The 144,179-nt window shown below is 37.8% G+C and overlaps 2 protein-coding genes and 1 pseudogene across 2 annotated transcripts in view; 1 reads left to right on the plus strand and 2 right to left on the minus strand.

The window, feature by feature from the left end:
- LOC101529272 (olfactory receptor 13C8) overlaps positions 1–1,573 on the minus strand; it is a 6,864-nt gene extending 5,291 nt beyond the window's left edge. The window contains 1 exon segment of the mRNA XM_012925702.2: positions 1,501–1,573. Within this exon segment, the coding sequence (XP_012781156.2) occupies positions 1,501–1,573 (73 nt within the window).
- A 13,531-nt stretch (positions 1,574–15,104) lies between these two features.
- LOC101529522 (olfactory receptor 13F1) lies at positions 15,105–16,500 on the minus strand. Its single transcript, XM_012925703.2, is given in 7 exon segments — positions 15,105–15,220; positions 15,223–15,334; positions 15,337–15,432; positions 15,434–15,914; positions 15,916–15,978; positions 15,980–16,062; positions 16,450–16,500. Coding segments are annotated over 7 exon segments (1,002 nt in total).
- A 1,864-nt stretch (positions 16,501–18,364) lies between these two features.
- On the plus strand, positions 18,365–93,395 carry LOC101529765 (E3 ubiquitin-protein ligase Mdm2-like; annotated as a pseudogene).
- Positions 93,396–144,179: the final 50,784 nt, after the last annotated feature.

Raw genomic sequence — 144,179 nt, forward strand, 5'->3', positions numbered from 1 at the left:
TTCTGTGTGAGTACAGGTGCACTGGATTTGACTGAAGGGTGTGTTTCAACAATGCTGTAAAATGTCACTTGCATTCAGCATTATATCAATATTTTTTAATGTCTCTATTTCCAAATCTGTAGGTGTATAGCTAAAACTCAATAGTGATGACTTAAAAGCTTTACTTAGCTTGGGTAAAATGAGGTGCTATCAATTCTTAAGGCAAGATCGCTCCTCTGCTAAAAATCATTCTATTATTGATCATACTTCACCCCCTTCCACATAGTTTAGAAAGATATCAGGACAAAGAGTCAAAGGAGTGTTTTCCCTCAAGACTAATGCACAAGGAGTGGTGGAAAGCGTTTTACCTAGAATCCCTTGAAATGGAGGCTATGCTTTTGCTCCAGTATAAGCCAGCAAAAACGTGCTACAAAGAGACCCTTGAGACTTCGGTATCTCTGAACAAGGCATTTGACCCAATGAATGAAGGATTGCTGAGCTGTTAAGAGTACACAGGAGCAATGAGATAGTTGGTGAGAAGGAGCAAATAAAAGCCACATTTTGGATCTGTTTGAGATGTTCTCACAGGTAAGCAAAGAAAGCTAAAAAGTGGTGAGTTGGAAAAGGAAACCAGTTCTTATATTGTCTAATGAGTTGAAACTCCTCAGTCAATGTATTATAGTTCTTTTTTATGTATTCAAATTCATTTGGACTTAAGGAGTCTTCAATGTAGTATAAAACCTTATTGCAATATGAATTCTAGAGCTCAATTTACCCCAAACTTTGTGTCAGATCAGTCAAGTTAAATCCTGTTTCCTTTGGGCATAGTTCTTTCAAATTTCTTTACTTTCTCTGACTAGTGTGTTTGCAGTTTGTCTCATACTGTCATATTCCAAACCTTAGAATGGATCTCTTTTCTCCAAGAAGACTTGTTTTCTTTTTCTTTAAGAATATATTTATACACTTAGACTTGTGCAGTAGGGATGTCCTTTGCTATTAGAGGGCCATTCATTCAGGTGCTCTCAGCAACCATTGCCATAATGTATGTGTGTGTATAAACATACATGTATACTTGTTTCAACACCTACATAATGTCTATTTTCATATGTTTTCACTACAAGTTTATACTGATACACTTAGTTTTCACTCAACACAAAATGTCATTGTATCTTCCTTTTATAGTCTTATTCCTTATGAAGACAAGGAATAAAGAAGCTGGTTCCAAATAGTGGAAACTTGTTTTTTGCTTAATCCCAGAAAATGCAGAAAGTTTTAATTGCTAATGTTTATGCGTGTTCTTGAGAAACCTATAAGGTTTTTCCTCCCTTATTTCCATAACCCCAAATCTCCTATTATACTCTTTTTTGTTTATTTTGGTTTGAGCCAAGGCTGTTGTGTTCCCATACTCTAATTTCCAAAGTGTATGACACAAATGTGGCTGTGCCAGGGCTGAAGCCAGGAGCCAGAAACTTAATAGAGGTTTTCCAGATGGGGTGCCAGGAATCCAATTACTTGAATTACCTCGGCCATCTTCTCCATTGTATCTTCTCCATTCTGCATGGAAGCTGGCAAGAGTTGGAACTGTGAATTCCATCCAGGCACTCGGATATGGTTTGCAGGTATCTTTTTTTTTTAAGATTTTATTTTTTATTGGAGAGTCAGATACATAGCGAGGAGGAGAGGCAGGGAGGAAGATCTTCCATCTGCTGCAATGACAGGAGCTGAGCTGATCTGAAGCCAGGAGCTTTTTTCAGGTCTCCCACAGGAGTGCAGGGTCCCAAGGCCTTGGGCCATCCTCGAATGCTTTCCCAGGCCACAAGCAGGGAGCTGGAGGGAAGCGGTCGCTGGGATTAGAAATTGTGACTTCATGGATTCTCAGAATGTGCAAGATGAAGACTTCAGCCGTTAGTCTGCGGTGCCAGGCACGGAATGCATGTATCTTAACCAATCGGCAAATTGCTTACTCCTGATATAGTCTTTCTTTAAATAGGAAATTGCTGAACGCAGCATTAGCATGTGACAGGAGATGCCTGTGAAACCAGTATACTTTATGGGCACTGGTTCATGTCCTTGCTACTCTACTTCTGTTATGACTCCTTGCAAATGGCCTGGAAAAAGCTGTAGCAGAAAGCCCAAATGTTTGGCTGGGTCCTTGCCACGCACATGGAGACGGGATTAATCGCCTGGCTTTGGCTGTGCCCAGCTTTGGTCGCTGTGGCTATCTGGGAAGTGAGGCAGTGAATAGCGAAGCCATCTCTCTCTCCATTCCTGACTTTCAAAACAAACCTTGGAAAAGAAAAATATTCAAGCCTTGCAAATTTGACATAAATGAAATCCACGCATACTGGCTTTGTGGCTTGAATATCTTCTTTATTAACTCTTAAAATTGTATATAAAAACATGTCAGAGCTGCTTATTACCCTTATATTTCCATTCTGCAATTCACTTTCAAGTTTTGATTTGGCTCTTTTATTGGCCATGATCATGTGACATGTGTGGGACAAATTATCCCTAAAAGATTGAAGATTATTCAATATAGAAAACTGCCTTTTTACATTAAGGAAAAAATGCATGAATTTAGACCCATTTGTGAGGTGTCACATGCCGATTCAATAAATGCATATATAGCAAATCTTGTTTTGCTCTTTTGTATCCTAGCACTATCTGAATATGGGCTTTGGGAACAGCGAACATTCAGCACACACACCTGTGGGCAGGAGAGCAGTTAAGCCACAAGCAATTCTTGAAATGTGGGTCCACACATTTGTATTTTTTTTTAAACTAAAGATTTATATTTTTATCGGAGAGGCAGATTTATAGAGAAGGAAAGAAAAAGTTCTTCCATCTGCTATTTTCACTGTCCAAAGGGCCACAACAGCCAGGGCTGAGCCATTTTGAAGCCAGAAATCAGAAGCTTCTTCCGGGTCTCCAATGAGGGTTCAGGGTCCCAAGATTTTAGGCTGTCTTCTGTTACTTTCTCAGGCCATAATCAGGGAGCTGGACTGGAGTGGAACAGTTGGGCTATGAACTAGTGCCTATATAGAATGTCAGTCCTTGCAAGCAGAAGATTAACCTGTTGAGCCATTGTGCTGGCCCCTTGGTCCAAATTTTGTTATGTTATGGAACTATGTGCTGCTTTAACATTATTGCTTATTGACTGTATTCATATTTTTGCTGAAGGATCCTAGAAGTACTTAGATATTTCCTTGCTCAGTCTCTTTCCTATTCCTTAAAATCATAAAAAGCATAGAACATACTTTTTTTTTGCACACCAGTCCAAATTAGTTTTCATGTATAAGTCTGCCTGAAAAGCCTAACAATTTTTGACAATCCAAGGTAAAACTTTTTGGGTGAAAACATTTAATTCTGATCAATGAGAAATTTAGATTATATCACACATATGAACGTCTTTGTTTTCCACATACGTTTAATTCAAACATGTATTTGACATATGTTTTGTACAAGACCCTGTGACTGATCTGTAAACAACCAAACCTTAGTAACCTATATTGATTCCTTCAAATGAGTTCTTGAAGTGATGCATATATAAGGTATCCTTGGAAAATTGCAATAAATATGATTCAGTCTTATAGGCAAGGGTTAATCAAATTTAAAATTTAATTGCTTTTTAAAATTACATTTGATTTTATAACACAGTTTCATAGGCTCTGGGATTCCCCCAACCGACCCTGTACCCTCCCCCATGGTGGATTTCTCCACCTAGTTGCAGTATTACAGTTCAAATCCAATCATAATTCTTTCATTGCAAGCATGTACTTTGCATAGCATCCAGCATCATATTGTCCAGATAAATTCAACAGTTTCTTGGGGAGACCATCTCTGGTCTGAAGGCAGAGCTGGCAGAATATCATTCCGATCAATTAAAAGCCACAACATAACATCAACAACGGTTTACAGCCTTATGGAGTTAATTGACATGGTATTGAGTGACCAATATGATTAGAAAATACAAGTTCTTAACCACATTCTATGATTACTTCATTGACATTTCAGTTTTAGTTTATACACAACTGGCTGCAATACACCTTAAAATGGCTATAGGGTACTATTCAGCTGTCTCGTGTCTATTTTCATTTTTGTATTTAGTAGTTTATAGTGTTGAAGCATAATTTTTACTGAACTTGGTGGATTTTGGGATAGACCATGTTGGCTTATACCTCTAACAAGGCATTTGTCAACAATTGAGGTGCAGAACAGTTTTAGGAGGGGTGTGCAGAGAAATCTTCAATACCTTAGCGAGGAGTAACTTATGTTTGTGTTCTACCTAGTAAGGTATATGTGAGTCCAGGCTAACCGTTTCCTGTTGGGTACTAAGCTTTCCTTGTATCTAATTTCTGTTTCCGGGGTGGGAGGCTTCGGAGCGACCGTGATGGTCATTGCAAGACAGAGTGGAGATCCAAAGTTGGAACTAAGTAAGGAGCAGAGAAAGCTCCCCTCCCTAGTCCCGAAGGAAGTGTACTGTTCTGTTTCTGTGGACCGCTCAGGGCTCCTGGCTGTTGTTCCAATGACACTGGCACCTGAGGGGAAGGATTTGGGCTTCTTCCATCCCATGTGGGAGATCCAAACGGGAGTGGATGACCTCAGAGTTCTCGGCCTCCGAAGGCACTCAGTTCAAGGGTTAATCATTGAAATGATGAAAAATCATGACAAGTAGCAAGACACAATGAAAAGTATTTGGGATGAATGTGCAGTTATGCTCACCTGTAGTCAGAAGATAAGGCTTGATTTGGATTCAGGGCACTTATTAATAGTTCAAAGCCAAGGGCCACCATTTGTAATTTAGTTTATGATTGCAAAAATGTTGGAGTGCAGAAGCTATGGTTTAAAAAAAAAAGGCCCCTGTAAGTGAACAACAGGGCAAAATCTTTAGGACTGTTAGCAATGGGAAATGACACATGAGAAACAGCTCCCTTGGATTTTTGCCATGAGATAAAAAGGACTATTATCCCTAATATTGTAGGTTTTTAAAGCAGCCCAGAAGTTTTGAGCAAAATGTTGCAATAATTGCATAACTCGATAATTTACAGAACTTTGTTGATTCATGAAAATATAGTAACATTGGGTTTTAACAAAGGTTAGGGAATCAGTCTGTCAAGAGAAAGAAAATTCAATCAGTGGGAGTCCCACAAGCTAGTCAATGTGCTTCATCAATTAAATAACACACATCTGTTCACACCAGCCTCTCATATAAAAATCGTAATCAAGTATAGTGTGCCTATCCCTTAAAAATATTATTGTGAAAAATCTTTTTTTCTGCAATATGCATGAGGCATTGGCTGTGTGTTTTCCGTTTATGATTTCCTGTAAAAGTGTGACACGAAGTCCCTCAAGTATATTTCTTGGGTTCTCTTTCTAGGCCGATGTCCATCAATTCTCATCCTAAGTGAATTCATTGTTTAAGCAGTTAGAACTTATTACTGATATCAGTTGGTAAAAGTCAGAGTTGCAATTATTCCAAAGCTTACAAATTCCCTTCACAGTCAATAGAACCCACTAGTGCAGATGTCCCTACCTTTATCTTTCCTAATTTGAGAATGATGTTCTGTCTATTTGCTACAGTGCTTATCAAATGTGTAACATTTTCTGAGATGAAGAGAAAATGCCACATGAAAAGGCTAAGTATATAATGAGATTGAATCTTAAAAAGTCCTAATGTCCCCAAGTGTGAAAATAAATAGCAGTAATAATAATTTCATTATTATGTGCACTATACACATCAGATGACACAACTCTATTTTACTTGTGGTTTTCAATATAATGTCTTTGGAACCTAAATCACATTGTTTCGTTTGTAGCAGAGACTTTTCACTGAAAGTAATGTACATGTTGTAAAAGCGATCAGTCTTATTTGAGTTATTCTATTGACTATAAGATATATGATGACTAAATGGGAATGAGGTTTTTCAAAGGGAACAGGATGCTTGTTTTAGGAAACAAATATGTAAGTTTTAAATTCTTTTGTTCAAAAATATTTTTGGAGTCCTATTATGGATGCCATTACAGATATATTGATATCAAACAAGATTTGCATTTATATGCAAATCCTCAGTCTGGCTGAGATTAATTCCTGGGTCTTTAATAGAAGAAAAAAATATGTAGTTTTAGATTTCTTTAAAGATGAAATAAGGCAACATGTAAAGATATCATGTTTATGATCCATGTCATCTTACGTAAGACTGTATCAGGCCGGGCCCGGCAGCGTGGCCTAGCCGCTAAAGTCCTCGCCTTGAATGCCCCGGAATCCCATATGGGTGCCGGTTCTAATCCCAGCAGCTCCACTTCCCATCCAGCTCCCTGCTTGTGGCCTGGGAAGGCAGGAGAAGACGGCCCAATGCATTGGGACACTGCACCCGCGTGGGAGACCTGGAAGAGGTTCCTGGTTCCCAGCTTCGGATCGGCGCGCATCGGCCCATTGCAGCTCACTTGGGGTGTGAATCATTGGACGAAGATCTTCCTCTCTGTCTCTCTTCCTCTGTATATCTGACTTTGTAATATAAACAAATAAATCTTAAAAAAAAAAGACTGTATCAGGCCTTCTCAGAAAACACAGCCAAATGATGAATTCTAAATGACTTACTATTAACGATGGTACAACTTTAGATGGAGAAATAATAAAAGCAACAACTTACATCTTTTACTAGTCGAGCACTGTCATTTTTGAAATTGTATCTTAAAGGTAGTTATCTTTTGCCATTCATTTTTGTTTTGTTTTGTTTTTAAAGATTTATTCATTTTTTATTTAATTCTCTAAACTCTGTTCTTGGATTAGGATGTTATTAAAGGGAAAAATTGTCCTTGCTACCTTACCTCAAGTCAATGTAAAAATGTTTTTTTTTTTTTAAGATTTATTTTAGTTTTCTTGGAAAGTCAGGTATACAGAAAGGAAGATCTTTTATCCAATGGTTCACTCGAAGAAGCCACAACAGCTGGAACTGAGCCAATCTGAAGCCAAGAGCCAGGAACTTCTTCCAGGTCTCCCACCTGTGTACAGGGTCCCAAGGCTTTGGACTGTCCTTAACTGCTTTCCCAGACCACAGGCAGGGAGCTGGATGGGAAGCGGGGCTGCCCTGGCTAGAACTGGTGCCCATGTGGGATTCCGGTGCATTCAAGGCCAGGGCTTTAGCTGCTACGCCATCGCACCAGGCCCTAGCCGTTCCTGATATATAAGGAAATTGTATATGAAATTTATAAGTTAAGGCACTATATGAAATCCTAGGTGGATTTTAACATTCACTCATACTATCATACATAAACGCATTTGAAAATATTGTTGAATCAAGAGTCCAGGAGGAGTGAAGACAAAACTCATGTAGAAGGGCAATATGGCTTAGGACATCAGAGCCTGAGCATTTTGAGAGTGTTCCCACGAAGGATGATTCTGGAAGCATGACTGAGTCCAAGAAGAGGTCAAAGGCAGCTTTGACCTGTGGAGTCAGCCTTCCATGAGCTAGCTGAATCTGTCCAATGTGAGAGGCATCTAAGTGGCAGACAAGCCTGGTGTGTGGCATGTGCTCATCGGTAGAGTAAGAGATGATAGATAAGTGTAGATTTGAGCACAAGTAAACAGGGGAAAGTGTCCAAATAGAGGAGCAAGCCAGAATACGTAATGAAAACCTGAGTAGGGAGAGAGGGTGCAGATGACAGTGGAGATGGAAGACTGGCTACACATAGGAAGATTATTAGGAAGTGTGGAATATGAAATAATGGAAACTTGTTTGAGGTAAGAGAAAGCAAGGTTTTTACTATCAGAGAAGACACTTAAATATAGAAATGGAGGAATGTAGAATGAAACCTGTGCTAAAATATTAAAACTGTATTTGAACAGAAGGTTTTTGATGTTATTAATAGATATAAGTAGATTTGTGTGTATGTTGTATTTATATATCCTGTTTCTACTGGGATAAACCTTGTCTGATTATAAGGATTTTTCATATCTGCTGGGTAGGAAAAGCACACTCATTGCACCCCCAAATCCTCTAAAAGTAGACCTCGCAAATTGTTCCACCAGGAAGTTCAAGATTTTTTGATGAGCTCTCTCCCATCTTCTGCTGCCCATTCCCACCTCATATTTCTTTAAAATTGTGTTAGTTCAGAACCCTTTCCTGAGAAACGAATGTGCTTTTATGGTTTCTTGAGATGATCATTTGCCTTACTTAAGCAACTCTTCTTGCCACGTGAGTAGTTGTCAGCATCTTTAGTGGCTGTGATTTTCTCTTCTGTCTCAAGAGTTTGCTGGGCGTGAGGTCTCAGTAGAGAACCCAGTGTTTTGATTGACTGCTGTACAATGCACATACCTGTATTCTCATCACCCCTGCCGACATCTTTAAGGTTCCCATTCTCTGTAAATTGAATGCACCAGATGTTAATCTACGTGACTTATTCTCTACTAAACCCAAATCTGATAGCTGCTTTCTGTCCACTATCCCATGATGGTATAATTTTTGTTTTTCTTTCAAATCCAACGCAAGTTAAATCATGATCACAAAATCTTCCAGGTTCATTTCTTTCACACATGCTTTCTCCTGTAAAGTTCCCTGATTTGAGAATGTAGGATTCCAATCAAGGCATTTATGTATTTTTCTTCTCCTAATTTATTGGATTTCTTCATTAGTTAAAGGACAGTTGAACTTTGATAGGACTACTCTTTCACTTGGAACATCTATTAGGGAGAAAGTACTTTTGAGTCACATAGATATTTGACTTAGCTTCCAGATACTTGTTACAAGTATATGAATTGGCTGTTGGTCTCATTTGACATTTGCTTGATCCTTTATTAATATGAATAATCACTATTAATTAACAAGCACAACACCTGGCAAAACAAAATTAAAATGTTGCACAAGTAGGTTTTTCTCCCTTTTTTATATTCATGATTGCCTTGTACCTTTGTTCTTCTCCAGTTAGTTCATAATCTAGAAGTCATAACTCAACTAAAAAATGTAGTCTGGTTATTTAACTTGGGAGATTTTCTTTTAAGAACAAATTGAAGGGACCAGGCCCAGGGGCCACATGTTTCTGCTTTTTATTTTTGTCCTTTTTAAAGCAATAAACATAAACTAAAGGGAATATGGGTTTTGTAACCAGAAAAAAGGGAATTAAATTCCAGCTCTATGATTTTCTGGCTGTATAGCCTTAAGCGAATTTAATTCCATCATGCATAAAATTGCCGTAAGTATACCTAGCCTTTACGGTAGTTGTAAAGATTCATATAAATTTTAAGCAATTTTTCTCCAGTGCTTGCCTTTCTTTCCCCACTTCTTTGTATCATGAACCAAATACAGATGTTGGCCTATTCTATGGTAATTGTTGTTTGGTACACAGGAATCCATTGCACACAAATACTCCTTAATGATCAAGACACATGCCAGCTGTTAACTTTAGTGTCTATTGGTTTAAAACTAGGGTCCTGTTTGGGGATTATCCTCAGCTAGAGAGAGATGCCTTCCTCAGGATTTATCCTTTACTTTAGACTGGGTCTACTGAGTTTTCCTGCATAATTACAAAGTCCCCAAACTTTCAGTAAGGTTATGTCAAAAGAATTTTCTTAGCTTCAAAGAGCCCTGAACCCAATAATTGGAACTTAGACTATTTCATACTTGCATTTTTAATAGATGAGTAGTAGCCTGTCTTATTAAATAAATTAACTGGGTTGTAAACTATAAAACTGAGTCCTAGTGTCCCAGGAAACAGACAGAAAGATCCACTCTTGGAAATGTTTCAGAGACTGACCTTACTAACACGTGTCAGGGTAAAAGAAGGGACTACACAGAGGGAGAAGTAAATTCTATCCCAGTACCATCAGGAGTCTCTGCTAGGTATACTTACGGAAATTTTATGCCAATATAAATATACATGGCATAATAAGATAAAACATCTGCTTAAGGTAAGACAAAATTAAATTAGTGATTATTAAAGTTTGCAAATGAACATATTATGACAGTTCCTTTTATTCCAGAAAGTATTTCACAATCTTTACTTGAGCATCATACATGTAAGTGAAGAGAGAGAAGCAAGATCAGTGGGTGGAAGATTCTATCTCTCCACCTTTCAAATAAGTCATTTTTTTAATAAATAGAAGGGAAAATATGTTTGAGCATTAGTGACAAAAAGTTCTCAATAGAAATAGTCTTGAATAGAGAAATGAGCAAAATATCTATTTTAAATTCATACGATTAAATAAGTAGCTGCCAAAATGATGACAAGACAGAAAATGGCAACTGTGTGAGAAGTCTGAATTTTGGCCATAGAGAATGTGACAATCTCACTATTACATCACCTCTGCATGGTGACAAATCAATCTGCAATATTTAGGAGAGGATTGAAGTTCTTTGTTTTCCACATTCATTCCTTGGAGATCTTATCTAGTGTCCTTATTTTAAATAGTCTTTATATACTGATGATTCTCTTATATGTCTAATCCAGACTCTCTAAATAGAATACTGTGGCTGGATTTGTTCCCAGTTTTTATGTTCAAACACAATTTGAACTTAACACACGATATCCTTAGAAAAAACATATTGTGTGGCAGATCTATATCATTCACAACTTTTCCTATCTTTCAGGCCAAAGATCTAAAACCATATTTGAGGTCTCTTTACTCATAGTGAGTTCTCCAGGGAACCCTGTTGGCTTTGGCTTCTGTAAAAATCCAAAATTAGACTACTACTTAACATCTCCTCAAATATCACTCCTGATCAATCTAATGTGTTAGAATTTGTAAACTATGTTTCCAAAGTATTCTCAATTCTAAAGATATCTTATAAACTGATCTTAATGTACAATGCATATGTTTATTTAATTTTTTAAAATTTCTTTATTTTTCTTGGAAAGTCGGATTTACAGAGAGGTGAAACAAAGAGAAAGATCTTATGTCCCCTGGTTCACATCCCAAGTGGCTGCAATGACCAGAGCTGAGTGATCTGAAGTCAGGAGCCAAGAACTTCTGGGTATCTCACGTGGGTGCAGAGTCCCAAGGCTTTGGGTCATCCTTGACTGCTTTCCCAGGCCACAAGAAGGGTGCTGGTTGGAAGTGAGGCAGCTGGGACATGAATCAGCACTCATATGAGATCCTGGTATGTAAAAGGCAAGGATTTTAGCTACTAGGCTACTGCACCAGGCTTGCATTTTTAAAAATTTTAAAACATGAAGCAGAGCATGATATATCAGCATTATTCACATTTAAAGGCGAGAGCACTGAATGCCAGATTAATCTTTCAAACTCAGCTTTTTGAAAATAGGATTGTTCTGCTGTGTATGTATGTATCTTAATGATAGAGGCTAATTTTGCAAAAGTGATAATGTTTTTACACAACCGAGTATATTTCAGTAGCCTGCAAAATCTTCCTTCTTTCCAGGTATGTATAGAATTAATTTTTTAAAAGATACTGAGTTTGGTTTTTACTTTTTTTTCCATGCAAAAGAGAATTACTTTGAATAAATTGGAGTGCAGTCTTGCATTAGAATGGTTCTTCGAACAGAGTACCACTGAGAGAAATCTCCTTTTCCTGGATACTTTATAACAAACTACTGGAGGACAACATATTTTATGATCTGGAATATTTTCATCTCCTTGGCATTTTTTCTCCTGCATGATTTTTGATTTAGTTCTCTTGTCAAAGTTTTATATAATTTGCATATTAGAAAAATATATATATATTCAACTATAGCTCTTCCATAGACATTTTGATTTGATAGATCTATATGGATATTGGGCATATCTTCTTTTTTTTTTTAATTTTACTTTAAATTCACTAATTACATTGTATTATGTGACACAGTTTCATAGGTACTGGGATTCTCCCCACCCCTCCCCAAACCCTCCCACCATGGTGGATTCCTCCACCTTGTTGCATAACCACAGTTCAAGTTCAGTTGAGATTCCCCCATTGCAAGCATATACCAAACATAGAGTCCAGCATCTTATTGTCCAGTCAAGTTCAACGGCTTCTTAGGTATACACTCTCTGGTCTGAAGACAGAGCCAGCAGATTATCATCCCGATCAATTAAAAGCTCCAACATACCATCAGCAAAAATTTACATCACCATGGAATTAATTGACATAGTAATGAGTAACCAATATGGTAAAAGTAAATGCGATTTCTTATCCACCTTCTGTGACCACCTCATTGACATTTCAATTTTGGTTTATACACAACATATAACATTCATAACATAACATGTTATACATAACATCCTGTCATCTTAAATTAAGGCAAACATGTGGTATTTAACCTTTTGGGATTGGCTCATTTCCCTTAGCATTATGGTTTCCAGTTTGGCCCATTTGGCCACAAAGAACTGCATTTTGCTTTTTTTAATAGCTGAGTAGTATTCCATGGAGTAGATGAACCATAGCTTTCTTATCCAATCCTCTGTTGATGGGCATTTTGGCTACTTCCATGTTTTTGCAATTACTGATTGTGCTGCTATGAACATAGGAGTGCATGTTGGTTTCTCATAAAACAAGTGTTCTGGATATATTCCTAGGAGTGCTATTGCCGGGTCATACGGTATGTTGAATTTGAGTTGTTTGAATGTTCTCCATACTGATTTCCATAGAGGCTGTACCAGCCTGCAGCCCCACCAGCAGTGGAGTAGGGTTCCCTTTTCCCCGCAACCTCGCCAACAAGTGTTGTTGGTGCTTTTATTCATGTGGGCCAATCTTACTGGCGTTAGGTGGTACCTCATTGATGTTTTAATTTGGATTTCCCTTATTGCCAGGGAACTTGAGCATTTTTTCATATGTTTATTTGCCATTTGGGTTTGTTCCTTTGTGAAGTGTTTGCCCATTTCCCGTGCCCATTTCTTGAGTGGCTTGTTTGTTTTGACATTTTGGTTGTTTTGTAGCTCTTTGTATATTCTGGAGATCAGCCCTCTATCACCTATGTCGTGTGCGAAGATCTTCTCCCATTCTGTGGGTTGCCTTTTTGCTTTGTTGATTGTTTCTCTAGCTGTACAGAAGCTTCTTAGTTTGATGAGGTCCCAATTGTTTATTTTGGTCTTGATTTCTACTGCATTTGGAGTCTTTTTTAGGAAGTCAGGGCCTACCCCTAAGTGTTCCAGTGTGTTTCCAACATTTTCTTCCAAAAGTTTGAAGGTTTCTGGATGTAGGTTTAAATCTTTTATCCATTTGGATTTGATCTTAGTATATGGTGAGAGATGTGGGTCTATCTTTTTGTTTCTGCAGGCTATCAACCAGTTGTCCCAACAGCATTTATTGAACAGACCTTCCCATTTGCCTGGGTTGTCGTTTGTCTTTTTGTCAAAGATTGTTTGGCTGTATTTCTGTGGGTTCCCATCTGGTGTTTCTATTCTGCTCCATTGATCTTCTTCTCTATTTTTTTGCCAGTACCAGGCTGTTTTGATAACCACTGCCCTATAGTATGTCCAGAGGTCCGGAACTGTGATTCCCCCTGCTAACTTCCTGTTCTTGAGAATGGTTCCAGCTATTCGTGGTTTTTTGTGTTTCCAGATGAACCTTTGAATCATTGTTTCCAGATCTGTGAAGAATGTTTTGGGCAATTTGATTGGGATTGCGTTGAATGTATATATTGCTTTCGGCAGTATAGACATTTTAATGATACTGATTTTACCTATCCAGGAGCATGGGATGTTACTCCATCTTTCTAGATCTTGTTCAATTTTGGGCATATCTTCTTAAGCATTAAAAAAAAAGACTTGTTTATTTAAAAGGCATGCTGCAATACTCATTTCTCAGTATGCCAGTTTTTATTACACAGTTCCTCTAGGTGAATAAACGTGTATACATTTTTCGCAGAGCCTGTGGAAATGTATCATGAAAAATAAAAGCTAAAAAATAATTTGAAAAGGAATTAAAAGTTGTGTTGCCCTTCCCATTATGCATATTTATAGTCCATTAGAAAGTGCCCATTAATAAAATTAGGAATCTAATATTGGGGAAATAAAAAAATTACTCAGGCATCTGAAGGGTACTTAAATTATTATCACCAGTAGAGTACCTATTCCTTGAATTCTTGCCTTCTATATCATTTTTTCCTAAATCCATTCAACTACAACAGAGTTTCTCCTTGCAAATTCTTGCTTTATTGAAGATGGGAGCCCACGTTACAATTATCTGTAGTTCTCTAAAGCCAGAGGATGAAGAAATTATATCCATACATGCCAGCAGCACTTTCTTTGTAGGAGTAAGCCAACATACACACAAATCAAAAGAATCTTTTTTGATAAAGAATGATAATGTATCTATATTTGCCTCGTTCCCCAACTTCAGAGAGTGTATGACAAAAAAGTGTGCCAATACATATCTTGATTAAATTATAGTTTAATTATTTATGTGATGTTACTGACATATGCTAAAGACATCCATGAATCTTTCTGTACAGTGTGTGACAACTTCAATACGTCATCTCTTCTACGATGTAGTCGCTACAGGATAAGGGTTCTTATTCAATACAGTTGGTCAATTAAAATAACATAAGTGAGCTCATGAATTCATTGAAATACTTTACAGCATGAAAACATTCTGACCTCATACACATAGATCCCCAAGATTTCCCTTGTTGGGCCTCTAACATAGCATTACAGTTGTGAATATCTTTACTATGGTATTTTTGTGCACAGATATTTATTCACTAACTCTTTGACAGAACACAAAGAAAATTATTTATATATTTTATCAAATCTAAAATGTTTTTCACATTCTAACAACTTGAAAACGAGAAAGAATTTAAAAATTAATGTATTAGATCTATCAAATTTGCTAAATATACAGCTTGAATTATGTGCACGCTGTTAAAATATTGATTTCTTCTTAAATTCTGGAACAATTGCAAGTCATTGAGAATGAATTTTAAATGTCCTGGTTTCAGAATTTCAGTACTCTTTTATGTTACTGTCATGTTATGCTGCAGCTGGACCCTGAGATAACACCACAAATCAAATGTAAATTAATAGGCAATTGTCTGGTTTTAATGTTACATTAATATTCAATAAGCTAATTGCCTTCCTAGGCTAGAAGCATAACTAATTCTGTGTAAATATTCATTAATATATGAAGTTTTGTTTATAAGGCAAACCACAATAGCAACACATAAAGTGCATTCATTTTGAAAATGAGTACTTTCTATGTTGGATTTGTATTTGATATTGAGTATTCCAATCTCAAATTCAGGATGGAAATAAAGTCAGTACTAAAAGGATTTCTAATCAATATTTTTTTCACAGCTGTTTTTATCTCTTACATAAGTTATTGATGATCAGATTCAACATGGGCATCAATTCTGCATTGACCAGAGACATGCATTTATCAGTTTCCTGTGAATATGTGGCTGAGGGCTTCAGGTACAAGGAGAGTGAGCTGTCCCACAAAACAGAGCCACCACAGTCAAATGGGCAGCACATATTGAAATGGCTTTGCTTTGCCCATCCACTGAGCTGAGGCTCTGGGTGTTATGAGGATACATGCATTAGAGATACAGAGGATAGCATTGGCTGGGAGGGGGCAGTCAGTACACTGGTCATGAGCATAATTAACTGCACCACAGAGGTATCTACACAAGCCAGTTTCAAGACAGCCAGAATCTCAAAAGCAAAGTGATTGATAATGCTGTTTCCACAGGGAGACAACTGCAACACAGAGGCTGTTTCCGCCAGGGCAGTGAGGTGTCATGTCTCCCAGAATCCAGCTGGAGTCTGTACACAAACCCTCCTGTTCCTGATGATGGGGTATTTCAAGGGATTGCAGATGGTCACATACCAATCATATGCCATTGTGGAGAGGAGTACACATTCAGTGAAGTCCATGACAAGAGACAAGTACTTCTGAGAGGCACATCCTGAGAATGAGATTGTGTTTTTCCCTGAAACAAATTTCTCCAGCATTGAAGAGAGAGCAGAAGAGGGGTACCAGCTGTCCAGAAATGAGAGGTTACTGAGGATTGTGCAAATGGAAATCTGGGACAGTGATGCAGATCAGAACAATATCACCCAGCAAGATTTAGGCACATCAGCAAACAGAGCCTAAATGCAATGATCTCAACTTTGGGGTACTGGGAAAATGCTAGGAAACACAGTAAGTTGTTCTAGATTTCCAATTTGCTTTGAACACTTCATTGTGGTATTCTATGTATGTGCATATATGGATCAACGTTACACACTAAACATAAAACCATGGGCTACTCCTCTTCACGTTTTCCTCTTACATTAGTTTGCACTTTGTGCTTCAAGCTTTTCCTGATTCAGTTATACTAACAGTAGCATGTATTTGAAGTAATTGGTCATTAATAATGTTTGAGCATGACATTAACAGATGCATAAATGTTATTTTGCTGCAAGAGTCTCTTTTTACAATGTTAGGATGGGAGAGGGGTTTATTCAAGAACTATCAGTGAGAGAATGAGACGAAAAGCATGTTTTTCTTTTTCTCAAATCACATTTGTAATTGACCAATGGCTACATCATCTATTTACCTCTAATCCATTGAAATGACTTTCTTCCCCTAGCTTGGTAATTGTCTTCATGCTTCTGAAATATTCTTCCCAAGATTTCAGTTTCTTCTGCCACTTCTAAAAAAGGATCCCAAATGATTCAGGAGATTCGGTGAATGAAAAGATTTAGACATCTTTAACTACTAACCAAATAACTGAATAAAGACCTTGAACATTTAGGCATAAGTCCATAGTCTCATTTTCAAACCAAGGAAAACAGGAGATATTTTAACTGTTAGAGACACATGATAGATACATCTATCATATTGCTAGAGTTGCCGTGTTGTCTGAGGTGCAGAAATATCCAATAAAGTGGACTCTATCTGTGTAAGATGACTTACATGTTGTTTTTTGAAAACTCTCCAACCAATGTAGCAAAGTTATAGATCTATTTTAAAAGTACTGCAAGTTCTGAAACTCCAGGGATAGTGTCCCATAGACCCAGTTTATAGTCAGTAGCCTATTGAGTCTAATTTTAGCATTGTTCTTTTTTAAAGATTGATTTATTGGAAAGTCATATATACAGAGAGAAGGAGAGACAGAGGGGAAGATCTTCTGTCCACTGATTCACTCCCCAAGAGCTGCAATGGCCAGAGCTGAGCCAATTTGAAGCCTGGAACCAGGAGCTTCTTCTGTGTCTCCTATGCGGGTATAAGGTCCTAAGGCTTTTGGCTATCCTGGGCTGCTTGCCCAGGTCACAAGCAGGGAGTTGAATTGGAAGTTGGGCTGCCAGGATTAGAACCAGTGCCCATATGGGATCCTGGTGCAAATAAGGCAAGTACTTTAGCCACTAGACTACCACATTTTGTTCTTAACAGATATGTTTTGAGGAAGGAAAAAATTTTCCCCTTGAATTTGCTGAAATCAGATTTGTTTGACTCCTCCACCCAAGAGATATGGTGGCTAGATGTATAAATATACATATGTACATACATACATACAAATACACAATGCATTTTTAAACTTTATTCTGCTGACTTTATTCTGAGGTCAGTCAAGATGATTAATTTAAATAAAGTTAAGGATACTGGATAATGTCAATTTTTCCTTCAAGCTAAAGGACAATTTCATATGTATGAGATTTAATTTACCCCCCATAAATGGGAAATGAGAGCTTAAGAAAGTTCTGATATTCACCATGACTGGCAGATCAGACTTCAGAGGGCAGATGCTCATGGGAGATACAGGCCCAGCAGCTTTAAGGAACATTCAAAAGTTTGTTTCACTATGTAAAGTTTTCTGTGTTTTTCTTTTATTAAAAATATGTAATGCTTTGTGGAGGTCAGTGTAATACTGTAATACATATCTATGTACACACATATAAAGCATTTTCAAAAATTCATGGAAATGTATATTATGAAATATTTCTTTATCTGTTTGTATTATCCTGTATCACTTTGAGTTTCCTCACAAAACTTATTTTGAGTTCTGTTTCTGACATTTCGTACTTTTCCTTTTTAGCAGAATAGCACTCTAGAAAACTATTGTGTTCTTTTGGATGTGTCTATACTACCTTGCTTTTTCATGTTTTCTGTGTTCCTATGAGAATGTGAATCTGCTAAAACAGTCCTTTCCTGTTTCTGGGTAGGCTTTACTGGAAGAGAGTTTAGGTTTAAATGGAATGTAGTTTATCACTTGGGTTATTGTTTTGGCCTTGGTTCTGAGTGAGCCCAGAAGTATAACTTTTCTGGGAGATTTTCTTTAATCAGTGTCAGCTATGTATATAAGTGACACAGTGCCTAGTCTACTACAGTTTGTAGGGATGTAAGTATGAATATCAGCTTCCTAGGCTATATTCCCCAGAGAATTCAAAGTCAGTAACACTAGGAACTGCAGTAGCCAAGGCCTTGTTCTTATTGCTGAAGCATAGAATACGAAGAGGACAAACCCCCAAGAGATGCCGGTGTCGATGGTACCAATTGCTCTGGCTCTAAGATTTTGTTACGTGGATAAGGCTCTTCGTTCCTACTGGGAAAATATAACTGCTAGTGGGGCTTATAACACGAACAGTCCTAGTCCCAGGGCTGGGGAAGATAAACTCAGCACTTATCAGATGCTACAGGGTAACTAAAAGATAGACAAGAGATTTTGTATGGCTGGCATGTGTATTGGAATGTAGGCAGATTCTTCTCTAAGTCCCATCAGTTACATTCCAATGATTTTGAGGAAATTAGTACTGACATTGCAGTCCTGATATTTCAGGGTGCGGTGGAGTTGTTACTCAGGCTTCCCAGATTGGGAGTCAGTTGTCAGGGATAACAGTCACTATCGATTTGAAGCTGAGCAATGCAAACACAGCACTCCTAGGATTGCAAGTGAGTGCAGATGACTCTAAATATTTCACCATCATCCTTAACTGTCCTGGCTGTGTAAGGTACAATGCAACAGGTGCTGCTGGGCTTTGTGCCTGATGCTCTGCAATACCATGAGCTAGAAAGTGCTTGGGGAACTTTCTCAGTTTGGGTTCCAATTTTTTTATGGCTGCTGCTGCTACTTGCTCCACATATGGAAGGGGATGCCCTGGAACACATAGAATAAGTAAGTGCAGCTCCATGGCTTCTGTTCTCAAATTCCTACAGTTGCAGGATATAGGGGGTCTCTTTTCCACCGTGTAAATTGCCCTGCCCCTTGTTATGTGATTCTACATAGATAACAGTCCAATTTTCTGCAGCAGTATGGGAAGGGAGTAAAGCAATGTGACTTCTCTTCTGGGACTTGGGGGTTACCTGACCAACAGGCTCCCCAAACCACCAAGCGGGTGAGTCAATGGTGTTTTTCAGCAGCAAGAACCAGCGAAGACACTCTGAGTATACTTGTTTATTGTAAAAACAAGCACAAACTTACGTAGACTAAGACAGGGGAAGGCAGAAGGGCATTTCCCGACAGTCTTTCCACCCAACAATGGCCATGTAATTGTCTAGAAGGCATGTCTAGTCACAGGTCACATACAACATGCACAGCTGGCAGGTATGCCTCAGGTCGTGTTCAACACATAGACTGGCAGGTAGGCCATGGGTCACACTTAGCTTCTGTTTTTTTGTTTGTTTTTATCAAGGAAGTCCTAGCATAGCTTGTCCAAGGACAGAAAAGACAAACTAGAGGGCAGCCCACCACTCTCACCTGTAAGGCCAGTGATCAGGCCAGGCTCAGGTCTCAATGAGCCAAGACCATTGTCAGGGTCTTCACTCAGGGACATGGTGTGCCATGTCCTCATGACATCCCACATAGTCCAAGCAGGCAGGGATCTCTCATACCTGGGAACCAAGCAGTTACTCACACCAAACAGCTCAGACTGAAGTTAACTCAGTGGGTTGGCTAGAGTGATGGCTTAACTGGCTAATCCTCTGCTTACAAGCACTGGTATCCCATATGGCTGTTGACCCTGCTGCTTCACTTCCCATCCAGATCCCTGCTTGTGGCCTGGGAAAACAGCAAGGATGGTCCAAAGCTTTGGCACCCTGCATCCACGTGGGAGACCTGGAGGAGGCTCCTGGATCCTAGCTTCGAATCAGCTCAGCTCCAGCCATTGCATGTACTTGACAGTGAATTAGCAGAAGGAAGATATTTTTCTCTGTCTCTCCTCCTCTCTGTAAACTCTGTTTTTCAATAGAAAGAAATAAATAATTATTTTTTAAAAAGAAGAAGAAATAGTCAGTGGGTGACTGAAGTTTTCCTTCAGCGAAAGCTGCTGGTGGTGGGGCATTCAACACCTACTTCCTTTCTCAATTTGGGAAGATGGTGACTTCCAGCTGGTAGCTGGCTATGTCACATGGCCAGCTGCATCTGCGTGTCTGTGCCCTGTCCTTGCTGTTTCAAGGAGTCTTTTCTGTTCTGTCACTCACTTCTCTACTGAAAATTTCTGTTATTGAGTCCTCTGCAAAAATGATGCTTACTGTGTTTTTATTGTGTTCTGCAGCTGAAGTCAGTGAGTTTTCTCCTTATTCAACCACCTTGTATCTCTTTTTACCAGTAGCCTGATTCTTCAGAATTTTATTGAAGATTATCGAACATCAGAGCCCCTATTTCAGGGTTTCTATTTATCTGATTAAGCAGCTCGTGATGAATACTTGTGATTGAATAACTTGCTCTTTAGTAACAGGTTATAATCATGGATGTTGCTGAGTTTATATATTGGTCATCAAATATGTTCTCATTCTTAGAGAATGGTAAAAGTCTAAACCATTGTCAAGATTTTTAAAAGTACAGCCAAATGTTATGAATGCAGCTAGCTAGTATTAATGATCACAGTGAATCTTCTGGGTCTTTTATTCACTCACTTCAAGAGATATAATCTCCGAAGGCCTTGGGTCACTCATGATTCATTCATTAACTATAGAGCATCTCAGTGTACAGGAAAGCCTGTGGCTTTCGAGCAACAAATATTTTCCATTTAACACTTCATTTTTGCCAGCGAGGGAAATTGATGACCCTCATTGAGAATCAGCTTATTTGTAAGTGTGACAGATTGCTTTATCAGAGTTGTTGTGAGGAATAGAGACATTTTGGGCAAAGCACTTAACATAATGCCCTAAAGATAGGAAGTATTTAGGTTTGGTGTTAGGTTTTTCTTTGTACTGTGGGATTTTAAAATTTTCTTCTTAACTCTCATTTTACCATTTCCTCTTTATTTGACTATTTGACTTACTGACCCTGACATTTTCTTTCTCCATTTAAACAAGATCCATTGCAATCATAATGCAAACAGTTGAAGCAAAAGAGATTGACTGTTATTTGGAACTATGGTCCCCTTATCCCTGAATTTATTTATCTAACACCACTCCTAACTCACCTGTTCAGTTCCAATGGATCAAGGCTTATAAAGTATATGATGTGCAGTGACCTGATCGTGGCTAGGGAGAAAGGGCAGAAAACATTTTAGTGCCATCGGTTTGGATTCTGACAGAAGCAGACGGAGATTGTAAATGGTTACTAACTTGACTACCTATTATATATAAAAAACCAGACCAAAATTTTGATTTGATTTGTTAGTCTCCCTCTTCTCCCAGATCTAGACCTAATAAGCTATTCCTGAAAGGTATCTCAAACTTTCAATTTCTAGTGTTGGTGCAGTGTTCGGTGGCAGAATACTTTGAATCAGACAAGCTCTTATGAGTTATCAATGACAAAGTTTGAACAATTATGAAAAAATCCCAACTATTTGAAGGCACTGTAGAGTGGTCAGAAGCATGCAGAAATGGATAAGGAACCAATCTCTGAAAGAGGTGAACTACACTAGGTGGTGTACATATCTGGCTTTCTTTTAAGGTTACTATGTGATATGTGAAGTCAATGGCATTCCATTAGAAACTTGCAATTTGTTGCACTGAGACACCAGAGGCTAGAATGTGGGACTACCAAAGCAACTGTAAATTTAGGAGGAGCTTTTTCAAGGAGAGGAAAAAAGGGAAAACCTAAACTATTTCTATAATTTGCCACTGGATCCTTGACTATCTATTGATAAGACACGGATTGAACTGTCTTAGAACCCAAAGATAAATGAAAATCAGAAGGCAAAAGAGCTGAGCAGCTCTTTCAGAAGTTGGCATCCAATTCCACCAAAGACAGCCCTTGGTAAATGCTTGTGTATTTCTGCTGAGACTGAATCTCATTACTCTTGTGTCAGGTAGGGATTCTGGATCAGAATAGTGGTCATGATCGTAAATGAAATATTTATCTCACACAAGAGTAAAAAAATTTAAATGAACAAGCCTGATGTTTTATTATTTTGGTACATTCTGTAGCTTAAGTAACATTATTACATATCCATCCATTACAGTTTCTGGGTTTATTGTAAATATTTCTTCTTGCAGGGATACTCTGTAAAAGGTGTTTAATAATTAAGGTGACTTTATGTTGCTGTTAGTCTCTAGACAATGATCTAGTTGATGAGGGGTCTATCATGGACCACATGACTTTTCTGCTCTTTCCAGGGAGATTCCTCCTGAGAAGGGAATACACAGATTTTTGGCCAGTTGTTTCAATTCTGCATCTGTTGACAAATGGACATTTGCTGCCATTGTGTTTTTTTGCAATTTACATGATGCGATTTAATATTAGTTTAAGGTGGAATGAAACTGAGGAGCCATAGTATAATCAAATTACTATAAATATTTGCAATAAGTTTAGCTGAAGAGATAATAGAAACAATGAAGTAAACGAAATTTGATTACTCAGAAAAGAATACTGATACCACAAATAATAAAAATAGGAGGGACAGTTAGAAAAATTTAATAAGATGATAAACTTAATTGAAAACATATTAGTCATTCCATTACACAAAAGATGGACTAACATCCATGTATTGATCTTTTTTACAGAACACTGAAACTTTTTTCCAAATTTTCTATAAATAACAGTAGTGAGCTTGAAAGTAAAAAGGCCAAAATATGATAGACTAAATGGAACAAAACTGTACTGATTATATAATAGCTAAATTAACTTAAAAAGGCTGATTATTTCTGAATTAATGGAAAAAGGTGAAAACAACAGATTAAAATAAAAGGTGAGTGTATTAAGAGCAATAGAATATCGCTTCTCGGCCTTTTGGCTAAGATCAAGTGAAGAGCAATAGAATAGCTTTATAACCAATGGGAAAATAAGTTTAAAGTCAGATCTAGATGTTTTAATTCTGTTGCATTAATTGGAGAAAAATTGATTTTTAGAAATAAAAAAGATCAAACTGATAAAATACCATTAGCATTCACAAAACGTGCATTTCTTTTAGGAGAGTATGGAATTGTCACTGGGATACAGCACATTCTGGTTGCAAAACAAATCTCAGTGTGTTTTAGAATGATGAAAATACGTTGAATGTATCCTCTGAATAAAACTGAATTAAAGTAGAAGCCAATAATTATAATAATCAGAAAATTACAAAATGTGTAACTTAAGTGATACCCTCCTAGATAACTGATGTGTCTAAAGAGAAATCACACATGAAACTAAGATATACTTCAAATTGAATGACTCTGGAAACACTGAAGATCAAAATGTTGGGGCTGCCACCCAAGCACTCTTTAGAAAGAAAAAGGATAGATACAAATTATTTCATAAAGAAAGATCGGTTATGTCAGATTTCAAAAGCAAAACATTGGGAGGGGGAGAGGAAGAGTAAAGTAACTCAAGATATGTAGAAGAAATTAGTAAGTAGCAGAAGCAAATAAAAAGAAAAACAAAAATAAACCAGAGAAATGAAGCAAAAAGTTGGAATATTTTAAAAGACGAACAGAATTGATAATTAACTATGAAAAAAAGTAAAAATACAAATTAAACATTTTAGGAATGAAATGGTAGTATTCCTACACTTCATAGAGATTTTAAAAAGTAAAGGATATCAAGAATTTATTAGAAAAAAATCAAAAGTTAAGAGTATATATTTGTTGAAAATTGCTGTTTACCAAGACTGATACATTAAAGATCTATTTGTCTTTTTTATTTCTATTTTATTTCTTAACACCTTTTTTAAAGGTGTTGATGTGGTAACTAAAAACTTCTCTACAGAGAAAACTTCATATTTTAATACCTTTATTAGTGAATTATTTAATATGTGATCAGCAATATCACTTTTTATGAATTGTATTCATTAATCTCTGTATAAGAGCCGTTTCTATAACTTCTATTTGCACAGAAGTGTCATTAAAATCCAATAGGCATCATAAAATGTACACTGTTGAAATATTTATTTCCTATTTTGTTAATTCTTATTTTAAAAATAATATTACTTGTCGCTACAAAATGTTTCATTTACCTCACTGTGAGGAAGTATATTTGTAGCTTTGTATTTTATTTTTAATTGTTCTTATTAATAAAATCAGGGCAGATTTCATGCATTCCATAGACATAGTTGCAAGAAGACTGCTACACTTCCCTCCCTCCCAGGCCCCGCCCCCTTCTATTCCTCCCTCCCAGGCCCCGCCCCCTTCTATTCCCTCCCTCCCAGGCCCCGCCCCTTCTATTCCCTCCCTCCCAGGCCCCGCCCCCTTCTATTCCTCCCTCCCAGGCCCCGTCCTGTCTATTCCCTCCCTCCCAGGCCCCGCCCCCTTCTATTCCCTCCCTCCCAGGCCCCGCCCCCTTCTATTCCTCCCTCCCAGGCCCCGTCCCGTCTATTCCCTCCCTCCCAGGCCCCGCCCCCTTCTATTCCCTCCCTCCCAGGCCCCGCCACATCTATTCCCTCCCTCCCAGGCCTCACCCCCTTCTATTCCCTGCTTCCCTTTCTCTTCCGTTCTGTTTCCATACGGGATCCCAGTAAGAACAAGGTTAGGATTTAGCCACTGGGCTATCCTCAGGGTCCTGATCATCATTTAAATGAACATTTATCATGATAAAAGAGAAAAAGTTGCTTGACACATCAATAAATGCTTAAATACAAAAACAAGGAGGGATTTACAGAAATTAAAGCAATATTTATGATAAAATCCTCCCGGCAAAATAGCAATAATAGGAAACTCCTACAATATGATAAATGATGGCTATGTATAACCTGAGCTAGGTGTATGGGCCTAGAGGTTTAGATACCAGTTAGGACCCTCATATCCCAAATAAGAGTGTGTTGATCTGATGGCCCCCTCTGCTGCTGATTCTAGCATCCTGATGATGCAGACCTGGTGTGGGGAGACCTGGGGATGGCTCATGTGATTGAGCTCTTACGACCCATGTGGGAATTTGTATTCTCAACTGCCAGGTTGCATTGTAGGTATTTAGGAAGTCCAACAGGATGGGAGCTCTCCTTGTGTCTGCCTGGGTGGAGGGGCAGGGTGAGGATACAAGCAAAAACCTGAGCTAATATCAGATAGAGTAGGAGAAAAGATAGAATGTTTTAACTTTGTAAGAGAATAAGTTATTAATTTTTTAATTGTGATATTTTGAAACCTGATTAGATAATTTCCCACATTCCCAAGGTTGAAAAGATATTCTTAGTGCTGTATAAGTTTTATAAATTGATACTTGCTTTTATCTTGTTTTTAACTGGAGGAAATTTATCTAACGACTTTTTAAAAAATTAATTACCAGAGTGACAGGGAGAAAGAAGTGGAGATGACCAGAGATTTTCCATCTAATGGACTGCTCCCCAAATGCCCCAGGTAAACCAAAGCCAGGATCTAGGAATTCCATGTGATTTCACCTGTGCGGGGCAGGTACTCAATATCTGGGCTGTCATCTGTCTCCTAGGTGTATTAGCTGGATCGGAATGAGTAGCCAGAAGTAGCCTAGCACTCAGTATCTGGGCTGTCATCTGTCTCCTAGGTGTATTAGCTGGATCGGAATGAGTAGCCAGAAGTAGCCTAGCACTCAGTATCTGGGCTGTCATCTGTCTCCTAGGTGTATTAGCTGGATCGGAATGAGTAGCCAGAAGTAGCCTAGCACTCAATATCTGGGCTGTCATCTGTCTCCTAGGTGTATTAGCTGGATCGGAATGAGTAGCCAGAAGTAGCCTAGCACTCAATATCTGGGCTGTCATCTGTCTCCTAGGTGTATTAGCTGGATCGGAATGAGTAGCCAGAAGTAGCCTAGCACTCAATATCTGGGCTGTCATCTGTCTCCTAGGTGTATTAGCTGGATCGGAATGAGTAGCCAGAAGTAGCCTAGCACGCCTCTGTGGAATGTGAACATCCCAAGCTGCTGGTAACTCTTGGTACCATGGTAATGGACACTAGTTGTATGGCATTTAACCAGATTATCTTCTGTTTTAGATTGATTCTGGTTGTTTTTTTGTTTTTAATTTCTAGAGACAGAGGGAGAGACAAAGATAAATCTGTTTGACTCACTCTCCAGGTGGCCACAGTGACCAGAGCTGGCCAGTCAGAAGCAAGGAGCCAGGTTCTTCTTGGTCTTCAATGTAGGTACAGGGGCACAAGCATTTGGGCTTTTTCTGTTTTCCCAGGCTCGATAATAGGAAAATGGTTTAGAAGTGGAGCAGGTGGAGCAGTGGGGACTCAAACTGGTATCCATATTGGTTGTTGCTCCTGCTGCTATAGGCAGTGTTTTGACCAGTTACATCATAGGGTCAGACCCCTAGATCATCTTTAATGATCCCTTTCAATTCTAACATCTCTGAACTCTGATTCTTGATACTTTGACACCAAACTATAACAGTTCTTTCTTAGAGGGCTATAGTGAGTGCATTGGAATTGCTAATTTGTGTATTTATGTTCTTGTATAAAATTTAAAGCATATATAATATCAAATATGTTTAGTGTATACATATATGTATAAAATATTATAATCTTTTTTCATTTGATTGTTAACCACAAGTGTGAGCATGTTAATAAGAGGGTACTTAAAAAAGCTCACCAAAAATGCAATAAAAGATATGTTAATTTGGTACAAAAATTTTTGAAGTGACTTCTGACTGTAGTGTAGGCACTGAGGGTAAAACTCAAAGAGTAGGTAGGTAGGTGATTACATGGCGATCTAATAGGGACCCCAACCAACTTGAGGAACTGCAGGTGACCAAGACTGGAAGCCATGAGGATTCTACACTGAGTTTGAAGAGCAGAGGAAGAGCAGAAATGAATATGTTTCCTTTATGGGATGATATTCAAAATACCCAGAAGACTAAAGCCATTTGGTGAAATAAGTAGCAATTCAGACATGAACCTGAGAGGTGGACCTGATTCTCTACCCATATGTGTTTTCTACTTCTGGCGTTGTTAGCTCATGGGAAACCTCACATAACTAACAAAGCGATATGAGTATGGTGTGGTGATGCAGAGAGAAATTGGGAGGAAACCTATCAGTTTTCTGTAAAATGAGTTGAGATCATCTAGCAATGCCACTTTGTATGTGCCCCATCTCTGATTGTGGCACAAGTCAAAAACTTAGTGGATACAGTTGATCAATCAAATGACTCCTTGAGAACAGTGGTATTAAGGAATAGTTGAAACAGAACTGGAAATATGTATTCTGGAATGTGGGAAACTCCAAAATGGGGCCAGAGGATCCATCTGCTTAAAAACCAGCCTTTCTAACACTCCTGCCCCAGACCCTTCCTCTAAAAACAGTAATAACAATAGCAACAGCAATAACAGAAAAGTAAGCAAGTGAAGACCATTTCTAGGTGCTCTTTTGCTGCTCTTGAATGGCCCCAATTTAACATTGCTCTTAGTTGCTGTAGATAAGATACTCAGATGCTCTAAGCAGGGCAGTCTAGAATAATGACAAAACTATTTCTAAGGCACTTATGTAAAATAATAGTCTTCACTGTGACCTAGGAATGAGTTACACAGGGCATCACAGAAAATCCTTATCAGTATTGAATTTCGGAAGTTATGAAATTCACTTCAGTGAGGGGCCAGCATAGTGATGTGGCATGTTAATCCTCAGCCTAGGTGTTGGCATCCCATATGGATGCTTGTCCTAGGCCTGGCTGCTCCATTTCCAATCCAGTTCCCTGCTTATGACCTGAGAAACCAGAAGAGTATAGCTGAAGTTCTTGGGTCCCTGCACTCATGAGGAAGGCATAGAAGAGGCTCCTGATTCCTGACTTTGGATCAGCTGAGTGTTGGCTGCTGTGGCCTTTTGGGGAGGAGACCAGTGAATAAGAGGGGGAGCTCCCCTTCTGTTTCTCCTTCTCTCTGTAAATACATCCTTTAAATAAAAGTAAATAAATCTACAAAGCAATGGGGGCAAAAAGCACAGCGCAATGAATGCATAAAAGGAAAATTTTCCAACATTGAGTTGTAAAATATTGCATTAAAGAAATATAGGTAGATTAAAATGATCAGTTTACTAAATATGAAACAAAGAGTAGGAAGTGGTAGAACTGGAATGGTATCATGGGTAGTCTGTCATTTCAGGAGCTCATATTTTGCATTTTAGATAAGGGAGAGGGAAGGTTTTTTTGTTTGCTTGCTTTTGCCAGACAAAACAACAGGATCAATGTGATCTGAATTTTTATTAAATCACTTTTGCAGGATTGTGAGAAGGGTTGGTAATACGTTAAGACTGAAGTTCAAATTCTTTATATTAAAGTGGATTGGGAAGAGTTTGAGTGCTGACATCCTAAAATTCACCTGTGTTATTTGCGTTATAGGTTATAATGGTCATATATTTAGTATATAGTTAATTCCACTCAGGGCCTTAAAATGGCATAGTGAAATACAATTTGGGAAGATTTGGGGGGAAAAATGAAATGAACTCTGAGCTAAGATCCTAAAAGGCCCGGGCAGGTGTTTACTTAAATGATTATTATTGAACACATTTAGCAATTCCTTAGAAAAATACAAAAATTTATTGACAATGAGCACTGGGTGCCTGGCTGCCCAGTCCAGTGACCCCAGGAGGATTATGTTCAAGGCAAGCCCTGAGAGCAATGTCTCCTGAATAGGGAGTTGGCTAGATTCCTTTGACACTTTGCTGATATGTACTAAAGAAGGTTGTTGGGATAGGCGTTTTGCCAAGCAGTCAACAGACTGCTTGGAATTTCTGCACCCCATCCAGAACTTGGTCTGGTCCAGCCCCTGCTTTTGGGAGCATTTGAAAAGTGTACCGGATTGTCAGTCTTTCTTTTTCTACCTTTCAAATAAATACAAAGCTAAGTGTGAATCAGGAATAAAACTCCAGACAATCTAAGAAGTCTGAAAGTTATGGGAAGTAAGAACCAAGTGATCCTGTATCCTGGGGTCATGGATTGGGACTATGCTAGTAAAATGGTCATCATTCTAAAAGCACAGCAAGAAAAGGATAACCTCATTTAAACAGACGCTCGTTTGTGTTACCTGGTTGCCTGTTTTAGCCAGCTTTTGGTTACTACAATTGCTGGAATATGATAATGACTAAGTATAGATTTGTTAAATGAATAAATACTTCATCACAAAGGTCATGGTCCTGCAGACAAGCACAAGATGACAGTCCAGGGAAGCCTATACTGACTTACCCTGACACAGCTCATGTATCAGCTCTATATTACTTCATTTCTCTCAATATAGTTGTAAATATTCCTTTGGAAGGATTAGATACAACTATTTTTATAATTCATATTCTTGTATTTATTTACATTTAAAATTTAATTTACAGGCAGAAAGTCATACAGAAGAAATGGAGAGGGAAATCTCCCCTTCACTGGGTTACTCCCCAAACAACCAAAGCTGCAGGGACTGGGCTGTGCCAAAACTGGAGCTAGGAACTCAACCAGGTCTTCCATGTGAGTGGAAGGGATTACCTGAATCCTTGCCACTGGCCCAAGAACTCCTTCAGCAGGAAGCTGGAGTCCGGTTGCTTGATAGGCAACTTTGGTGGCTTCTTAAGTGTTTTAACTGCTAGGTTACCACCAGCCCTTCCCCTCTAACACATAATACTGCTGTGGGGAATTTTGATATGAAAAACAAAAGGCAACCTAGTTTCTTGTCTTACACCAAAGAATTTTCATCCAGTAAATTTCAATAAGCAAAACGCAATTTGTTAGATAGAAACCTCCTGCCCCAGTGTCAGGAGGGAGGTTTTCGAGAGAATGGTCCAGAAAATTGTGAAAGTGATGTCTTTTAAGCACAATTTGAGGAAAGAAAAAAAATGGATCAATTAGAGGGCAGGGAGGAAACTCAGCAAAAGGCTGTACTCTTAACTGCTCCATGTTCAAAATAAACAAGAAAGCTATCAGACCAGTGTGATTGGCATCCTCCTCCTCCCATTGTCGTGATAAGCTGAAATCCCAGCCACTGTCTTGTTTGTCTCTCATGATAAGGTCAAAGACAGCTTTTGGGGAGGCCCTTTACATTACTCTGAAACACATTCCTGATTTCATTGCTATTTTGTGATACAACTGAAATTAAGGGAAATAGAATTCACATTCCAACAGGGACTCTACCTAGCTGCCTAGCTGCTATTCCGATAAAGCCAGGGGCCAAAAGGAACTTGCTTTTCCAAAGAGCGAAATAGAGGAGAAGCATGATTTTATATTTTCAAAAGAAAATTTCACTGGGGACTATAATCCTAACTGCCTATTAGACCATCTGACTCCTTGAAATATTTGCACATTTTATGGAGTTTTTTTTCCACAGTTAGCACATAGACAGCCTAAGTTGACCAAGCCAGGCAAGATACAATTTTTATGTTTCACCTGCACCTCAATATAGTGAAAGGTGGTTTATATTAAGCTCTATTAGGTTAATTTCTCCTATTGCCACTAGATGGCAAAAAAGACTTGCATATCTTTTAGGGTACTTACTGAAAAGCTTTCTCTGAAGACAAATGCACTGGTTTGGTTTTCTTCGTAATGATAACCCATACTTACAAACAAAAAAGTATTATTTTTACTGAAATTATTTTGAAACTAAACTGTAGATGAGAGTTGCTGTTATCTTATGTCAAAGATGAAATAGTAAGCATTGAGGTACCAACTATGAAGAACAGAAATACGAAGAAGGCCACACTATTATCCCTGGACTTATCCGTACCTCATATATTAACTTACCAGTCAATATATGTCTTACCTGGCCATTGCTGATGATAAATAAGGAAAGGTCTCTAAGGAGTACCTGTTTAATGTCAATTCTGCTTCTGTTTTGTGTTAACATGAGAGAGCAAGACTGGATGTAGTGTTGGCTTCCCTGATTAGTGATTTTAAAGATTCATCTATAAAAGAACTCTGGCTTGTATCCTATCATGGTTTTAGTGGGGCTGTGGTGGGGGAGAACTTACTTTATCAAGATAGAAAATATTCTATCAGTGACTAAGACAAGGTATACGTTTTGGCCCAGGCTGTTGATTCATAAACCAAGTGCCTTGAACAACAGAATTTTCCTGTCTTATATTTTGACAAGGTGGAAGTCCGGATCAAGGGTTGGCTCTTTCTGAAGGATGCCAAGGAACCTTTCCTGTGCTTCCACCCTAACTTCCAGTGCCTTTTTGATAGTTTCTGGCTTGTCTTGTTTGCACTACCATCTTCCCGGCCTTTATCTTTGCCTGTAACCATTTCTGTTTACAAATTCTCCATTTTAAGGCTACCAGTCATATTGGATTATTGGCCAACACTATTCCAGTAGGATTCCATCCTGATTAATTATAATTGCTATGACTGTTTCCAAATCCAGGCCTATCTTAGGTTCAGGGGATTAGAGCTTCACTATACAGACATAATTCAATCCACAAAAGAAGGCTTCAAGGCAATATTACCCAAAAGAAGGTATGAATATTGCTTGGCTTATTTCACTTTCTTAAGAGGTAGAGGCATTTTTTGAAAATTTCATCAGGTAGTATCATTAAATCTTTGTTACAACACAAGGCAAATTGTTTCTTTTCTCTCCTCCATGCCTGCTCTCCGTTTCTTCTTTTATTTCTTTCATATGGTAATGCCACATTTACATCTGGTACATATCTGGAAAATACTGAAACAGACAATAGAAGGGGTATAAATGTAGGATAAGGCAGGGGAGAAAGTTCATATTTTATCAAGCTATTAGCATCCATACTTTATATTTTTAAAAAGTGGAATTGTTTACAGCAGTTAAGGTGTCATTTAGGTAATAGCTCTGCTAGCTGGGTTGTGGGAACCAAGATTAAATTTCTGTTTCCCAGCTCTTGGAAATATTTGGGGAGTGAACCTGTGGCTGGAAGAGATCTGTGTTTGCTATCTGTTTAAGTAAAATTGAAAATAATCATAATACAGAGCATTGTGAAGTTACGAATGGCCAAGTTTCCTACAACAGATATTTTAAGGCTTGTTGGTGAATTGACATCCCCTCCTTTTTACCTCTTAGAGGCGTTAGCTGCCTATCTTACAGGCAAGGCAATGCAATGCACCCCTTATAATATCATTCTGTGTTCTATTTGCTATCAGAGATGAAGTCCATTAGGGAATTACATGACCCTCTGGGTCACCAACTGACCACTAGAAAGCATATGCACAAAGAGGATGTTAGTGATTCTACTTTAGAAAAAACAAAAGTCAATCTCAGATGTGTTACAGCTGGCTTTTAGTCTTGTGTTAAATCTGCATTCATATATGTGATTCACATCTTACACATTTAGAAAAATGTTTTGTTCATGAGAGCGTGACACGAATTGTTGAATACTTTCTACGTGAGGACCTGGTTTTCTGCATGGAGACTGCTGAGCTGAGGTACACTCTAGATCTGTAGGAAGAGCATCACTCCATGGAGTTCATTGGTAAAACATGGACAACTTCCATGTCCACCGAGACAAGTGCTGAGCCCAGGGCAAGTGCCGCTTACTCTACCAGTCGCTGGTGGATACGATGTCAGTTTGTAGGCAATTGCAGTATTCTTCTTGCCTTTGACTCTTAGCTTAAATATCATTGACCATTCTGTTAGTCACATTTACAGGTCTGTTAAAGGAAAGGTGGACAAAATACTTGAATTCATCTTTGAGCAGATTTGCTGACTATCATAGTATGATTAGTGTCCTCTTCCCTAATGGAGGCCACTGCTGAATGTCCCTGTTAACCTTAATGTGTTCATTGATTCATCAAATCTTTAGCATTCTCAAAAAAGCATTAGCTCTATTTTCACTGCCTTACGTTTATTTTCAAAACTCAGTTTTCTGTCATTCAACAGCTTTTAATATATGGAACAATGTATTCCTGGTTAGAAATGTATAATTCTCTAATGTGAAAGTGTCATGTTTCTGAAGAAAAATTCATTGTAATTTATATGCCAGATTAGAATTAACTCTGCCAATGCAGTAAATATGACAAATACTCATGTAAGAACACAATTAAAGAGTTGGATGAAAAGTTGCCAGACTAAGCAAAAACAGGATTATTTAAAATAGCAATGTGAGCCCTTGCAGTAGGACACATAGCCAGAAATGAGACTAATATACTAAGTGTGGGCTGTCAAGGTGTTCACAGGCTGAGGGTGGCATCTGATTCATTTTCACTCACACCATGTTTGTAGCATTCAACACAGATGCATGTTCACTGACTTCAAGGCTTAATAGTTTGGGAATTAGAGGTACTATTCAGAACTGTTTAAAGAACCAAGAATTTTTGTGACAAATCATTGGCCAGCTATCACAAGAGAATGTTGGTGGAGATGTTTTTGTTAGTAATCTTTAAGGATAAAAAACTGAGAAACTGAGTAATGTAATTGAATTATGGCCTTAAAAATTGTATGAAATAAAATCAAATTTATAAATTTGTAAATCTTTATGCCAAAATTTTTGGGTATCATGGAATAAGTTTAAATTCACTATACCCCTAATTTTCTAGTAATCCAACATAGTGCCTAGCAGAGTAAGCCTAATTAGCATATATTATTTTGTTACACGTAACCAGTGCTAAGTAATCAGTTATTAATCTGAAATTGAAGGATAACTTTCCAAAAAGTAATGTCAAATAAAACCCAGTGAAAGTACTTTTAAAAACCAAAGCCATAATAACAAGAGCACAGCTCTCATTCAGCATTAGTTGAGTTCTTGCATGTAGCAATATCCCCAGGCTTAATGATTGATTTCCTTTTTTGAACTTTACTCATTATTCAGAATAACAGATTTGCTAACCGCATTGGTGCAAATTATATTGTTTATTCTTCCCTATTAATAGAAATAAGGATTTACTTTTATTGAGCCCTTATTAAGACATTATTCCCACTGTGAACACTATCAAATTATTTTTAGTCTTTAAAATTCTTTAATTCCACAAAGATTAATTCCATGAATACTTTAGACAGGGATATATGCAGTAGTTAACTTTTTTGGGTTTGGCTAAAAAGTCATTTAAAAGAGACTGAATTCATGGAAGGCATCAATTATGGCAAGAGGTCTTTTGATATTGACATCATGTTTGTGCTAAGGTCATAGACTCTCATTATAACGTAAATGTTTTGACATGCGCTGACATGCTTAACTTGCTGAAACACATTTAAATATTTCCATAAATCATCTACTAGATGTGAAGGCAGGGCTACCCATAACAACAAGTATCCTTGAGAAATGACTGCAGCATTTACCATGAAGTCACATTATAGTCTAAGTTGCTAGTCTCTTTGCCATGTAAAATGAGAATTCGGTGCCCTGATGCAACTAGTGAATATCAATGCCAGTTCTATGGGAGCCATGATTAAGTCTCTTCAATGTTTGTAGGTAAATCAAATCATCAGGTGTGAGGTTATTCCATAGGATTCAGGGCATGATAACTGGTAAGTTAATCTTCTGTGGACATGAACATATAGTTGCTAAACTAATATAAAGAGAAATGATTGAGTTGTGTACAAGGTCCTAGCTCTACTGGAGTAGGTTACACCAAGGGAAAGTTGTCACTGGGTTATCTGCAGGGTGTATATTCCTGTTAATAAGTGAGTAATTTATTCTGCTTGAGTCTAGAAAAGAAGCATTTGTGCCATGAGCACACTTTATCTAAAAGACACCAAATCTGACCACTAGACAGTTAACAGAATTGAGGACTAAGAAGGTAACATTAGGTTTTGGACATGTCAGAAGCATCCTATTCCTTTGCCAAGATTTTTTTTTCTCATGAACATCCTTTTAACAACACTTCTACTTAAAAAATATCAAAATATTTGGTATCCAGTGTCAGGGAAAGAGTGATATGGATTTGTTGGAAGTGTTTATTCTTCCCTGGTTAATTAATCTCTTATGTCCTTTTTGTTATGTATCTCTGGAGAATTTGGTTGTTACAAATTAGCTCAGAAACTTGAACTGTGGTTATGCAACAAGGTGGAGGAATCCACCATTGTGGGAGGGTTTGGGGAGGGGTGGGGAGAACCCAAGTACCTATGAAACTGTGTCACACAATACAATGCAATTAATGAATTAAAAATAATAAATAATAATAAAAAAAACAAATTAGCTCAGAAAAGATCACTTAACTCCTTACACACCGAAACTTTTAAATTTCTGGGTCTAAAAAGTCAAGGTCTAGATTCTGGGCTATTAAGCCTAACAGGCTGAGTAAAGCTCAGAGTGGGTTCCCACTTCAATTATTTCTTATGTTGATGCTTTTTCTAAAGCCAGCAATTCTTTTCTTTTTTAAGATTTATTTATTTTTATTGAAATGACAGAATTACGGAGGGAGGCAGATACAGAGAAAAGACACATTTATAGAGGGAAGGAAGAAAGAACTTCCATCTGCTGATTCACTTTCCAAATTGCTGTGACAACTATAGCTGAGCTGAATGAAGCCAGGAACCAGGAACTTCTTCCAGATCTCCCACGTTGGTGCAGGGTCCCAAGGCGTTGAGCCCTCATCTACTGCTTTCCCAGGTCACAGATAGGGAGCTGGATTGAAAACAGAGCAGCCAGGACATGAACTGTCCTCTATATGGAATCCTTGTGCAAGGCAATGCAAGGATTTAGCCACTGAGCAATCACGCTGGGTCCTAAAGTCCACAGGTTCTAATCATGGACATTCATTGATTAAAATGTGTTTTAGGGACGGATGCAATGGCTCAATTGGCTAATCCTCCACCTGCAGCACCAACATCCCATATGGACACTGGTTGAAGTAGCTGCTCCACTTCCATTCCAGCTCCCTGCTTATGGCCTAGGAAAGCAGAGGACCCAAAGTCTTGGGGCCCTGTACCTGCCTGAGAGACCTGAAGAAGCTCTTGGATGCTGGTTTCAGATAAGCTCACCTCTAACCATTGTGGCTATTTGGGGAGTAAACCAATGGATGGAAATGTTTCTTTCTCTGTCTCTCCTCCTTTCTGTAAATCTGCCTTAAAAAAAGAAAAAGTGTGACTTTATAAACATCCAAATTTTCTCAGAAACAAAAATTTTATTCTTAGAACAGATCTACTAACTTGAAAGAGGTGAAACTCCTGTGCAAATCTTTTAGTTTTCAAGATATATTTGATATTAAACATCCTACTGAGCCAGTTCAGCTTTTTCAATAAAGTCCTCCTTGTAACACTGAGTTTAACAACCCAATACAACCTGTCTTCATTCCTCATTTCTTCCAGTCTTTAAAATGGACAGGGATCATCTCCCATGCAAAGGTTAAGTATAATCAATAGCAAAAATAATAAACCCATGAGAGATTGTTATGAGTTAGCCAATATGACAGAGGAACATAACATATATATTTAAGTATTCACACAATTCTTTATCCTGTGAAATAATTTCTATTTTACAGATTAAATAATAGAGGTTTTTTAATAAGATAATATCTTGTTCAAATTTGCATGGTAGAATAATTAGAATTTGTATCTAAGCTTTTCTGAATCAAAAATCTATGCTCTTTATGGCATATCTGCCTTTTCTCTCAGATTTATTGGATAAGTTTTAACCTAGATTTTTTTTCTGCTGCAATCACTTTTTGGTAACAAAATCTCTATATTGCAAATGACCTATGTGCCACAATTATGTAGATATATACCTAAAAGAAAATGGGATACAGTCTGTAGCATCTAACTGAGCTGATGAAAAAATCTTGATAAAATTCCATTTAACTAAAATATCTTTTAATATTAATTAACTCAACTGTAATGGGGTTGGGTTGATTCCATGTTGTTTGATTGCTATTGGATCATCTTCTCTGGCAAGCTTTTCATAAATATATGAAGAGTTGAATTAAATATCTGATATCTGAGGAATTATTTGATTTACAATGTAGGCTAAGTATTCTCAATAGTTCAAGGACTAATAAGATAATAATAAGATGAATATACTTGCAATAAAATGTGTTATTAAACATTAGCAATTTTCTTTGAGTAGTTAAGAGGGCAATGGTCTGTTTGATTTTATGGGAGAACTTTACCAGTGAGAAGTATTTTTTGAATCGTATCTGTAAAAGATTCAGAGTTTTCTAGGTGAAGAATTGAATGGTAGGTAGGGAATCTAGATAATGCAGAAACATCAAAATGTGAAAAGATTCTATAGGAACAGAGACAGGTAGTCTGTAAGCCAGAGCCAGATCACAATGTTTGACATAATAAAGTCCTTTACTCTTTTGTGTAGGTTTACTGTCAGTGTATGAACACCGTGACAAAGGAGGAAGGTCAATGAAACAGGTTTATATGCTTTCCCCTTTACCCTGTCACTCTACCCCCATCAAGAATGCCATATACTTTAAAAAAATATTTATTTTTATTGCGAAGGCAGATTTACAGAGAGAAGGAAAAACAGAGAGAAAATCTTTCATCTGTTGGTTCACTATCCATGTGACCCCAATGGACAGAGTTGAGCCAACCAGAGCCAGGCACCAAGAACTTCTTCTGGGTCTCCCATGTGGGTGCAAGATCCTAAGCCTTTGAGCCATCCTCTGCTGCTTTCCCAGGCCACAAGGAAGGGGCTGGATGGAAAGTGGAGCAGCCAGGACAGGAACTGGTACCCATATGGATTCCTGGTGGATGCAAGGCGAGGATTTAGACACTGAGCCATTGTGCCTGGTCCAAGAACACCATAATTTTCAAGTCTGATTATCCATCTGCCTGGACTTAGATTAGCTCCTGCTTTGGGTCATGTTCAATGCATGCAGTGGAAAAACAAGAAATCTTTTTATTAACTCTAAACACCCTTTACGTAAGAGATAATTGATACATGGTTATCAGATTAACATACGTGAAAAATCCGGAAGGCTGGCTGAAAAGATAGATTCCTGGATTCTGAGAGATTTTGGTATTCAATACTATTGGTATCCCTCATACCAAATATGAGGCTACTGACCAAGGATTTGTTCTGGGAGATTGTTAGCATATATATGTTCATGTCCATATAACCTTTTCCTATAGGATTAGATTTAAAAGATAGTTACATGAACTAGATCTCTAACTCAAAATGTTAAGTTAAAAGCCACAAAAGAGTACATCGACAGTATTCATGCAGAATTATATTGTTAGCTTCTCTATCTATAGGGTTAAATAAGTGATTCATGATTAATTCAACTTGTACATTATTCATATGCAAATTATAGCTAAAATTACAAAATGGTAGCCTATTAAATTGGAATTTGACCACAGAAATACTTGGTTTGAACACAGTGTAATTTCAAGATGCCTCAGCTAGTTCTCATATTTATCAATAGAAGATTGTTATAGAAAACGTTGTGCAGACACAGTATGATATAGAACTGTATAACTTGTTAGAGGATACTTCCTGTGAGAATTCATCTAAGATCTGCTGTTTCCCTTGGATTCTATTCAGCTTGTTCCACCCTGGGCCTTCCTTTGCCTGGTCTGCAGAAATTGTTCTTATTCCCTGCAGTTAGACTGAGGCACATCTATCTACTCCATATCTTTTGTTTTTCTTCTCTTTTCTCATTTCTCTTGCTGAAGTGTTGCCGGTTATTTGGAGGCAGTTAAAGGCATTCATCCCTCTGTGTCTTTGTACGTATTATTACTTTGGTCTGAAAAGTGCTTGTCAATCTAATCTCATTATAGGTCTTTTAACATCCAAAGAAAGTACATATCAATGGCGCAATCTTTTCTAACTTCCCCAGACCAGTCTAAAAATTTCTCCTGTGTATTCAACAGGAAGTTGGCAAAAAATTCTCTTGTACTCTTTGTTATCACACTATACTGTAAATATCTGTTTAATTGAGCATCACTACTAGATCACATGGGTTTTTTTTCAATACTTCATATTTAAAGGAGATTTTACTTAGGATTGATATAGAAAGGGTAATATTTAACCTACAGTTAACAAGATCTCTGGATATAATATAGATCCATTTATTAGTCCTATAAAATTATGAAATAACTTTAGAAAATAGTACATTTTGACTTTATCTTGAAAGTTTTAGACAGAACTCAACTATGTCCATTGTAATCTTTTTAATTTCGTTATTGTGATAACATTTATAAAATAAAAGGGAACATATTATAGGAAACCTAAAAGTCTATTTCATTAAAATTCATTCTATTCTAAGTACTATACAGTTGCATCTTAGCTGAATGGATCTTTTAAAGAAAATCCTGTTCTATATTTAACCATAGACGTATTGAACATTCAACTTATATTTAACAGTTACATTTTTAGTCACATGTAACTCTGGGTTCTGTTTATCTGTTTTTAGCAAAACACCTCATTACCCTTTTCGTGTTAATGCAAACTTCAGTTATTTGCTGTCATTTTCAACATTTTGTTTTCCGCTAATATCATCTAAAGCTTTTCCCTTGTTTTTTTAAAATATACTTATTACTTTCACCCTGTCTTTTGCAGGCCAAATGCCAAGTAAATTTTAATTAATTCCTTCTACAATATTTGCATGCTATGATTTTCTTTAATTTATTCTGTCTACATTCCTGCTTTATTTAATTCAAGGGAACATTTGGGGAATGGATATGGTTTGCATGAAGGATGTTCCGCAAATAAATTATACAGCTTCCAACTGCCAGAATGGGTAAGCAAAACCTTGCAAGGCCATTTTTGTGATGTCCATCTGCAAACAATGAGAGCACTTCTGATTAATGTCGATTAAAACTACACTGAAAGTCATTAGTGCACTTCGATTGCACTTGCATACTTCAAGTTTCAAAAAGTAATGCCATGTTTAAGTGTTTGGAATTATTCTTTGAATGCCTGTTCTGTAAAGGATGCATAAAGATGGCCCTGTTTGAATGGCAGGTCTCTGTCCAGATGGAACTGTGCATGTGAATTTTTAGAGCATTGTGAGCACGGAAGTCCAGCAATTATAACATGCTTCTTAGATCAAATTCTTCTTCTTTGTGAATTGGTGCCAAAATTACAGCATTTCATTTTTAAAAATAATTTCAACTCTATTAAAACTCAGTGGATTAGTTGGAACATAGTTTTTGAAGTGGTTAGGAAACAGACATGTCTAAAGAGAAAGGGTGAGAGAGTATGGCACTGGTATAAACTGACAGAGATGGGGAATGTCTGATTAGAGACGCCCCAGGAAGAAAGGAAGCTACACAGGATTAAGCAGGTGGAGTCATTTTTCGTTTTTGGTATCGTCTCCTTTTCCCCCCTTTAACATTTAAAATAAAAACTTACAGAATCATTTGTTTGGCTGCTATTATGTTTCCTGCATACTTTCTTTGGTAGTGCAGGAATTATGATAGTTTCATTTTTAAATATACACCTGAAAACCATCATAGTACATAAAATTGTAGATGCCCAGTACATTTTTGTCTTATTAAAATAACTAAAGGATTGAGTTGTCACATCTTAAAGTTGTAAAACTGTTTAAACCATGAAGATCTGAACAATGCAAGGAGGAAAAAAGCTTGTGAGGATAAATTAAAGAACGGTACAAGGAGTAATGAAATAGCAGGTGTGAGAGAAGAGGCATGAGATGCTGATGAGGCAATATAATCATCTCCTTTAAGACTCCTTTAAAGACAGATTCTTTTTTTCAGTAGATTAACATAGACAGTATTTAGGGCTCTTTGAGATTTATTTATTTTTATTAGAAAACCAGATTAACAGAGAGAAGGAGAGACAGACCTCTCATCCTCTGAATTACTCTCCAAGAGCCGGAGCTGAGCGGAGTCGGGAGGCAAGAGTCAGGAGTCAGAAGCTTCTTTTGGGTCTCCCACCTGTGTACAGGGTCCCAAGGCTTTGGGCCATCCTCTACTGCTTTTCCAGGCCACACACTGGAAGGGATGTTGAGCAGCCTGGACACAAACTTGCATCTAAATGGGATCCTGATGAATGCACGGTGAGGACTTCAACCAACAGGCTATTGTGCTGGGCTCCATAGACAGTTTTTGTTTGTGTATGATTTTGCAGTGAAAGACTAAAGGAAATACGAGAAGTGTAATAATATTTTTTAAAAAAATATTTTATTTTTATTGGGAAGTCAGATATACAGAGAGGAGAGACTGAGAGAAAGTTCTTCCATCAGCTGATTCACTCCCCAAGAGGCCACAATGGCCGGAGCTGAGCCAATCTGAGGCCAGGAGCCTGGAGACTCTTCTTGGCCTTCCATGCAGGTGCAGGGTCCCAAGACTTTGGGCCATCCTCAACTGCTTTCCCAAGCCACAGGCAGGGAGCTGGATGGGAAGTGGGACCTCTGGGATTAGAACCGGTGTCCATATGGGATCCCGGTGCATGCAAGATGAGGACTTTAGCCGCTGTGCTACTGTGTCAGGTCTCCAGTGTAGTCATCTTAATACTGTTACACCAGACATTATTGCAATGACCTAATTTCTGAATAACTGCAGGAGTCATCTTTTTTTCCAGGATATAATTATGATTTTTTTTCCTTTTTTCAAAAAATTTTCAAAATCAGCTTCTCCTTATAACCTCTCCACCAAAAATAACAAGGCAGTGTGGTACTTAAGATATTTCTGTGTCTTAAAAAGGATGGGATGAACTTAATATCCCTTTATGGTAGGAGATAAAGGCTAGACTTCATTCAAGGAAGCAAACTATAATCAAGTGAAGTGAATCACACAAAGGATAGGACTGAATAGGACAGTACAACTAGACAAAGAATTCTGTTGCTGAAGCTCTGGTTCTTCCTTACTAAAGTATACATTTGAAAAAGTAAGGAAGAACAACAAGTCATTAATAGTACTAATTTTGTGCCAGTTTTGTAACTGCAATGCAATAATTTCTGTTTCTGTCTCTCAGTGGTTCACTTACATGGAAAATTGGCTAGCTATCAGAGAAGAAAAAAATACCCACTTCTTACTGGGGAATGGATTATTTTTAAAATGTTCCATTGATTAAGGATATGAGAAGTTGCAGAATTAGACTGCAGGGATGTTCTTAAATACAAAAAAATGAACATACAATAAAGTAAGTTTTTAATGGAAGAGTGTATTTATCCTGATTTGACACTAATACATGGTAAACAGTTGCCAAAAATTGCAAGGTACCTCATAAATATGTAATTTTTTATATGTCACTTAAAATATAAAAAAGTTGAAACTGTATAAACAATAAGAAAAATACTAAGTGTGTTTACTACATTGTCTCAACCTAGGAAGAAGACAAGGTCACTTTTTACAGTGAGCACCTGAAATGCGCTATTCCAAGTTAATGTTGCTTCATAGAGGTTAGACATTCAGGGGCTCAAGATGAATACATCAAGATTCAATCTTGGGGCCTGGAACAGTAGCCTAGCAGTTAAAGTCCTCACCTTGCATGAGCCAGAATCCCATAATCTAACAATACTCCTAAAAAACCTAGAAAAACAATCCTAACCCAAAATCCATAGGGGGAAAGAAATTATTAAAGCATTGGAAGAAATAAGCAAACTGAAACCAAAAAAATACAAAAGATCAGTGAAAAGAAGAGCTATGGTTTCGAAAAAAAAAGTGGGGGCGGAGAGGGTCCAAATTTTTAAAAAAATCTGAAAACTAACATTGAACATCACAGAGATAAAAAAGAATCATCAAGAATTACTACAAAGAGTTATATGCCAATCAACAGGAAAGCAAAATAAATATATAGACTTCTGTGCACATAAAATCCAACAAAGCATAGAAAAATTTAATAAGCCAACAATCAAGTCAGGGACGATAGCCTCCCAACAAAGAAGTGTCCAGGGCCAGATGGCTTCATTGCTGAATTCAACCAACTCATTAAAAGCTAATTCAAATTCTTCTCACACTTTGCAAAAGAATTGAAAGGGAGGGAATTTTTCCTAACACCTTCTATGAGACCAGCAACACCTTAATTCTGAAACCTAACAAAGATACAAGAAAGAGAACTATAGACAAATAGCCCTGATGAACACAGACACAGAAGTTAAAATTCTAGCTAGCCAAATTCACCCATACATGAGAAAGACCATTCACTGAAAATAAGTGAGATTTACTCCTGGTATGAGGATGTCTCAACGGCTGCAAATCAATAACTATAATACATCAAATTTGACAACTGAAGAAAAAAGTGTGATTATCTCAACAAATGCAGAGAAAACATTTCATAAAATACAGCATCCTTTCATGATTAAAAAAAATAAAAATCACACTACTACCATAGCTCAAGAGGCTAAACCTCCACTCTGTGGTGCCAGCATCTCATTTGGGCACCAGTTCAAACTCTGGCTGCTCCACTTCATTTCACTGATCGTTCGTATCTTTTTTGGTTTCAGTTTGCTTATTTCTTCCAATGCTATAATAATTTCTTTCCCCCTATGGATTTTGGGTTAGGATTGTTTTTTCTAGGTTTTTTTAGGAGTATTGTTAGATTATTTATTTGATATATTTCCAGTCTCTTGATGGAGGTACTAGTTGCTATAACTTTTTATTAACACTGCTCCTGTTGTTTCCCATATTTTATGTGCTAAATTGTCTAGATGTATTTCCAAATATTTATCTTCTACCTCAGATATTCATTTCTTCTGCCACATTAAGTCTGTTGTTCAGGCATTATGTTATATTTTCTAACATACTTAATTTCTCATTTCTCATTTGAGTTTGAATTTGAATGTTTGGTTTGATTTCTCTTCATATCTGCTCTCTCCCAGCAAAACCTTTTATTTGTGTTGGGTATGGATTTCCTTAACTCATGTATTTGCTCCTCTGTTTTTGAGCCTTCTTAAGATTACTCCTTTGAGTTCATTTTTGAACATTTCATCAAGCTCTTCACATAATATTGAAGTGTTGTGTTTCTTTTAGGGAGTCATTTTCTTCCTTATTCATGCTTTGCATTTATTTTTAAGCATTTGGGAGTACATAGGTTGATTTTCTCCTCTGAGTATTTTTATCCTTGAAACATGACTCTGTGTCTTAGCAATATGTATGTCTCCTCCTTCAGTGAATATCCAGAGATGTATACTGCTTGGGGTTGGGGACATATGACCTGTGCTTATGGTGGGGCAAGATATCAGATTGTCACCAGTGTCTTGGTATGATAAATCTGTCTTCAGCAGAAGGGAAGGTATGATCACATTGGCTGACATCATCCCAGCTTCAGTCCCTCTCTAACTTCCCAGGATGAGCCCACAGTGCCTAAGCACCTTAATCCAAGTATGTGCATGAAAAACTGTGCAGTGTTATCTTTAAGCTCCTCAGCTTGAGCATGGAACATTGAGCCTCTGATGACACACACCTCGATTGCCCATCAAAGACCCAGCCACATCCCACAGTATGCCATTACCTAGAGTCACTTAATTTCCATAGTCACAGTGTGAAAATCTCCCATAGGCACAAGATACAGGGAGGTTTCCCTTAGTCAAAGGGAGTAGGGAATGCACTCTCAGCCTCACAAGCCTTCTCTGTGCATCAAAAAAGCCATTGCATTCCCAGCAACAGCTTCCTGACACAGTTTGATCAGTGTTCTACGTTGGCAAGTGAAGTCTGGGTGAGTTAATAGAGAATGTGTGGGTGGTAGTGTTTCATGAGTCTAAGTGAGTACCCTGTCCCCCAACTAGTCCTCCAGGCTAGACTCAAAGTCAGTGGGGACTGTGGATTTATCCCTGCAATTATATCCGTTCATTATAGGCAAGCCACAACAGCTTTTACTTATCTTGTTAAGATCGCATTTTTTTGGCCTTCTGGTTGCCAGATACCTTGCTCCAAGAAGAGGGGTAATTATGTTGCTTAATCTTTTATTGTGTGAGTAATTTTTCAAGGGCAAACCTCCTAGTGGTGAGGATTTCAGTGAATATTTGTTGCCTAGGATTCATATATCCTCAACTTAGAAATCAGTGACCAGGGCAATGTGTCTGGCATTAAGAGCCATATCTCGAGAAGTCAACATAAATCTTTTTCCATTTATAATACAGGGCATTTGGAAAATAGACTCTATTTTTAATCCTGCCCAAATCAAGTTACAAGTTTCTCCTTTTCTTATAAAGTAGAACATGGATTTCAAGCCAAAGGCCTTGTTAATGCAAATACTATGACATGAACTATTGGCTTGTTTTGAATTTATTTTTAAAAAAATGTTTGCTAGACAAAGAGAAAGGGAGTTGCAGAGATATCACTGTTCTGGTAGTTTGATTCCTAAGTGCCTGCAATAGTCAGGGATGGTCTAGTCCAAGACCAGAATCACAGAACTTAGCCTTGGTCTCCCTGTGTATTGCAAGAACCAAATTACTTGAGCCACCATCTTCTGTCTCCCAGAGTACACATTTGCAAGAAATGAAATCAGTGAGGCCAGGAGGGAATTCCGGCACTCCAGTATGGGGTATGCATATCTTAACCACTGTTCAGAATGCCTGTCCCTGAACTATTGCTTTCAATAGATCTTCAATATTACTTTAGAAGGTTATTATTGACGCTTGGTACTTTGTATATTAACAAACATGTAGTACACAAATTCATCTCAAAACATCCCACAGAGCTCTTTTGAAAATATCTTTAATAAGAACAGTTAACTGTTCATTAATTACCATTTTTGTGCTGTAATAAATGAAACACAGCAAAACTTTAGAGTAATGAAGAGAGCTACTCTTGTAGATTTGTAAGTATTCTGAAGCACTGTAATAAGAGTCCTAGTAAAATTCAAAATTGTTCACTGCGACAAAAACTAAAGTATGAAACCTACTTCATACTTTGGTTAACTTTTAGATCTATTATTTTAGGTCATCTTTCAGTTAATATGGAATACCATTGATTTTTATTTCTGAAAGTATATTCCCATGTGGCATTATGTTACTATATTGGACCCAGCATCCCTGTGTGTGTCTCATAAGTTTTAATGAAGCTGTTGGTTGAGGGGAAAAATTCTATACAAGATATTGTTACAGAGAAAGCACCAAAATCCACAGATTCTCTTCCTTTCCATAAAGGGGGCAATTTCAGAAAGCCCGTGAGAAATGCCAAAAGCAATTGCATTGGCATGTAAGTGGCTGAAATTTAAAGGGTTGTCTGAGATGACTTGATCTGTAGCTATTATCATAGAGATAGTTCTGTCCAGCATTAAGACCAGAAAGTTTCTAAGATCTAGTATCTCTGATATAATTGAAATGCATAGATGGAGGTGTTAAGGGAAGGGAATTTCCCTAGACCATCAGAACAAAAATTATTAACTTCAGATTATATAAGGAGATACTCCCAGAGGGTAGAATAAAATGAGCTAGAACATTAGTCTAAGGCCTTATAAGCAAATAACTGAATATTTCTATATATGTTTGAATATAATCAAATAAATATGGTAATTAAGTGTAATGATCAAAGTTATAGAAGGGGAATGCAAAAGACAAAATGATTAAATTATAAAACTCTTGTTTAGCTAGATAAGAAATCTGAATTTTCTCCTATAAACAAGAGAACTGAAGGATTTTGAGGAACAGTGTAAAGTTCATATTTGCATACTGAAGGCCTCCTCTGCTGTTCTGATCACATTATTTTTTTTAAAGATTTATTTATTTATTTTTTAAACATATATTTTTATTGCATTTCCTTTTTTTAAAAAAAAACTAATTACATTGCATTATGTGATACATTTTTTTATGCACTGGGATTCCCCCCGCCCCTCCCCACACCCTCCCCCCACGGTGGATTGCTCCACCTTGTTGCATTTCCATAGTTCAAATTCAGTTGACATTCTTTCATTGGAGGTATTTACCAAGCATAAAGTCCAGCATCCTATTGTCCTGGTAAGTTCAATGGTTTCTTGGTGAGACCATCTCTGGTCTGAAGGTAGAGCCAGCAGAGTATCATCCCAATCAATTAAAAGCCCCAACATAATATTTCCAACCATTTACAACATTATGGCATTAATTGACATGGTATTGATTAACCAATATGTTAATAGGAAAATGCAGGTTCTCAATCACAACCTGTGACTTCTTCATAGACATTTCAATTTTGGTTTATATTCAACCATATTCTATACACCTTTAAAATGGCTTAGATTGCTATTCAGCTGTCTCATGCCTATTTTAATTTTAGTCTTCAGCAGTTTATAGCATTGAAGCATGATTTCGCTGAACCTGGCTGTTTTTCGGGTGGTCTAACTCTATAATTCTAACAGGATATATGTCAACAGTTTTTAGGTGAGCATGTTTAGGAGGGGTGTGCAGAGAAATCTTCCATACCCCAGTGAGGAGTAACTAATCTTTGTGTCCCACCCAGTGAGGTATAAGTGCATCCGCTCTGACCGTTTCCTGTCTGGTTCTAAGCTTTCCTTGTTGTTCTCTGTCTATCTATTCTCGTTTTGTTTGTTTGTTTTGAGGGGTTTCTGGAGCGCTCCTGATGGTTATTACGAGAGGGGGTGGGGACCCAAAGTTGGAAGCAGGCAAGGACCAGAGAAAGCTCCTCTCCCTAGTCCCGAAGGAAGTTTACTGTTCTGTTTCTGTGGACCGCTCAGGGATCCTGGTTGTTGTTCCGATGACCTTGGAACCTGCAAGACAGGATTTGGGCTTCTTCCATCCCATGTGGTAGATCCAAATGGGGGTGGTTGACCTCAGAGTTCTTGGTCTCCGAAGGCACTCCATTTCCCCGTGGTCTCCTTGGCAGTAGGGATGTAGTCCTCAGTGCTCCTTGGTGAGGCTGATCACATTATTAAGGGTGATTAAAGGTAGAGTAATGCAATTGAAGAGTAGGAAAATGTTATGGTAATTTTGGCAGATGGCAGCAGGAGAGATGAGAGTAGATATGAAAAATATTGAAAGTCGATAAATGAGACTAGAATCAATAGTAGTTTTACTGTACATGAATAAATACATGCAAAATCAACATTTGATTGGCAGAAACATTTAACAAATATTCAAAATGAAAATATCTTCTCCATAGCACACAGAATTTTAAGAAAGAACTGAAGTGGGCTTAATTCCCTTGGAGCCCAGGAGCTCTTCCCCTTTCCCTGGGGTATTGGGGAGGCAGGAACTGTTCAGTGAATATCCTTGGATTCTGAAAAGCATCAAAATCATCTGCTGTGCGTTTTTAAAATACTAAATTTGGATCAATATAAGAAGAATGCATGTATCTTGTTAATTACTTAAAGTATTTGGTGCTAAAATGGTTAGCCTAGACTATATCAATGGAGTATTAAACAATCTTAGTTGCCCAGTTCATCTGAAGTAATTAATTGAGCAGAAGGCTAATATCAAGTGTTGGGACTCAGAACATTTTGTCCCACACATACAACCTTTACAAAGATGTGTGTGAGGTAGGAAGAATAGTTACCTAGGACACTTCATGGACTTGATGAAGTTCAGATTTGCCCTTCAAAATAGGTAAACTTCTGTTTTCTACCATGTCATAAAAGTACCAAACTGTTCCCTGCCACTGGAAAAAATCACTCAATAAGATAGAAAGGTAGCTATTTCAAGAAACTTCTTTTGCTGATTAATTCAAATGTGAAAAAAGGGAGAAACATAATTAGAACAAAAAGTAGGGGAAAGCTTAGGAACGAAATTAACATTAAAAATAATATTTAAAAAAAACAAAATTTGGGGTTGGTGTTGTGCGCGGTGGATTCAGTGGATTAAGCTGCTCCCTGTGGCCCTGGCATCCTACGCTGGATTCCTATCAGAGTACCATTTGTTGTACTTCTAATCCAAGTCCCTGCCAATGTGACTGGGAAAGCAGTGAAACTAGGCCCAAGTGTTTGGGACCATGCCAACATGTATTAGACCAGGATGGAGTTCCTGGCTCTTCATTTCAGCCTAGCACAATCTTGATTTTTGTAGTCATTTGGGGTGTCATTCAGTTGTTAGAAGATTTGCATCTCTCCCTCTTATTATCATTTTGCCTTTCAAATAAATAAATCTTTTTTTATTGTTAATTATATTGCGTTATGTGATACAGTTTCATAGGCTCTGGGATTCCCCCAACCCCTCGCTGTGCCCTCCCCCCCATAGTGGATTCCTCCACCTTATTGTAGTATTACAGTTCAAATTAAGTCAAGATTCTTTCTTTGCAAACATATACCAAGCATAGAGTCCAGCATCTTATTGTCCAGATAAATTCAACAGTTTCTTGGGGAGACCATCTCTGGTCTAAAGGTAGAGCTTGCAGAATATCATCCTGATCAATTGAAAGCCCCAGCACAACATCAAAAACAATTTACAACATTATGGAATTAACTGACATGGTATTGAGTAATCAATATGTTAAAACAGTGCAAGTTCTTAACCACATCATGTGACTACTTCATTGACATTTCATTTTTTTATTTATACACAGAACCGGCTGCTATACACCTTGAAGTGGCTATGGGTACTATTCAGCTGTCTCGTGACTATTTTCATTTTAGTATTTAGCAGTTTATAATGTTGAAGCATAATTTTGCTGAACTTGGTGGATTTTAGGATAGTCTAAACTGGCTTATAAATCTAACAAGGCATTTGTCAACAATTAGGTGCAGAACAGTCTTTGGAGGGGTGTGTAGAGAAATCTTCCATCCCCTAGTGAGGAGTAACTAATCTTTGTGTCCTACCTAGTAAGGTATATGTGGATCCATGCTGACTGTTTCCTGTCTGGTTCTAAGCTTTCCTTGTATTTCTCTGTCTATCCTGATTTCAAATAAATAAATCTTTAAAAAATAAAAATTAACCTGAATATGTTACCCAAACTTAAGCCTCATGAACAGTTTTCTGGAATGCATTCAAATATGTTTTTAACAAGATATTAAAGCTTTTTTATAACCTTTTGCTCTAATGTCATGTCAGTTTACCTAAAGTGATAAGGCCAATAATCAAATTACATATGAGAACATCAAACATAGCTCAGTGTGTACCTGTCTTCTCTATCCATCCAGCTTTCACCATTGAGCCTCTCAGTGTTTTTATCATATAAAAAGTATAGTCAACACACCAATAATGTAGTAATTCTGTGACAAAATAGTAGCATTTGATATATTTTCTCTTTCTACTTATATATCTCTTTAACAAGTGTTAGTACAACACATTGGATTTATTAGTCTTCTCATCCTTGCAGCATAACTTTTCCACAAGTTTAAAAAAAATTTAGGTGTTATATCATAAAACACTCATTGCCCAGTTTAGTAATAAATAAATACAAATACACACATGCATTTCTTCTGTATGTATTTCACTGGAATATGGTATAATAAATGATAGTTTTAATTTTACTGGCTTTTGCTCCACCTTTTAGTATAGAGTCTCAACTTTCCTTGGTGCTGGAGGCCCAGCTCCAGCTAAGTTCAGAGCTTGAGAAGAGTGTGGAGTCAGCAAAAAAAAAAAAAAAAAAAAAAAGACATGAATACTGTCACTTGGTGCCCTCTTGTAACAGCATAAGAAGCTGCCCTTTTTTATTTACCCCTAAAGCTAATTCTGCAAAATACTGTATTCATATTCTTCACAGCAAGCCATTGTTTATTCTTCAGTAGCAGCAGTGGAGCGACAGCCAGAACTCCAAGGCCAAGGCACATACGATTTCCTGCTAATCAGTAATACATTTCTACCACATTTCTATTTGTATAATTTACCCATCACTTACTGGGAAAAAACAAAGATCCAAGAGAAAAGTTTCAAATATTAAATCCCTCTACAACTACAGGCTCTACAGCCCCATCAATAATCAAACCATAATTAAAAGCATATTTCTATAATATTAATAAAAGCATCCTTAATTCCTCTAGCCAAAAATTACATGAGCGGCTAAAACAGATACATTTCCTATGCTCCGAAGAAATTGCAAAGGCAGGCTAACCTTTAAGATCACAGTAACTGTATTTATCACCATAGCAGTTTCAGTTCATACTCCCATCACTTTCGTTAATTTTTAGACAACTTATCAAGCCATGTCCCAGAAGGCATGCCACATGTCTGAGCAAGATTCTGGGGCAATGGGTAGACACACAATAAGGTGTCCAGAAACAGCATAGGCTTAATTGTGCTCCTGTGTGCAAATTATTAAAGGCTCACTCACCAAGACATTGTCAGCAACATTAACTCCCAAGCTCACATCGATTGTAAAGACCACCTCACGTGGGCAAACAACAATGCCTCAATAGATTACAGAATTATTAGTGGGGTGGTTGAGTGTCCATGCATGAGAGGGGTGAGATTGCATCAAGGTGGTCGGAGAGACATCCACTGGGCCTTGCCAAACAGCTGGAAGCTCCTCTGAGCCTTGCCAAACAGGGGAGCCGTTCTCTTCACACATTCATGTCATCCACACCCACTGCACAGACCCCAGCATCTTGGTTCCTAGTAACTTATCCAGCCTCCCAGACACAAATCAGGTTTGCTCATCCCTGTCTGCCCTGCTGCTCTGTGGCATCTCCCATCTGTTCTTGCCCCTCATTTCCTTGATAACAGTGATTCTACTTTTACCTGCTAAAGCATGTGAGGTTGCCTTGTCTTATCCTCATGTGTGCATAGATCAGCTACCTTCCCTAGGCACCACATTGATGGTGAATGCTTCATTGCCTGTCAACATACCCTTGACGGGAAGCTCACTTGCACACTATGACCCTAGGATATGAGACTTGTACTGAAGGGACACTGTTCAAAATCGTTGCCTCACACCTCTGTGCTGTAGGTCTCCCCTGATACCCCTTACAGTAGTGAAATAAAGGTGCAAAACAAGAGTACCTGAATGAATGAAATTTTACATAAATATTGAGGAAGTTATTCAAGAAGAAAAATGGCTTTCTTTCATTTTTAGATGCATAAAATATATAATATGTGCTCTAATCTGTTGTAGAGATTTCTGTAAATCAGCATTTTTGGGCTGTATTCATCTTTCATGGGATTTGGGTCTCCATACAATAGGTAGTGGGCTAGAAAAGCATTAACAGACAGCAGTATGTCATTTTTAGAATTACTCTCTTGTTCAATGACTATGTTTTTAGGCAACCTACTAGTGCTTTTATTTTCTGTTAATAAGTAAATCAATTTCTGGAATAGTATGTCATTTTTTATTTGAGAGGGGGAGAAGAGGCGGAGAGAGAAAGAACGCATACCATCACAAACACTCTAGTAAGCGTTCTCTAGTATGAACTGGAGTACTGTTGATTCTGTCCCATGAATGCTTGTTTCAGTGGTACTGTGCAGGTTGAAGTCAGGAACTGGAAACTCAATGCGTATCTCCTGTGTTGATGATAGAACAAACATGTCTCTCTGTCACTCGACCCATGACTCGCTGCTTTGTTTGGTCTGTATCATCAGGAAGCTGGAATTAGGAGCTGTAGGTGAGAGACAACCTTACCTCCATCCATATGAGATTCAAGCATCCCAACTGGAGTACTCATTGCTAGGTCCAATGCCCTCTGCCCCTGCCTGATAAACTTATATGAAGGGATAGTGTTTAAGTTTAAACTGGGACTTCTGCACTTTTTGTACTAAGCCTATATAACTCTTTGAAAAGTCAGACTTTTTAAAAATTCTGCTTCAGACTCTGCTCACCATCCATCAATTTGAGAGAGCTGACAAAACTAGCCCTGCTTACCAAAGCATGCAGTACATTCTTTTTTTTTTATGTTGGGTTGATACCTGTTAATAATTTCCTAATCTGCCCTGATTCTTTTCCAGCATATTGCCACAATAGGAAAAGCATTTGATTTCTAGTTTGCATTTTTTTCCTGAGTTTGACAAAATAATGAATTGATATAGCTTAAGCACATGGACTTTTTAAATCTCTTTTTAGAAAGTATTTATTTGAGAGACAGAGTTACACACACACACACACACACACACTCATCTTCCATCAACTGTTTCACTCCCCAAATTGCTGCAGTTGGTCAGGCCTGAGCTAGGTTGAAGCCAGGAGCTTGGCACTCCATGAATGTCAGGAGGCCAAGTAATTGGGTTTTCTTCTGCTTTTTCAGGAACATTAGCAAGGAGTGGATTTGAAGCAGAGGAGCCAAGGCTTGAACTAACGCTTATATGAGATGGGAGCATTGCAAGCAATGGCTTAACCAGCTTCACCACAAAGCTGATCCCTAGTCTGTTTGCAAAGAAATATAGTACCATCCAGCTGTAGGCAACTGTACCAGGGCAGGTGTTCTACTGCTGGGACAAAAGGAGCCTAGTGGACATTCTGGGCCTAGTTAATGCCAAATTTGTCTTAATACCAGTATGCAAGCATAGTTGCTAGTTTTTTTTTATTTTAACAATTACACAAACTTACATAGACATTGTGTATTTTTTAAACTTATTTTATGATATCATAGGTTCTGGGATTTCCCCCTTACCCTCACTGATTTCCTCTATATTATTACAAAAGTATAGTCCTTTATAAACAGACTATCATTTGCTATTTAAGGATATTATTCTGCTATTTAAATGTATCAGAATGTTCCCTGGTCTGTGGCTGCAATAAGGTGGACTCAGTCAACCAATAAACCTTGGAAAGATTTTCTCAACCTTAGAGCAAGTTTACCAACAACTTCTCAAACTATTAAAACCACTCAGGTAACACCTTAGAATCACTTCACTACATCTGGGGTTCTCTTAGGCATCATCAACTGGCTGTCCCCCATTCCTGGGTGCTAACGTAATTTGAGAGCAAGGAGCAGCTTCCTCTCTCTCCTCTCCTGCGGACACAGGAGAAAAAAAATTGAACCATTTGTCCTACCCACCCTCCTCCATATGTGACCTTCTCCACCTTAATCAGATGCCCACATGGGCTTGCATCCCTCTGAATTATGTAAGCGATATTACAAACAAATTTTAAAAATTAAACAAAAAATGAGATACTTTAAACAATATTGGAATTTCATTTCTTATGTATCGTATTGACAAAAATTAAGCAAGAAGTTTAATGATATCTAGGGCTAGGAAGGACAAAACTATGTAAGAACACATATTGGTGCTGAATTAGTAGATGTTACATCTCCTTAGTCTCAAAATGGCAGTCTAAGTATAAGCTAAAATTGCTTATACCTTTAGATCCATGCATTATGGCATGAAAAGGCAGCTCAAAGTACCTTCACAAATTGTGCTAAGATGTACACACACACACACACACATACATACATACACACATACATACATATGTATATACATGGTTATTCATTTAATATTTTGATGTAGAAAAATATTCAAAAACCATGAACAAAGAAACAAAAATATATCACTAAAGATCTAGCAACAATCTAGCCTTTGAATCAACTGAGAACCGAGAAACATGTTGTTGAAAAGAAGATGGTATATACCGAAAAGGAAGGATTTCTAAGATATAGTAAATGAAGAAAAAGCAATTTAAACAACAAATTGCGCAAGTATAGTATGATTCTGAGTAAATAAAGAATCTATGCAGGATTTTTTTCTATGTGAAGACAAAAGTTAATACGAATAGTTATTACCTTTGGGAAGATAGATTTGTTGAAGGGAGGCCTTTCCTTTTTATGTGATGATGTCCTCTGTGTCCTATAAAGCAACTTGGGTCTATTTAATTTTAAATAGTGACAAGAGATGTATGGCTGGTGAGTTATTAGACTGACATTTTATTTCTATAAATATACAAACAAGATGTGTATGTATATATTACAGCTATTCAAACTTCTTGATAAATTTCACCATTATTTTAAGTAGCCATCAGTTATAGTTTTAAAGAAGAGTTTTGAATTTTCTCTGTTACAATATGAAATGCCTCAATGAGTTTATAGCTCATTTCAGTCGTCTGAGCAAGCACTCTAGCACTGTAATAGCTCTAAGCCTTTTTGAAGCAGTGTTAAAGGTAAGAAAGCACACAACTGAATAGTAACAAAATTTATTGTACACTCAATATGTGCCATAAATTTTCATTTGCTACCCCATGGGTTAAGTAAATTTGCATATTTTCCTTTTGGAAAATAGGAAATAGAATCCAAATCACTCATTAGCATTAAAGTTAAACTTTAGCATTAAAGTTATTTTACAAGGTAAAATATATATCAAAAAATAGAGTTGGCATCTACATTCAGATGTTTTATTCTAAATTCAATTTGTTCTAAATTCAGTTTTACTCACTTTTAAGAAAGATGTACTTATTTTTATTGCAAAATCAGATATACAGAGAGGAGGAGAGACAAAGAGGAGGAGCTTCTGTCTGTTGATTCACTCTCCAAGCAGCCGCAATGGTTGGAGCTGAGCCAATCCAAAGCTAGAAGGGAGCCCAGAGCATTACCCATTTTAAGCTCCAAACACAGTATCCAAATATTTGGTCAATGTAGAAAATATTTTGTTCTTTGGGCCTTATTGCTTCATACTCTAAAATATCATTGTACTAAAATGTAATCATGTTATCTGCAAAAGTTCTGTTTTCACATTTAGTAAAACACATATTTCTTTGCTTTTAAATATTTATGTATGCCTGCATGTATGTATGTATTTGAAAGTCAGAGTTATGGAGAGGAAGGTAAGGAAGAGGGGAGGGAGGAAGGGACGAAGATAGAGAGATATCTTCCATCTGCTGCTTCAATTCCAAAGTGGTTTCAATAACCAGGGTTCATCCAGGCTAAAGGCAGGAGTCTGTACTCCATCTGGATTTCCCACATGGGTGGCAGATTCTAAGAACACAGTCATACTCTGTTGCTTTTCCTGGCACATTAGTTAAGAGATGGATCAGGATCAGAATAGCCAAGAGTCCAACTGGTACTCTAATTGGGTGTTGTCGTTGTAGGCTTAACCTGCCTTAACACAATGTCGGCCTCAAAATTCTTGTCTTTCGATACTGATATCAAATATCGTCCTGTGAAGGCTCCCTGGTCTGACTGCACCACTCCTTGTATATTTGACTTGAACAGTTACATATTTTTACCTTTTGTATGAATAATATTCTTCTATTCCTATGAACATTATATTATCACACATATAGCTATTATGTGTAGTTTATTTTTATTTTTATTTTTTTTAGGATTATCAATCAAAAATATTTATTGAGAAAGTGTCATAAGACAGGTGCAATATTTAGACCACAATTCTTTAACTATTTGAAATAAGCTTTAACCAGAAAGTTTACATGTAGTTAAAATGTGACCAAATATTTAAAATGACTCAAACTGAATAGGCTTTGCTTAGTTCAGGTCTGTTAAATATCAAGGGTGGACATGCCAACCTTGCATAAATTCAACACTTAAATCAGTTATCTCATGTTGATAAGTAACGAAAAGGCAACGATGACATTTTACACTAGATGATCCCGGGAGGTTGGAGCTTGAACCTTCCTGATGCACATCCATAAACACACGAGTGCGTGGAAACACACATGAGCACTCGTCTCTTTGTCTCACTGTCTGCCTGCATGTATTTTTTTTTTGAGCAGCCAACATGTTAGAAAATAAATGTGATTTCTTAACCACATTCTGTGACCCCCCCATTCACATTTCAATTTTAGTTTATATACGATATATGACATAACATCCATAACATAACATGTTATGCATAACATCATATCATCTTAAATTAAGGCAAACATGTGGTATCTAACCTTTTGGGATTGGCTCATTTCCCTTAGCATTATGGTTTCCAGTTTGACCCATTTGGCCACAAAGAACTGCATTTTGTTTTTTTTAATAGCTGAGTAGTATTCCATGGAGTAGATGAACCATAGCTTTCTTATCCAATCCTCTGCTGATGGGCATTTTGGTTGCTTCCATGTTTTTGCAATTACTGATTGTGCTGCTATGAACATAGGAGTGCATGTTGGTTTCTCATAAAACAAGTTTTTTGGATATATTCCTAGGAGTGCTATTGCTGGATCATACGGTATGTCGATTTTGAGTTGTTTGAATATTCTCCATACTGATTTCCATAGAGGCTGTACCAATCTGCAGCCCCACCAGCAGTGGAGTAGGGTTCCCTTTTTCCCGCAACCTTGCCAACAAGTGTTGTTGGTGCTTTTATTCATGTGGGCCAGTCTTACTGGCGTTAGGTGGTACCTCATTGATGTTTTAATTTGGATTTCCCTTATTGCCAGGGAACTTGAGCATTTTTTCATATGTTTATTTGCCATTTGGGATTGTTCCTTTGTGAAATGTCTGCCCATTTCCCATGCCCATTTCTTGAGTGGCTTGTTTGTTTTGGCATTTTGGCTGTTTTGTAGTTCTTTGTATATTCTGGAGATTAGCCCTCTATCACCTACGTAGTGCGCGAAGATCTTCTCCCGTTCTGTGGGCTGCTTTTTTATTTTGTTGATTGTTTCCTTTGCTGTACAGAAGCTTCTTAGTTTGATGAGATCCGATTTGTTTATTCTGGTCTTGATTTCTATTGTTTTTGGTGTCCTTTTTAGGAAGTAGGGACCTACCCCTAGGTCTTGCAGAGTATTTCCAACATTTTCTTCCAAAAGTTTGAAGGTTTCTGGATGTAGGTTTAGATCTTTTATCCATTTAGATTTGATCTTAGTGTATGGTGAGAGATGTGGGTCTATCTTTTTGTTTCTGCAGGCTATCAACCAGTTGTCCCAACAGCATTTATTGAACAGACCTTCCCATTTGCCTGGATTATCGTTTGTCCTTTTGTCAAAGATTATTTGACTAGATCTGTTTGGGTTCCCTTTTGGTGTTTCTATTCTGCTCCATTGATCTTCCTCTCTATCTTTGTGCCAGTACCACGCTGTTTTGATAACCATTGCCCTATAGTATGTCCAGAGGTCTCTCGTATAAGTTCTAGGAGTTTCTGTGTTGAGCCTCTTGGCTCTTTTATATAAAGAATCATATCATCTGCATATAGTGGAAGCTTGACTTCTTCATTTCCTATTTGGATTCCTTTGATTTCTTTTTCTTGTCTTATGGCCTCAGCAAGTGCCTCTAGGACTATGTTGAATAGTAGTGGAGAAAGTGGACATCCCTGTCTTGTTCCAGATCTCAGTGGGAAGGGTTCCAGTTTTTCTCCATTCAGTATGATGCTGGCGTTGGGTTTTTCATATATTGCTTTGATTATGTTGTGGATTTTTCAATCTATGCCTACCTTGGTTAGGGTTTTTAGCAGGAAGATGTGTTGGATTTTGTCGAAAGCTTTTTCTGCATCTATTGATACTATCATGTGATTCTTGTTTTTCAGTTTTTGGATGCGGTGTATCACATTTATGGATTTCCGTATGTTGAACCATCCCTGTATTCCAGGGATGAATCCTACTTGATCTGGATGAATGATCTGTCTGATGTGTTTTTGAATTCTATTGGCTAGGATTTTGTTGAGTATCTTAGCATCGATGTTCATCAAAGAGATAGGTCTGTAGTTTTCCTTCTCTGTAGGTTCTCTGTCCGGTTTTGGGATTAAGGTAATGATGGCTTCATAGAATAAGTTTGGAAGGGTTGCTTCCTTTTCTATTGTTTTGAAGAGTTTGTAGAGGATTGGAGTTAGTTCTGTTCGGAATGTTTTGTAAAATTCTGTAGTGAAGCCGTCTGGGGCTGGGCTTTTCTTGTTGGGAGATCTTTAATCACTGATTCAATCTCTGCTTCAGTTATGGGTTTGTTCAGGTCATTTGTTGCCTCTGGACTAAGTTTTGGCAGGTGGTGTGAGTCTAAGAACTTTTCCATTTCTTGGTGGTCTTCTGATTTGTTGGAGTACAGTGCTTTGTTGTAATTTCTAATTATGGCCTTAATGGATGCGGTGTCTGTTGTTATGTTGCCTTTTTCATCTTTGATGCTGTTAATTCTTGCTTTCTCTTGTTTTTTCTTTGTCAGTCGGGACAGTGGGGTGTCTATTTTGTTTATCTTCTCAAAAAACCAACTTTTTGATTCATTGATTTTGTGTATAGTTTTTTTTTATTTCTATCTGGTTGATTTCCTCCCTTGTTTTGATGATTTCTTGTTTCCTGTTGTGTGTGGGGCTCTTCTGCTGTTGTTTTTCCATTTCCCGAAGGTGCGTGATTAGTCCCTGTATTTGGCGCCTCTCTTGGGCCTTAACATGAGCTCCAATTGTGATGAGTTTGCCCCGTAGCACTGCTTTGGCTGTGTCCCACAAGTTTTGGAATGTTGTATCAGAGTTTTCATTGGTTTCCATAAATTTTTTTATTTCATCTTTGATTTCTTCTCTGACCCAGTGTTCGTTTAATAGCATATTGTTCAGCCTCCAAGAGTTTCTGTATTTCCTGGGGTATTTTGAATTGTTGATTTCCAGTTTCAATCCATGGTGGTCTGAGAAGGAACATGGTATGATTTTGTAGATTAGCTTTGTGTCCTATCATGTGGTCGATCCTGGAGAAGGTGCCATGCACTGCTGAAAAAAATGTATAATCTGTGGTGTTAGGATAAAAAGTTCTATAAATGTCTACCAAGTCCAGTTGTTCTATTGTTTGTACGAGATCTGTTGTTTCTTTGTTGAGTTTTTGTTTGTTGATCTGTCTATAGTTGTTAGCGGAGTGTTAAGGTCGCCCACTATTATTGTGTGTATATTTATATCTCCCCTTAAGTCTATAAGTAATTGCTTCACATAGCTAGGTGCATTGGAGTTAGGTGCCTATATGTTCACGATGGTCATTATTTCCTGATGGATCAATCTCTTCACCAATATATAATGCCCTTCTCTGTCCTTTTTGATGTCTGTGAGCTTGAAGTCTAAATCATCTGAGATTAGGACTGCTACTCCAGCCTTTTTTTCTCATCCATTGGCATGAAATATCTTTTTCCATCCCTTCACTTTCAATTTCTTAGAGGCTTTTCTGGTTAGATGTGTCTCTTGTAGGCTACACATAGTTGGGTGCTGTTTGGTGATCCATTCCGTTAATCTGTGTCGTTTGATTGGTGAGTTTAGGCCGTTTGTGTTTAGAGATAATATTGAGAGGATGTGATTTTGGGCTTCCATGAGCGTGTGTAAGCGTATAAGTGCATATTTGCAACTTTTCGAATTTGTGATGGATTGACTTTCCTTGTATGGATTTTAGTGGGGAAGTCTTCACATTTGCCATCTTTGATTTTGGTTTGTATTTTTTCTTTCTGGGTTTAACACCTTCCTGAGGAGGTTTTCTAGAGCTGGTTTCGTGCTGATGTATTCTTCGAGTTTCTCTTTACTGTTGAAGTATTTAATTTCATTCTCAAATAAAAATGAGAGCTTTGCTGGATACATTATTCTCTGTTGGCAGTTGTTTTGTTTCAATATTTGAAAGGTTTTACTCCATTCTCTCCTTGCTTGGAGTGTTTCTTCTGATAGGTCGGCTGTGATTCTGATTTGCCTTCCTCTGAAGGTAATCTTATCCTTTTTTCTTACTTGTCTTAGAATAGTTTCCTTGTATTCGCTTGAAGGAAGCTTGAGGACCACATGTCTGGGTGAGGCTCTATTTGGGTCGAATCTGTTGGGGGTTCTTTATCCTTCCTGGATGTGTGCTGGATTTATATTTCTCGTGTTCTGGAAGTTCTCCTGTATTATCTCATTGAGCACCCGTTGCAAGCCTATCTCCTTTTCCACTCCCTCAGGAAGGCCTATTATTCTAATATTTGATTTTTTGAGGTTATCTTTCATTTCCTGTATGGACCTATTGGCTTTCTCTAGATTTGTCTCCAAGTGTTTGATAAGCTGCTGTCTTTCGTTCTGATTGTCTTCCAGTTCTGATATTCTGTCCTCTGCTGTGTTCATTCTGTTGGTTAGGCTTTCAATTTTGTGTTCTAGATTGAGGATTCCCTTTTTGACTTGGTTTATTTCTGCAACGACATGGTTTTCGAATTCCTTGGACTCTTCCCAGCGCTTCTCGCTGTCTCTGATGATGAAATTCTGGTAATTCCTCTATGTCTTCATCTAGCATCTCAGATATTGAGATTAGTTTTTGGTTGTTTTGGGAGGGAGTGCTTGATCTTTCTTCTGTCATTACTTTTTCTGATACTTCTCCTCATTGTGTTTTTGTTTCTTCTCGTTTTGGGATTTTAGCGTCTGACTTGTTTGTCCTCAGCCATTGCCCTCAGTGCTGTAACTTACAGGAGGTGTGTTCTAGCTGCTGCTGTATGTAGTGTTGGCATAGGCGTTATCTTTCTCACTCTATTGGGGACAGCGGGTGATGGTTGGGTGGTTGTTGGGTTGCTTCGTTTGCGCCTGGGTTTATATAACTGCCTCCTGGCTCCATTGCAGCTTGTTGGTTAGGGGTTTTCTGACCTGCGTAGCCGCGCCTTGGCTCTGGGTCACAAGCCAATCCCGGCAGGGACCTCCACCGAGTCTTGTCTTCAGGGCTTGAGTCTAGCACAGCAGGACCCTCTGCCGCCCGGAGCTTGAACTCCACAACCCCCGGCGGGGTTGGAAACTTCCGCAGGCCCCAGCACCAAGCTCCTCTCTACAGGATTCCCACTCAAATGTAATTAATGAAGTTAAATAATAATAAAAAAAAAATCAAAAAAAAAAAAAAAGTGCTGCTCTGCTGAGAGACAACACTGCCTCTTGCCACCGGGCAGGCAGGCTTTTCTGAGTGGGCTCCCGCTGATAGACTCTGCCCGGATTCTGCTGAACCGGTTCTGGTTTGAGGTCTCCAGCTGTGCCCAGCAGGGTGTACTGGCAGAGGCTGTTTTCTGCTTTTGAGTTCAGAGCCCTGGCTCCTATAGGAAGTTACTTTCTCTCTTGCACTCTCTCAATGGTGGGATCGGAGCAGTGAGGAGTGCGTGGTAGTGCCCCTGCTAGCTTGCTCTTCTGCCCAGGTTGTGAGGTCTTATTGAGTGTTGCCCAGCCTCTGAAGCTCATGCTGAGCCTGGCAATAGGTTCTACTGGATTCTCTAGCAGCTAGTCCACTGTTTGGAGCTGAGATGGGGATTTCTGCACCACAGCCCCAGAGCGCCACTCCAGATCCCTCTGCACTCTCTCAAAGCTGCTGAGCAACTGGGGGGCACGTTCCTGGGAAACCTCCCCTGCTTGTCTTCTACTTCTGCACGGGATGATGCCCCCTATGTTAAGTCCAGTAGCCTCCTCTAGGGGCTCCTGCACTCCAGTGGACTGGTCCCCTGTCTGTGTGGATGCCCATCCTTCCAGCTGCCTTTGTCTTCCCTGGAACGCTGAAATTCCGCCGCCTTCCCTCTGCCTGGGATCGTGACTCACCAAGTTTCTCGCTGCGTGCTGTATTTTCTTTCTTACTTTTTATGGTTGTCTTTCCACGGTGTGTAGATCTTCTTACTTCAGTGAACTCCAGTGACCTTCCCGTTCCTCTCCCTACAATTCAGTGTCTCCTGGCTTGTTTCTCCGCTGGATCGGTCCCCCTCTCTCCCTATTTCTCCCTATACCAGCTATCTGCAGTCGGCCATCTTCCGAATCGCTCTCTATCATGTGTAGTTTAATGTGCCTACCACCCTTGAGATATTATAGCATCCTCAAGAATAGGAATAAAATTTTAACCCTATTAATTTTTGGTGCATAGTACATACTTGCTGTTTTAGGGATACATGGTTTGTTTTATTCCTTAAAGCATGTGAAAAAACTTAGAACAAAATAAAATCAATAAAAGAGTGGTAAATTTGTTGGGGTTTGCTTTAAGATTGTAAGTAAAGTCTCAACAAATTTTAAAAAAAGTTAAAATCTTACCATATGTTTTCTGACCTCAGTGGGATGAAGCTAAAATTTAAAAACTTAAGAAATTCTTGAAAATGTGCAGACTGAAAATAATGCTCCTGAGAAACATCAGGTCATAGAACAAATCAGAGGGGAAATCAACACAATATATCAAGACTTATGAAAGACAGCAAAAGGAAAGTTAAGGGGACATAAAATCAAACCCACAAAACCAATAACCTTGGTGAGAAAAACCAATGCCATGGGAGAGGAAGAACTTAAAGACAATTCCCCTTACAGCAGCAATAAAAAAAATAAAAATTCATACAATAAATTTAATCAAGGATTTAAAGGATCTCTAATGAAAACTGTAACACATTAAAAAAAAAAAAAAGGCATAGGACCTGGCGAGGATGGCCCAAAGCCTTGGGACCCTACACTCTGTGGGAGACCCGGAAAAGTCCTGGCTTTGGATTGGCTCAGTTCCAGTCACAGCGGTCGCATGGGGAGTGAATCAATGGACCGATGATCTTCCTCTCTGTCTCTCCTCCTCTGTATATCTGACTTTGCAATAAAAATAAAAAAATCTTTAAAAGAAAAAAGGAAGGCATAGACAAAACAAAAATGGTAGAGTCTTCCACATTTATGGATTGGAAATTAGTATCATCAAAATATCTATACTGCCAAAAATCAATGTAGACTCATTGCAATCCCAATCAACATACCAAGATCATTCTCAGGTTTAAAAAAAATAGCGCTGAAATTCATATGGACACACAGGAACTCATGAATCACTAAATCAAGCATAAACTAAAACGGGATGATCTGCAGCGCCATACATAGTATACAGTGTATATGTAAATAGTGCAAGTGTATAAGGCTTATAGATTTAAAAAGCTGGTCATTAGATATTTTGATTTTTATTATTTGTTAAAGATTTACTTATGTTAGATGCAGAGTTAGATAAAGAGGGCAAGCAGAAGAGCAAGTGTGCTTGAGAGTGAGTCTTACATCTATTGGTTCACTTGCTAGGTGGCCCCAGTGACAGTGGCTGGGCCAGGTCAAAGCCAGGAGCCAGGAGCTCATCTAGTGCTCCCATGTGGATAGGAGCAACCCAAGTGCTCAGGCGATCTCCACTGCTTTCCCAGACAAGATTGTAAGTGAAGGAGCCACAACACAAATTGTGGCTCTTATGGAATGCCAGTATAGTGAGTGGTGATTTAATGTGCGGTGCCATGACATTGGCCTAGACTATTTTCTATTTTAACCCCACTAAAAGTCCCACTTGTATCTAATTCATGCTTTTTGTATGTAGTTGTACAGCTATCCAGTACCACTGGTTTAAAAATAAAAATAAAAACTATCCTTTATGAAATGCTTTTGATCTTTGTTGAGGGTCAGTAGTTTTACAATCTATTTCTGGACTATCGTGTTCTATTGATCTGTCCACATTTTCACCAAAGCATGCTTTTCATTATTGTAGATTTATGAGAAATCAAGTAATCTGTCCTCCAAAAATTTGTTCTCTGGGTTCTGTACTTTGCTTTCCTTCTTTATTATTGTCTTGTTTATTAAAGGTCTTTTATTCTTTGAGTATACTTATTACTAAATACTTTTCACTTAAGTAATAACATAAATGGCATTGTGTTTTTAACTTTAAATCCAAAATTTCCATTGTTAGTGCAAAGGAAAGCAATTGACATTTTTGTTAATGCTTAATCACGTGATATGGTATTGATTCTTTGATAGACAATCATGTCATTTGAAAAATAACACAAGACAAAACTCCCCTCAAACAAAATAACTTTATTTTTCCATTCCATATAGCTTTTATTTCCTTTACTTATTTATTGCCTTTGCTAAGACTTTTAGTACATTATTGGATAGGAGTAGTGAAAGCACAACCTTTTGATATTCCTGACTGTAGAAACTAATTTCTCCTGATTAAGATTCATGTTATTTGCAAGTATTTGTAGACTTTCTTTAGCATTGGGCCATCCTCGACTGCTTTCCCAGGCCACAGGCAGGGAGCTGGATGGGAAGTGGAGCTGCCGGGATTAGAACCGGCGCCCATTTGGGATCCCGGGGTGTTCAAGGCGAGGACTTTAGCCACTAGGCCACACCTCTGGGCCCTATTATGTATCATTTTTTTGAAAATTTTGACAGCTATGACTCTATTGCACTTTCGAAGTCCAACCTCTACCTAAAATTGGCACTTACAGCCTTATGGCTACTTGTGATTCTTATTTTCAGACGTGTCTGAATGTTTTATCTCCTCCAACTCTGCAATATTTCCTTACACTGGTGCTGCCTACACATGCCTATACACAACCACGCTCTTTTCTTTAACTGTTACTTCTCCTTCAAATAAATTTAAGCACTAAATTACTGTTTATATTTGAGTATTCAAGAGGATTTATGGTACACAGGGACATGACACACAGCAGTAATTTAAATGTACACTGTGGACATTTCTAAACTCTGGATCATTCAACCACTGTGATTTCTCAGGTGTTGGGAAATTTACTGCACATGGAGCCTGGCCTTCCTCAATAACAATAGCTCCTTAAAATCTTCATTATCTTATTTTTCTCCTCTGTTGCTTTACTTACTCTCTTTCTCTTCATGTGGAGAAATCTGACCACCCCTTCTGTTACATTGGCTCTTGAAGACTCCAGTGGCCTCAGGTTCTCATCTGCTTGAATGAGAGATTTATTGAGGTCTTTTCCTAAGAGGAGTTTTGGCATGAGTTAATACAGAACATTTCTCACAATTGTCTGTATAGCAAACAGATCATCACATCCTGTTATGACCTTCTTTCACACACATGCATCTGCTTTCCTGTATCATTTTGGTCTGAAGAAAACATTTTATTTGAAGCATTAAAGCTGTCATCAAAATAAACACTTTGTTATAGTTACCATCTGTGGTGTCATTTTGGAATAAAACATTTCAGTCCAATGAGAATGACCTCCCAAGACCTTTTTCAGAGGCAAACTTGAGGGTGGTGTTACTCAAGTTCAAATTTATCTTGTTGCTTCCTTAAAAATTTGGAAATGTAAATATTTCTTCACCTTTCCTGGGGACTGAGATGTCAACGAAACTAATTCTGGTGTGTAAGATACTGTATATAGCTTTCTAGTTCTATTAAAGCAAAACATCACAAATAACTGGAAGAAACAGAAGTTATTTTCTTAAAATTCTGTAATCTTAAGATCAAAGATCGGTGTGTTGCAGGATTGGTCTCTGTCCTTGATTTGAAGAAGTCTGCCATCTCAGTAGGTCCTCATATGGTCCTTCTGTACACACACATCCCTGTTGCCTCTTTGTATATCTAAACTTCTTCTCATAAAGACCCAAGTCAGATAGGATTGAAGTGTTTTCATGGAACCTCATTTAACAGTTCTTGCCTTTTTACTGGCCCAATCTACAAATAGAATTTATAATCTGAAGTACAAGTTTGAAAGCTTCAACATATGAATTTTAGGGGTACACTATTCATTGCATTAAAAATACAAAAACGGAAGTCTGTAGAATAGCCTCTAGAAACTAAATGCTAAAGAAAAAAAAAAGCAAAAAAAAGCAGACAGAGTTGCCCAAAATTTTCCTCATCTTTTTCCCCCTAAATGAACAGAGATGAGATAGAAGGTCCTAAAACAGAACTAGGTGAGCCTATGGCAAAACTATATTGTGGAGTCCAAAGTGAACCAGAAGCCATCTGCCTCAAGACTGCTTGTCATATGAAATTAATATTAATCTCAGCTATTTCAAATAAAAGGAATTTAGTCAAAGAGCTATACACACTGGGTAAGGCTAAGGTTAAGAACAAAGGATGTTGATGTGCCCGGCAAGGATGAAGAGAGCAGTGAGCTCTTAAAATCAAATGCACAAAAAATGAGTGATGAATGTGTAAATGAGTAACTCTAAGTACAGCCTCTAGCCACAAAGAGTCACAATCACATCCTGAGGCTCATCAAAGGAACAGAGAGGAAAATCCATGGGCTTTCTGCTTTAATCTATTTCCCTGTGCCTTCCAGTGTCCAAACCCATGTGAGAAAATGGTGGTGGTGAAACGGGTGGATGGAGGCAATTACTGCTAGCATCTGAAGAAGCAAGAAGAGCAGGCGAAGGCGAAGGATGAATGTGGAGAGGAACAGAAAAAATAAGCATTAACAAGCATAGCATCCTAGAAAACTTCAGCCTCATTCTGAATAGTTTTTCATTTCAGTTTGATAAAATTCATGACAGTAGCTCTTCTCTGCTATCAGATATCCATTCTTTAAATTGAAATGTGCCAGCATGTGAATTAAATTGGAATTGGAATTTGGCTAAAAGTCTATGAGTAAAGTGTCTGTGATAACAGAAACTGAGAAACTGTAACTCACAGTTGGTTGTCATTCATCAGAATACTAAGAATAAATTTATATATGTATCCTTAGTATGCCATAGCTTTAATTCAATAATGGTCAAAAGAAAGTCAGTTAATTAGAAGCACTGGGCAGTAGTCTCAGTGCATTTAGTCGTGAAATGAATGGAAAATCTCATCAGTTATGTGACAGGACTCTGAGGATAAGATAAATCATTAGTCATAAAATATGGGAATATTTTAGACTAGAAATTAGTATTTTTATAATGAAGTGAATTAGAAATAGTGTATTAATGTGTTGATGATAATTAGCATTTACTAAGCTCCTACTCCTTATTTGCTTATTTACTTTTCACTCATCCATCAACAAGCATTTTGTGGATTTACGGAAGTTACTGGGAATACAAGGAACTAAGCTATTAAAGGAGAAACGCATAATCTAAGATGGAGGCAATAAATACATATAATATACATATATACACATACATACATATACATGTAGAGGATTGTGCTTTACAAACAATTCAGGTATCTAAGTGTACTGAAAAAATACAGGGTAGAGGAGGGGGTCAACAAGTGTGGAGAATGCAAATCTCTAAGGGATTCAAATGGCTTGCTGAGGAGTATGGCTTTTTAAAATTAAAAGCACCAAAATCACTAAATAATTTGTCATTCAAACTAAGCAACTTTTGAAAGGAAGAATCAGTGCTCCTGTATATTCTGGAGCAAAAATACAATTATCTGGTAAAACAGGAGTTTTGTTTCTTTTACATATTAGATGCATTAAAGGGTTTAACGAGAGATGAATATAGCATGATGAGAATGCCCCTTTAGGTGAGAGTACTTTGAACCCAATTAGAATAACCAATTGGACTGATATTGAGACCCTAGGCTAATTAGCAAGTACTACATTTGGAAAATATGAAACAAGCAGTCTTAACAGGATTAAACATGGCATAGGAGCACCACGTGCCAGTATCTCCTAGATCAATTGTGTAATACAGTAGTCCCATATTCTTGATCAGCAAGAATAATTATTTGATCTGCATATCCAATCAATTTGAAATATTTAAAATTATAAGTAAGATATTTTCTTGCTTAAAATTGTTAAAGAACTTACATGTTTCCAAGTAGAACTCTAACTCTGTATGCCTTAAAGGCTTTGCATGGCTGGCTGTCAAGTTTCACTGCTAAATTCGGTGTCATCATCCCCTTGGTCAGTCAATTAAGGAACTGTAGACTCAATTGTCTTAGCCACTCCAAGTTTTTTCCAACCTCGGAAACTTCTTACGCACTCAAACTTTCTGCCCAGACAATATCAGTGAGCTTTACATAGTGCTAATCCATTCACTGCTTCAGCTCTCTGCAATGTGTGCTCGTTCTCTCTGAAGTTGTCATCAATTAACACCTGTCTATAGTAGATATTTTCCCATTTTCCACCTGTCAATAGGCTTATGTTATGAAGAGCATGTAAATTCTTCATGGTCATCAAATGTGAGAATTTTTATAATTAGTGGATGACAATACACCACCAAATCCCTGCACAATATCAAACCTTCCCTTACAAGGTACAGATATATCCAGATTTCTCTTCTTGCAATTAAAATAAAAATGAAGAGTCCTTACTCTGGACTTCCTGCTCACTTGCGGTCTGACCTCCAGCTCCTTCTCTGATCAAGTGTCCTATAACTCTTATTCTCATCCAGCCATTTCCAAAGCCTCTTTTTTTGGTTGAATAAATTCTCCAAACATACCTCAGTGACTTTGCTCTTGGTTTTCATCCTACCTGATAAATTCTTTCCAGCTTACTCTATAGTTTAATTCTTATGAGGCAAATCTCTGTTCAAATGCCCTCTGCTTCAGGAGCCTCCCCAGACTTATCTATAGAGAATGTTCTGCTAGTCACTCTTAGCTCTAACTATACTTTATTGTTTTATGTCACTTATAACTGCCTAATATTATATAGGTACATGTTCAATGGTATCCCTCAATATTCATAAGCTCCCTTATACAGGCTTGTTTTTTTAGCTCTATCATTGTTTAATGCCCACTGTTTATCACAGTCAATGACACATGGTAGGTAATAATTAATATTTGTTGAGGAAATGAATGAACAAATTCACTGATTCATGAATGACCCACACAGCTATCTTAGGTTAGGATTATATTGGAACAAGGTTCAGATTCATGTAGAGGGTTTATAACCACAGTCACACTAGAGAAGTCACTAATTTGCCAGCCTCCCTTTACACAAGTTATTTAGTTGCATTATTCCTTTTTAAAGAAAAGCAAGTAAGGTTTACACAATGAACATTTATATTTATCTATATTTGCATAGATGTAGATATCTTGCCATCTATAGTGGTTTTTACAAAGTGATAAATTCATTTCATATATTTCACAATAAAAAGCACATTATGGTGCATTTTGTGAGGCAAATGTATGTGAAGTGATCTTACTCAGTAAAACCATTCTTTGCATGGATATGTATATAACAGAGGTATAGTTAGCCCAAGATCACATAGTTAGGGAAATCAGGAATGCGGTGTTTGGTTCATCTACCGTCTGTCTCATAATGTCCAAGTGAGCAACTGTTACAATTTGTGCCTTCAAATTAATTGACACTATTACCCATACAGCAGTATTTTTGAGTCAGATTTTTGAGAATTTCTAGGAAATTGACATATAATCTCCAGAATATAAGATGAGACAGTCCAAGTCCACCAAAATCTTGGCCACACCTTCAAGCTGGTGGCATTAGAACTGCCCAGTCATTTCCCAGCTGGCTGAGAGATTATCAGTGGGGAATGACTTGCCTTCACGTTCCTTCCCAGGCAATGAGGGGTCAACAAATGCTTAAGACATCAAAACCTTTCCAAAAAAACCTCTTTCCCACTCTTCCTCTCTCCTTTCAAGTGGCATTCCACCTCCCAGCTCTGTCCCAGGAGGTGATTTCCCCTTCCCTCTTCTTTCTAGGTTCACCTGGTAACTTTGCAAATAAAATATATCTGTCTATAACCAATTCCTGGATTTTTATTTTTATACTAAGCTGAGGAAGGAACCCATCAAGCTTTTCTGGCAACATAAAATGATGAAATAACGATTGAGAGGGAAGAAGTGAGTGTGGAAATCTCAAAGGAAGAAAGATCAAGATACCTTCCTGAGAAGAAATACCTATCTTCTCATTTGAGTATTAAAAAAAGGCTAACATAATCAGACTACTATTTTAACCAACTCCAATTAGTTAAGCCATCAGAGCTTTTGTTCCACAAATGTCTGAGCATTCCATGTGCAGTTTGTACTACATTCTGTAGTACAATTTCAGAAACTCAGACAAACTTAAGCCCAGTCTTTTAACAGTCACTGATCAAGTTGAAAAAACAAAATATGTCCAGCCCAGTTTTACACGTGTATTTGTATACCAAAAGCTGAGACTTCCAAGAATACATATGGATAACCTATTTAAATCAGCAGTTTATATGCTTCTCTTACTAAACCTTCCTGCATAGCATCAAATAGGTACCACATGGACTGATCTGAAACTCATCTTTGAACTAAACTTTAGCTTGTTTTTTAGATATCCACACTCACAGGAAAATTAATGAACAAAAAGAAAGCAGAAGTTTAATAATTCATGATCCATCTTTTTTATTTATTCAAGCATCTCCTGTGCATAGGAGCCAAAATGAATGCCAAGGACACAGGAAGGATAAAACAAACTTTGAACCTACCATGAAGAATACGTAGTGTAGTGGATGACAGATTCATAAACTATAATGTATCTAGACTCTTATATGCATTCAGTTGAATATTCAGTCCAATATTCAGCTTGCCAGAGCTTGTACCATTTACAACTTGTATGGTGTTAAACATATTTCTTAATCACTATGATTTTTAAATTTCTTATCTATAAAATGAAAACATTTTCCTTCAGGAATTATTGTAAAGCATTAATATGTGAATTTATAGAAAGTTCTTAGCAATAACAAGAGTATTCTCAATGGATTTAATTTCTGTAGCTGTCTGGAAACATTCCCTACAGGACGTTGCCAACTCTGAGATGACTCAATGAAGAGTAAAGAGTAGAGTAGTAGTGGAGTAATGAGTAAATCTCTAGGTAGAATACTCTGACAATCTGGTTAAACAGAGGGATACTATGGAAATTGAAAACCCTTTGATAGGCCTGGGCTTCTGGTTCTGTGGCTGAAGGAAGTGATGTTATTTGGGAGGAAGGTGATGCTGAAGTTCAAACAGATACTGGCAGTTGGCCACATTTGTGAATCTATTTCTCTTAAATAATTCATTCTGGCTGTGAAAAAAATAAAAGGAGAAAGAAGCAAGAAACGCACAACTGTGTAGGCTATGCAAAGAATTCTGAATTTGTTCAGATTACATAGTAGAAAAGGAGACATTTAATTAGATAAGATACATGATCAAATTGAATTAGATAATAAAATGGAAGTACATTGAAACAGGGGAAATTGATAGCCAGGAAAAAAAAATCAAAAGGTGGTTGCAGTTGTTTAGGTAATGGATGTTGATGTCCTGAAAGCTTTAGCTGTGGGGATGGAAACTCATAATGCTGATAGATTTTCAGAAGGTGAAACATGTAAATATCGTATGTTCTCTATAATTTAAGGCAACCTTTATGTAAAATGTAAGATCAATAGCACTTTCAACATTGTTTTTGATGCATCTTATGGGTTTTGATATTTTTGTTTTTATTTATTCAAAAAAGGTTTTTCCTTATTCATTTCCTCACTGACTCATAGGTCACACAGTAGCACTGCTTACTTCAAGAAGGTTTCTGATTGCCTTTTTCACTTCTGCAGTGACATATTTGTCATTCAGTAGCATGTTATTTAACTTCATGGTGTTGTAAATTTTCTATTTTCTTCCTGTTGATTTTGTTGTGTGCCTTTTCATATAAGGGGATGTATAGTAACTGTGTAATACAGACTATCATATCCAGATGTGAAGATACAAAACAACATGCATTTCTACTTGCAAATCAAACATGGACTCCCAATGAAACAGTTAAATCTATCTTAACAGTGGGAAGCTGGACTCTGCCATTGTCCATACCTACAATGTCAGGACACACATAAATAGCAGAATGGTGGACTTGTGACTGTGTATCAAAGAATATATTATTGTGACAATATAAGGGGAATCAGTGGAAGAATTTTACTTCACTTTCAATGACAAAGGAAAGCTTTGCTGGGTGTGTTATTCTGGGATGACATTTTTTCCTTTTAGAATGTGGAATATGTCACTCCATTCCTGGCTTACCACTGTTCATCTCCCATGGTCGCATGCTGAGGCTGCACTATTGCCTGCATGCCTTTCTTCCACTTCCGGTTCAAGCAGTACCCAGGAATAGGGAGACACCAGATGTAATAAACAACTGGGTTGTTGGTGGTGCTGATCTTTTTGGAAATGCTGGCCATTAGATCTGAGGACCATCTGGACCTATTTTGGGTAGAACTAGTAGGATGCCAAGTCTGTACTGTTTTCCCTTTTGAATCAGTGCAATGCACTGAGCTGGAAGTGAGTTCACTCCCAGCTTAGCACATTAGTGGCTCACTGTTGTCCCTCCAGTCTCACAGGCTTTGTCACACTATACAAAATGGTGCCTGATGTGGCACTATTGGAGTTCTGGTTCTGCTGACCATTAGATCTGGGGACCACCTGAACCTATTTGGGATGGTACCTGTAGGATACCAAGTTCATACTGTTTTCCCTATGGTATCAATACAGTGCACTGAGCCAGAAATGAGTTTGCTCCTGGCTTATTTCATGTGCAGCTTGCTGTTGTCCCTCCAGCCCCACATCGCTTGCTCACTAAACAAAATGGCACCTGATGTGGCACTGCTGGGGATTTGGGCTGTGACATCCACCACCCACTTGGTGTCTGCTGCTCCGTATCTGCTCATGGTTGGATGAAACAAATCAATAGAATGGGCAGTTCTTTGCCTGGGTTCACCTTCTGACCTCCCAGTGAAATGCCCTTCCACCTGGCTGCTTCTGGGTCTCAGATTGCCACTCACAGACTGCTGCTGGGTATCTGGGCACTGTAGCACTGCTCTGTTTTCTCTACTGCTTCTCCATGTCCATCAGTCTCCAGGTGACCCTTTGCCATCATTCTGTTTTCTCCTATTTCCTGTATTCTTCCATCTTTGCTAATGACTCTCCATCAGTTTAAACATGTTTGCACCCTATACTGCCATTGTGCTTTGTTCCCCATTCTTTCTTCAGAATTGCGTGAAGGCTTAATATATAAAAGGATTTACGCTGTAATATGATTGAGTCAGCATATAATTGAGAAGAATGTATGAAATATTGACAATTTAATGTGTATAAGTTCCAGGGAAAATGTTAACTTATTACTGTTACCTTAACATTTAATAATTTTTATTCATTCCACTTGTACTCCAAAAAAGCTAATTTAATAAAAATACTAAAAATGTTACTCTTTACATTTTGCATGCTTCAGATATTTAACAATAAAGTTTAAATTAGAATTGGTGGGCCCGGCGGCTTGGCCTAGCAGCTAAAGTCCTCGCCTTGAACGCCCCGGGATCCCATATGGGCGCCAGTTCTAATCCCGGCAGCTCCACTTCCCATCCAGCTCCCTGCTTGTGGCCTGGGAAAGCAGTCGAGGACGGCCCAATGCATTGGGATCCTGCACCCGCGTGGGAGACCTGGAAGAGGTTCCAGGTTCCCGGCTTCGGATCGGCGCGCACCGGCCCGTTGCGGCTCACTTGGGGAGTGAATCATAGGATGGAAGATCTTCCTCTCTGTCTCTCCTCCTCTCTGTATATCTGACTTTGTAATAAAAATAAAATAAATCTTTAAAAAAAATTAGAATTGGTGATTTTCGTCTAAATTTTAATTTTCTCTTGTAAGAATTGGCTTAAGTGATATTGCACACAGTAAGTCTCTCATGGATATTTAGATTTTTCTTTTTGACTGAGTAGCACATATTTCATCAAGGCCAAGCAATCATTATTTTTGTATGTGTGTGTTATACACTGTCTCTGGAGGATCATTAAATTCTTTGATTTATATGCAGACTTTGGCAGGCTATTGAGTTGTTTTATGTACCTTTGCTTTGGGATACTGCTCCTGTGTAAAATGCCAATATAGTTCACTTCTATGGGTATCCAAAGAAAAACTTTGAATCTTCAAAATGTTCTGAGGTGGCAAGAGAAAAAAAATCATTAATACTATTAGTGTATAAGGAAAGCAATACACTAAAAAGAGAAATAATAAGAATTTATAGATGGTGTGAGATAAGGCAAAACTGCATTGTAAATCATACAGTAACCTCCAGTGTTATGAAATAGGTGAAGATTTGATATTAGTACAGCTGTTTCTTTTGTTAAAATCTTTATCATTATAAATGATGAATAATCACTTGAATCTATATATGTGACTATAAGAGGCAGAGGAGGATTGAATAGGAATTGCTTCAACACAAGAGGAGTTATAACCATTCAGTTTAATGTGAATTATAACTTTCACTAATAGCAAATGCAGTATAGTGCATCTTGATGCAGTTCTTTTGAAATAGGAACCTAAAGGTATAGAAACTCAGTTACTTTATTATCCAAGATGTGTACAGACATTACCCGTTCCTAAATCTTGGTCTTTCCCTCTATTTTGACCCTCTCAAAACCTAAGGATGAGGGTAAAAATAAAATGAGCCTGAGGAAGGAAAATGTTTGTCTTTGTTACATATTTTCTAATAATCATTAAAAGGTAACACTTTGAGTTTACTTGCTCTGAATCTTACTGGAATATTTACTGTACCTTATTTAATGTAGAGTAGTCATAATCTCCCTGGAGAAGTGCAGAAATCACTGGCTCAGTTTGACTCCATAAAAATGAAACAATATTAAGTGAAGGAAGGAGTGTGGGAAGAGGATGGAGGGAGACAGAGAGGTGGAAAGGGAAATACAATTATCTTCTTTTTTTAAAGATTTATTTCCTTTTATTTTTATTACAAAGTCAGATATACTGAGAGGAGGAGAGATAGAAAGGAAGTGGAGCGCTGGGATTAGAACCAGCGGCCATATGGGATCAAGGCGAGGACCTTAGCCACTAGGCCACGCTGCTGAGCCCCAATACAATTATCTTCTATAACTATACCTATGAGATACATGAGTTCTGTTCATTAAAATATTAGTAAAACTTCTAAAAAGAGGAAAATACAAAAATCATTATAAAAATAAAAGCTTTAATACCCAAGCCTATCTGAAGGACAACTTCACCAATAAAAGTAGTATAAAGCTATGAAAGATTAACTGTTTATATTTTAATAAACTATAGGATGCTTTTACAATAATAAGTTCAGAATAAATGATAGTAATATGCTGTTCTGGCTGGCACAAATTGGAATCCTGAGTGATTGCAAGTGTTGGGGCAGAAGTGTGATGTGGATAGTGTGCAGCACACTGAAGGTGGAGACAGATCCATCTACCCATTCTACAGAGAAATATGGTGGTACAGACTGGATAAATTCAACATGTTCATACATGATGATGCAGCATAAGGGCCTAGACTTGTAAGACAGTTGGTTTTCATACTTACCCTAGAGCACCATCAGGAAATCACAGTTGATTTGCCAAACGAACCAAAATTTATGTCCCTCTTCTTTATGTTCTAGCAATAAAGGAGGTTGAAAATTATAATACATGTGCATTGCCAGTCTCAGTTTCAGTTATAGATTCCAGTTTTAACTATTTCTGACCAATAAAATGTTAGGAGAAATTTACAGTCTTTGCTTTCCTGACATAGTAGAAGTAAAATGTTCTAGCATTACTTTCATGCTTTTTTTTTCTGGGATGGCAATTTTTTCCTTTTATTTTTTTCACATTTTACATTTTATTATTATTATTATTATCATTATCATTTTATGATACAGTTCTATAGTCTCCTGGGATTTCCCTTATCCCAGCCTCAATCCCCCCCTCCAGTTCCTCTATATCATTACTAAAGTATAGTTCTTCAAACATAGTCATATGTCCATCATTGCGGGTGAGGACAATGGCAGAGAGTCCAGCATCCTATTGTCAAGATATAGTAAACAATTTCATTGTCAGTCCATCTTTGTCTGGAAATAGAAATGCATACTACATTGTATCCTAACATCTGGATATGTTAGTCTCCATTTCACAGCTACTGTACATCCCCTCAAATGAAAAGTCTTAATACAAAATCAACAATAGAAAGAAAAATAGAAATTTACAATGCTATGAAGTTAAATAACATGTTACTAGATATGACAGTCTCCATTACACAGCTACTATACATCCCCTTAAATGAAAAGCCACAAAACAAAATCAACATCAGGAAGAAAAAAGAAATTAACAACACCAAGAAGTTAAATAACATGCTACTAAATGACTAACGTGTAGCTGAAGAAATGAAAATCAAGAACCTTCTTGAAGAAAATGATGCTACTGTATGATCTATGAGTCATTGAAGAATTTAACCAGAAGAAAGTGTTTTGAAGAGGTGAAACTAACAGAAAACATCAAATCCTATGTGATATAGTTTCCGCCCAGTTTTGTTGGTGAAATGTGTCTCTTCTAGGCAACAAATAGATGGGTTTTGTTTTTTAATCCAGTCTACTAATCTATGACATTTGATTGAGCTTAAGCCATTTACATTCAGGGTTAATATGTATGGGTGGTACTTTGGTCCTGTCATTTTAGGAATGGGTTGTTCATTGGTTTACTTTTCTGTTGTCATTTTACTGGGATGTTCTTCACATTTGCTTTTGGTTTTGTTTGGTACTATTCCTCTTTATAAAGAGACCATCTTGAAGTATCATTTGTAGGGCAGGTTTGGAAGAGGCAAATTCTTTTAACTTTTCTTTACTGTGGAAGAATTTTATTTCATTTTCAAAGACAAAGCTTTGCTGGATATGTTATCCTAGGCTGACAATTTTTTTCCTTTAGAATCTGGAATATGTCCCTCCATTCTCTTCTTGCCTGTAGAGTTTCCTGTGAGAGATCTCCTGTGAGTTTAATTGGCATTCCTTTATATGTCAGTTGATTTTTTTTTCACGTGCACATTTAAGGATCTTGTCCTTATGTTCAATTGAAGAGAGCTTGATGATCATGTGTCTTGGTGAAGATCGCTTTTAATCAGGCCTGTTGGGAGTTCTGTGCCCCTCCTGGATGTTGTTTCCCAATTCTTTCTCTAGGTTAGGGAATTTTTTCCTTTATTATTTCATTAAATACATTTGCAAAACCAGTTTCTCTTTCTGCACCTTCTGGGACTCCCATAACTCTTATATGTGGCGTCTTAATAGTGTCTTTCAATTCTTGAATGCCTTTTTTGGCCTGATCCAGCTCTGCTTCCAGCTTTTTGTTTGCTTTCCCCTGATGACAGGAAATATCTTCCAATTCTGAGATTCTTGCTTCTGCTTGCTTCATTCTATTTTGGAGACTCTCCACTGTACTTTTAATTTGCTCTACTGTGTTCTTAATTTCTGATATATCAGCTTTGATTTGCTTTATTGCTGCTGTTGCTTGTGCAAACTCTTGTATATGCTTCTCATTATCGATCAGAAGCTTTAAAATGAGTTTTCTGAATTCTGTGTCCCCCATTTTTTCAATGTTTTCCTCAGTTAACTCTGAGGTTGGCATAGGGTTTTCTTTTTAATTTCACGGTGTTTTTACTTTATTCTTTTTTCCTGATTCATTCTTTTTTATTCATTTATCATTATTATTAATTATTATTAATTACATTGCATTATGTGACACAGTTTTATAGGTACTGGGATTCCCCCCACCCATCCCCAAACCCTCCCCCCATGGTATAACAACAGAAAAAATATAAAGCACTGATAAAAACAAAGAAGATCAGAAAAAATTCAAATTTAGAAATTATTAGTTTTTTTTTTAAGTTTCTCCTGAAGACACTGTTAAATCAGTTAAAACCAGTTTTCCAGGTCTCCAATGCAGGTGCAGAGTCCCAAGGCTTTGGGCCAGCCTTGACTGCTTTCCCAGGCCACAAGCAGGGAGCTAGATGGGAAGCAGGGCTGCTGGTGAAACAAACCAGTGCCCATATGTGATCCTGACATGTGCAGGGTGAAGACTTTAGCCACTAGGCTACCACTATTGGACCAGTTTTTTAAAGAGCTATTTTATGAGGAGTGATTTTTTTTTTCTGACATATGGTTTATTCAGTCTGGGAATTTCTGCTTTAACAGGAAATTTTGGGCTATTTTTTTTTTTTAACCATTATTAACAACCATTGACAACGTAAGTTGGACACATCTATTATGTGCCAGGTACTCAGCTAAGTTCTTCAGATACATCATCTAATCCTCCAAAACAACATTTTATTGCTGTTTTCAGATATATCACTAATTTTGAGACATACAACATTCTGACACTAAAGTCATTAAATCTGTGCTAGGTTTCACAGTATAAGTAATCATACAGCTATGAGAGCAGGCTTTGTTCCTTTTGTGATACATAAAAATAATGCCATTTATGATGAGTAGCGGATTAAATCAGTGCACAATTGCTATTTCACAGGTGAAGAAACAGAGCTAACAAGGGTTAGCAGCACGGCCAAGGTTACCGTGAAGGTAAGTGACAGAGACAGGCTTTCAGCCTCACCTCACACCCTGATGATCACCGCTGGGACTGAAACATGTTGTCATTGTCATCTCACTGTAGATGTCTGATTAAGCCTTCTTGCTCTATCATTAGTTTCCTGTTCGTTGTTTTATGATATTTTTGTCTTCTATTCTTCATTCAGCTTTGGATAACTTATCATGTTGAGAGGGATCAATAATAAATGTGTAGTGAGCACTTGCATATCAGGGTTTTTAATTTAATGTTAACTTCTTTTTTATTATTATTGTCATTTTATGATGCAAGTTCCGTAGGCCCTGGGATTTCCCTTAGCCCTTCCCCAAGTCTCCTCCCTCCCACTGAGTTCCCCTGTATTGTTTCTATAGTATCATATCGGGTTTTGATTATATAGCACACACAAAACAAATAAATGCCTAGTTCTTCCTGTTGAAAAATAGACACACTTCCTCCTCTCTCAGTTGCGAGTATTTATTTGCTTTAGAAAACTTGTATTAGGTACTTTTTCTGTCTCTGAGATACATGTAAGTCTTTAAAAGGCCAAGTAGTTCTCATGTTAGCTTTAGGGCCCACAAATTTTTTTTTTTCTCAAGGACCTGGAAATGAGCTCTTTGAAATGTAGCTGTCGAAGAAGATAGCGACATTCCCCCCAGATTCTGGGCAGACTAGTAGCTTAATTTTGGTGGATGCCTTACCTCAAGCTGTAAAATTATCTTTCGTTGTAAAGATACGGAATATCTTTTAAATTTTAATGGAAAGTGTATGTGTTGTGGAAAAAAAAACTATATATGTGTTTTAAGAATGTTTGTGCCAAAATGAACTTTTATTTTAATTTCACCTTTGCTCAAACTTTTAAAAATCCTCTTGTGTTAAAATTTTGTTTTTCTTTAGTCAGATCTCGTTAGCTAACACAGATGGTCACCTCAATTGCCAAATGCATTTAGAATGAATTACTGTGACTAATGATGCTGTCAGATTCTCTTACCTGAGGACTGGTCCTGGTTTATCTTGAGACTGTGTATGGAATGTACTCTCACTGGTAGCCAATATCAAGTGCTGAGACTTATTTCTGTTGTTTTAATCTGATAATGAATTGCTTCTGATGGGCATCACATTCTGGTTCAGTACTTATGCAATAATAAGATAATTTCCTTTATCTTCTATGTTCTTAAAGAAGCTTTTTGGGTTGGAAGAAGATGTTTGGTTTTAGTTAGGTTTTTCCAACATGTTCCAGGGATTAACGTTAAGTAGGAAAGAGTAAATTTCTTGGAATGATTTAATGATGTATGCTTGCTCAATCAATCCCAGTGCTCCCGTCAGATTGTGTTTGTATATTCATGATTTTCTATTTCCATAAGTATGATTAATATTAATTCCGTTCCTTGTATCTGACCATTTGAAAACAAGCAGATGCTACTTTATTGAAGCAAAGGTGGAGCACACAGTTGGCATCGATGTGTCTTGAATTAATGTTTCATATGGACCAGCTGCCATGCCATTGCCAGGACTGTAAATCTGAAACTGCTAAGTTCACGTTCAAGCTCATGAGGAGGTTAGTGCTTGGGTGGTGCTGGAGGCGGATCTCCAACTTCTATTAATTTGTAGCACCTGTCATGCTTTTTCTTTGTATCTCAAGCAGTTGAAAGCTTCTTAACATTCTATTCATATCAATTTTAGTAAATTCATTTTCAGCTAAGTTATTTTTTGTGGAAAAGTATTGCTGTATAAAGTGCTACCAACAGAGACTATGCAGAAATGAGTTCTGGATTGTATCACATCTTCTTCATACAGAATGCAAAAGTTTTGTTGCATTCACACTGGAAAGCAAAGACAATCACATCATTTAACTTTCAGGAGTTTTTTTTTTTTTAGTATTTTTCAAATCCAATATAAAGGCTTATTTGAAATTACAATGGCTTCTTTTCTTTATTTGATTACATAATTGCTTTCTTTACATTTTGCATTCGGTGACTTAGATTGTTAAGCATAGTATCTATGCAAAATGCATGGGTAACCATGTATCTTTCCTTCTTTGTATAAATGAGATATAGATACTTGCTGTTTGGAATGTATTTAATGAATCACAAACAAAAACATTCCATTTTTACATATACAGTATGTAATATTTTGGGAAACCTGAAATAGAGAATGCTATTTTCCCTTGTTGCTACATGAACCACAAGACTGACCAGAGCCCTGATTGCAATATATGTGGGGACTTTGGCAGTACAACTGTTGCAAATGGAACCAATTTATTTGTGGGGCTTGATGACTTTCAAGAATATTGAGTTATGGTAAATTTCCCAGTTGGGATCTGGTTGACCCCAGGGCATTTTTGAAAATAGGAATTATAGATTTTAATGTATATTTGAAATGAGAGATGCACAAATGTGTAGAATCAAGAATAATTTGGGGGTAGCTAAAGTAATGCTGCACTGTTGCTTATTTTTTTTACATAATTCGTTTATTGGAAAGACACACAGAGAGAGAGAGAGAGGGAGAGAGAGAGAAAGCTCCCTTAGCTGTGGTTCATTCCCCAAATGCAAGCAGAAGCCAAGTCAGTTTGGCCCAACCAGACTACTGGAACTTAGTCTGAGTGTCCCACATAGATTGTAGGAATGCAAAGGTACTTGAGCCATCACTTGCTGCTTGCAAAGGTGCATGTTATAGGAGGAATGAGGAATGGGGCTAGACTTGAACCCAGGCATTATAATGTGGGATGTAGATACCACAGCTGCCACCTTAATCATTGCCCTCAATGCCTGCCTCTTGTGATGTAAATCAAGGCCCTGTCAACACTGGAGAAAGATGGGCTTAAATGAGTGAAATACTGAACCAAACTTGGATTATGCATTTCACTCCATAAATATTAAATTGAAGCCTAAGAGATATTTTGAGAAATACATATTCTTAAGTAATAGTTAAAGTATGTATTTGGCCCAAAATAAAGATTATGTGACAGGAATTCAAGTACTTAACAGATGAATCACCACTCTTACAGTTGCTCAGACTCAAACTTGGAGTCTTTTGTGGCTCCTCCTTCAGATTCACATCTTCTCTTCAATTCACATTCAATCTAGAAGTGAACCTGTCAGCTCAATAAATATCTATCCAATCAATAAGTATCTAGAATCTAATCTTCACTGCAGTCACCCTAGTATAAGCTAGCATCAATTTCTGCTTGAATTTCTAACCCTATCATTCCACTAGTAACCAGGCAAGCTTATTTCTGCAAAAGAGATAGAGGGCTATGTTTTAAGTGTGAACTGTTTGAAATAGTTTCTCATGCCACTCAAAATCAAAATCATTGTGCTTTTGTACAAGGACCTGCATCCACTTGGTGCTTGGTTTTCATTCCGTGCTTACGTTTTTACTTTCTGTGACACTCCACATTCTTTCACGCCAGTCCTATTAGCCCTCATTCCACATGCAGCTCCATAAACAAGCTCAGAGCCCCTGGTGCTTGACACTAGCTTCTGGAATGGTCTTTCATGGATATTTCTATGGACATTTCTTTTTATTTAATTTACTTCTTTAAAAATTGTTTTTATCCTGAAAGGAGGTTTTCTCTGACTACCAATCTAGACAGTACACCTGCCACTTCGATCCCTTCTGTAGCCCTTACACTGTTACTGGTTTTTTAAATTCACTTTAATCTATTGTCTATTTATCATCTACCTGTTTTTGTTTATTTCTGCTTTCCTCCTACAGAAAGTGGACTCCCTAAAGATAATAATTCACTTTATACTAACCATTGATAAAACAAAGCCTGACTTGTAAATTCTCAACGAAAACTTGCTGGATCAATTGATTCATTCATTTAATAATGGAGGTGAAAAGATGAGGAAGATATGAAATACACCACAGATTAATCAAAAGATCAAGGACTATGAATCCAGAAAAACTTAACTGATTTTGAAAAGTTACTTTATCCTTTTCATCTATAAAATGAGGTTAAAAGTGACATCTCATAGATTTAATGCAAAAATTAGCATTTGTGTATAAATATTTAATTTAGTTTTGACATCTGTTAGTCACTCAAGCAATTGCACCTATTATTTAAGATATTGTTACAAAGGATTTTATTTTCCAGACAAAAAAACATATTCATAGAATTACAACCAAGTACTAAGGGAGCTCTAATAGGAAAACACACACAGTATAGCTAAAAGTGAGATTCACATTTTTGATAGCTGGTTGAGCCAGCCAGAGTGATCACAAAAGATATTGGCTGTAAAATCCAGCTGGTGACCATTTTGGTGCAAAGTGTTTTATGACAGATACTAGGCATACAACACACACACACACACACACACACACACACACACACACCAGGTCTTATACCCTTCTGGGAAGAAATCCTGTGGCCTTGTAAGTTCAGATCATCCTCTCCATGCCATCTACTGACTCAGTAGTTATTGACCTGATAGTTGGTCCTAATATTAACATTATTCCTTTCTGATAATTTGATTTTGAAAGAAGTTTCCCTGAATAGCTCCGAGTGCATTTATCCTATGTCCTGATTCAACCCCTGTGAGCTCCTCTTGATCTGATTTCAGTGTCCAAGTGGGCAGCCCTCAAAGCTATTGCTCCTCGCACTTCATCATTGTCACGCACTATACTATCTCTTCTGATCTTGCATGTATAGGTTTCTTCTTCCTCTTTCACTTGGAGAAACTCAGATTCTGAGCGAAAACATATTCTCTGAAGCCTTGAAATTTGCAAATACTCTAGCCAGAGGTTGCCTGCCTGCTTGCTCTATCTTCAGAACAATATTCATTCAAACTCCCTTCTTCTCCAGCTACCACTGGTCAGAGCCCAGTTCATTGTGTGCTCTGAGAGGGGGTGAAAAAGTGAATATGTGGTTGGTAAGGACAGTCTCAGAAAAATAGCCAAGCTCATACAAGGAAACTGGAAGCAATGAGGGAGCATTCATGAGCAACAGAAAAGGGGGAAAAATGGGGGCAGGTGTTTGGGCTAGTGGTTATGATTCCACTCAGGTCACCCACACTCCATGTCATAGTGCCTGTGTTCAGCTAACAGCCGCACTCTGGGGTCCAGCTTCCTACTGATGCGTGCCCCAGGAGGGTGGGATAATGCTCAGCAGTGGGTCCATGCTTCTTGTCTGAGAGACAGAATTGAGTTTCAGGCTCCTGACTTTTACATGGTCCAGCTGAAGCTATTACAGATATTTAGAGTGAACCAGTGGATAGAATAACCATCTTGTTTCTTATCTTTCTTCTTATCACATACATGAGACTAGATAAAAGGTATGAGTGTTGTTGCACAACAGGCTGAGATGCTACTTGGAATGCCCACGTTGATGTCTGAGTCCTGGCCACTCTACTTCTGATCCAACTTGCTGTTTGAAGTATCCTTGTACATGGCTGTAAGTGATCACATTCATCATGATTTTCTTTTCCAAACAAAGCTTGTGCCTTTAGCACAATTTAGTAATCCAAATACCGATATCTAGCACTCAAAAGTAGAGAACTCTGGGAAATGTTCCTCCATTCTTGTGTGTTAGAGCTTGTCTCCTGCCTTGTCTTTTCATCAAAATTCTAAACTCTTGTCTTAACAGTTAGGATCCCAGTGCAAATAGTTTAGGAGTAACTGACAACAGATAAACATCAGCTTAACTTTTCTTTTTAGAAAGATTTATTTTTTTACTTTTATTGGAAAGTCAGATATATGAAGAGTAGGAGAGACAGAGAGGAAGATCTTCCGTTCGTTGATTCACTTCTCAAGCAGCCATAATGGCCAGAGCTGATCCAATCCAAAGCCAGGAGCCTGGAGTCTCTTCCAGGTCTCCCACATGGGTGCAGGATCCCAAGACTTTGGACCATCCTTGAGTGCTTTCCTGGGCCACAATCAGGGAGCTGCATGGGAAGCGGAGGTGCCAGGATTAGAACCAGCAGGCAGATGGGATCCTGGTGCATGCAATGCAAGGACTTTAACTGCTAGCTACCTTGCCGGGCCCCAGCTTGACTTTTGAAATCTGTGTTAGACCTGGTTTTAGGTTCTTCAGAGTATTTTACCAGGTTTTCCCTAAAGGATACTTTGTAAGGAGGATTCTGTCTGAGCTGAATTAATCTAAATTGTTACAATCTATGTCCTTAAGCATTTTAACCATTTTCTGCCCAATACTCCAAATTTTTAGGCAATACTAATTGATTGCATCTAGAAATAAGAATGATGGCTACAAATGCAAGTGTATTCTGGAGCAATGTGGAATAAATGAAATTTTATGATATACATTTTAATCCTTTAGTTTTCTTTATCAACTGAAAATCTATTTAGCTACTGTAGAGCTAAGAAAATGTAGAATAAAACAAAAATTCTAAAATAAAAATTAGAAGTCAGAAGAAGCAAAGGTCAGTCTGTAAGAGGTGGAATGTTATTAAAGAATCATGTTCCAATTTTCACACTGCAAAAGTAGTAAAATAGTAGAATCAAAAGGGATACTCCAGGTCACTGAATCACTCTCCTAGACAAATAACAATAAGGGAAAGGGGTTTAGGACAGTTGAAGGGTCTCTAATGTGGACAGAGAATGAACAGAAAATATTTCCATTTCTTTTCAAGGCAAAGGCACTATTAACTTGACAAATGGCTGGTTCATGGTTGTGCTGTTGATCACATACATTTACAGTGTCAGAAAGATGTGGTGTGACAATGAGAAATAGGGCAGTTTGAAACTCTGGTTAGCAAAACAAAGGCAAGATAATAAATGAAAAACTGTCTTAAAAGTTTCCAGGATAAAAGAGAGTAAAAAAATCCATGACTAATTGTTATCTCCTGGAGTGCCTATCCTTTGAATATCAAAATCAAAGCCATTAAAGCCTCCCAAACCCCCGAGTTGATCATTTCTAGGGAAAAGTTCTCAGAACTTAAATCTATTAAAACAACTATACCAAGTGTCTGTTTTTTTGTACCAAATGTCTTTGATGAATATTTGTCCAGACTTAAAATATATTTCCCTAGGCTAGGGTCAAGAGGGTTAAGGGGTAAAATGGCTAGAGGGTCCTAGAAACATGGAAATTGACAGGTTGTTAGAACGTATCATGATATAAAATGGAGATGACTGAAGACACATAGGTAGAGGAGTATAGATGGCCTTTTTAAAAACCATACTTATTTTTAAATATTATTCATTTGAAAGGAAAAACAGAAACTAGAGAGCTCTTCCACTGGTTACTTCCCAAATGTCCCAAATATTTTGGTTGTGCCAGTCCAAAGCTAGGATCCAAGAACTCAATATAAGTTTCCCTTTTAGGTAACAGAACCCCAATTACTTGAACCAGTACCTGTTGCCTCCCAGGGTGTGGAATACCAGGGAAACTGGAATTAGAGTAGAGCTGGAACTCAGATCTATGTACTCGTTGTGGAATATGGGCATCACAATTGGTGTTCTAAGCACTACGCCAAATACATGTCCCTGGACCATATCTAATGTTACAGAAAAATACTTAATTTCTTTAGCGTGAAAGTGAAGTTAACAAAAGGAAAGAAAAGTACTTCTTTGTGGGCGACTGTTTCAGTATTCAGGAGCTGGATGAAACCTGAGTTACCTGCATCAGAAAGCCCGTTCTTTGGACAGCCCGTATGGTGTACCATCATAGCTGTGTAGTCCATCAGGTTTTGAAATGTCCCTGAATGTATCAGCAACATGAGTACAGCCTAGAAATATCCAAAACAAGAATTTAAGTCTGATTCTACCCTGAGACTGCCCAGTCCCTAGCTGACACAAGTCACATATGCAATGTCCAGTGATGCCCAGTGTTCAATGTCCAGTGTGCATTGTGCACAGTCACAAGTGCAATGTCCAGTGATGTTCACAAGCTGAGGAAGTGATTTAGGCCTCTTTTTTAGGAAAATGAAACTTGAACAAGTGTCCTTTTTTGGGGACAGACTGAATGAATAACCCAGTTATATTTTGCTTGAATCAAACATATTTTGTGTTGTCACCATTATTATTATTACTTAATTCAATGAATCTCATAATTTTAGAAATATGATTTTAGAATTCTTTCTGGTGTTATAATAGAGAAATATATAAAAGTTTGAACTCGCAATCAAACTCTGATGTTGAATGACCTGTCTTACAGTGTCTTGGCAGAACAGAACTTATTTCTGACTGGATTTAGCATATTACAGATGTAACATGTAAAAAATTTATCTGGATTTTGATTAGTCTCTACATTGTACTTCTATTAGACATACTATGCTTCAATGGCAACATATTTTAGATTTTTATGTATTTAATCTCATTTTTTTATTTCTTAATTTAGTAGCGAACTGAGTGCATTATCTGTTACCGCATTTTCACCCCAGGACACGTTTAAATGATTTGTCCAAAGAAGCTGCCCACATCTCTATCTGTACAAATAGTTCTTTATAAACTTTCACTAAACTGAAGAGACAAACTTCTTAATTGATTCAGTTAGTACTTATTGTTGTTCTGACTTCATGGAAATTAGAGACTACTGAGAAGAGAGAAATGAATTGATTAAATAAATGATTATTGCATAATTAAATAGCTACATAAACTAATATCAAATGTTGAAATGAGATGCATGTATGAAGGAAAATCCCAATACTGTAGGAGTAAAAACCAGAGTGCCTTCCATGTGCCTGGGGCACACTGGGTAAGACTTGGGAAGAGGAAATGTTAGTGTTGAGAGTGAAATAATAAATAGGAATTTAGCAGGCTAGAGAGGTGAGGAGAGGAATAGGGATTTTTATACAGAGGACAAAATATGTTGCTAGATTCCAGTGTAATTTTCCAGCAGTAAAAGGGGGAATTTTTATATTGCTGATTTTTATTACTTCATTCAACACAGATTTATTGAGCACTTACGTGCCAGATGCTTTACAATATGCTGGGAATACAACACTGAGGCAGTAGTTACCTCCTTGGCACTTTGTGACCATTTACACACTCAGCATTTAGGCTAGTAGAGTGTAAATAAATGACTATAAAATAAAAGATTTCAAATACAACATGCAATAGATATGATATGCATTAACCACACTTAATATAAAGAAAGCTTTCCTGAAAACAATGTGTTTAAAAGATTGAAGGATGGATACAGACTCGGAAAAACTGAGAAGGAATCAATTTCTAGATGAAATAACAGAAGAGCAGTGAACCTAAAGAATACCAAAGAATTATATAAGCTGAAGATGGAGAGGTAGCTAGAGTCATGAACTGATTTGAACTGTGTGAAAACCTTTGAGAGTGATATTTAATCTAATAACTTGAGAATACTAGTACCAAACACTATAGACAAAGGAATATTTTACCTACCAAGAAGAGGTCTACATTAGAAGTTGGAGGTAAGCACCAATGACTTGCAAAAGCCAGTAGTTTTGCTGGTTGCATCTCAGGTTGTCACTTGACATGTTTTTCTGAATTTACAATACCTATAAACTGATTATTTCACAGGCTAGTTCAGATGTAAGCTCATGTTTAGCAAGTGCAGCTTTTCTTTGAACCTTTGTATTCATGCCTTTTCCTACACAAATGTTTTATATTTTTGCTGTCATGAAATGCCAATATTTTCTGTTTCCTTTGTTGTTTGCGATGTTCCATCTGTGTCTGTGTAGCTCCCTGCGAAGAACAGAAAAGTTTCAGACTCGCTGGGTTAACGTCCTGTACTAGTCACTATATAATCTTGGATTTTTTTCATAATAAAAGTAATATTTCATGAACTCTTGCAGCATATCGACTTTAAATTTGATTATGTTTCTGTTTTATTTTTTGTTGTGTTCGGTATTGTTCTGTCACGTTTTGAGTCTTCTTGTATTTTATATTTTAGATGTTCTTGCATCAAGTTCTTGCATTTTTTAATTTATGATGACAATCTTCCTTTTCTCATATATTGGAATCATTGCAAGCAATAAGGCAAGAAAGTTCATGTAAATGAACTGTATTTTTGCTACCTGAAATGAAGGAATAACCAGGTTTTTAGTAAAAATGATTATCATGTTATTTTTGAATGTAGCTCTAGTATCAGTACATCGGGAGACATTTTCACCAGTATATAAATAAGGACACTTCTGAAATAATACTGACCACAGTGAGGGTCCCCTCCAGCACAACACTCAGAAGCATGAAGAAATTCATAGGTATTAAATTTTGAAAGTTAGATGAAGCAATGTATTTTTAGAGCACTATAAATAATTAGATGCATTGATTGACTGAGAAAGGGTAATTAGATGCATTGATTGACTGAGAAAGGGTAAAATTTTTATAGACTTTCTCATGAATTTCTAGATCTTGTAACAAAACATGTATAATCAAAGATTTATAAAAGAAAGATGGATAGTAGACTTTTGGCAGGGAAATAGTTATAGCTTTAGATATGTTGAAATGAAAGTATTTGTATATCCAGAAAATTCAACATACAGTTGAAATTCAGTGGTTAAATTTTAATGTAAAATTTCACCTATGAAATCACCAGTATCTTGGTGGTTGCATGTGAGTTTAAATTATGTTAGTAGATATTTTGAAAAAGTACACACGAGCATGTATGCATATGAGAAAGAAAACAGAAACAATGATAGAGCCCTAGGGAAAATCAACATGTTGAAAGATGAATACAGTAGACTGAAAGTTGTGTGCGTACACACACACACACACACACACACACACACACACACACACACACACAGAAAGAGTGACCTAGCCTAGAGTAATGCAATATGAGAGAAGCTGGGGAAAGAAAGTTTTACAACAGCAGGAAGTAATGATTACTGTCAAATATCTCAGAGTATGCGTATAAAGTAAAAAATGAAAAAGAGATCACCTACTGGATTTGGAAAACTGGAACAAATTTACAAATCTTACATGAGAGGAATTCTTTTTAGAATTCTTGTCCCACATCACCAGTGCTAGGGCTGATTTTTCTAAAGAAGTCAAGTAATATACAGTTATTACATTTTATGTAGTCCTGATTAGGAGCCTGAAAAATTCCAACCAGCCCGTGAGAGTGCTGGTGTGTTCTGACAATTGAGGCATTTTGAATCCAATGACTACGGTGCCTGAGACACAGAGGATAAGCATTTGTTCAACAGACATTTAGTAAACATAGACACAGGCCAGGTATTGGGAATGCAAAGATATATAAGACTTTGTTCCTCCACATGACCTCTTACACATTCAAGGAGACAAATTATTAATCTTATTTTTCAGCCTATAACACAATTTTACTGAGTAGCAAGCATAAATGGTACGAACTAGAGAACATTATAGTCAGTGAAATAACCCAATCCCCAAAAGACAAATAGCATATATTCTTTCTGATATAAGGCAATCTTCATGCAGAATACAGTGTTAACAGACACATAGGTAAGCAGATATATATATATATGTGTATATATATGTATATATACACATATATATTCATGTAGAGGAACTGTATATAACAAACTATCATACCAAAAAGAATAAATACAGTGCAGGATGCATCTCTACTCCTGAATAAAATATGGACTTCCAATGAAACTGTTAAAGATACCTTGATGCTAGGATGTTAGACTCTACCATTGTTTATACCTATAATGTTATGATACACTTAAATAGCAGAGTTATGGACTTGTGACTGTTTAAGGACTATACTATTGTAATAATACAGAGGGAAACATTGGGGGGATGGTAGATGGATTGGGTGGAACGGGAAATCCTGAGCCCATGAAACTACATAATGAAAATAAAAATTAGAAAGAGTGGATCTATAGTAAATATTTTAAACGCACTTCCAGTTATCTTTTCTGTACCTGTCTGACATTGCTAATTGATCATGCTTCTTCTCTCTCATTATAGGTATAGGTACATATTCCTTTTCAGCACAGGATTCCAGGCAACTATAACCGATCAACTGACATTGACCTATAAGATAAAATATATCTTACTTGGTTTTCATACTATAGAAATCTGTTAACATACAAATAAATAACCTAATAAATCTATCATTTTAAGTAAAGCATTTAAAATATGCACCCACCTTCTAGGTGCCACACTTTAAAGCTGTAGCTAATATCAATTGACACTTGACTATAAATTAAGTTCTTTTTAGTACTTTATAGTGATCAATCTAAATGTTATACTACGAAGTAGATATCATTATTAGCCATGTTTTTCAGGAAAAAAAACCCTGAAAATTGGAACTATTGTGTAATCTGTGGATTTGTCACATATCTAATAAGGAGGAGACCTTAGATTCAGAGTGATTTCTGAGCCAATTCAGTTTACCACAAATGCAAACTGAATTCTTGCAAATATATGCCAAAAAAATTGCTTAATCCAGAAAATTAAGACTATCATCTTTTAAATTCTAGTTTGTGCTAAGACAGTGTATGTTTTAATGAAATATGATTAAATTAAACACATGATCAAATATGCAGGTGCATCTACTAGATTTATACAAATGTGTTATTTTCCCATTGTGCTGTGCAGAAAAGATTATAAAAGAGAAATTATCGGGGTGAGTTGTTGACATTTACATCTTTCTTTCTCAGAAAATGAAATATTAATGCACTTTAGGGATATATATAAATGTATGCATTGTGGGTTATATTGTCAATTAAAATATATTTAGATACTAGTTTGTCAGTAAGTATCTAGATTTTAAAATATTAATATTTTATGATCTAGATATTTTAATCTGAGAAAAACATTCAAAATATTTTTATAAAAGAGAAAACAGCATGTGCAGATAGTTATAGTAAAGGTTCTTGCAGATACATTAATAATAACCTGTTTGGAACTATATTGGACTAACAATTGCAAAATTATTCCCATTGTCATTATCATAGGTTTGGCTACAATAATTATTATGATTTAAAGTGCAATAAGTTAGGAATAATTTCAGTAATGTGTCTAATGGCTCTAAAGAGTCTATTGTAGATGAAATGAAAATTACAACAGTGAACCAAAAACTCTTGCATGTGTTTGAATGGATACACAGATGGCACATTTCCAGAGATTAGAGTTAGTTTGGATTTTATTAGAATGCTTTAACCAAGGGAAATTTTTACATAGAGAATTGCAAATGGTTGTTCTGGTGCCAGAAATCTAATAATGTCAATGCACCAACCAGTGGTAAATGGATATACCTAAATGAAGATGCCAAGATTTTCTCTTGTGACACATTATACTAAGTACTACATCTGAATGGACAGTGGACTCTGCAGAATGACAAAGACAGAAAAGAAAGTCACTTCAAGCGGAAGTGTCAATAAATGTACCACAGTCCCAGTTTTATATGATGTATAAAAATGTCCAGAAAAAAACCCAAATTACTTAAAATGTTCCATCAAATTTAGTGACTATATTCTCATAATTTTTTCAAATTCCAAATTAGGACAGTATGTTACTTTAATGTAGCTGTTGAATATCCAGTATGTGCCAAAGACTCTGTTAGGCCAGGGGGGTGCGTACTGCACTTCCTTAGTGGGCCTGGTTCGTTTGGAAGCCTATGCAGCCCTGTGTAACTGCAAGAAGTAGTGTCTGAGGGCCTGTGCTGATGCCCTGGACAAACTCGTGTGGATTGTGGTGCTTTCCCTTTTGGGAACCTTCTGCTGACTCTCGGTGTCCAGGAATCCCCGTGGCCTGGCCCTGCCAGTGGAATGGTCTTCTTGGCCCATCCTATGCCCGAGGAAAGGACTGGGGAGACTTAAAGAACCTCCAACCCCACACCAGGCAGGAAAGTACCCCTACTTCCATCCCCAGTAAATCTGCAATACTAGCATGACTGTGTCTATTATTGGTTCTGTAAATGCCCTACAGAGTCCAGCTTCAGAACAAGAGACGCTGGGTAGACCAAACCCGTTGAAAAGACATTTGCTCCAAGAAAGAGATTTTATTTTATCTTGACCAGCGCATTATGACTAAATGGTTATATGATAAAAAGCAACAGCACATTGTGTATTGTTCAAATGCTATACAGAAATTTGGTAATAGTCAATCAGCAAGAAACTTCAGATTCAGGCACATCTGTGAGTGAGAACAAGTGTCATCTTGATGGTAGGCATGATTAAAAAGATACTGCTTAAGAGCTACAGGAGGATAAATCTTCAAGTTTGGTTTCTAAACTTTATACCTCATCTAGAGGGAGAGCAATTCATGAGACAGAGGGAAATTCAAATGAATTACCTGGTGAACAATAAAGAAAGCACCATAAATCTGACAGCAGCTCTCTTTCCTTTGATGGAAGCCTGGCTGTGCATGTAATAGGGAGATGTGTAGTGAATCAACGGACAACATCAAGCCTGGATCTTGATGACTGTGCAATGATTCAAGGGATTGGCTGAATCAGGAAGTGTACTTCATGCAATGAAATGAATCCTGTCCTTCTTCCAGATCACAACAGAGGTTGAGTCCTTCCTGAGAACCATTTTCCTGAAGATAAGGGGAAAGGTAAAAGGGGAAATCCCTGAGAAAGCCCAGCTGGAAAACTCAGCACACTCAGAGAAGGTTTTGATATGAGTGTAAAAACAAAAACAAAAACTACATCAGATGATTCCCAAGAGGCAGATGTTGAGGAAAACGATAACGAAAGTGCCAACAGCTTTCTCAGTCACAAAGAATGTTTCTCAGTCTTCAGTCTCTAATATCATTATTTATAGCTGCCAAGCAGATGTCCAGAGTTTGAGAGGGAAGAAACAGGACAAAGGAAACATGGAATCTAATTTCTCTCTTAATGCCATTGAGCCTTGCGCAATTTACCAAGGTCGACTTTAAAAACAGTTGCATTGTTCAAGGCAAAACAGGATACCTGATGTCATGTTTTACATGTGCCAAAAAGCTAAAAAAAAAAGTGAGTAAGCCCTGCCCAGGACATAGACAACCAATTCAAATGATTGTGTGAACACGTCAACCTCTTGACCTGTCCACGGAGGAGGAATTAGATATTTCTAACTATAAAGCTCTAAATTTGAGACAACAATAAGTGTATTTTGTATACATGCCTCAAAGTGAGGCATTGTCTCAGCCCATGTGGATTTCCCTTTGTTTTAATTCACCTTTGGGAGGGGAGAAAGTGGATAGTTAATTTTTCACAGGAAATTTTCACCTTATTTCATTTTATATTGGGATTTTAATATGATTTGAGTTAGATAAATGACTATATAACTCACCATTTACCTTATCTTTAATTTTAAATAGTTGCTGCTTTCTCCCAAATGTAAATAAGAAGCAATTGATTTGAAGAATACACATAAAAGAACATTTCTTAATGTACATATATACATACACACATATATGTATACACAAATATACATATATACACACATACACAAATCATTGCATTTGTATATATGTGTATATATGTGTGTGTCTATATATGTATATCTATATATATATGCATGTATATAGGAAATTTAGTTCCTTTGTGTCAGAAGAAAAATTATTTGTCAGAATTAAAATTCAAATTTGGGATATTATTAAACAATCCAAGCCTTAATTTTTCCTTTTGCAGGCCTTAAAATACCTCTTCCAGATAAAGAATTTTGTGGTTATATTTTGTGCTCTGTAAGTGAAAAATGTATTTCTAATTCTTCAATCTTTTTGATGTAACCATGTGGTAAAGGATGGGTGGCCATTATGCTAGATGAGAAAATGTCCATCATTTCCTCACAGACAGGATCTTCCTAACCTCGCTGGTAAAATGTGCTGTTGTTCTGGGTAAGCAGATATGCTAGGCTTTGCCACACTCACTTTGAGAATCTAGTTGAATCTCTTGTTTCCCTTTTTTGGAAAATATCTTGATCTTAGGCTGGGTTACATGGTTTCTGGTAGCTGCCTAGAATTCAGACTTTTGTTTAATATTGGTTTTAGAGACTAATGAGTTCAGAAATCTTGTAAACAGAAATATTTATTTTAAAAATAGTAGAAAAGGTTGTACCTTCTAAATTATGGAGACATTATTCATTATTTTCCTTTTAAGAATGACTAGGTCAGAACCTGGGATTCTAAAATTACTCCCAAACTGTTTAAAATTAACTTCTTCATTTATGGTTAAGTATAAGTCTCCAGCAAATATTAAAAACTATTAACTAAGATCCTAGTGTTTTTCTCCCATATATGTGGCAATTGTTTATACTCAGATGAGGGCATTAAAACCAACTAAACTGTAAGTTTAGAACTGAAGAATAATTTGTACAGCTGTTGGCTAACAGAACACTGTTGATATAAGCTTTCTAAATAAAGGTCACACATTTTTGATATTCAAATATAGGAAAGCTTTATCAGTTTGTAACTTGTAGTTCTTTGACTAGAGCTGTAGACAGTCATTCTAAGAGCTGGTAGTACAGATGGGATTATAGATGCATATTTTAGGACATACCAATGCTTGCTGTTCATACAACATTGAACTCTGCACATGGATTCATTCTGTGTGTTTCTGGATCACCAATGTAGTTGGTTTATCTAAATTTTCAGATTTAGTATAAATATATTATTTACTGATTTACAATTAAACTTATTAAATATTTTTACAAAGACTCTATTAGGCTTTCCACAAGTATTGTCTCATTTAATCCTCACCATGTCTTTTCTCATTTATTAAACAAATAACTATAATTATTATTGTCAGATTGTTGGTAAGATAAAATGATACACAAATACTTCAGGAATAGTGTCCAGTGTGATGACTCAATGACTAAATCCTCACCTTACAACTGCCAGTATCCCAAGTGGGTGCAGGTTCCTGTCCTGGCTGCTCCACTTCTCGCTTCTTACAGCCTGGGAAAGCAGTAGAGAATGGTCCATAGCCTTGGGACCCTATACTCTTATTGGACCCATAAGAGGCTCTTTGCCCTTAGCTTTGGACTGATTCAGCTCAAATCATTGCAGCTATTTGGGAAGTGAACCAGTGGATAGATCTTTCTCTGTCTTTCCTTCTCTCCGTACATATAATCTGACTTATCAATAAAAACAAATCTTTAAAAATCACTAGACATAATACTTACTATAGGAACAGTTACATACTAGATGTAGTAAACTCAGATTTGCCTGATCCCAAAGTTCTGTTAGTTCACATGGTCCTTCAGATCAATGGAGATCCTCCTTACCATTCTATTTAGTAACTTGGCAGACACGGAGGATTCTCAGGCCTCCCTTGGGGGAGAAATGCCAGTGCATTTAGTTTGCACGTATGGAGGGATGCATTATTTATGTCCAGTACAGCATGGCAAGAATAATCCTATAATAATAAGGTTTAAAGGACTGGTGTGGTAGCTTGGCATGATATTCCTCTAACTGTGCTGTCAGCATCCCATACAGTTGCTGGTTTAAATCTTAGCTGTTCCACTTCTTATCCAGATCCCTGCTACCGGCCTGGGAATACAGAGGAGGATGGCCCAAGCCCTTGAGCTTCTAAACCCATGTAGGAGACCCCGAGGGAGCTCCTGAGCCCCAGGTGTAGATCAGCCCAGCACCAGCTGTTACAATAATGTATGTCATCGATACGTTACTAGCTCTCTCTCCCTTTCTCGCTCTGTCCTCCTCCATCTCTCTCCCTCTTTCCCTTTTCTTATTGTCTCTTTCCATATATTATTTAGACATTGCTAGGTCCCACTCTCTCTGTACACACACACAAACACTTGAAAATGTTGATGGAAAAAGTTTTTGACATTTATGAATTTTTAAACATGCATTTCTTTGAACTTTTGGAGACTGTATGTATGTATATACCCCATAATAAATATTTGAAAAAAGAAAATGTTATAGAATTTAGAAATAGAGCATGTCTGAATGGATGAACATGATGAATTTCATTCTGACTGACACGAAAAGTTGTGATGAGAATGAGTTATGAGAAGGGAACATGAGAACAAATGTGATCGAAGGTGTGCAGAGAAGATATCCAAGAAAGCACTCCTGCTTAGGTAGGGACACGTCCAGATTCAGAGAACTGTATAGGAACTGGGGCGTTGCAGGATGAGCAGAAGAATTCCAGGAAACAATATTTCCCTTCTCCTTCCTAGCTGTAGGATCCCACAGTCTTGGACTTTCTGAGTCTCAATTCCCTAATATTAAAAATGAGAATAGCATTATATACTGACTGTTGGTAATAAAAGAACATCTTAGGGCATAATCTGTAGTAATCAATATAACCCTAAAAATATTGCATAAATATGAAATGGTTGGTAAAAGATAGAGGATGTGCCTTCTATATAGCAGAAAATGTGGTGTTGCATAGGAAAAGCTTATAAAATAATTTCTACACAGAATTCAAGATATAGAATCCATAGCTGGCTGTCCAGATATACCTTGGGGATATAAATGGTGCCATTTAAGTTCAGCAGAAGAAACAGCAGCACCACAAATCTTCAAATTGGCAACAGTATCAATCTATTTATTTCTTTATCAGGGAACAATGATTCAGTCTCATTGGATGCCCCAGCTAATGAGATGTTTTGTCTTAAGTGACTTTCCTCATAAAGCATGTTTTTAAATTTAAATTAAATGAGAAAGCCCATTTCCCATGGCTCCCCAGGATTTTGCCCAGAGGTAAATTTCTTTAAAACTCAAATTCCTTTGCTGCATTGCTCTAATGATGCTCCTTTATTAAAATGTCTGTGAAAATTAAAATTCAAAATGAATATTTATAGGGAAAAACTGTTAAAGAGGTAAAATTGTTTAAGTTCAGTACGCAGGATAATTGCCTTTGTCTGCTTCCCCCACCACAAACTGCTGAGTAATACAGAGAAAATATGTGATCAGCAGTGCACCCTGCAGGGACAGTATTGCTCTGCTATTTCTGCGCCAGTAAACTCTGCTTGGGTTTCCCACACAATTATAAGATAATTAAGCTTAACTCTTTCAGGATGAGTTCAGGACTGGAATTGACCTCTTCTTGGCAAAGTAGCACTCTGAGGGCAAAACAATTACAGATCTCCTTCAACACACACATAACACACATACTTTGCAATAACATCTGGAAAATATGTTGCCATTTTTCTTGTTTTTTTTAAATGTGGCGTATAGACAAACAAGGTTTTCTATTTACAAACTAGCAAAATCAAAACATAATGAACCCACAAAAGTTTCAAAATTCATTCATCTCAAGAATGTACCAGAAATCATTTGTTTGTGAAAAGAAGGAAGTTTGTAGAGATGCTCAGATCATTCCATCCTATAGTTAACTTCTTCCTGTCGCTGTGAATAGATAGAAAACCTTGACCTCATACAACCCATCTTAAAAAAACTAGAAATAAGATGTTCCAGTTAAAGGCATACATGTGATTTCTGAGTGGGTGACTGTCTTTATTTATTCTATTTTTTAAATTTTTATATATTTGACAGGTAGAACATCATAAAGAGAGAGAAACAGTCAGGCAGGCACATCTTCCACTTGGTGCATCTCTCCCCGATTCCCCACAGCAGCCAGGGTTAGGCCAGGTTAAAGCCAGGCTTTCTTTAATTTCTTCTTCTCCATTACCCTGGTAAGATGACTGGGCATTATAGGAAAACAGAGTCTGAAGTTTAATCTTGTAACCTATTTCATATCTGTGAAATGATCATGTGGTTGCTTATCTGGTATGAATGCTCTAAGAATTAAGCAAAGCAAGTAAAAGTGTTGAGACTGAAATAAGTACTCTAAATGAATTAAATCAAATTTGTGTATCATTTGGATTGTTTCTAGTTTCTTTAAAAATATTTCATTTCATTATGTTTAAAACATGGAGACAGAGAAAGCGAAAGAGTTGGATGGAGAGAGGACTTCCACCCACTGGTTCTTTTCCCAAATGCCTGCAAAGGTAGGAGGGGTCCATGCTGAAACAGGAAGTTGGGACTCAGGTGCTCACCTGTGGGTTGAGGAGCCATCTTCTAGCATTTCCCAGGGTGTGCGTTAGCTGGGATCCCAAATGGACGCTGGGGAGCAAAGCTAGGCCTTCAACTTAGAGACTCCAACATGGGATGCAGCCCATCTAGAGCAGCAGCCTTAGCACTGTACCAAATGACTATTCCCACTACAAAATTTTATGAAGTTCAGGAAAAAAATACAAAATAGTATGTATAATTATCTCTTATGCAGAGATTGGAACTTGATTTTCAGAAACATTAGAGTCTACTCTCCTAATTTTCATTTAAACTAGTAATTCAGAAGTATTAATATTACTGATTTATTTTTATATTAGACCACAAGGATCATCCCTTCTCGAACTGTACTGTTGGGGCCTCACTCCGTTAAGATAACAGTGAGGGGCAAGGCCCTGTGGCACATTGGGTTAAGCTGCTGCTTAGTATACCTGCATTGTAAATCAGATGCCGGGATTTGAGTCCTGTCTGCTTCAGATTCGCTTTCCTGCTAACGTGCATTTTACGGAGGCAGTAGCAGAGGACTCAGGTCTGTGATACAAACATGGGAGACCCAGAGTTCCTAGCGACTGGCTCTGATCTGGTGCAGCTCCTGCTGTTCACAGACATTTAGGGAGTGAACCAATGAATCTCTCTCTCTTTCTCCCTCTCATACACATGTTGCCTTTCAAATAAATATAACTTAACATCTTTAAAAAAGATTTATTTTTATTGGAAAGTCAGATATACAGAGAGGAGAAGAGAGAGAGAGGAAGATCTTCTGTCCGCTGATTCACTCCCCAAAATGGCTACAATGCCCGGAGCTGAGCCGATTGAAAGCCAGGAGCCAGGAACTTCTTCTGGGTCTCCAATGCAGGTGCAGGGTCCCAAGGCTTTGGGCCATCCTTTACTGCTTTCCCAGGCCACAAGCAGGGAGCTGGATGGGAAGCAGGGCTGCCGGGATTAGAACCAGCGCCCATATGGGATCCCGGCGTGTGCAGGGTGAGGACTTTAGCCCCTAGGCCACCATGCTGGGCCCAAGTTAACATTATTATTTTTAAAAAGAGTATCCTCAATGCAGTTAGCTGTCTCCCATATAAAGAAGAAGTTTCCATCCTGTTACATCTACAGAGTATTCAGTTATGGCAAAAGAGGAATGAAGTATCTCACAAAGGCCAAATTAGTTAGACTTCTTTATCAGCAGTGATTTATCTAGATTGGAAATGGGACCATGGTGAGTTGGTCTAAGAAGGTGGTAGTTGAGAAGACATTTGTACAACATACTGAGTGATTATTGGAGCAATACCACAAATGCACACACAAAGTCTCTTTGCCCCTATTTCTGATTCCAACCTCGGACTCTTCTGTGGGCCTCAGCTGTAAAAGGTCATCATTAATGGTCTCATTAAAGTTTAGGATTCTTCTTTGAATGGTGGATCTCTGACTTGGAGAAATGCATGATAAAGAGAAAGAAGTCCTGGAACAGTGACCCATCCTTCTGAGTGGCATGATAACTCTTGAGATATGGGAAGATGTTGGGATCTCAGAGAAACAGGGATAGATTAGAAAGTATGCTTTGATCCTCGCTGCATTGTCTAGTCAGATTTCACTAGACAGTGGCTTGTGATTACAAAACTCTTTCTTTGCCATATTTGGCTCATAGCTTGGTGTGTATAATTTATCAGAACTCTGAAAAAAAAGAAGTTGGCAGTTCATATTGGACATGAAATCAACCTTCAGGCAAACAGCCTACTCACCCTCTCCAACATCAAGTTAACTGCATTAATGTAGGGATTTATAATAATTTGGATGTAGGTTTCTTGGTCTTCTTTTTGTTTGGATTGTTTGCTAAATATCAAGTACTGGGTTAGATGGTATAAAATAATAATGGTCCCTTCTCCCACGGTACATGAAACCCAATGAATATGAAAGAAGAGTAGACAAAATATGTTAATGCAATATTTAAATTTGCTACCGGGGAAAAAAAGAGAAAGGCATTCTGAATATGTGCCAGAGGATAAGAAAGTCCTTGAAGAGCAAATGAGACCTGAACTGTGCCTTGAAAGAATACCCTGGAATGTTAGTGAGGGATTTCAATGACAGAAACTAATATATTCATGAAGTTACAAATCTGTGCTGAACTCTTTGGAGATGATTGAAGCTACAAGGGAACCAGTTATAAGGACTGTTCATGGAAATGAAACAATAACGGGTGTTGGCGGATACAAGGGGAAATAGAAACAGGAGGATTGGAAAATATTGAGTAAGACTTTTTTTTTAGATTTATTTTATTTTTATTACAAAGTCAGATATACAGAGAGGAGGAGGAGAGACAGAGAGGAAGTGGAGCTGCTGGGATTAGAACCGGCAACCATATGGGATCCTGGCATGTTCAAGGCGAGGACTTTAGCCACTAGGCCACGCCGCCAGGCCCGAGTAAGACTTTTAAAAGATGAAGGAACATGAGCTGTTTAGAATGAAACCTGTATTCTTTCCATAAGCAACTGGGAAGGCATAATAGAAGCAACAAAACACATGAAGAAAAAATAGATCATGCAAGCAATATGTCACTGAAGGAAATACGATTTAAATTATGTCATTCAGTCACAAAAGTTGATAGATTGAGGCACTGAATAAACAGAACCAAATGTAATATAATACAACTGAATATCATAAACTGTAAAGCAAAGTGGAACAATTTGACTATAAATATTAGAGAGCTAGTCAATGAGAAAATTAAAATACATGTGACAAGAACAAATAATTTGCAATAAAGGTAAACTTGGGTGAATTACAAAAGTTTAATAAAGCTGAAAAACAGGAGCAAGAATAAACAAAAAGGCCTCTATATACTAAGCCCAAAGAAAATACTAGAAGGTTGAAGATACCTTAACCTGACAAATAAAAATATGTGGATTTTATCTGAAAGACAGTAGAGTGATGACCACCAACAACTATGTAACCAATGGAAATTATACTAGCTACAAGAAGGAGAGTCAGCTGTAGTATTAAGATCAGACATTGAAATAAGTTTTTAAAAGTGCAGAAACCAGGTACATTGTGGCAGCGCCAACCACTACTTAGGACCCTAGCATCCCATGTCCAAGTGTTGGTTCAATTCCCAACACCTTTGCTTCTGATTCTGTTTCCTGGTAATGCATCCTAGGAGGCAGCGGGTGATAGCCCAAGTAGTTGGGCTCCTATCATTGGTTGAGATATCCTGATGGAGTTCCAGCCTCCTGGCTTAAGACTGACCCATCCCTGACTGTTGAAGGCATTTGGGAAGTGAATCAGGGGTCAAAACCTCTCATTCTCTCCCTAATTCTTCTTCTCTTTTGGTCTTTATTTTAGGGTCCAGCGTGGTGGCCTACTGGCTGAAGTCCTCACCCTGCACACACCAGGATTCCATATGGGTGCCAGTTTGTTTCCCAGCAGACCCACTTCCCATCCAGCTCCCTGCTTGTGGCCTGGGAAAGCAGTAAAGGACAGCCCAAAGCCTTGGGACCCTGCATCTGTATGGGAGACTTGGACGAAGTTCCTGGATCCTGACTTCGGATCGGTGTAGCTCTGGCCATCAGACAGATCTTCCTCTCTGTCTCTTCTCCTCTCTGTATATCTGCCTTACCATTAAAAATAAATAAATCTTCCAAAAAAATAGTGGTATTCTGATAGGGTTAAGTTGCCGTTCTCACAAGCAAGATACATGAAAAATCAGGAATTGTCTTTCCAGCTTTGCCAAAGTAGCTATCGTAATAGCTACTGTAAAATATTATGTCTTTGATCCACATTCAACATTTTTTTTCATTGTCTAAATAAATGAGCCTCTGCTTTCCCCTTCTGCTGCCTGGAAAATACTGAATCCATTTGCTAACTTACAGCTATGCACTTCTACAAGTTGACCAGGGAAAAAATTAATCTGTTTTAACAGATTGTTAATTGATGAGGATTTTCTAATGAAAGTTCTCTAACTTCAGAAGACTAGAATTAAGCCCATTGCCATGGATACAGTATCGATATTTCTGGGTGCACTTACATTTACTGCTTTTTTAGAAGGTTTATTTATTTATTATTGGAAAGGCAGATTTACAGAGAGAAGGAGAGACAGACAGATCTACCGTCTGCTAGTTCGGTTCCCGAGTACCTTAATGACTGCCGCTGAGCCAGTTTGAAGCCAGGAGCTTTTCCAGGACTCGCACGTGGGTGCAGGTCCCAAGACTTTCAGCCAACCTCTACTGCTTTCCCAGGCAACAAGCAGGGAGCTGGATGGGAAATGGAGCAGCCAGGACATGAACTGGGACCCATTTGGGATCCTGTGGCATGCAAGGTGAGGATTTTATCCTTAGGCTACTGCAGCAGGCCCCATTTACTGCTTCTTGGCTCTTCTCTCCTAAAATTTGGTTTTCTTTTCCTCTGTGGAAACTGGATCCCATCCATCTATGATCCAGTCTACATTATAGCCTGCCATATTCTTTCTCCCACTATCCTTAGGATACTGCATTCCCACTCCTGTATGAACACACTAATGAGCTTCTTGCTTTGAAAGGGCTTATCAGTAAGAAATGCTAGTAGTTGCCTGATGTGATTTTAATTAGTGATTGCTCTCTAAACAACTACCTTACTTGGGACAAAAACTGCAAAACAAAGATTAGTAATTATTTCCCATCTGCTGGATTGGATGCCTTTAGATATCCGCACTGAGTTTTCTCGTTTGGATTCTTGTGTGGAGGTTTCCAATGAGGCAGACTGCCACACCTCCAGTTTGTTTCTGGCCCCTATTTCAACTTTCTCCTCATCTACTCATGGAAATGAAGTTTCAACTATTCTTGTATCTATGCTTGTTATATTTATAATTAGGAATTGTATACAATTTTTACAGTAGCCACTGATAGTAAAGGAGCACAAATAGTTAACTTTCCAAATTATAACCCAGAGACTATGTGCTAAGAATAAGGAGAGACAGGGAGCATTACGTTAGGGAATTGGCACACATAATTGAGTGTATCCTTGGAATGATTACATGTTACAGGAGGAAAGTGAAGTTTGGAGAAAATAGAGTTTTAAAAGAAGTGACAGTGGCAAGATTCCAACTCATATCTGCCTGAATACTATGCTACTGTGCTACAATGCCAGTCAGCCTGTTGAGTTTGTTAAATTGAGATTAAATGGGAAAAGCAACCACCAAGGAGGGAAAGCTTATTAGTAGCATGATGTCGGAGAAGTCACAAAATACAACAAAAGCTTTTAAAAAAAGTCTTCAGTTTTCTAGAACTGCCTATCTCAACCATCCAACTATTGGGTAGTTTTAGATTTTTCCCAAGGCTAAAAATAATAAGAGAGAAAAAAGATATGTAGTTTTAAGTGGAGATACTACAAATTCTTGACACAAAATTAATGTGCAGGGCATATAGGTAGCTGGGCAATAATGATTAATTGCTCATTAGAATGTACCTAGGTTTAAAGTGTGTCAAGGGCATATAGTTCTAGAAGGCTATCAGGTAAGACTAAAAGTATGAGGAAAAATAAGAAAAGGCTCTGAGGTAGTATTTTTTGTTCTGTGAGCCTAACAGCATGGGAGCTGTTGTATAATGACTGACAAGCTGATACAGATCAGAAGTGTACAATACGGCAATGCAAATTAGGAGGCCGGTGTCGGTTTGACCTGGGAGAAGAAAATGAATAAGCAAGGTCAGGACATATGCGAATTTTTCTGTTATATAAGAGCTTTGGTGAGAATTTTAAAGAGAAATTACATTACCTTTTGTGTTTTAAAGTTATCAGTTCCCTTTATAACAAAGTATTCAGGACAATAGTTTAAGATAGCACCAGAAATGTTAAGGATACATGTGAGCCAGTGGAGAGGGCTCCAGAGGAATGCCTAAAAAAGTTGCAGAAGCTGTAAAATTAAATTAAGAAACAAAGTTATGTCTTATATATTTAATCTGTGAGAGTAAAAGGAAAATTAAGGAATATAGGAAATTGTTCTAAAACATAAGATTATCCTCAACTCAGCTGTGAGACATGGCAGTAAAACAGTCTGAGCAGTGAGGCCTCCCTTTGTGGGCATGCTGGCAGTCTCAGCAAGGCCCGCGTGCACCCGCTGTGTTGCCATGCATTCGAAGGAGGACTTTGAAAAGCCACAAGCAATATGGCAAGAGGTAAAATAAGACTAATTTTATGTCTCAATGTTTAGCTGTAAGTAGAAATGACCATGAAATGACCAGAAATGTCCTATTTTTCTTTCCTTTTTTTCTTTTTCTAGAAAAAAACATGAAACTATGTTGATTTAGTATAGTTAGGAATTCCTAATTTATATCAAAATCAATTCATTTTGTCAATGAAATATTATTTTAATTCTTGTATTGAATTCTTCACAATATCTAGTTCTAAATATTGAATCATGTCCCCAGTCCCTAACCAATTTACATGTTACAACCCTAGCCCCCAGTATAATTTTACAATAAGATAGGCCTTGCAAAGAAATAATGAAAATTAAATGGAGACATAAAGATGGTGCCTTCTATGCCATGACTGGTAAACTTATGTAAGAATAAGAAACACAGTAATCCAGTTGCGTTTTCTCCCTCACATAAGGACACAGTGAAAACACAGCCAAGTGTAAACCAGTGAGCCCAAACCTAGAGCCAAACCAGCCAGAACTTTGATCTCTCACTCTAGCATCCACACTGTGATGAAATAAGTTTTTGTGTGTAATTTCCCCTGTTTCTATTATGCTATGGCAGCTCTAGTTGAATAACACACTAAGCTTTACAATTTCAATAGTTATTTCCATTGTTTTATTTGTATTATTTTTAAATTTGCTTCCATTTCTCTGGCTTTTGATTCTTCTGCAGGAGGCTCTTTTGCAATTATGTACTTATAATATGGCAAGTTATCTGCTAGTGTAACTTTCAATGATCTTTCTTTGGAAAAGATTGACTCACTTATTCAAGTCTGCTTTTCATACCAGAAATATTTTGATTATTTTCAATGTGTCTATATGCAACTTTGAATATTGAGATTGTGATGAAACCAAAAATTTACTAAGAACTGCAGCCTTTATGAAATTCATTCTTCACAGAAAAGGATTTCTATAAAGAAGGAATAAAGGAAACACTTTGTAACTTTAAAACATATTTACTTGAAAGGTATACAGAGTCTCCCCAAATTCCTGCAACAGCTGGACTGGCCCAAGGCAATGCTAGAAGGCAGAAAATCATTCTACATCTCCCATATGGTTGGCAGGAACCTAACTCATTGAGCCATGACCCACCTCTTCAAAGTGCACATTGGTCTGAAGCTGGAATCAGAAGGAGACCTGGGATTTGAATGTAGGCAGGCTTTGAACTCAGACACTCAGATATGGGATGAGGGCCTCCCAGATGACATCTTTTCAGGTTTTAAAACTTTATTTTCTCCTTATTTGTGGCAAAGAAAACACTGAACAAAGTGGAAGAGGCAAGCAACAGAATGAGAGCAAAGTTTTGCAAACTTTGCAGGTTATAAAAGGAATTAAAATCTAGAATCTTGAGAGTTCAAGAAACTCAACAGCAAAACAAGATAAACAATTAAAAAATATGCAAAGTACATAGACAACTATTTTTCTTTGTTTCCCCCAAATTTATTTATTTTTATTAGAATGGCAGATTTACAGATAAAAGGAGAGACAAAAAGAATGATCTTCCAGCCTCTTAGTTCACTCCCCAAGTGGCCACATGGCTAGAGCTGTGCTGATCCAAAGCTAGGAGCCGGGAGCTTCCTTGGAGTCTCCCACACAGATGCAGGGTCCGAAGGTTTTGGGCCATCCCCTACTGCTTTTCCAGGCCACAAGAAAGGAGCTGGATGGGAAGTGGAACAACCAGAACACAAACCAGAGCCCCTATGGGATCCTGATGCATCAAAGTGAGGACTTCAGCCACTGAGCCATTGTGCTGCACCCAGATTTTTTTCGAAGGATCAAATACAAATCGTCAGCAGGCATATGAAAAAAAATATTCAGGATCACAAATCATCAGAAAACTATAAAGGTTTTAACTCACTCCAGTTAGAATGGTAATTATTCAAAATCATAAAAATAATAAATATAGATGAGGATATGGGGGAAAGGCACCCTAATGTTTGGTGTGGGATATAAACTAATACAATCATCATGGGAGATAACATGGAGATTCCTCAGAAATCTGAAAGTAGATCGAGCAGGTGACTTGGCCACTCCTGGGAATGCATCTAAATGAAATGAAATTGACATAGGAAGCAGTTAATCTGTAAACTTCATATTTATTGCAGCTGATTTCACCATAGCTAAGATACGGAATCAACCCAGATGATTGAGGACTAGATAAACAAAATATGATACATGTACACTAGGAACAATACTCAACCACCAAATCAAATAAAATCATGTCTTTTACCACAAAATGGATACAATTGGAAAACATTATGCTTAGTAAAATAAACCAGCCCCCAAAAGACAAGTATCATATGTTTTCTATAATATGTGGTAGTTAATGTAAAATACAAAAAATTGTGTAGGAACAAAATGAACATCTTGTGACTTGATGGCTGTTCTTGGTCCTTTTACATACTGTTGTGGAAGTATGGTTTATATGTTTTACTTGTTGAATGTTCTGGTTACTGGTGCAGTAAGCCTGTGATTATGGAGTAGTCTTAAAGAAATGCTTTTTCAAAAATTAAAAAATGAAAGAAGATTGAGGGTTGAAAGAGGGAGAGAAAGAGAAGGCACAAAATGTGGCTTTCTTTTTAGCATCGTACCTTTGAAACACATAAAATCTGTACTCTAATACATTTTAAATTTTTTATTTTCCTGTTTTAAAATTATCCATTTGTGTCATATTCTTATTTCATATTTTATGAATTTGGTGAGCTTTCTTAGCCAATGTTCTTAGCATTGAGGGGTAAAGATTGTTACAAGATTTTAAATGGGAGAGAATTTTAATAGACTAGATAATTTCAGCAGCCAATAGCTGCCTAAGTAGGGATTAAGCTTCAATGACTTGACAAATAGCAAATGATAAGAAAATAAAATTTTACTGGGGAAACGCAAAATCCTAAATTTTTAATTTAATCAATAAACTTAACTCTTAAGTGAATCAATAAACTTAACTCTTAAGTGAATCAATACAATCAAATCAATAGTAAATATCCTTCCAAAATTTCTTCCGCAAACTATTTGAGATAGTTTCATATCACATAACCATACCCTGAAGATCACAGAAAGATAAAACTTCACTAGAACTGTGAACAAATGGTAAAAATAAATTAGCTTAGAACACCGTGGTTCCACTAACCTTTGATTCACCCCTGACTGACACAAGGTTTTAAGGCAAACATTGGGTAGACAAGGAAAAATATCAAATGATGAAGGTGATTCAGAACTAAACTCTTCTATATCTGAAAATACTAAAAATAATGGCAATTGTAAATGTTCTTAAAATTTAAAAATGGACTTCATACAAGAAATGGAACATTAATGAACCATATTAGCACATTATCCATAGATTTTTACATTATTTATTTATAGATTTTTAGAAATTCTCATCACAAAAATAAAGGTGACAGATATGCTTAGTAAGTTGATTTCATTTTTTTATAATCTATAAAAAACTTCAAAAATTTCATAGAAAGTGGAATTAAAATCTAAGTTTATTTTGGGGCAAAAGGTATTGTAGTACATATGAGGTGATCTTCAAAAAGTTTATGAAAATGGTGTATTGTGAAATATATATGATTTCAAAAATAACCTGGAATAGTTGAGTACAGTATATCCACAATCACTTAAAATGCAAATGATCTAAATATAACTGTTAGCAAGAACAAATTAAATAACATGTTTCAATAATATTCTGATCATCAGAAATCACACTAAAAATAGTACAGGCAGTTTTAAAATAAAAGGTTTAAAAATACACACATGCAAACATTAATCAAAGGAAAAAAGTGTGGTTATAATAATAGACCTCAAAGAAAAGAAAATGATAACATGCAGGAATATTGCAAAATGACAGAAAATTGATCCAACAGAAACACTCAAGCCATCCTTAATGTATCAACCAACACAAATGCAAAATATGTTAAAGACTTAAAACTGGATAAATATACCAATTGACAAATATAGTTGAATATTTCAAAATCCTATTTGCAACAATTGATTAGACTTATGAATGGAAATTCACAAATTATGTAGAGAAAGTGGACACTGTGACCAACTAACATTAAGTAATTGACATTTACAGAACAGCGCAGTAAGTAAAATCTGAAGACATTTTTTAGTGTCTGTGAAACTTTTATCAATATCAGTCCTAATTTGCCTGGAAGATACATTTTCCAAATATAAAAGAATATTTCATAGAGAGTTTTCACTGATCACATGGATACAGACTTGGAATTCAGGATAGAAATATGAGGAAAATCTCCAAACAATTGGAAACTAGAAAGTGCATTTCTAAGTAATCCATGAATAAAGAAGGAAGCCTGGCAGATAATAAAGTACAATATAAAGTAGAATGAAATTGAAAATACAGTACAGTACATCCTGTGATTCAAACTCAAAAATAACAATGATATAAATAGGATAGTTGAGTAGATATTTCTCTAGAACAATAAATGGTACACAAGCACATGGAAATATACCTAACATCAGTTAAATTGGGGAAGTGAATATCAACACCAACAGCCATTAGGATGGTTATTATCAAACAGAGACAATGATGTGAAGAAATTAGAGCCCTGGCAGAAATATAAAATGGTGTTTTTAATACAGAAAACAGTATGGCTACTCCCTAAGAAATTAAATATAGAATTGTAATATGGTCTAGCATTCCATTTATGGGTATACATCCAAAAAAAACGAGATCAGGGATTTCAAAAGACATTTTTACACTCATTTTTTTGTTTTGTTATGTTTTGATACTTATTTTTATAGCTTCATTTTTGCAGTAGACAAATAGTAAAAGCAAACCAACAGTACCTTGACAGTTGAATGGTGTAAATATGGTACACACAATGGAATATTGTTCAGGCTTAAAAAAGAGGTCAAGGTGACACAGGCTGCAATGTGGAGGAACCATTGGGACACTGTTTAAAGAAATAGGCCTGTCACAACAACACAAATACTGTGTGATTACTTATATAAAATATTAAGGGCAGTTTTGCTTCAAGATGTGGCATTTGCCAGTCACCAACAGACATATATTATATGAATCTGTTTATATGAGGTACCTAACCTTGTCTGGATGGTAGCAATGCTTTCCAAAAAAAAAAAAAAAAAAAAAATGTGAATGCATTCTGTAGCACAGTCAGTGGTTAAAATGGCTGCATTTGTTGTTAACTGTGTTATAGGCTTTACATTTACTTTCTCATTTATTTCTCATATCAACCCTGATTTAGGGACAAGTACAAATTCCATTAGACAGCTTTGTGCTCAGTGAGTTCCAAGTGAGCTGCCCCAAGTTAAGAAGACCCAAGGCTCAAATTTCAAGCTCAAGTCTATTGTTCCCAACTTCTGAAGATCTTCCTCTGACTCTTAAAAAATTTTTTTTTCTGAAGATCTATAGTTTTTTAATTTTTATTTAAAAGGCAGAGTTACAGAGAGAGAGAGAAGGGGAGAGTGACAGAGATGTTGTATACTTACAATGGCTGGAATTGGGCCAATCTGAAGCTAAGAACCAGCAGCCTCTTTGTGAATCTCCCACATGGGTTCAGAGGCACTTAGATCATTAACCACTGTTTTTCAGGGCCATCAACAGGAATCTGGATCAGAAATGGAGCTACAGGTCTCAAAATGGCACCTATATGGGATGCTGGTAGAGGTTTAACATTCTATGCACAGACCCTACTTTGACTTTTAGAAGCTTAAAGTCCAACAGATATACCAATCTTCAATTTCAAGGTAGTATAAAGAGAAAGAACTTAATTATATAAAATACTTTGACATAGCAAGTACTGTGATAAAATCAATGATTAAAATTAAATCAAATAGCCTTTCTTCATATGCTGATGTCATTTCCTGGCAAGGACAGAGTGTCCTGGGTTTAGATGCTTGAATCCTAAAGCTCTTTTCTCATACATAGCTAGTTTAGATACTCCCTACTGGTGTAGACTGTGACCAGTTATGTCTGCTCACCTAACCCTAAGGCACTTTGTTGAAATACAAGTAAACTTTACTCAGAACCACAAAATGTCTGAGATTTTTAAGGGTGTGTATTGACTGTAAGTTATCTCATTTTAAATTATAATTATGAAAGTAACAACTTACATTAGTATCCTTCGTGTCTATTTTAAAGGTGAGTTTATGTCTGCCAGTGTCTGATACCTGCAACGACGCTGTGTTACATATTATCATGATTACCAACATTACAATTGTTATTACAAGGAACCCAAGGCTCAGAGTCATACTGACAGCAGCTGGGAGATGGCCTTCTGATTATCAATTCAATTCATTCTGTATTTGGCCTCCACACCTCGATGCTGTAATCTCTGGCTTTTCCTTGGCGAGTTCCTCCTGAATGATGGATATCTTGAAAAAGTTGCCAACGTGACTGCAAGAACTGATTATGGGCTGGCGAGAAACAAAGCGTATATCAGACAGTGTGGTAAAACACAAGTGTGTTTATAGAGGCATTATTTTTAATCATGAAAAGCTGGTATGACAGGTAATGTTTTGAAATATTAAATGTGTTTTGCTTTTGCAGCTATATAAAAGCACAGAATTTATGTTTTATACTTTGTCTTTTCCTCCCTTCATTCTGAAAAAGGCAATAGGACTTTGCATTCTCTCCCCTTGGGTATAATTGCTAAGCCAAAGCAAAATAACTTGGAGAAAATCACTTTTTATGGCCTTTGTGGAATCTTAAATTCTTGGAGACTATCATGAGAGGGAGTGAAGGGAAATGAACATGTTCCAAATGGTGGAGAAACAGATATAAGCAGGGAAAGAATTGGGGCGGACTATCAGTTTTAAAAGGAATGATGATTCTCTAATTCGTGGGGTATTTTGAATGTGAACTTGGTGTCACTTCAATACCCAAACAGGAGGATCCCTAAAGGGAGTGGCTTCTTGACAAAGCCCAAGAGGCTTGGCACTAGACACAAAGGCTGGAGCACAGATGGGGATCCTGGTGCCTGTGTGAGGGAGGAGTGCTCCAGGGCCAAAGGACTTCACTGGGATGGATGATGAGTTCATCAGCCTTTCCAGAATGTCCTAAGGCCAGGAGAGGCTTTGAGAACAAAGGGTTTTACAAAAGCCCCATAACCGTATGTGTATGAAGGCAAGCACAGAAACAAGTTTCAACAAAGATTAGTTTTCTAGAGAGCCACTTGCTGGAAACGTTGTCTGTTGTGATTTCACTTACAAACAATAACAATATAAAAAGTGTGTGAATGGGGTAAATTGGATAAATTAAATGAACTTGGCAAAATGTGGATGGATTTCTGGTAAACTGATGAGCATGTGGTCTCACGTAATTTGGAGAAGTAGATTTAAAATATCTATAATGAAACATTTTAAAAAGGTAATTGGGCTGATATTGTAGCATTATAGGTTAAGTCGCTGCTCTGATGTTGGCGTCCCATGTCAGAGCACTGGTTAAAGTTCTGACTGCTCTACTTTCAATCCAGCTTCTTGCTAATGTGCCCGGGAAGGCAAAAGAAGACAGGACAGGTAGTTGGGTCCCTGCTACTCATTTGGGAGACCAGGATGGAGTTTGTTGCTCCTAATTTCAGGCTGTCCCAGACCCAGGTGTTGTGAGTCTCTGGGGATGAGTCAGCAGAAAAAAAAATATTTCTCTCTCCCCTTTGGCTTGTGTCAATCTCTCTTTCTCTGTAATTCTGCCTTTCAAATAAAAAGATACTAATATGCCTCTATTATGTATACCTCTTTATGTAGATTATAGTCAATTTTAGATATGATGGAAACAGTCTAAAAAGTACACCATAAAGTGAATAACTAAATAGCAGAACCTGCAGTGGTGTTAGAATGGAAAAGCATAAATACCTATGTTCCATCATTGTTTTTAAGATTTTCCAAGCATTTTTAATGAAAAACAAAGTTATCAGTAATCAAAACTACTCAATTCAGGCATTTTCACCTAGAAATATAACAGCAACTTTGTTCTGCTTTTGTGGGGATAGAGCAAACCATTTAAAATAATACCCATAACTTTTATTATAAATTATTTCCCAATATTCAGTCTACAACCTTTTTAGAAAAACCCAAGTGAAATGTTTCTGCTTGCTTTAGCTCCAAGAAAGGCTCTAGTAGGAACAGAGATGGGATTTAACTAGAATCCCTGATCCACTAAAGCTTTTAGATGCAGTTAATCCTGCTAGCTTTGGTCCACCAGGATAGAAAAAGATGAAATAAAACCTGGCCTGGATCCTCTCCCACAGTTTGAGGGCGGGATTTCATCTCCAAATTCAGGGATAAAAAGGCTTTGTTAGCTGGTTGCTGCCTCCACCTGCAGTTCTAACACCCCAGGCCTGTTCCGCTCAGAGGCAGCACTATCCGACGTTCAGGGCTCTGAAATGCTTGCTCTTCTGAGAGTCAACAATTCTGGGAGGTCTACTGATGCTCCTGAGGAATCACATGCTTTCTAATCCTGCCAGAGGTTCAGTAGGTGTGCAGGTCAGGATCCTGAGCCAACAGAACCCCTTTTTTTTGAGGTTTTGTATCCAATAATAAAATGCCCTGAAAGAAGCAGAGGCTGTGAAAAACCAAACCACTACTTAGGCATACCTTGAACGACACCTGCTCTTTTTAAGATTTTTATTGGGAGGGCAGATATAGAGAGAGGAAGAGAGACAGACAAGAAGATCTTTCATCCGCTGATTTACTCCACAAGAGGCTGCAGTGACTGGAGCTGAGTCAATCCAAAGCCAGGAGCCCGGAGCCTCTCCCGGAAATCCCACATGGGTGCAGGTTGCCAAAGCTTTAGGCCATCCTTGACTGCTTTTCAGGCCAGAAGCAGGGAGCTGAATGAGAATGGGGGGCTACCAGTTAGAAGCGATGGCCACATGGGTTTCCTGCATGTGCAAGGCATGGACTTTAGCTACGTGGCTGTTGCGCTGGGCCCAGGCCCCTGATGTTTCAGTGGAGGTTGCTCTTGGAGAGGAGGTCATGCCCTCTGTGAACCCATCATGAACATAAACTTCCCATGGCTCATGAGGATTTAAAATTTGCTCCTGTGCACAAATAACCAGGCAGTTACCCACAGACACATCTAGATCTTATGTGAATGCCCAACTATACTTTGAACATACTTTGGAAATACCCAACAAAAGTTCCTTTTTCTCAGGCTAATGAGAGAACATCTAAACCTGAAAAGGCTTCAAAAACCTTTTTCCAAAGGTCTAGGAGGTGATTGAGAAGAGAGTCCTCGACATTACTAGCCATCAGGGGAACGTAAATCAAAACCACAGTGGGATATCGGCTCACCCTGTCAGAATGCTGTTACCAAGACCGATGGCAATGATTACTGACAAGGATGTGGAGAAAGGGAACTCTCCTACTCTGGTGGGAGGAGTTCAATTAGTTCAGTCACTGTGGAAAACAGTTTCTAGCTTCTTTAAAAACTAGAAATAGGGACCCAATACGATGGCTAATCCTCCCCCTTACAGCACTGGAATTCCTTGTGGGTATCAGTCCATATCACAACTGCTCCATTTCCCATCCAGCTCCCTGCTGGTGGCCCAAGAAAGCAGCAGAAGATGGCCAAAAGCCTGGGACCCTCCATCTCCACGGGAGACCAGGAAGAAGCCCCTGGCTCCTGACTTTAAATTGGCTCAGCTCTGGCCATTGTGGGCATTTGGGGAGTGAACCAGCAGATGGAAGACTTTCTGTGTGTTTTGTTCTCTTTGTAAATCTTCCTTTTCAGAAAATAAATATATTTTTTAGAAAACTAGAAATAGGCCTGCTATGTGATCCAGAAATCTCAGTGCCCAAGGATATGAACACATTATATCAGAGATACTTGCATTACCATGCTTACAAAACAAAGTTCACAATAATCAAAATACGTAATTCACCAATGTGATCGTCATCAGACAAATGGATAAAGAAAATATAGCACCCATACCCACGTACAGAATATTATTCAGCTACTAAAAATAATGTAATTTCAACATTTTTTTTGGCAAAATGGTTGCCACTGGAGGACATCAGTTGAGTGAAATCAGGTAGACACAGAAAGATAAATACCACATGTCCTTTTTATGTGAAATTTTGAACACACACAAATTAATCACACATACAAATAACTTGCAAATATAATTGTGTCAAACTTTATATCTTTGATAAGCAAATAATTAAGAATGTTTAAAAATGATATGCCACTGTTGTTTTAACTGTCTGATTATTTTACACCTGAAATTGAAATCTTTACATTTGATTGTTTTTGAGCTTGAGTAAATTCCTCATGACTGTGGTCTTTTTACTTTTTACTTGTTAAAATCTGCACTTACTGGAACATTAAGCCTTGACTATAATATGAATTAAAAATATTATCTCAAAAAATTAAGAATGTAAAAGAAGGGGTATAGTGAAAGTTCTGTGTTTGGCACAAGGATTAAAATGCCTCCATCCTATTTTGGAGTGCCTGTGTTGAGCCCCAGATCTTCCGCTTTCAATCCAGCCTCATGCTAAAGCAGACACTGGGATTTAGGAAGTAGTGGCTCAAGTAATTGGGTCCCTGGGAGACCGGGATCAAATTCCATATGTGTCTGGGGGATAAACCAGTAGCATGGAAGGTCGCTATCTTTCTCTACTTTAATAAAACAAACAAAGACAAAAAAAAAAACCCACTGCTGCTGTTCTTTTTTACCTAGTTTGATAAAAATACACTTCTGTAATACCTATGTCTGGCAGTGGCTTCCTTAGTTGCTCCATGTGTTACACTGTAAGCTGCAGCCTAAGGAAAAACTAGAACTTCCACAACTCAAAGGGTTGACAACTGCACCTGCACATTTGTTTAAGCTCACTGTAGCACAGTGCAGTGCACATATGGTTGGTTTTCTGGATTTATGAAAGTAGAATCTTTATAATACAGCACTCCAATTTACAATAATACAAGGTGTGCCCATATAAATCTGGTTTATGCATTAGTTTTTCTTTCATGCAAAACAGCCACCTTGTTATTATTTGACAAAGAAGTAAACGAGTAAAATTTTTCTTGCACTAAATGACAGAAATTAGAAATTTTTTACCTTTTCTATAATGACAAGCAGCTGTCTGTGGGATGCCACCTAACAGACATCCTCAGAGAAAGGTGAAGTGACATTCTAACTGTTTGCTTTGTTTTTAATCCTGCAATGGAAAAATAGCATTGGGGGCCTGGCACTGTAGCCTAGTGGCAAAAGTGCTAACTTTGCATGCATCTGGATCCTATTTAGGCACCAGTTTGTGTTCCAGCTGCTCTACTTCCCATCCAGCTCCCTGCTTGTAGCCTGGGAAAGCAGTCAAAGATGACCAAAGCCTTGGGACCCTGCACCTGCATGGGAGACCCTTTGGAGGCTCCAGGGTCTTGACTTTGGATCAGCTCAGCTCTGGCCATCGTGGCCACTTGGAAAGTGAATCAGTGAACAGAAGATCTTTCTGTCTCTCTTCCTTTCTGTAAATCTGACTTTCCAATAAATATCAATCAATCAATAAACAACATTTGAGATGGAAGTTGAGAAATGTTTATATCATTGGTTTTAAATTTTATGCCTCATTTTTTACATTTAAATTTCCCACATTACATTTTAAAAATTGAAGCAAAATTCCTTTATTTTAAGATCTTTCAAATGGAGTTTCAGCAATTGTAATGACTTGATGAAAATATTAAAATAAATTCTTTCCGATTGATTCACAAAAAGCCTGATTGTAAAAACTATACTATATCAACATGTCACATTGTATCTCTACAATATGTATTTTCTCAACTAAAAGTAAAATGAAATTTCAAAACTATATTTAAAAATTTATTTTTGGTGGCTAGCATTGCAGTCTAGTGGGTGAAGCCACAGCCTGTGATGTGAGAATTAAAGAGCTCCACTCAAGTCCCATCTGTCCAATTTCTGATCCAGCTCCCTGCTAATGCTCCCGAGAAAAGAAACAGAAGATGGTGCAAGAGCTTGGGGCTTTGCCATATACATGGAAGGCTCAGATGGAACAGCAGCCCCAGTCATCATGGCCATGCACTGGGTAAACCAAGAGTGGAAGATGTTTGTGCGTGCGTGTGTGTGTGTGTTTCATCTGTACATACCTAGTGCTAATCAGCACAGCATCTGACCATGTTTATTAAATGTTTGATAAATGACCAATAGTTTCTGTTTGAATTCCTCTCACGCAAAGATGAGTGTTAATTAATTCTTTCAAAAAATGTTTTGGGAGTTGGAAGGGCGGCTAGAATGCCCTACCAAGCCTCGGCTGATTTCTGATCCAGCTCCCAGCTAATGCACCTGTGAAAGCAGTGGAAGATGGCCCAACTGCGTGGGCTCCTTCACCTACACGGATTGATTCCAAAGAAGCTGGCTCCTGGCTTCAGCCTGGTACAACCCCAATGTGGCAGCCATTTGGGGAGTGAGGCAGCAGTTGGAATCTCTGTCTTTATAACCAGTAAAATTAAATCAGTAAAAAGAAATTAATGCTGAAAACATTTTAGTCCAATTCTATATGCATAGAATTGTGAAATAGTTATGTCTTGGTTTAAAAAAATTTTTTTCCTGGGCCCAGCGAGGTAGCCTAACAGCTAAAGTTTTTGCATTGGACACCAGGGATCCCATATGGCCGCCGGTTCTAATCCCGACAGCCCTGCTTCCCATCCAGCTCCCTGCTAGCGGCCTGGGAAGGCAGTTGAGGACCACCCAAAGCCTGGGGACCCTACATCTGCATGGGAGACCTGGAAGAGGCTCCAGGCTCCTGGGTTCAGATCGACATGGCTCCAGCTGTTGCAGCCGCTTAGGGAGTGAATCAGCGGAGGGAAGATATTCCTGTCTGTTTCTTCTCCTCTTTGTGTATCTGACTTTCCAATAAATAAATAAATCTTTAAATAAATAATCCTAATAGGCAGGTAAAAGGTGCCTGTGTCTCTGTCATTTACCACTAGATGGCACTAGCTCTACATTACTCTCCTTGTTTTCTTTCGAATCCTTCCCTTGTGGTCTTGGAGATGGCATTTAGAATGATTGTTGTCTCTGCAGATATCTGCCGAGAACGCTGAGATTGATGCTACTAATGAAAATGCATTTCCGTGCTTGTTTCTTGTTGCATATGTCTATGACTGTTGCAACAGTTATCCAGCAAATTGTTCATCTTGAAACTGTAAATCATTATAGAAAAATCAATAGAAATTATTTTCAGCCATAGGAGTCTGTAACGGTCTACATATGGAGCATTTAAGAGAATTGAAGGACTTTAACAGAGCATGCCAACTCTCCCACTCTCCTCTGCTCTCCCGGTATCCTTGCAGCTTGAGTCACAAGCACAGGTCCGAATACGAAGTGGAAGTCAGAGTTTTGCTGTTGCCTCTCTCCCTGGTGGCTGCTGGACGTTCACAGACATGTCCCTCCCCTGTGAGAGCAATCCAATTCCTCTTCCTCAGACAAGTCTACAAAATGTGGATAACATGGATAACAACTGGACAGCCTGGCGCTCTCTTTATTTCAATACCTTGGGGAAATGATACCATGTAAATTTCTCCTGAAGTAGGAACAAAATACAAATTCCCTGTTTTCAGCTAGTTTGATTGGATTTATTCACGTGGCCACAGTAGAATAAGGGAAAAAATATTCATAATCTGGGAGTTGGCATGATCATAACTGAGTCAAACAGCCTCACTGATGAAATGCACATTTCTTTTTTTCTGTGATTTTTCAAGCATGAGTTATAGATGACTCAAACATTAGAGAAACAGGTTAGATAAAATACCCTCTTGACCATTGCATTTATTATTTTCAAATATTTTCAGCAAGTATTGCTCTGATGAGTTCAGAAATGTGGCTTTATTTTAGCACCTTTCGGTGCCTTGGCAACTGCGTTCTATCCCCATTCCCCAACAGTAAGATTATTCTGAGAGCAGAGGTGAGGGGGATACTGGTGGGGGAGCAGTGCTAAAATGCAAACACTTCTGTCATTTTTATTTAAAATTAATCAAATTTGGGGATGAAGGGAAAAGGCCCACAAAGGTTTGTGCTTTGTGTAAGGTCCATTTGACTATCTCATGGTGGAAAAATAAGCCAAGTGACTAATCTCTCTTACACATTCTCCAATTACCCAAGTCATATCTCAGTGTAGTTCTAGCTTTTCTCTTCCATGGAGAATGCTAGAAGATTACTTTGAGTTTGAATCTTCTCTTGATGACTTACAACCAGTAGTTGCAAATCCCTTTTAAAATTGTCAAGTCAGTGTCAGTATAGCAGCTCCAAGAGCAATCATTTATCATACAAGTTCACATGTATTGTCTGGCCATTGTGTGCCATGTTCTCTCTCTCTCTCTCTCTTTCTCTCTCTCTCTCTCTCTCTTTCTCTCTTTCTCTCTCTCTCTCTCTCTCTCTCTCTCTCTCTCTCTCTCTCGTTCTCTCTCATTCTCTCTCGTTCTCTCTCTCTCTCTTCAGAATTCGGGTTTATATCTCCTGTAAGTTAGCTTATGGGAGAATTGTAGAGGGTTCCCTTGACTCAGACCATGTATGAGCCTTTCTCTAGCTCTAAGTATGATGTTACCCAAGCACCCCTGTAGTTCTGTCCAGAAAGAAGCCAAGAAGTGGTGGTTGGAAGAGAAAGAAGTTGAATATCCAAAAGATTGCGTCTGCCAAATGTTGACATCCATGCAAGTATAAGCAGCTTCCTATGGCTGTATGAATTCAGTGGGGAAACAGTCAATAGGCGAAGCTGACCAAGTACAAGTTCCTTCGAGTCCATGTGCTCTGCCAATAGAGATCCAAGAGTGGCTTTAGGTAATTGTTTCTGTGATTTAGGGAAGTATATCTGTAATGTGGAGGAGAAACCGAGATATGTCTAAGAAGAGTTGCTAAGGGTAGTTTGTACATTTATTGGTCAGCAAATAGTTTGGATAATCTGCAAATGGCCTTCAGAGAATTCATGGACAATATATGCTATTTAAAAATGTATGAATTGCAAAGCTTTTGCCTGCAATTAAGGTTATCATTTAATTTCCCCACAAACCTATCAGGGCCCCCTTCTGTATGATGAAGGAGCCCAGGTGTGTTTGACACAGACTAGAATGTGGATGTGCCTGTAGCACTGGAATGGCAATGATTAGCTTTTTAAAGATTGTGTATTTTTATTGGAAAGTCAGGTTTACGGGGGGGGGGGGGCGGGGATCTATCCAAGAACTATCCACCGACTTACTCTCCAATTAGTCACAATGGTCAGAGCTGAGCTGATCAGAAGCTTTGTGCCAGAAAATTCCTCCAGGTCTCCCATGTGGTTTTCACTGCTTTCCCAGGCCATAAGCAGAGAGCTGGATAGAAGTGGAGCAGCTGGTACTAGATGCATTGTCAGTACCAGCCCCAATGATTCATTTTTCAATTGCAGCATTTTGAAGTTCTATGTAATTTCTGCCTGGTTGGGAGTGGAAGATCAGCTCTGGATGGATAAGGCACAAAACTAAGGTATAGTTGGATGCTAGAAAGACTTAACCTTTATCACAAAAAATGTGAGGAAACAGGCTTTAGCCGTGCTTGATGTGAGACTGACTGTTAAGTTCTACTGTTGGGAAATGATACACAGATAAACAGGATAAAACTTCAGGACAGAAGTCATGGGTTGGAAGAATTAGCAGGTCAAGGTGTAATGAGGCAGCCCTGAATGAGCAGAACTGGAATGGCAGATGTTTCAGACAAGTAGGAGCACAGTGGGTTTCAAGAACTAGATTGTAGTGAAGCCTGCAGCACAGGATGCCCAAGGTCAGAGCATGTTCAGCACCATGGATGATTCTCTGTGTCCCTGCATCATGGTTAGTGATGAGATTGCTGTCTGCTGAGTTCTAGGCAGAAACAGAAAATACTTCCTTGAAGCACTGGTTTGGTAGGGTAAGTCTATTTCAAGCTCTAGACAGGGGTTTAATTATATCAACTTTCTTAGGGATTATTCTGGTTGTAATTAGACAGATATTAAACCTTTCCTTGCAAAAAGGTATGTCAGTATCTAGCGTGTTTACAAAATGATTCAGTGGACCATCACTGTGGCTCTGCCACTAAGCGCTGCCATAGTTCACTATAGCAGTGAGGCCAGAATGTGTGCAGTACGGTAGTGTGGCCAGTGTGCCTTCTTGTGAGCACTGGAGACTGTTAGAAGTGAATCACTTCTTGGATAGGGTGTTAGCAGCCCTAGGGCTTGGAAGATCCTACTGTTGCCAGGACTAGAGATAAGTGTGGGAATTTGAAAAGTTACAGGGAGAGGGATCCCATGTGGTTACATCAATAAAAGAGCTAATAGCTGAAAAGCCTAAGAGGGTGAGACACATGTGTGTCTGTAAAAGCAAAAAAGGTTAAGTACAAGTGTGTAAGGGAAAATATCTACAAAGAGGAGAAACTCTATTTACTGTATTTGGTCTGTGCTGAGTTGTGCATGACCAAGTACGCGTCACCATCACCTCCTCCAAATATTTCCTCTGCTAATGAGAGGAGAGAGCAAGGAGTAAATTCATTTTCTGTGATGCTCTTGCTATGTGATTCAAATTCAAAGTGGGCCAATGAAGAGCTGCTCAGGTGCATTTTTGGAATCTGGGTTCTAAGAGGTCACTGTTGGTAAAAGAGATCTGAATGTAGGTCGGTATCACTGGAGTTAGGTGGCACCTCAATGTGGTTTTCACTTGTCTCCCTGATAGCTAGGGAGCCTGAGCATTTTTTCATATGTCTATTAGACATTTGAATTTGTTCCTTTGAAAAATGCCCATTCATTTCCTTCACCCATTTCTTCACAGGGTTGCTTGCTTTGCTTGCCATTGATGTTCTGAAGCTCTTTGTAAATCCTGGATATTAGTCTCCTATCAGTTGTGTAGTGTGCAAAGATTTTCTCCTAGCCCCTTCGTTGCTTCTTCACTCTGTTAATTGTTTGCTGTACAGAAGTCTTTTACTTTGATGTAGTCCCACTTATTTATTTATACTTTGCCTGCCTGTGCTTTGTGGGGACATTTTCTAAGAAGTATTTCCCATTTCTTGTATTTTGGAGAGTGCTCCCCATGTTTTCCTCAAAAAAGTTTGATGGTTTGTGGGTGCAGGTTTAGGTCTTTGATCTATTTAGAGGTGATTTTGTATAAAGTTACTAGTGGGAATCTTGCCTCTTGCTTCTGAAGGCTGCTATCCAATTGTCTCAACAGCATTTATTGAAAACAGCAAGCCTTTTGCTTGGATTGTTTTCAGTTTTGTTGTCATGTATGGACTCCATGCTGGTGTCTCCAGTCTGTTCCATTGATCTTCTCTGTTTCTGTGCCAGTACCAGACTGTTTTGATGATAACTGCCCTGTAGTATGTCTTGAGGTCTGGAATAGTGATTCCTCCAGCTTCTTTTTTATTCCTCAGGATAGCTTCGGTTATTCATGGTCTCTTGTGTTTCCACATGAATTTGTATCATTTTTTCTATTTTTGAGAAGCATGTTGTTTGGATTTTGATTGAGATCACGTTGAATCTGGAAATCTGCATATGAAATGATCTGTAATCCTATATTTATATTAGCCCAACCTATAACAGCAAAGACACGGAAACAACCCAGATGCTTGTCAAAAGAGGAATATTCCATGGAATACTCTCAGACATTAAGGAATATGAAATTCTACCATTTGAAACCAAATGGTCCTAACTAGAGACCATTATGCTTAGTGAAATAAATCAATCCCTGAAGGACAAATATCACATGTTCTCTCTGATAAAAAAACAACCTTCATGAAAAATGCAAGATCAATAGCCCTTTCAGTATTGTTTTTGTTACATCTCATGGGGTTTGATATTTTTGTTTTTATTTTCATTCCTTCAAAAAGTTTCTTAATTAATTTCCTTACTGAATCATAGGTCACACAGTAGCATTATTTGCTTCAAGAAGGTTTTTGATTTTCTTTTTCGTTTTTTCAGTGACACAATGATCATTCAGTAGCATGTTATTTAACTTCATGTTGCTGTAAATTTCTATTTCTCTTGTTGATTTTGTTTTACGGCTTTTCATTCAAGCAGATGTATAGTAACTGTGTAATAGAGACTGGTATATCCAGATGTGAAGAGATAACAGTCTGCATCTCGACTTCAAAATCAGAGATGGACTTCCACTGAAATGTTAAATCTATCTTGACACTAGGATGCTGGACTCTGTCATTGTCCATACCTAGAATGCCAGGACACACTTACATAGCAGAATGATAGACTTAGGAATATTTACCAAGGACTATACTATATCAGTGTGTGTGTGGGGGGGCAGTAATTTGCGGAGGGGGTAAGGGACATCCCAGAGACTATGGACCTGTGTCATAAAATAATAAAATAAATATATTTAAAATGATCACTATTCTCTGAAAGCTAATTCAGGCAGATACCACAGGCAGACGTGTGGTTCATAGCAGTTGCTTGGGGAGCAGCAGTTCAAAATGAAATGACCAATGATGGCCTCTGTGATAGAAGCTTTTTCAGCTCTTCCCTGTGGAGTATAAGAGCTTAATCCTTATTTTAAAATCCTACAAATGCTGACAGCGCAAGGTGAGTTCTGTTTCCTTAATTGAAATTGGACTAACACAGTGACTCCAACATGTCCTATACCTTCCCTTTAAAAAATGTGAAATGAGAAAGACAAATAAGCCTGGTTAAATTCATTTCCATAAACACCCAGCTAGATTATATTAGTTAAAATATAAAGTAGAATTACTGAATTCTTTCATGGCATTAGGAGTTCTAAAATCCATTATGGTTATGTTGGTTTTTCCAATTTGCCCACTGAGACTCTCATTATAACATATTATTAGGGCAAGATAGGGAAAGAACAATTTAGTGTATGTTCAAGTACTGTCATCCCTTCTGAAATTTGAGACTGGTGCATATAATGAAGTGATAACATGATAAACAGGAGTGCAAGTATTAGTGGTCTAGGGCCCGGCAGCGTGGCCTAGCGGCTAAAGTCCTCGCCTTGAAAGCCCCGGGATCCCATATGGGCGCCAGTTCTAATCCCAGCAGCTCCACTTCCCATCCAGCTCCCTGCTTGTGGCCTGGGAAAGCAGTTGAGGATGGCCCAAAGCTTTGGGACCCTGCACCCGTGTGGGAGACCCGGAAGAGGTTCCTGGTCTCGGCATCCGATTGGCGCGTACCGGCCCGTTGCGGCTCACTTGGGGAGTGAAACATCGGATGGAAGATCTTCCTCTGTTTCTCCTCCTCTCTGTATATCCGGCTTTCCAATAATAAAAAAAAATCTTTAAAAAACAAACAAACAAACAAACAAAAAGTATTAGTGGTCTAGAAATGAGAGAAGGAGGAAGGAGAAAGAGAACGAGCAAGAGTGAGAGATGAGGACTGGAATCATTAGCTATGACCCTGGGATAAGGATTTGGGAATTTTGCTTTCTTTTTAAAGTTATGATAAAATATACATAATATTGTAGCCATTTGCAAGTATAATGTTCAGTAGTGTTAAGTACATGCACATTGTTTTATGAGCAATGTCCAGAACACTTAATTTTGCAGAACTGTAATTCTACACCCATTAAACAATCCCATTCTTCTCCTTGGTGTCTCTACTCCCTAGTCCCTCATGACCACAATTCTATTTTCTGTCTCCTGTAGGTATAATTATGCAGTATTGTGTTTTCTGTTTGCCTTATTTAATTAACATAATGCCTCAAGGTCAAGGGATGGTGAGTTTTGAAGAAAATTTAAAAGAACTTCATTTGAAAATACAAAACAAGGAAACCACAAGCACAGCAATAAAGATATTTATTTAAAATGTTTAAAGTTGCAAACTTCCAATGAGAAATCCACCTGTGAGGAAGAATGTATTTGTTTAAATAACTACAAATGCGTTGTTCTGAAAAGTCCTACTTGTTTCCAACTTCAGCACAGGATCAGTAACTTTCAGCTTCAGGTAGAACCATGGAAAGAAAACTAGAAGCAGTCAGATGTCGGGCACTAGGTTTTTCTCAAGGCACTTTCTTCTTTAGCCTCATTTGCTTATCCATGAAATAGAAAGAATGATTTCTAAATTCTCCTCCAAGTTCAACATCCTCTAACATTATGCATATGCTTTTCATTCAGGCAAAAGGATATGAAGTTTTAATATTCATTTCACAAGTGTTTATTGATGATATCTGTAGGTCTTGTACTATTTTGGTGAGAATGGATACGTGAGCAAGTTGCAAATGAGGGACCACCCAACTATGCTTAGAATATTCAAGGGAAGGAAGCTTTACAGGAAAAAAAAAAACCATGTGAACAGAACCTTGAGAAAATGTGTAATATATTCAGAGAATAGAAAAACATATCCATCATTTTCTTTTCAATGAGTAATTTATGATCCTCAAAATACATTGCACAATTCTCTTTCATGCTACTAGTTCTTCTGATGATTTTAGAGCCAGAGAAAGAAAACAAGTTATTTCATCTGAGAAACCACCCCCACTGGGCCAAGGCATATAAAATAAACTTTGTGATGTTGTAAAGAAAGATGGGAGTGAAAAGAAAGCAGAGAATCAAGCAGAAACTCAAAAGTTTGAAAAATCAATTGGAGTTAAAAGAAGATCAGTCAAGAAAAGAAACGCAGCCGCACGGGTTAGTGCCGCAGAGCTCGTCCATGCTGCTCCTAATGGGTCCTCACAGACAAGCCAAGGGCAGGTGGTAAAGAAAACTTAAATTTTAATAAAAATCTGTTTCATCTCGACACAGAGGAATGCAGGTATTGTTTCAAAGAGAACTAGAATGGGAACTATTCAATAAATAAGTATTTAGGGGTCCGGCACAGTAGCCTAGCTGCTAAAGTTCTCAAACCTTACACGAGCAGAGATCCCATATGGGTGCTGGTTCAATCCCAGCAACCCCGCTTCCCAATCAGCTTGTGGCCTGGGAAAGCAGTCAAGGATGGCCCAACGCCTTGGGACCCTGCACCCACGTGGGAGACCCAGAAGAGGCTCCTGGCTCCTGGCTTCAGAGCAGCTCAGCTCCAGCCATTGCAGTCAATTGGGGAGTGAATCAATGGATGGGAGATCTTCCTCTATGTCTCCCATCCTCTCTGTATATCTGCCTTTGTAATAAAGACAAATGAATAAATCTTTAAAAAACAAATAGAATATTTTTTGAGCTAACTAAGGAATTAAAGAGATGTCAAGTTAATATTGAAAAATGCCTGGCTTTGTGTATCATGGGCTTTCATCTAGCCAAATACAAGCTTAATCCAAAATTCTGCGGTTTAATAGTTAGGGGACCTTGCCAAAAAGAATGTTTTTTGAGCATCAAGGTCCTAAAATATAAAGCAGGTGCTCAGTGAGCATTATTGCCCTTCTCTCCCTGGAGTAATGCCTAGACAACATCAACCTGGCTGTGTCGGTCAAGGTCTAATCAGGACATGGAAACCCCTCAGCGATTTTAATATAGGTATTTTAATAAAAGAGTGATCATGATAGCAGGAGGTTGCAGTACCAGAGGAGTAGCTAGAGGGAAGTAAGAACTAAAAAGTTAAAGAATGCCAGATAAAAGTATCCCCTCATACCACTTCTTTATGGATAATATTAAAATCTTTTGGGCCCAGAAAGGCAGAGGAATCACTGTATACTGCCTCCTCAGAACCTTCTGGAAGGCCATCATCTGTGGTACTGGGTGATCTATTTAGAGCAAGATATCTTCCCTGAAGCATTCCTTTGCAAAACCATGGGATGGAATACCAAAGGACTTGTGGGTTGTGAGTGAGATTGGCCACTGGGCGCTTCAGTAGCTAGCTACTGGAGAAAGCTTTTACCTTGTAGAATCCTACAACAAGAGAACCACAAGCCTGCAGGAAGCAGGTGATGAAAAACGATGCACTTGTGGGAGAACCAGGTGCTAGGGAATCTTGCTATGCTGCAGGAACCAGGATCAGAGAAGCCATTTGCACTGCAAGAACAAGGCAGTAGCGAAGCTAGCTGCGTGGACTGCTGGACATTGTGGAGTGGAACACTCTTGGAACCACAAAGAGGGAAGATCTCTTTCCTGCTCCATCAATTTTTGTCTCCAAACTCTCTGTTGATAAAGCTTAACAGTGCCTCATACGGCAAAGAAAAAATAAAGAGCCTGGCTCTGTTTCAGAGTAGACCAAGAAGAGCAGACATAGGTGCTGGGAGGCACTGAGGCTAATCTAGTTTTCCTCTTTGAAGAGCATCATTGCAAAATCATGCCCTGTCACTTTTCCAGGGACCCAGTAAATGTGAGCGACCCATCAGAGACAGCAGTCTAGCTCCTAGGAAGGGCTTTTGGGGTGGCTTCTAATGAGAAGTTACTCATCTAATCAAAATATAGGCCATCGACTTGCCTGCATTTGTTAGTAGGCAGAGCACCACTATAAGCAACAGAAATCAATGTTATATTTTTCAACAATATTATTTTTTGTCTTTCACATCATTTATCCTAAGGTACTCTTAGAATAACTGCCACTTCTCAGTTTTTCTACAAAGCCACCTGCACATCCTGTCCTGGCAAGTTTTCTATGTAACTGCATCATTTGTCTTGTCAGTAGGCAGTTAAAATTTCAAGAAGTGAAATTGAGTGGGAGACAAGCAAAGAGCTATAGGCTTCAGACTCCGCTTTACTAACATTTTGCAATAGGAGCACATGTCAGGTACTCAGCCACGTAATAACAAAGTAATGTTTGCTACCCGCTGATTTGGCTCCCTATGTCAACCTCCCTGTAGAATCTGCAGGGATAATTTTTGATTTGCAGAACAGGATACAGGTGTCCACAATACCAAACAGATACTGCAAAACACCATCTTCACAGTTGCTGTATTGTTTTTACAGCAAACCTCCAAGTGGCTGTTTTTTTAAAATTATCTGAACATGTGCAAAACCAGAAAGATTTAAGTAGTGGTACATTTAGCATTTCCATGAAGACGTTGCTTGGGATACCCACATCCTATGTCAGAGTTTTTAGGCTGATGTTCTGGTTCCTGTCTGTAGCAGAGTTTCCTGCCTCACGTACACCATGTAGCAGTTCATGGTGGCTCTGCACTGAGTCTCTGCCATCCACTTGAGAGACTCAAACTGAGCTCCTAGCTCCTGGCTTTGACCTAACCCAGCCCTAAATGGCATGAGCATTGGGGGCATAAATCAGCAGATAGGAGATATCTAGATCTCTGCCTTTCAAGCAAATAAATTCAAAAATATTCAGTATCAAATTCTACATTTCTTTAGAAATATTTATATACCAATGTTACACATAACTTTTAACATCCAAATATTTAAAGATAATTTTTAAAGTACTTTTTTGCTTTCATTTCCACTTTATACCTAAGGAAATTAAAGTTGGGAGATTATATTTCCCCGAATCACATGTTTTTAAGAAAGCAAAGACATGACTTAGGAGCACGCATTCTGATTCTTAATACCATGTTCTACCAGTTACATAAATATGTTGTTAAGAGTTTCTGGTAAGTAGCAGGTAACCCCTAATTGTTGATCTTCCAAGTCCCAGCACTTTATTCATAGTAGCATTTTCCTTTGTGCAGTAGGTGATCTGTTAATACAGCTCATTTTCATCTCCCATTGCTATGGTAATGCTAATTATTTAACATCTTGTTCCAAAGGCCACGGTCCCAGCTGAGATCACCCACTGGGCTTTGCTATAATGAACAAGGCTTCTGGTGGTGGGAAGAGATACATTTTGATCTTTTTCTGCAATATTACAAAGTTGTTTTGCCATTTATAATTTTTGTTTGTTGGGAAACAAGATAAATTCACCCCAGTCTGTTCATGCTGCTTAAACTTCTACATTAAAAAAAAAAAAAGATCTCTGGAAATGTAACTCTAAAAACAGCATTTAGAACAGCAGGGTCAATTGTTATAGATGGATTCGGAGAGGAAAATAGAGAACATCTGAGGCTTTTAAAGGAAGTTTTTTCCAAATGTATTTACTGCTAGGGACTAACAAGTTTTGAAAATCAATGCTCACCTACTGGTATTGCCCTACTCCATTTAAACAGTCTCCTATTCATTTACTAGATACAGCTCATACAAAGGTACCCTGTTTTTGGCAATACAGAAATGCTGTATTTGTTTTTGTTTTCTATTAAGAGAAAATGAAACAAGGTGCTTTCCTTCCTCTCTCCACCTTTGTAGGTTATCTCTGTGATGGAAAAAGGAATATCACTTTTTCCTTTGTGGCTTCCCACCCTGGGGAGATGTCTGTTTCCTCTAAGTGTTACTTGGCAGTTGCCCTCCTACCACCCTCGGGTTTCCCTTCTCACTTTGACTCTTCCATCTTTGCGGCACTGGCAAGGCCAATTTCTTCTGTGTAAGATCTCAAAAAAGGATTTCTGTTTTCCTGATAGGATCTCATTGATAGAGAAAATAAATCCTTATGTTTATTTTACAATGCCTCAAGTGCTTTAAGTAGACACTGTGAAATGGGGGACATTTGGGATGTTCTCTAATCCCTCTTAAACGGGAAGCTCATTCAGCTACAGTAAGAGGGGGAGATAATAAGAAGCAGATCTAAAGCACGTGCAGTTCAGCCGGAGGGTATTTCTTTGGATGATAATTAGTGCTAGCTTGTCTTAGAGAGATAACAGTGGTGATGAAGAGCTTCAAGATCTATTTTTCAAATAGAACCAAAATTGATTTGTTTGTGAAAATGTTCGGATGGGAGTGAAACAGTGCAAATTGATGTGGCTGGCTGTATAATGGCCACCAAACATCAAAACCCAGATCCTTAGAATTTGTGAATATTATTTTGCCTGGCAAAATGGAATTTTGCAGGGACAATTAAGTAAAGAATCTTCAGGTGGAGGAAATTAACATTGATTGTTAAGGCGGGCCCTAAGTGAATCTCAGGACTTCTTCTTCAAGGCAATCAGGAAAGACAACATAGACGAGAAGGAGGCCATGTGGCAGTAATAGAGATAATCAGAGTCAGAGAGAAGGGATTGTGTTGCTGCAACGAAAAGCAGAGAAGTGAACATGATTTGCAGAACAGGATACAGGTGTCCACAATACCAAACAGATACTGCAAAACACCATCCTCACAGTTGCTGTATTGTTTTTACAGCAAACCTCCACAGTGAACATGCAAGGGGGCTGCTATGACCTGGAAAGGAACAGAATGTGAATGCTCCTGGACAGCCTTCAAAGAAAGCGACACCCTAGCTGACTCCTTGGTTGTGACACGGTGAGCTCTCTTGAACTTCTGGCTTCTAGAACTATAAGGTAATACAATTGCATTGTTAGAAGTCACCACATTTGTGATTTGTTACCATAGACACAGAAAACTAATGCAAAATGACTTAGAGAATTTTATTTTGAGCAGTAGGGTTAGTGTGATACTATTTAAATGAAGGATATTGAAAAGTGAGCAGGCAGATTTAATGAATGGTGAGCTATCAAAGTAACATCAAGAGATCATTTTTTACCTTACTGATTTTTAGGTCAGTTATTTTAGGCAGTTCCAATGTGACGACCTTGTCCAGCATTAAGCAGTTATGGAGAATGATGCCTTCACCCAAATGTCAAAGGTTCGTCATTGTTCGTCCATCAGGGAAACAGAAGGACTGTCCCAGCGCATAAAGCAAAATCTCAAAATAATAAGGATGGTGCAAGCTCCCCATTTCCTTCCAGAAATACGGGTTACTCACCTAAGAAACCTATTGGATCATGAAAAAACTCATGCTAATCAAGAAGGGACTGCCACTGCAAATATAAAGCTAAGGTTACAGTTTTTGTTGTGGTAGTTCAGCTTCTTATCGTCTTGCCCACTTCTCCGTGTAAGCATGTTGAATAAATCTCTTATAATAAAAAACAAAAAGCTATGAGTCACCCAAACTGGAATGATCGGTTTCCCTCTGAATATGTCTTATGTGGAGTTTGTTGACCTTCTTAGATCTATTGGTTCATTATTATCACATTTGGGTAATACCCCATGACTCTATCGATTCTCCATTGCAGCCCTCATATTTTACTAATATTATTTGAATATTATTTGTAAGTTAGGCTTTGATATAATGCCATCAGCCATTAATAATCTGTTAATGTTTTCATTTGCGAATTTCCATGTATGAATTTGGAAATTTCTGTTTGTCTTCAATTTCTACCAAAAAAAAATTTGTACTTTTCAGTTGTAAAATATCCATTAGGCTTGTTATATTTTCTGAAATTTCCTTCATCTGTTATAACCATCGTTTACTATAAACTCTTTAGTATGTTTGATAGATATTCCAAGCTTTATGACTGCCAATCCCAACATCTTGAGTCCTTATTTTTCTCTTGAATAAGGGTCACCCTTGGATGATAGTTTGCAGAGACTCTGAGATTACAACATTAGAAAAATGTTGATTGTTTCATTTTGTTTAGAGTGACTCCAGTAAAGTTTTTCTCTCTGTCCCAAAGTATGGATTGTAGCCCTGAGCAGTTTCCTTAACTATCATGTTACCTTTCCGGGGTTTCTGTGAGAAGTCCTAGATTTAAATAACCAGTCATGACTTAGATTCCACAGGTGTTTTCTCAGTATTGAGCAGTCACTGACATTTCTGCTGAGTGTTTTTAGCTTTCCAAGTTGTTTCTTGATGTTGTGCCGTCTTGAGGGTGGCTCTCAGCAGTTTCCTCCTCCCGTGCTCTTGCCTGCTCTCACCAATTTCTCTCTGACCTGAACTCAGACCTCAGTCTTCTCTCTCTGAACTGTATCTCCTGGGAATGTGAAACCAGAACAAGTCAGCTTCATGAAAACAATGCCCAGCATACTTTCACTTTTTGCACGTTCATAACAACCCCAGTTTCTACTGCTCTGTGTTGACATAAATTAAGCACAGGAAGCGTCATGTGTGTTTGTCCAGAGTTTATTATTGTTCTTAGCAAGAACCACCTGTTGCTAGAGACTCAGCCACTGAAAGGGTGAATCAGGATCTTGGAAAAGATTTCTGGAGCCTAAATATAAAGGTGATGTATCAGGAGAGGGAAACATCATCTAATAAAATGCTTCTCATTTTGGGTTTCACATTCAAATCACCTGATGCAGATGTCAGTCATCCATTTGGCTGGGATAAGCCCAGTTCAACCAAACCAGAATCATTGTCCTTGAAACTCCCCAGGTGAGAATACACCTGGAGTGGAGGCCCACTGATTCAGAGAGATGATGAACTGATCCACAGTTAGAACAGAATTGAACAGAGAAACTTCACTTTGATTACAATTATTTTTTTTCCTCAAGAATTTACAGAAAGTTTTTGAAACTTGAATACATGTCTTGTTTTAAAGGAAACACACTGCGCTCTGGGATTCAAATTTGTCTTAATGTTCACTGTTGCTAATGTCTGTTTCCTGTTAATGGGAGTTCATTGGAGGTGCAGTATTTCTAAGACCAAGGCATGCAATATAGATGTAAAAAAGATATACAAACAGATCTCTAATTTAGGAATGTTAGGAATAAAGAACAGGATTGCAACCCAAGACATGGAAACGTAACATGTCCTCTGATGTTTGGAGAACAAATGTGGGGTACTTCAATAAAGATAAATCCATGCAAGTCATGAAAAAAAACTCTTTCACTGCTGGTTTTTCACTACTGGTTCTTGAGGCATCGGTAAGCTTCGATATGCAGGTGCTAGTCATTACGCAAGGCTAGTCTTCAGGTCAAAGCTGGCAGGTCTGTCATTGGCTTCTGAAACTGTTCCATTGGATTGGTTCTGTGAAACAGCTCCTGAAGGAGCATCCCTGCTCTGAATGTCCACCCTTCTTCCTGTGGTTCCTCAATTCTCTTTTAGTGATGCAAGACAGGCATGATTCTATTTATGTGATAAATATTCTCAGGAACGATGGCAAACAAGGTCTAAGCTGCAGTTTCTAGATGACCTAGAGGCTTTGCCTGAGGAAGGTAATTCCAAGTCTAGGGGTTAGATTAATTGCTTTAACATGGGGGTAAATATCAAGAAGTGCAGAGGAACAAATTGAAATAACTGTAATGACTGGAAATTACCTAAAACCTTTAGACTAAAATTGTGATTCCCACACCATCATTAGCAGCAGCAGTATTGCTTGTGTGTTAAAAATGAAAACTCTCAGATCCCACCACAGACCCAGGCAGAATCCTCATTTTAAGAAAGTACTTTAAAGTTGAGGGAGCGATCATTGATATAACTGAAAAATAATGCAAAGGCCTCCAGAAGTCAAGGGTTATAATTCAATCTTCCATTATTACAAAGCTAACACAGATTGAATATGCTATCAAGGAATGGGAAATGAGGCAAGGAAGGGAAATTCCACTTGTTTTAAGCAAAATAATTTTTCCTCAATATGTCATTTAGTGATGAAAGGACAGAGGGAGTAAATGGCAAACCTGGGCTATGCAAATCAGCAAGAATGAATTTACATGAATTACCAATTCCAATTATAGAATGTTTGACCTAAATAGCTCCTGTTTTTGTGAGAGTCAAGGCTTCTCCTTTGGTTAAGTTGGAAGGAAATGAGAAGCAATTCTAACTGAGTCGCAAAGGCTTAGGAATAGCACTGATAACTCAAAATAAACATTAAACGCCAATTCAAATATTTGTAGGTAACAGGGATGAAATTGAAAGCACACTTAGTTAATTAGGCAGGGTCTTAAATCCCAAGTTTTATCACACCTAATAAATGAGATTTGAGTGAATTATAACCCTGATATGACAGCTGCTAAAAGCTTACCTTCAAAATAATCGTCAATGTTAAATTTAGGGAAGTTAAAATTGAAGCTTAGAGTTGCTACTTTCCACACAGCTTTGCATAACCTGACAATTTTCTTCTATCAAAATGGACTTGGTAAAAAGGTTTTTGCTCATAGTAAGGTTTCTTAATTCTCATTTGTTCTTTCATCAAACATTTATTAAACACCTGCTCTGGACTAGATAAAGAGCTCACTGCTGGGCATACAGAACAGAACAAGACCAGCTCCCAGCTTTTGTGAGGTTGGGAAGGGGTGAAAGAACTACTGTACTAGGGTGAAAACCCTTGGTAATAGTTTTAGAGTCAGAGAGGAAAGAGCATACAAAACTCACATTCAAAGCGAATTTATTTCAAGGGAGTAAGTGCATAAAGGCAGTCAGCTGTTGGTGTCCACACAGAGGGAACATGTGGCCGAGTCAGAATGTAGTTACTGTTTATAAAGCAAATGCCAGATAAGGGCCAGGAGGCAGATTGGAGTTGAGCTAGCTTTTCAAATTAGGTGGACCTTGATTTTTTCCTGGTAGGTTAGTTGGAAAAGAATGCAGAGCATGGATTGAGCTTGCTTGGGAATACAGGGGGTAGGGAGTCTCCTGGAGGATCGAATCTCCTTTCAGGTAAGGAGCTTAGATGGCTCTGAAGCTTCTGTTCTCTCAAGACTCATGATCTTAGAGGTATTTAGTGGGACTTGAATAAGAAGATGGGCTTTCTAACCCTATAATGCCATGTAACTAGCCCACAATTTCCAAAACAATAAAAACATTAGGAGAAACATTTAAAAACATTTTAGATCCTCATCCATGAAATAGTGCATGTGTCTTGTAAAAAGGCGTGCCATTGAGTGATGAATGGGTTTCAGGTGTTTGGTTGATTCAATCATTTGGAGACATTCCCTTCTGCTGCTTTTTGTTTAACCCTCTGACAGTTGGTCACTTTTCAATAAATAAAAACATCTCCAATCGTCACCTAAAACCGGCTGTTTGGGCTCCACTCTTGGAATTCACAAACACCTGCCATTTTATTCAGTGTATATTTGCAGTGCCTTCAGTGTCTGCTCCTACTCTGTTCAAAGTGTTATGCTAGAATATTTGTCCAGGACAACCTCAAATCAACTAAATCCAAATTTTGGGAGCTTAGAATGGAGTACCAGTAGTGGTTAAATCTCACTGAGCGGGTGCGCTGTGCAGCTGCCGGGGCACTCCAGTGTAGTATGAAATAGTTACAGCAGTAAGAGCAGAGGCCGGGGTCTTGGGACACACGGTCAAGCTGCCTCCTGCAATGCCTGCATCAGCGTTGCTGATGTCAGCACTGGCAAGCAGAGGATTAGCAGTGGAGCCACCACACTGGGCCCCATCCACTGCTTGTTTGTTTCTTTCTTAGATTTATTTACTTGAAAGAGAGAAGGGAAAAGACTCAAGCACGTGGGACATCTTTTGCTACTTTTCTAGGCAGAGAAGTAGATTGAAAGAGTAGCTAAACTCAAACTAATGCATACATGGTATGCTGGCATTGCAGGCCATGGTTTAACAGGCTGTATCACCATTCAGCCCCATCCACTACTACCTCTATTTCACTGTTTTGATTATTTGAAAGGCTAAGTCCAAATCATTCCCTAAATGCTGAACTGGTCTGAGGTCAGACGGTAGGAACGTCTTGCAGGTCTCCCATGGGGCTAGTAGGGACCCAACTTCTTGAGCTATTGCCCGCAGCCTCCCACAGTGTGCTTTCCAGGAAGCTGGAATCAGCACTAGACCCAAGGGTTGAATTTAGACATTGTAATAAGAGATGTGAACACACATGAGCCATCTTGACCTCTAGGCCAAATGTCTGCTCCCATTAAGTTTTTTCAAAGTTTATATATGGTCACATGATTTGAAAGTCTTAGCACCTAATTTCTACTAGGAAGTGAAGTGAAGAAAGCAAAAAGAACTTAATTCAGCTCCCCGGGGGAGATGTGAATAACATAGGCTTCATATTGTGCTGGTCCGATCAGTCAGAAAATACTGCAGGAGGGCCAACACTAAGAAGGGATTCAGCCATAAAGTAAATCGTGGGAAATGAATTAAAATCCGTTCAGCAAGACTGCTTAAGGAATGAGAGGAAATTCATGCTTTATTTCAAGTGTTTAATTTAAATAAATGTAACTTTCTATCACAGAAATGCTTGATGACATTAGATGTTTTAATTCTTCGATTTAGAACATATGTAGCCAGACATTCTAGCTGCTCAGAGAGTCTTTATTTTGTTGCAGTAATTACTGACAGTCATAGGAAAGGTCTCTTAATCAACGTTGACAAGAAACAAAGCATGCACGATTTCATCTCTCAAAAAAAATCATTTTCTACCTGCCTAGCATCTTCATTTACATCACGCCTGTGGTTACAAGATGTATACAATCTCATTCCTTCAATTTCTTGTCTTGCTCAGATAGGAATTGTCAACTGAGCATTTGCAGTCTTCAGGAACATAGGTCCAAAAATATGATATAATCCACATTTTATAACTATGTCAACGTAATCAGAATGTCCTAATTCTGATTTCCATGGAGCTTATTATCTAGCAGGGACCATTTAGAATGGCAGATAATCCCCTTAGGCCTTCATAAAAATTACTTGTATTATTGGCCCTGAAGCCTCTAAAATGGGTCAGTGCCACAATTAATGAGGTATCCCAAGGGCAGCTTATACATTAGGATAAACTATCCACGTTTCTGTTTCCCTTCTCCCACCCATTTACTAGACAAGTTTGTACAAGATGTGGCAGCTAACACCAGAGTCCGGAGACTGCAAGGTCAGCAGTTTAAAATGCTACAAATTTGTCACCGTACTGTACCGTTTAATAATATTAATCCTGCATGTTATTATAAAATCATTTTTACTGCTAGGAAGTTGAACACAACTGAATTGAGCAGTTCTCTCCTCTCTTATAAAGTTCCAGATTATTTCCACAAGTGTCTTATGTTTCCTTTTACGAAGTTTCAGTCTAAGAAGTCAGTAAGGTGTCTTAAAGAATACGGATTCCTCCGGTGGCACCCTGGGCTCTCTCTAAAATGGCAGAGCTTTTGCTCCCCTTGCATACTCCTTCCAGTACAAATGCCAAGCCCATTCTTCTAAAGGCCCAGAAGGATCACAAGCCACTCACAGCTTCCCTGTACCAGCCCCACATTTCATCCATTAAACTCTGTGACTCATGGGACGTTGGCATCTCCTAAAATCTAAGTGTGTCCAATAGAAACATGTTTTAACCAAAAATGGTGTCCCTAAAAAGCTAGAGATGTTCAGGGCTGATTCTTCTTTTCTTTTTCTTTTCTTTCTCTTTTTTTTTATGATCTTACTTAGTTGATTAGGGTACAAAGGATCAAGAGCTACAGGAAAGTGAGTAAGACCATTGTTTCCACACTAATATCATCACTTTTTTCCCTGTATCTGGGGTCAGGGGAGAAACAAAGGGAGAAGCCCCACTCAGCCTCGCACCCATCCCAGGTCCCTGGTGTGAGGATTGCTCTGAGGGTCCTGCTCAAGCAGTTTTGATAGTTCAGCAGTTCTGAATTGCTGCCAATCTCACTGTTCCAATCACAATGAAATCTATTCAGAATCCACTGGCTGACATAGTCTCTTCATGGTTGGGGTTCTGAGACCAGCAGTTCAGTTGGAGGGATCTCCAAGGAAACTTCATCTGAGGTGATCCCATACCTGATTCTTGAGTGCTTGCCAGTACAGGGTCCGGCACTGTCCATTGACTCAGTCAACTTATGCACATGCTGGTTGTTGCAATTGCTGGGTCAGTTCTGTTTCCAGCCCTGTCTTCTATATTTTATACATGTATTAGATAACATCAAAGATGCTGTAATAACTCAGGGAAGAATGAAGAAGGTAAAATAAAAGATCTTAAGAAAAATAATTTCTTTGTTTTAGCTTTTACAGGATGCCCACCAATTCTTTGAGTCCAATGACTGTGTATTTAATTCTTTTTTATATATATTTTATTTTTTTTATTCATTGATTACATTGTATTATGTGATACAGTTTCGTTGGAACTGGGAATCACCCCATCCCTCCCCCCTGTGTATTTAATTCTTAGAGGTTAATTGTAATTCTCTGCTTCATATACTCTGGGGCAATAATAAAACAAGTAAAACAAAGGATATGAAGGCTCAAAGTCACAATCTTTTGCACATGAATTAGGAGATGTTTGATACAGCCCCTCCTTCAGTGAGTGAGGTGGCATTCAAACACTTCCTTCATTGATGCCATTTTTTTGCCTTTTTGGCAGATACAGTTCACCCGTCTTCACATTTCCCCCTGAGACTGGAGTTCTTGAAGTTCCAGCTTTTAATTGACTGATTAAGAATAATATGTACTCCTTCTCAAGCTCAGGATTTTACTGAGAACAGTGACAGTGTAACGAGTGACTTTGTATTTCCTAGTGTTCCAAATTCTTTCTTTTCCTTGAAGCTTTCTGACATTAGAAGGAGCACTGTATTCCCAGAGCCTTTGCATTGTGTTTCGTGTATGTTACTGTGTAACAGTAGCTGCAACTCCACTCATGGGTTCCCTAGCCTCTTCCATAGGAAACAGTTCTTCCTGGCTCCACGTGTCGGCCCCAGTGGTGAACAGACTGACAAGGTAGATTATGCTTCTTACTTTTCAAACCTGCACCTTCATTTCCATTTGAGTATCTGCTTATACTTCTCCCTCAAGCATTGCCTTTCCTTGAATTCTGTAACCTTCAAACACCTTTTCTGGTTCAGTTGCTTGAGAAATCCTCCTTGCATCTTTATTATCTATAGCAGTGGAATCTGATTACATTGACTCAGGAAATGCATTTCTTTTTTACTTTGGAGCCTCTCAATACACTTGTGAAAAGGCCAGGTGAGATTTTAACACTTCAATATGTTTCTCAATGTGCTGCTTAATTTGATCCATGGCTCCTTGACTGCTCTTTGAATGAATAGATGCTGAGTTTGAATGTCTTCCTCCTTTTGTGTATGGTTTCCCACAGTTCATATTTTAATGGCTACATGAAAACCTTTGCTAAGAGGATTTCCTTGCTCTTTAAGTTTCAGATAGTTTCCTTAGAAAATGGAAGCAATAATTTTCCATTTCCTGTCTTCTTACTTGCTGACTGTAGTTACCTATCAGCAATCCAGATAACCAGATCATTTTTTTTCCTTTCAAAGCAATTGAATTTTTTTCCCTCACTCCAAGGGGATGGCACAATTTCTGTATACTTGTGATTCAAATTTCTCTTTATTTGTATGGGTGAACTTCAGAAAAGAATTAAACTGGAATTCATATGCTAGCATCTGAGTCTCCTTAAATCCATTATATTATCAAGATTTCTAGGAAAACTGACCACTCAGAATTTGGCCATAGGGACCAGTCTTGTGGTGTAGCACATTAATCCACAGTTTGCAATGCTGACACCTCATAACCAAGTGCTGGTTCAAGTCCCAGGTACTCTGCTTTTGATTCGCTCTTTGGTTAATGCACCTCGGAAGGCAGCAGCAGAGAACTCTGGGCCTTTGCTACCCATTTGGGGCACCAAAACGGAGCTCCAGCCTTCTGGCTTTAGCCTGCTCCAGAACTGGATGTTGTGGCCAGTTGAGAAGTGATCAGCATAGGGGGAGCTTGGTTTTTCTTTCTGCCTTTCAAATAAATAATAAAAAATTTTAAAGGACTTTGCTGTAAATAGTAGAAGGAAATGCAAAAATATCCTCATGCAAAACATATTAATCATAAAGTCAAAAACTTCAGGGGTTTTAGCAACATTCGTTAAAAATATTTTTTAGCAATATTTCAGTGAATCACAGGAACGTGGAAATGAGTGTGAATACCTGAGTTACGATGGGTGGAAAAGTGGTGGAGAATGTGTGATCATGAAACCACCTCCCTCATTTTTTTCCCTTCCTGTGCTCACACCTAGATTTCTTAATTTTTCAGCTACTTGAGTCTGCATTGAGCTGTTAGTGAAAGTGATGTGTACCACATCCAGACCTAGGTTATAAAGCTGTTCAGTGTGGGGACCTCACGGTTTTGACACTCACATCCCACTGTGGGGGCCTCTGTATGTGCAAACCTCATTTTTGTCATGTGTCAGAGATCATGTTTATTTGAATATCACAAAGCCCCAAGGAACAAAGGGACTACACACTAGGAGGCCCTTGGAGTTAGAAATTCTTTAGAGCAGAATGTGTCCTTTCCCTTCAACCTTTTCAACTTCCATGAGCAAAAAGTGGCATATATTGCTAGCCAGTAGGATTTCAAAATTATTTGTTTTGTCAAACAGTCTGCCCAGAGTGATGCCATAAAAGAAAGAGCTTCGTCAGTGATGGGCTTAATAAACACTGGGGGAGATTTTCTGACTCAAAGCTGAAGTAACAGTTTCTTGAAAGGAAAGCCACTCCAAGATTAGTTTCAGCAATCCTTTTATAATCTTTTATTTCTTTATCTATGGAAAGATAGCCCCTGAATGTTTTCTTTTGGAATATCCTGCCTTTGCCTTTTCTCTAATTTGATATCATTTTTGTTGCATTGAGGAGTCACCCAAGTAAGGTTAGATATAAAAATATAATATAACATATTGATAGCTCTCAGGAAAAATATACAAAGAAATGTTCTCTAACCAAATATATCTCATTAGTTAATAGTTAAACTTAAATGCTCAGTTGCTTTCACCCTTCTGCTGATGTTCACAGCGTGCCCGGACTTCTTGTTGGTGAGGTCTGATGACACCAAGAAGCACTGGAATTTAAGAAGATTATGTAATGCTATATTGCAATAGGAGCAGGAGGTAGTTATTTTCTTTCCTTATCAATGTGTGTTCGAGGGATCCATCTTGGATCCAGAGAAAAGATACAGGCTAACTGCAATTTTTAGTGTCAGAGAAAGACAATAAAACTTTGTTTGCTTTTTCCATACTTTGTGTCTCAAAGGTTTGGCTTGAATTTTTTGCATAATCATTTCTGACCCAAAACTACATCAAAGACCACAGGGGAATAACAGTCACCGACATTTTTAGTGGTTGTCTATTACCAAAATTTGAAGAAAGCAACAACATATAAACAAATTATTAGCGTTATGTGAAGAATAACATGTTCTTATTTTCTGGCCTTTTGTCCTCAAACTACAATGTGGAATTTTAATTGTAGAGGAGGGTAAGAACATTGAGAATTCTGGAGTTCCCTTAGTCTTAATTTTCTCCCTCAAATAGGTTTTACTGACTCTCTAATGTGTATCTCAATGGAGGTGAGAAGGAGGATGCAAGAGCTACCTGTTCTCTGATAGGCTGTGACTCAGGGCAAGCTGTACATGTATAAAGAACTGCAATAGCATCTCCCAAAGCACCAGCTCTGATAAACGCTTTCCCTTCCAACCCTAACGTTACAGTCTCTGACACTGGGATTTGGGGGTAGTGGTACTTCAAAAAATGTTTGGAAACTGGATTTGAAAAAGGAATTTATCTTTTGTTGGTTAAAAAAAATGAAATCCGTGTATGGTTTTTTCATAAGGTACATTTTCTGTGATTTTTTGGGAAGAACCTTATTATAGCTAATTTGATAACTTGGCAGACATACTTTTCCCCAGGGATGGAACAAGGAGAAAGCAATGGTTTCTCAGTTTAGATTCTATGTCATATATTTCAAAAACAGCCATATTGTACAGTGGCAGTAACCTTTCATGAAGCACCCAAGGCTTTGAAAAGAGACGAAAATGAGGGGTGAGTGCTGAAATGTTCCTACTCTTTGCTAGAGTGCCTGGTTAGGGTCCCAGCATTTCTTCCAACCAGCTTCTTGCTAAATCATATTCTAGGAAGAAGCAAATGACTGGGCTGTTGGGGTACTTGTCACTCACATGGGAGATGTGGATGGACTTGTAGGCTCATGGCTTTTGGGGAGGAAGGCAGCAAAATGGAAGATGTTTCCTGGTCCTGTCTTCCTCTGTATTACTCTAGCTTTAAAATAGTAATAAATATTTAACACCAACAAGACAAAATGGTTTCAGTATTGGGAGGTAAAGATTTTGGCTTAGTTTCTCCAAATGAAAAAATTTTGTAAGCAATATTCTCATACCACTTGACAAAATTGTTTTAAAACTTTGAAGAGGTGCATAGAGAAAATACAATACAAGGAATTGCAAGATCTGGGCTGCTAACTTGATTTTTCTTTGTTTTTGAGTGTTCTTAAATTACTCATTTATGATCTTTTATTCCCTAAGTGAAAACCTACAAGAGTATATCTACATTGTTATGGCTTTTATATCCAAAAAGCCTAAATATCTTCTGTTTTATGGACACAGGCTATATGAATGATATTACATATTTCTCCAGTGGTAGTTGTCTCTACCACAGAGAATTTCACTAATAATCACAGAAAATAAGTCCCATTTTTAATAAATTTGCAAAATATGAAATCTTAAACATCACCGGAATCCATGAATTCTTCAAAATTGTACACATTTTTATGGTTTTTGTTGCATACATTTCTAAGATCAAGATTTGCTCATGTGCAGTAAAATTGAAAGTTATCAATTTCAGTGAATCATTTTTAAGTTGATAAAACTAATGATAAAATGTGGCAGAAGATGAATAATAAAAGGTAGAGGCTGCTTAGATTTAATTTATAGAAACTAAATCTGCTTTTTATAAAAAGTACTTTGGAAGATAATGATCTTACAGAATGAAAGAAGAGTCGTAAAATGAAGGTTAATTAAAGAAGAGAACCAGAGAACTTGGCAGACTCAAAAGTGTCAGATTAAGAACCACTCTAGAACACTGCTGCCTGTGAGATGCATCTTGAAGGGTCCAAGTACAATAGTTATCTGTTATGTAACAAAAGCCCCCAAAGTTAAAGTTTTAAAATAAAAACATTTCTTTATTCTTGGTGAGAAATCCAGGCATGTCTTGGCTTAGTCCTTTGCTTTGGTAGTCTATAATTATCTCAATAATCAACTAGATAAAAATTTAAGTTCACTAGTGTAAGATGGCTAAGATTCAGTTCCTAATGAGTTGTCAGACCAGGGCTTATGTGAAATGTGAGCCAGTTTGCCTCAAGACCTTGCCACATGCATTTCCAACATGATGTCTTGCTTTATCAAACTATGCATAGTGAGGAGGCCATAGAAGCAGGGTCTGTCAGACAGAAGCCATAGTCATTGTTAATAGAAGAGGGGCCAGCATGTTAAGTTTCCACCTGCCTAAGTGGAAGCCAGTTCCCTACTGATGTGCCTGGGAAAACAGTGGAAAATGGCCCAAGTGGGTGAGTTCTTTCACGTACATGGGAGACCGGGAAGAAACTCCTGGCTGTGTGACTCAGGTTTTGTTGTTGTTGTGTTGTGGCCATACGCGGAATGAAGTAGGGGATGAAAGATTCCTGTCTCCTTCTCCCCCTCCCTCCCACCTGTCTCTCTCTCTCTCTCTTTCTCTGACAATGCCTTTCAAATAAATATATCTTAAAAATAACAGAGATTACCTTATACCTCAAGAAAGTAGGTCATTCCACATTTGAGGAAGGGAATTGGCAATAGCATGAATATCAGGATGGATGAATGGATGCCCCAGGAGGTGCTACCTGCTACGATGGCCTCTGGTTGTCTTTGTTCAGTTTCACACTCCTAGGTGAAAAAAATCAAGAAATTTCAGGTCCCTCGGTGTTTACCTCTTGATCAGTGAATTTTATGAGGTGCTAAGGGGAAAGAGTAGCATGGGAAACTTACTTATTGTTAGGTCTAAATCATGTATCAGGACCTGTTTGTAGCAAGGGATTAGCATGAGTTGAGTAAATGAGTTTGCTGCATGTGTCTAGCATACCAGGATGAATAAAATGGCTCTAAAGTCTTTTGTTAAAGGAACTTTCCCAAATGTCATTATGGAGTGTTTATTTAAACACAAGCCAAATGCTTAAGCCTTATCGTATTTACTAGAGTTGTCATTTTTACACAATCATCTTCCTATGTTTCTCTTTTAGGGTTATGTTTCTCTTTTCATGATTCTTAATCCTGACATAAATAAAAGTAGCAATACAGTGTACAGTTCTTGTTTCTATGTTTCAGTGTGTCAAAATGAAGATAATGTGCCAAAAAAAGCCAACTTATTGTCAAATGAGGCTTTATGATTTTCTTCAGCTGAAAATTGTGGCAATGAACATTTTTCTAAGTCAAATTACTTAATCTAATTCCTTTGTGTGTAATTTAAGATTCCTCTACCTTGGGCAATCAAATATGAATGATATTGTTTAAATTTTGTAGCATTAATGTCATTGTGCTTATACTTTATTGAGTATAACATTGTGTTCTTTTTATTGGATTAGTTGGACCCTAAGTTCCAGCCAATAAATTGATATTAACAATAAATATTCCAATTTTTCAGATGTTGCAGCTAATCTGAGAAAACAAGTAGAGTGCAAGGCACGGACTATTTCAGGTGTTAATATCTCTTTTAATATGATAGAGATGCGATGGACTAAAGAATAAAAATATTCTTAAAGCTGCTGTATTCCAATATCAGTTCAGATAACATAGAAACAAAGAGTTGAACACCTAAATTAAAGACTAGACAGTTCATCTTCCATTAATGGCTTTAACCTGATTAGATCTTGCCTTTTATCTTTGTACTTTATTACTGCACATAAAAAGTCTTTCAATTAGTGGAGATGGTTGCATGTTGATTTGTTCATTTTAATTATTCTGGATTTAGAGTCACTAGAGGGTAAAAGAGGTCCATACTAACTTTAAAGTATGTGAAAAATATCTAGACACATTTTAAGGGAGGTGCAATACCTTCTAACTGGAATGGGAATTGAAGATAGGAATGTTAGAAAAAAAATGGATAAGCCCCTCTAAAATGTTTATATAATGCTGATTCAGGTACTTTCCTAAATCTAAGAAAATTGAAACTGCAATAGAAGAAAAGAAAAAGAAAAATCCGAAGTAAAAGATGAGTCCACAATCACAAATTAGAAATTATGAAATAAATATCTGAAAATTATGTGAAATAAAGCAAAATAAAATAT

This window comes from Ochotona princeps, chromosome 14 (genome assembly GCF_030435755.1).
Source record: "Ochotona princeps isolate mOchPri1 chromosome 14, mOchPri1.hap1, whole genome shotgun sequence".
Classification (NCBI taxonomy): Eukaryota; Metazoa; Chordata; class Mammalia; order Lagomorpha; family Ochotonidae; genus Ochotona; species Ochotona princeps.